Below are 123,014 nucleotides of genomic sequence, written 5' to 3'. Positions count from 1 at the left end.
TTTTTAAGTCAATATATTTAATATATTTTAAAAGTAAATTATTTCTGTAATGCAAAGCTGGGTGTAACATGATCCTTCAGAAATAATTTTAATGATTCTTTGATGTACAAAGCTCAAAAGAACAATAGGTTACTGTCGAAACCCCGGTTCTCTGAAACATAGAGCGGAGAGATCCACCTATGGGAAGGACTTCCGTACCTGACCTCTGCAGAAGCATCCAATTGCACCAAGTCTGGCTAGACAGACAAAAGTGCGCAGCCAATGCCAGGTAAGGCCCCACCCCTTACCTAAGGGCATATAATGGCTACGACGCTGCTATTCTCCAGTAAGTATATTCGCTTCTCGTGCGTACACACGATAGTAACTCTAGCAACACCAAAGTGCATATAAATACACCCAGAAAGGAATGGAAATGCGTGCTTGGTGACAGGAATGTACGTGAACTGCCGGCCCATTCCTTCCTATTCGTTACTTCCAACGTGGTTGAAGGGAAGGGCTAAGAAGACCCCACCCCTAAAACCGAATGTGCTACCGAGATGCTGGTGACATCCAGCCGGTAATATCGCACAAAAGTATGAGGAGAAGCCCAGCAGCAGAGCAGATGTCCTGCAGTGACACTCCCCTAAACAAAGCCCAAGAGGCGGCTATGCCTCTCGTGGAATGAGCCCCGATGTCCCCTGGGGGCTCCACTCCCTTGGATTCATAAGCCAAAGCTATAGCGTTCACAAGCCAATGTGAGAGGCGTTGCTTAGATATGGGATTCCCTCCATGGGGGGGTGCCCATGAAATAAAGAGCTGGTCGCTCTTCCGGAAAGCACTGGTCCTGGTCATATAAGTCTGTAAAGCACGGATGGGACACAGAGCATTTAGCCTCTCATCCTCCGGGGAGGAAGAAGGTGGAGGGTGAAAAGCGGACAGCTCCAACACCTCCGAAGTGAACGCAGGGAAGCACTTCGGCATGAAGGCAGGATTAGGCTTAAAGGAAACCTTATCTCAACTAATAGAGAATTTAGTGCATGAGGGATGAACCGAGAGTGCATGTAGCTCACTGACACGTTTAGCTGATGCCAAGGCCAAGAGCAAAGGAAATTACGAGAATCACCACCTGAATCGCTCCCTTGTTTAGGAAGGAGGATATTTCCTCTTTCAGAATGTGTGAGGCGTTCACTTCCGTGTGTGAAGAGAGAACGCCGTTGAAATGCGGGGGTTTCATTGCAAACTGCAGTCTGTACCCCTGCATTACTGTATGCATCACCCACTCGGGAGCTGAAACAGTCTGCTAAGCCCATTCGTGACTCGCGAGTGTTCCCAACCGAGCCGCAGCGGAGCTGTGTAAGCCCAGCTGATTTATTTGTGATACAATGGCGCCATCTAGTGGATGAACTAGGGGCAACATGCAGGGGTTCAGACAGACTTTCTCTCTCCGCAGAGAGATGGACCCTCTCTGCAGAGAGAGATCCTCTCTCCAAAACGAATTCATTAGATTCCTTTGTTTTAATGTGTTTTTTTGTTTTTTGTGTGTTTTGTGTTGGGGAAACACTGTGGCCGAAGCCTTTAATAATTGGGTGAGGGGAACAGAGTGTGTGCAGTGTGGTGACATTGCTTCTGCACTTTTCCTCACAACAGACCCCCTGAACATGAGGGGGGAACACATAAAGTTCATAAAACACATGGGCCGGGGAGCCTCGAGAGGAGGGGAACCGCTCCATCAGCGGGCGACCCTGCGTCTCTTGTACGAGGGTTCCGGGACAGGAAGAGAGTCCGAAGGGCTCGTGGCCCGTGAACGTGGACTCAATGCCCCCATCAGCCGGACATCAGGCAGGCCGCCTACGCTTCGAGTCGCTGGGGGCAGGATTAGATGCTCTTCCAGCCACGGCTGCGGCTCTACCGATGTGCCCACGATGCGCCGCTTCTCACTGTCAGGAAGGCCCGACAGGTTAAGCCAGAGCGCGCGCTCTCCCACCACTGAAAGCGCCATAGAGCGCCCGCAGGCTTGGACGGCCTGCCGAGCGTTACCGAGGTCGTTCACCGTAAGGATCTCCTTCCACAAGGGTAAGGAAGGAGTTCCCTTTTCCAGCTGTTGCCCTAGTTCGTCCAAAATCTCCGCCTGGTAAGCGGAGAGGAGAGGCCGAGGACTTGTATGCGGCCTGGTGAACTGAGGCAGAAAAACGGTCCATTTTGTTGGGCAAGACTGGCTTAGGGGTAGCAAGCAGCCTGCCCTGAGCGGGGTTAAGGTGCCTGGCGATGGAAGGCTCGATAGCAGGGGGCTCACCCATACCATGAGCTGCCATATCCTTCACTTCAAGGCCAGTGAGACCGTGTTTAAGTCGAGCATGTCGCTCCAATTGTGCCTCATGTGCTTAGCGCACGCTGGAAGGACAGGGAAGAGTTGTTTCCTCGGACCGGGAGGAGGTCCCAACACTTTCCCGTCATAGATATCCCTCTCCTGGTCGGTGGCGCTCTGGGGAGCTGGCCACTCAATATTGAGGCGAGCGGCCGCTCACTCACAAACCTCCAGGAGGATGGACTGAGGCAGGGCTGCATGGACGCTAGCCTGGGGAACACCAGAGGGCGGGATGGCCTCCTCGTCCTCTGAGATCCCAAGAAGGGCCGCATCATCCTCATCGCCAGAACCGGCCGGTTTGTCGACGAGCATGAGGTTGCCCGCGAAGATGTCCTCTTCGGAGAATGCGGGATTGGGCTGGTCAGCCCAAATAAGTGAGGCGGCGCCCCGGGAGTCCCCCGGTAGCGCAACATCGTCACCATGTCCCCCGTCCGAGTCAGAAAGGCCAAGCTCGGAGCACTGGGTCGCTGCAAATTTAAGACGGCGTTGTAACAGCTTCTTGGGCAGCATAAGGCAATGGCTGCAATTTTCCGGATTCTCCAGGGCTTCTTGAGCGTGTTTAAGGCCCAAACAAACCACACAGAAAGGGTGAAGATCCTTAGCGGCAATAAGCACACCACACGCGGCCGAGCAGGCCTGTGATAGGCTGTTCCCAGGAGAAGCGGAAGGTTTAGACAGTGACATACCAGCGAAGAACTCGGAAAATCCTTGGCGGGCAGCCGTGGAAGGAGAAGCAGGGGAAAAAGGCAAGAGCGCGGGAGGCTCCGAATGCAAAACACAGCGAAAAAGCTGAAAAGACGTCTGTCACGTCTGGCGGAGGCTGATCTGGCAATATATCCTCCTGAAGACATGAAAGTGAGCAGCGTATTCCAACCGAACTGTGTCAGTGCAGAGATCGCGAGAAGCGAATGTCAACTGGAGAATAGCAGCGTCATAGCCATTATATGCCCTTAGGTAAGGGGTGGGGCCTTACCTGGCATTGGCTGCGCAGAGGTCAGGTACGGAAGTCCTTCCCATAGGTGGATCTCGAACACGAGATGATGAAAGAGAACAGTATTTGTTTGATCTTACTGAGTCAAGTCAAGTCACCTTTATTTATATAGCGCTATAAACAAAATACATTGCGTCAAAGCAACTGAACAACATTCATTAGGAAAACAGTGTGTCAATAATGCAAAATGACAGTTAAATGCAGTTCATCATTGAATTCAGTGATGTCATCTCTGTTAAGTTTAAATAGTGTCTGTGCAATCATTTGCAATCAAGTCAATGATATCGCTGTAGATGAAGTGACCCCAACTAAGCAAGCCAGAGGCGACAGCGGCAAGGAACCGAAACTCCATCGGTGACAGAATGAAGAAAAAAAACCTTGGTAGAAACCAGGCTCAGTTGGGGGGGCAGTTCTCCTCTGACCAGACGAAACCAGCAGTTCAATTCCAGGTGTTATGTGAAGTTTTCCAATTAATGCAGCCTAAAAATCCTTTAACGGATTTGGATATTAAAAGCATATTAGTGTGTTATGTGTAAACCAGGTTAAAGAGCTAGGTCTTTAATCTAGATTTAAACTGCAAGAGTGTGTCTGCCTCCCGAACAATGTTAGGTAGGTTATTCCAGAGTTTAGGCGCCAAATAGGAAAAGGATCTGTCGCCCGCATTTGATTTTGATATTCTAGGTATTGTCAAATTGCCTGAGTTATGAGAATGCTGCGGACGTGGAGGATTATAATGTAAGAAGAGCTCATTCAAATACTGAGGTGCTGAACCATTCAGGGCTTTATAAGTAATAAGCAATATTTTAAAATCTATACAATGTTCAATAGGGAGCCAGTGCAGTGTTGACAGGACCGGGCTAATATGGTCATACTTCCTGGTTCTAGTAAGAACTCTTGCTGCTGCATTTTGGACTACCTGTAGTTTGTTTACTAAGCGTGCAGAACAACCACCCAATAAAGCATTACAATAATCTAACCTTGAGGTCATAAATGCATGGATTAACATTTCTGCATTTGACATTGAGAGCATAGGCCATAATTTCGATATATTTTAGAGATGGAAAAATGCAGTTTTACAAATGCTAGAAACGTGGCTTTCTAAGGAAAGGTTGCAATCAAATAGCACACCTAGGTTCCTAACTGATGACGAAGAATTGACAGAGCAACCATCAAGTCTTAGACAGTGTTCTAGGTTATTACATGCAGAGTTTTTAGGTCCTATAATTAATACCTCTGTTTTTTCAGAATTTAGCAGTAAGAAATTACTCGCCATCCAGTTTTCGAAGTAAAGTAGTTCATAAAGTCATTACTGCTGTGATGTTGGGAAATGTCAACACTAGCTGAGGCTTTATTTTTCGTTAGTTTAGCCACTGTATTAAATAAATACCTGGGGTTATGTTTGTTTTCTTCTAAAAGAGAAGAAAAGTAATCAGACTTAGCAGTTTTTAATGCTTTTCTGTACGATAGGTTACTTTCTCACCAAGCAATACGAAATACCTCTAGTTTTTTTTTCCTCCAGCTATGCTCCATTTTTCAGGCTGCTCTCTTTAGGGTGCGAGTATGCTCATTATACCATTTTGGGGTCACAAAATTACTGACCCCAAACTTTTTCTCACAAAATTACGGGTGTACTTTTCAGCAAGTAAAAATGATGTAGCACTAAAAATGTATGATCCATAAAAATTTAAACATGACTAGCACATTAAAACATTTGTGACAACTTGCCCCATTACTAATATAACAACTCAGGTCAAGCCCTGACGTGACATTTATGAAAAACACCTGAGAACACACTTCAGCCTTTTACTTTACATTTACTTTAACAGACTGTGAATATATTCCAATATATCCAATATATGTTTCGTTTCATCATACATACATATATATATATATATACACACACACACAGACACACACACACACACACACACACACACACACCGCCCACTACATACATATATATATATATATATATATACATATATATATATATATATATATATACATATATATATATATATATATATATATACATATATATATATATATATATATATATACATATATATATATATATATATATATACATATATATATATATATATATATATATATATATATATATATATATATAATGATGAAACGAAACTTGGATGAAGAAATTAAGCTAGTCGTTATAGGTTGTATGTTAAATAAATAATTTTATATTATAATTCTTCGAGTGTTTGTTCTCAATGCTGAATTTTTTTCTTTCTTACCTAGAATGGCGTCTAATATCTTTTTTCAATATAATTCTACTCATGTATATTTCTCATTGATTTTTGACGTTAAGATCAGTTCAGTTTGCATTAGTGAGAGACCTAATCCAATTATAGATTTTATGATGGAACCTAATTTCTATTGTAGATTATATTTAAATGTAAACTGACCCAACTCACAGCATATTGTAATATGAGTGTGCATTACATGAGTTTCCCAGGAGCACAGAGGGAAGAAATGTTTCTGATTCTGAGATTGTTAGAATATTTAAAATGAAAATATTCCTCTTTGCTTGGAAAGACTAAAAGGTCAAACCATGGTGCACACGATTAAGAGAGGTTTCTGTGCAAAAAGATCTGGATTTAGGCAAAACTTTGTCCTTTTTGTTGGCTGCATTCAAAGCAAGCAACGAAAACATTTGCAACTACTTTCCAAGTAAAAATGAAGGGACTCAGAATACACAGAGAAGGTCTGGGTTTTTAAATCAGCATTGTTCCCTTAAGAAAGAAAGAAAGAAAGAAAGAAAGAAAGAAAGAAAGACTTTCTTATGAAGAGAGAGAGAGTGAGAGAGAGCAATAAATAAATAATTGAATAATTTTTTTTTTATTTCTGATTGCATGATTCACTCACATTAAGAGCTAATATTGTTAGTCAAGGTTTACTGCACCACAAACATAATTCAGTCATAAAACTGTCATAATATGACATATTTGCATTCACCTTTCCACAATGATGTTAAAACCATGATGATTTCTGATTAACTAATTTTTGCATTTTGGTTTCTATAAATAGCACGTCATACTCAAAACAACACCTAAACAACATAAATTTTTTATAATGTGACACCTTTACTATGGAATGCCAGACCTGACAAAATTTGAAATAAATAAATACATTAAAAATATATCTTTTATTTATAAATAACATGAGGAGGTAATATAGAAGTAATGAGGAGGGCGTGTGTTTACCCTTTAGGTCTCTTTAGTGGCACCGTAGTACACAGTACAAAAAGTTAGGGTGATATTAAATGACATAACCGGTGATATAAGATTTTGGACGTATTGCTCATCATTCATTCCTCACTATCAAATGAATTACTCTGGGATATTGGTTTGATTTAACTCAGAGGGAGTGTCAGCCACATTAAAAAAGTTAACAGCTTAAGTCATTTGTGGATTAATGCGTATTAGAGACGCGAACCGTTTAAAACGATTCAGTTCGATTTGGTGAACTGGTTCAAGAAGATCCGGTTACATCGAATGATTTGTTCGCGAACCGGATATCCAGACTGCTTTGTTTTGAACTCTCTCACAACAGATGCGGAAGAGATGACAATGATGAATAAAGTCGTAGTTTTTGTTATATTTGTACCAAAATGTATTTTCAATGCTTCAAAATATTCTAACTGACCCTCTGATGTCACATGGACTACTTTGATGATGTTTTTCTTATCTTTCTGGACATGGACAGTAGACCGTACACACAGCTTCAATTGAGGGACTGAGAGCTCTCGGACTAAATCTAAAAGATCTTAAACTGTGTTCCCAAGATAAATGGAGGTCTTACTGGTTTGGAACGACATGAGGGTAAGTTATTAATGACATAATTTTGCTATTTGGGTGAACTAACCCTTTAATTCTAAGTCTTTTTTTCAGATGATAAAAAAATAATAATATCCCGTCAATTGATCGTGTATTTAAAGAAGTTTGTGAATCAGACATATCCTTTCAAGAGCTAGATGCAGCTATTAAACAGAGTAAATACAGTAAATCACCATGCAGGCCCTGAACATTTTTTGGGAGGATGACCTATGTGTTTTATTGGAGGCTTTACAGGATCGTACAAAAAATAACGAACTACCTATAAAAACAAGGCCTTATAATTTTGTTACCAAAACCATGTAAAGATAAGAGGTTATTATGAGATACTGTATCTTATGCCCCATAACACTTCTAAAGATTACAAATGGTCTGCTCGGCTTCTAGATTGAAAACTGGAATATCAATAATTATTTGTGTGACACAGTCAGAATTGCTCATCTAATTGAAGAAGATGGTTTCATAGTATTTTTTGGCTTCTATAAGGCCTTTGACATGGTGGAACACTTTTATTTTTCAAACTCTTAAACACTTTGGTTTTGGTCCAAAATGTGTAAATATTGTTAAAATGCTTTTAAAGACTTAAACAGCGCTGTAGCTCTTACTCAAGGTACATGTTCAAGATTCTCCATCAAAAGAGGTGTTAGCAAATTATTATTATTTTTTTCAAAAGCTTCAGGTTTATGGCTGAATATGTCAGGATGCGAGCTATTGGCCATTCACGATCACCCTAGTATATAATTGTACAATATCCCAGATAAAAAAGAAATTTAAATAGTTTGGTAACTTATCGATCTTTGACAGAATTTTATTAAAGAAACATTATGTAATTTTGGCGCTCTAGCGGTTAATAAACAGAACGGCACGCATCCCGCGGAAGAACATTCTAACCGGAGCTACGTCTCCAATGTCTATGGCGATTCACGCAGGTATGTTACTCCGCAGCGGGGACGTCCCCAACAGGCTGCAATAGTCCAAAAATAATCACTTATTATAATGTACCATAGTGGTTTGGGATAAACCACTAGATGAACTTATGATGTACACAGATGAACACAGGAAAAGTTACACAGTGTTGCTTTAACTAAAGTAGAAAATCTTTCTAGATTCATCTATCCGTGTTTTTCCTCAGCAGTGTCTGCTAAATAGATAAAGGCCTTAAAAAGGGTCTTAAAACAGTTGACTGATATTATGAATGGGGTCATAAAACTTCAATGGTTGCAAGCTTTCATTAATAATGAGTCTACAGTTTGGTTCTAGATTCCTACAGCTATATCAAATAAATAAATAAATGAATAAATAATGTGGTATTAATTTTTCATTGCAATGTGATTTTGAACTTTCTAAACTCCCTATAAAAGTTTCTGCTTTTCAGCAACAAGTACTATTATATTGTAACTTTATTTTTAAACACAATTTTAGCCCACATAGCATGTCTATCTGGAATGACAGGTGTATTTTTGGTGAATAAAACATCTGTATTTATTGATGATTGGTGGAAGAAAGGCATAATGTTGTGGGAATATATTGAGTTATGATATTTGTAGTTAACACAAGCTAAGTTGTTCCTCTACAGATTTTTGAGAAGCTGTTTATTAGAGCATTGTTTTCCAGGACCTGTAAAGAGATTTTAGATATTTTTGTAATTATGATAAGAAAATAGTGGCTGAAATTAGGTCAAATTTTCTTACGTTTCATGTCAATCCTTAATGTAAACTAGTGCACCTTAAAAATGTGAATCAGATATACCCTGCAAATTAATTTTTAAGAACAAGATTTAATATCGTGGACTCAAATACATGCCAAATATGCAAGTTAAAATTCAAGCTGAAATATATTTGGAGACATTAATAGGGATGAAATGTCCCAAAGCAAGATATATTTGGTATTCCTTATAGGAGTATTCCTTATTAAAGGATTTCGGTTTTTTATAATGTAAAAGTCTCCTAGTCTCCTACATTTTCTTTTTCTTGGTATGTTTTTTTCTCTCTTTTCCCAGCATATTATTTTATTTTACATCTTAAATGTATTATGTATATATACAATAGAGTATAATATGAAAATTGAATGTAATCTTAGTCTTGATATGTATATCTCTGTTATGAATGAACGCCTTTATGTTGTTGTTCCAAGTATTTGTAAAATAAATTACTTTAAAGCGATAGTTCACCCCAAAATGAAAATTTGTTGTTTATCTGCTCTGGGAGTAAGCAGATAAACATCACATTTTTCATTTTTCGGGTGAACTATCCCTTTATCCCGCCAGCAGGAGGCGCTGCTTGTCTTTCAAATTGCTGAAGCTCAGACAGCACCAAATTCGTGATTCTTATTACAGATGCACAGCATAACGTTAAACCTGTCATTGGCAGAGTTTTGAGGAAGATCCTGAACAAATTCAGCCTTCAGCTACCAGGATCTAAAGAGTAAGTGAGGACAGCAGAGACAGGGCTTCTGAATTAATGTTAAGTTTATCTGAGGCTTTGATATACAGTAGACTTATAACAATAAGCAGAGATTAACGTGGACGCATTCTGCACTCAGTTCATTTAATTAAATCTTAATTCTACATGATAATTGTTCACTGCGTAACGTTACCTGCAAAACAATTGTATGTTAATAATCACTTCTATGACTGGAAAAAGAAGCACAATTTAGTCTACCTTTAAAAAACCCTATCATGTATTATTATGCATTAGGCCTACATCATGCATTATTATGCATTAGCATTATAATACATGCATAATGCATTTATTATTATGCAAATAATACATACTTATGTGCAAACTAGATGCAATGTTTTTGGACACTGACACTGGACAAGTAAATGAAAATGAATTATACTTTACATTTGTATTAAATACAGTTAGGTACTTTAGAGTGCTTTTATGATCCACTTAAGTGCACCTTTACATGCAATTAAAAATACTATTGTTTTTGAAATATGGTTAAAGTGCTACTGTTGACTGTACTGACAAGCATTTATGGTAATCTAAACTACTTTAATGTCATTTCTATTGAAATTTGTATGTCATGTTTTTAAAAACATGCGTAACATTTGTAATGATGTAGCTGCCATTTATTACGATTAAATATATTAGCTTTAAATGTAATATATATATATATATAAAAAAACACACTTCAGTTTAAATGATAATCGAGCACTTTACATGTGCTTTAGTATGTTAGTCAAAACATCTACATTAGTGTTCTTCTTTAAAACATGACAAAGTAAAACTTTGCATTTGACGTTAACATGAAGTGTTAAGAAACTCAGTCATGAATATACTCTATTTATTTCATTAATATTATATTATCAGCATTTATTTTTACATATACTTTTGAGATTTGAAGTACACTACAAGTTCCCTTTTCTTTTCTTCCTGATGTCTGTGCTTGTCTCTAGCACACACTGATCATAATTCACTTTTAGATTTGACCCCAGATCTTACATTTTTCCATTATTTGTCTTGGTTTAGGTTGCATGATGCTGGAGCCTGGATGTTGAAGGTTACTATGATCACGTGTGTGTGGCTCAGGGATCAGCTCCTGTCCGTGCGGTGAAGGACAGCCGAGTCGGAGGATGTTAGAGTTTAACTTTGAATCATGAACATTTCCAGCACTTCTCATATGATTTGTGTAGGTTAAAACAATTTCATAAAGGAAGTTATGGTGGGTTAAATGACATTTGTAACATAAATGGTTAATTTACAGTTAGTGGTGTATTTAAATGCACACAATAAAATATTGAAAAACACTTTGTATAATTAGTCAAAATTAGCAGTTAATAAGATACTTCATCTAGCTCTCACTGCTGTAAACAAGTATACTAACTTAGAAAATGTTTTGGATCAAGTATTTTGTAAAATGTATAAATAATTTTCATACAATAAATATGGTAATGGCTTATTTTTATTTCCTTCTGTTTAGATTATTATAGTGAAATATGTAATAATCATGTAATAATGCTCATTTTATAACTACGTTCCATAGTTAGACTGAAAGTCTAGGACATCAGAAAAATAGCAAATATAATTTATGAATAGTATAAATTATGTCATGACAAAAAGTTAAATTTTTTGGTGATTATAACAAAAACTGCAACAACAACAAAAAAGGCCAAAGTTGAAGTACTATACATACAGCGGCACTTTGATGTTTTGTAATCTAATGTAATTAATGAGATGCAAAAAATTATTATTATTATTATTTTAATAGCGTGCCATAAATGTACAAGATGTTTAAGGTGCTGTTTGGACTCTACTAAAGCATAAAAATACCATAAAATGTTTGCAGATATGTAAGAAACATGCTAAGTTAACATGCTTGTTTACCTGAAAAACAAAGCTACAGTCAGTTATTCTCTTTTGAAAATCTGTGTTCTGGTCTGAAATGTCGATCTTTGTTTTGGTTTGTTTAACCCACCCACTGCCAGTTTATGCAATTGTATTTCAGCACTTGTTGGAAAACACAGCCTATTTAATTTCATTAATTGTCAAGTGTGCTCATTTCTGTTTGTGTCATCAATCTGGCAACCCATGCATGAGTCAAGACTAAGGAGGGGAAGGATGAAAAAAAACATCTCAAATATTTTGAATTTGGACTGCAATACCTAGTTCAACCACTCGGTCAATCCTACAAACAGCATCTTTAAATGGTTTGGTGCCACTGTGTATAAAAAGTAGAAAATGATGCAGTTGCTCCCTTCACCCTGTTATAATGCTATAATATGTTTGTTTGAAAAGTTGGAGTACTGATGTCATTCCAGGTATAATATGTGATTTATTCATGGATATTAATGCTGTTTAGATTTATAGACTATGATGTTTTAATTATAGTATGTTTGCAGTTCAGTGACACTAAGCGTATTATATAAGACTTTTAGTTTATTTTTTTTGTGTGATTGCTAAATTGATTGATATTTGTGATGAAATACAGTGAAATCAAATGTGCCATCTGTTAATTGTTGACCTGATTTTTCTATAAATAAGTTTTCATTAGAAAATAAACCAGTCTTTGGACCTGTCTAATGCTACGTGATTTCTTCAGAATGACATTAAATGTTAAATGTAGTCTTTGAATTTGCCAGTGTGCTATTTGATTAAGAAATACTATTCACACTTTATTATTATAATTTACTTTTTTTAATGGCTTTTGAAAAAATGTCATGCACATTAGAAATTACAATTAAAAGAAAATCAATACATTCCTTTGTATTGATAAAATAAAAAGTAAATGTACAATCAGTCATGAGGCAGTCATCTATTAATAAGCAGTGTTGGGGAAAGGATCTTTTAAAAGTAATGCATTACAATATTGCATTACTCCATAAAAAGTAAATAAATCTTTATGGAAAGTAATGAATTACGTTACTTTTGTGTTACGTTTTGTCACCTGAGCTGGGCTTGCTTATTCATTTTCCATTAACAAAACCCCAAAATTTATATTTTTTTGGCAGCTGTAAAGGCCATATTTTCCATCAAAAGCCTTGAGCTGTGTATCCGTCTCCTGATTTCTCTCTTCACAGGGAGAGCTTGTCATTGAATAAATGGGAAAACAAAGAATTTGCGTTACTTATTTGAAAAAAAGTAACTCAGATATTTCTTGTAAATTTAAAAGTAATTAATTACTATTTAAACTGTAATATATATATATATATATATATATAGATGAGGATATATATATATATATAGACACGTGATTGGCTGTTCGCGGCCGCGCGCGTGATCACTCGTCCAATCGGAGCGCTCGACACTGACTTCACCTCAGCGACTCTCCTCCGAGCAGAAGATCATGCTGGTAAGTAGCAGCTCTCCATCAAAACAACAAACACGCAAACACAAAACACAGCTTTGTTGCTGGACCCATGAAGAAAGTATTTCACTTTTATAAAGTATTAGGAAATTGAGTGTTGAATGGAACCGTTATATCTTTGTAAGGTCAGCTGGGCGTTTGCTGCTAGCATTGTTAGCCTGTTGTTGTTATTGAATATGGTTGATAAACATAGCGCTGTTAACAATAACCAGTCAATGTGTGCAACATCACCGTCGTTTTGATGTTTGCGAAGCATCTGATGAATTATTTTGCATGTGTTTATCAAGCTAGTAATGGAAGCTAGTAATGGAATCTGCCAATGATTCCCATCAGTGCACGGTGTGTCGTATTTGGGGGAACTGCTTCCTCAAGAACAATGCTCTTTTATTGGCCTGTTATCGAGAGTTTAGAATCTGCAACATACTGTCTGAAGTAATGGAAACAACAGGCCAATTTGATTGTTTTTGCACAGCATTGTAAATCTTTTGGGGCTTAACTACCCTGTACAAAGACATGAAGTGAATTATGACATAAAAAAAGGTTAGAATAAATTAATGCTTAATGTAAATAGTGGTGGTTGCTATTTGCTTGAAACATTCATTTCATCAAATAGCATCTTGTTTATGGTAAATGTAAAGTTTAGAGTATGTGATTTATTCTGTGCATATTCTGTCGACTGTCACATAAAGCGTTCACGTAAAAACCAGCTGGATGCAAAGATATAACCAATTCCATGTGCACTTGTTGATGCCACTATCAATTTAATGCATTTACTGAAGATCTTTCAAAATGCCCCTTTTATAAATTAGGATTATCAATAAATATGTAGAGGTGTAATGAAATATGGTATGTCAATTTCATATATCTTCATGCCCCATTGTGTTGTCAAGTCTATGTAAAAATATTATATGAGAAGAGAGATTTATAAAATATAATAAACTAGCACTGCTTTTTCAATTTACTGTCAATTTATTTAAAAAAAATTAATAGTCATGTAATAATTCAGGGTTATGATCCAGCTAGTTTTCATGTTTTATTTGTTTATTTTTTTTAAAATAAATATTTACTTTTTATTCTATTTTTTACAACAACAGATGCTGATGATCTGAATGAATGATCCTTAATAAATAAGAAACATGGTTAGTCACTTTATATGTTTTATCCTTTGTTAGATTGTCCTGAATGACCTCATACAAGCATTTGACCGGCTTCTGTCATATTGTTCATTTCTTGACTGTATTCATGTATCTTCTACACATCCCAGATCCGGATCGCTGCTCTGAATGCGGCGTCTCAGGCTGCGGATGAGCATGAAGATGCCTTCAGAAGTACTAAACCTAGTCAAACAAAGGAAGCCCAGGTGAGTCTGATGCTTTCAAACAGATTCTCGCAAGTAACTTTTTATCTTGTGTGAAATACGATACAGTAGGCTTTATATGGTTAATACAATGGTTCAATCCAATGTAACTGTTTCCTTCTCATTTGTATTTCAGGAAGCAGAAGCGTTTGCTCTGTATCATAAAGCTCTTGATCTGCAGAAACATGACAAGTTTGACGAGTCGGCCAAAGCCTACCATGAGCTCCTCAAGACCCCACTGCTCAAAGAGGTACAGCACACTCCTTCAGCTCTGATCATTATAATAAGAATATCTTTCATTTTATTTAGCTTTACTATTGCTTTCTGTTTTTCAACGATGAGTGATTTTTCTTGTCTTGCCCCAGGCAGTGGCATCTGAAGATGAGAAAGTTGGACTCAAGCATCCTGGACTGATGCTGAAGTACTCCACCTATAAAAACCTGGCCAGTCTTGCTGTGCTCAGAGATGATTTAGACACTGCCATGGACTTCTATGTGCAGGTAAATGCCTACTTTGAACAAATCACAAAACGTGAAGTTTAAGGTGCATCTTTTGTCCTGCATTTAATGTTAACATGATATGAAGCCAGTGGACAGACAGTTTGGACACAGCTGAGTCTCTGAATGTCTGTGTGTCTTGCAGGCTGTCATGCTGGACTCCACAGATGTGAATATGTGGTATAAGTTGGGAAAGTTGGCTTTGAGGAAGGCCAGCATGCCGTTGGCCCGCCATGCCTTTGAGGTGGGCTTACGCTGTAACCCGGACCACTGGCCCTGCCTGGACAGCCTCATCACGGTCCTCTACGCTCTCAGTGACTACAGCTGTGAGTCAGAAAACCTCTGTGCAACATACAAGCATAGCAATAATTATAGCGACAGTATTGTTCCTCTATAAAATGAAATGAAGAGTTCGATAAATCTTCAATATAATGTTTATTTATAATGTTTCCACCAAAAGTGGAATGAATCAGTGCTTCACATTTGAAGTGTGCCACACCGAGCAGAAGTCACAGCATTATGCTAATATTATTTTTTGCCCCGAAGGTTGTCTGTACAACATCTGTAAGGCTCTGGAGAAGGACACAGGCTACAGTAAGGGCCGAGTGCTCAAGGAGAAGATCTTTGAAGAGCAGCCCTGCCTCAGACGAGACTCTATGAAGATGTTCTCCAAACTGTATGTACCTTCTCCTACTCATTCAGATGAGCTCATATTGTGGCATCCACCGTTTATCCTGTTGAAGTAGAAACTTTGTAATGTTCATCAACCTGAGTTTGTGTCTGTGTGTGTTTTGGTTGCAGTGATGTGTCAGTGCAGTACGTGGATGTAGATGAGGAGGAAGCCCACAGCATTGTAGAAGAAGCGCTGGAACTGAGGCGACAGAGACAGGCTAAACTCACACGGCATCCTGTAGCTGACCTGCAGCTGGTTCAGCCCATCAAATACTTCACGTGAGTCCATGCCACCCTTAGTCCACAGAGAATTAGTGCTACGTTTTGTTTGAAGGAATATCATGGGTGATTTTCAGTAGCATTTATCCAAATGCTTTATAAAATGAATAATTAATCAAACATTTAATACCATTTATGTGATTTATTTATGACCATGGACTGCTTCTCTGACAAATAAAAACTTAAAAAGCAGTTGATGAATTGATGTTTCATTATATTTTTATAGATTATTCATAAAAACACATTTATACTGATTGACAGATTTTTACTGTCTGCTGTTAAGAAATGTGGGGTCAGTAATCCTTTTTTTTAAACGTTCTTTAAATAAGTCTCTGAAGCTCACTAAAGCTGCATTTATTAAATTAAAAAAACACAGTAAAAATAGTAATATTGTAAAATCTTACTGCAGTTCAAAAGATCTGTTTTGTCTTTTAATGTATTAAAAATGTAATTTATTCATGTGATGCAAAGGTAATATGCTGATTTGCTGCTCAGGAAACATTTCTTCTTTCATCACTGTTTAAATTAGTTGTGCTGCATAATACTTTTGTGGAAACCTTTTTCTTTTCAGGAATATTTAATGAATAGAAAGAATATACATTTAGTCATTTAGCAGACGCTTTTATCCAAAGCGACTTACAAATGAGGACAATGGAAGCAATCAAAAACAACAAAAGAGCAATGATATACTGTGTGTGATATAAGTGCTATAACAAGTCTCAGTTAGTTTAACCCTCTGAAGTCGATTAATGCGTATACGTGTTATGAGGCATTTTCTCCTGATAACCCCGAAAAGAACTTAAATTACACTTTCATTTTTGATCGTACAGATAAGAGAAATACATCTTTTACAAAATAGCAATCGAGAGTAAATTTTTGAGCGTTTTCCAAAAGCTACGTTTTCGTTGACTTAAAACGCCGTCTCAGTGTGGACGGAGGGCCAAAAGGGACCGAAAAATATAAGTTTTCAAACAAAAACGTTGGCCATGGCCTTAATTTAAAAGTGCTTTTTTGGGATGGCACAATCAAGCGACGTTCACTTGCAGAATATATATATATACAAAAAGGGCTGCACGATTAATTGCATGTGATTGTCATGCGTGTCTCGTCAGTAAAGCCGGTTCTGTGATTAATAGTACTGGTAAATGTCCATCACATGCTTTCAAATGGAGCCGCACTTAATATACAGAGCTGTAGTTCGCTGACAAGCTACGCAATATCGCGCTCATAACCACATGCGATTCATCTGCGATTATGAACGCGATATTGCGTAGTAGGGCTGTTACTTTTGAGAAAAATCAAATTCGAACGGATATCAAATATCATGCAATGTATTCGAATATCTACGTGCCCCCCCACCCCCACCCGCGCATTAAAAAAAAAACACCGTAGCCTAGGAGGCCATTCACATATCGCGCCTAAAAATGCGTGGAAAACGCTAGGTGCGCCGTTTTCTCCTTCTCCAAAGCGATTGGGCAGTTGCACTCCTGAGGCGTTTGCTGTTGCTAAGCAACGATGACCTGCTCTCTCCATGAAGACGCGGAAATTTCAGTAAAGGATAAATGGATTTGCAGCACTGAAAATCGCTTGCAGTAGCTCTGCTACTAAATTTATTTAAAAATGGCAATAGCTATGGTCCGCTGTTCCTTCATCTTGGCTGAGCTTTCAATGTTGTTACAGGAAAGGATGAAGCTGATTGGTTAGTTCTTGGTTAACTCAATGCGGTGCGGATGCGCCTGGAAAAAACGACCGCGTCGCTTCCATTATGAGCGCGCATACCTCGCGCCTACATTGGAAATAACGAACATGAGCGCGCCAAAGACGCGATATGTGAACGACCCCTAATGGAGATTCAATCACAAATGTTTAACAGTGAGTCATAAACAGGACTATCTGGATTATTATAATTTTTTTTACTTAATGTTTGAAACAGCAGGTTATCAACTTAGAATATCAATTTATATGAAGTGCCACTATGCATATCCCACAACATTAGGCTAAATGAAAAAAGAAAAAACAATTCAGAACAGGCACAAACAATAACGTGACAACTTAAACAGCAGCAGGAGTAAGGCATATAGCCTAGCCTAATTAATTTCTTAATATTGTTTGCAAGAAACACCAGTCTATCAACTTGATCTGGATTAAGTGCGGCTCTCTTTTTATTTACAATGTTCCCCGCGGTGAAGAACACACATTCGGATCGCACAGACGTGCCTGGCTACTAGCTCTTATTCGCTTGATTTGGTCATGGGTCTACGCTACAATACGTCTAGAGCGCCCTCTACTTGATAAGATGGCAAAGAATAAAATAAAAAAACAAACGTACAAATCATAGACTGTAAAAAATGCGCTACACATGGCATTTTAAAAACCGGATATTTATTTTATAGTTCGATTACGGATATTTCACGTCATGTTCGAATGCACATTCGAATATATAATAAAAAGTGACAGCCCTATTGCGTAGCTTGGCAGCGAACTACGACTCTGTGTATTAAGTGTAGTGCCATTTGAAAGCAGGTGATGGACATTTAGTAAAAATCACAGAACCAGCTTTACTGAAGAGACAAGCATGACAATCACATGCTATCAATCATGCAGCCCTAATATAATTTAATGTTTTCTTTTAAATTATATATTTTCCTTATTTATATGTACTGTATTGTGAAAATGTGTTTAAGTATTATTTAGCTGTATATCCGTCTGATGTATTTTATCCGTGTAGGTGGAAGAGCGTTGGGGAGAGTTTCTTGGCCATGTACAAACACCAGAACGCTTGCTTGGTCCCACGGCCTGACTTTGGCCGTCGCATCGACCTATCAATGTACCGTGACCCGGACTGCCTCGTGCAAACGCCCACCAGCACTCCAGCCCCCACCACTGCTGCTTCAGACCCCCCTCAGCCCCCCATACCCGTCAGTGTACCTCAGGCCCCCCCCGCCCCTCCTCCAGGTCCCAGTAGCCCGAGTGCCACTCAGCACCCATCCACCGAGTTCTTTGTCCAGCTGCAGGCCCCACCCAGCACTGATGCAGGAGCACTGCAGAACCAGAATGTCATTGAGATCACCACTACACCCACAGTCACCTCTACTGCTGCCAGTGGAGCTGAGGATGCTGCTGTTACCACAGTTACTTCTGCAGGTCAGTGTGAATGTAGACATGATGCATGCACGTAGTCTATATGAAGTCTCTCACCTGTAATGTTGCAGAGCTCTGGATGTGAGGATTCTGTTTATTCACTTATACATTTTTTATTTTAAGGCATTTTTAATCTTTTTGTGGTGACATTTTGATTCTTAAGAACAAAGCTGATTGTCTGTTGACATTTGAGACTGAATTAAGGATTTTAGGTTAATGTTCCTAGTATTTGTTAGTTTAAGAAACGCAGATTAACTAAAACAAAGAACAAGAAATGTTTAATATCTAGTTTATTACATATTGCTGCTGTATTTAATTTCAATTGCACTTTCATTGTGTGGGCTACCAAACACATTTTACATTGACACTGTAAAAACTGTTTGTTTTAAAATTAAAAATTGTATTTTACCACCCGAACGCTACTGTTCAGATGCAAGTCACTTCAGAATTAGTTTTCAGTAGTTTTGACACACACAAAACTGATGATGTCATTGCAATTCTCCCTACAGCTCTGGACGCTGCCTTGAATGACAAAGTGAAAAAAGGCACTAAAAGAAAACGTGTGGTAGAGGACACCGTAGAGACGGCGAAGAGGCGCTCAGCACGTGTCCGCAACACCAGATGCAAGAAAGAAGAGAAGATTGACTTCCAAGAGCTCCTGCTCAAATTCCTCCCCTCTAGGTGTTCATTTTAATATTTATTTATTCAGGGCTTTTTTTCTAACCTGCTCTGATCATATCAAGCAATGCTATAAGACATTTTGTTGGTCATGTGGGTTCTATTTTTGTTTTGTCAAGCTGAGTGAATCCTAGTGGTGAAAACACATTAGACTGAAGTCTTGCTGCACATAGTTGTATTTTAGACATCAATCATTTCCTTAGAAAGTCAATATCTTTTAAAAAAGTCTTCCTTTATGTCACATTGACTTGAGCTTTATTTCCAGACTGAAAAAGTTTGAAGATGATGAAGATGAGGAGAGTCTCAGTAACATGGACTCACAGTGTGACAGCAAACTTGAGTCCCAGTCAAACCGCGGATTCAAATCCTCCGAGTACACTGTCTCTTTGGAAACAGGTACAGAAACTGAGGTTTTCCTATTAGTCACTGTTTTATTTCTTTGTACTTCTTTTTTTAAAGTCCTCATGAAATCCAAATTGAAGTTTTTTGGTTTTTAGTATGAATATGTTAGCCTTAAGGTTACCTATTGGTTAGGGTGCTCCAAAACAAAAAGAGAAAAAATGAGCATTTGGAAGATCGAAGGGTCGAAACAAGGCTGGATTCACTGCCGCAGCGTGCACACAGTCTGCTCTGGTCCAGAGACACGATATCACGGAGCAGATCATATGCCTGAGTCGCGCATACCACAAAATTTAACGGACACCTTTGAATTCAACACAGGCTATTTAAAAAAGGGGTGGGGCTGCTCGATAATGTCCAGTCCTGTCTTCCTGTTTCAGTTGAAATTACATCACCATGTAGCATAACGTTGTGTGTTTCAAGGCACTGCAGTGGACCTTTAATGTTCTCTCTGTTCTTCATGGTTCCTCAGAGCGGAAGGAGGTTCATGCGTTCCTGTTGGCAAACATGCAGAATGGAGGCATCCTGGAGCTGATGATGCGGTATCTGAAGGTGGTGGGGCAGAAGTTTCTGGAGGAGTGGCCAGCGGGCCTCGGCACAGTGGTGCTGGATCTGTTCAACTGCTGGAGGAAACACAGCGCCGGGCTGCCCAACCCACTGCTCCGAGATTCCAGCAACCAGCACATAAAGGTGAGCCTGTTTGCGAGGTTCATGCCAGTACAACTTTGAAAGATATTCATGGTTTTGTTTGAGGCACTTAGTAGCAAGTAAAAGAAATTTCCAGGTGCACACCTGTATGTTTAGTTTTGGCAACTGTCAGATTGAGAGTGAAAAAAAAATGCATTCTAATGTATTTTCATATTTAGAAATCTTTTGGAATTATAATTCTTCTATGCACTCCAGTAATTACAATTTGAGATGCTGAAAATGTTTTGCCCAATACTAAACACATTATTCCAGTAGTCGGCATAAGTGGGACTGACTGAAAGAAAACTGTTGTAGGAACAGAAGAATCACTCTGAAGTGTGTTTATTCATCAGCACATTGAAAGAAAATAGCTACAGGTGTTCACTTAAAGAAGTTTTTTTTCCTCAGTAGAAGATCATTTGGCACATATACTGCTCGCACTTGCCTGGAAACAAAACTCTATTCATCATGCCACCTGAACTTGCTGTATTTCTCCCAGTGGGTCTACTGAAAATCAGACCGAGGCCGATAACTTAATGAGTGTTTTTAGCAAAAACTAGGTCACAGACGCTCTCTGTTATTTAAATGAACCTATGCAATTAACATACAGGACCAGAAATGAAACAAACTGAATGAAGAAAACCCTTTATCTTGAGCTAACAGGATTATTACACTTAAAAAAAAAATCTGAATTTTCAGCATCATTCCTCCAGTCTTCAGTGTCACATGATCCTTCAGAAATCATTCTAATATGTTGATTTGCTGTTCAGAACACAATTCTTCTCATTATCAATAGATTGAATGATATATCATTTTGCTGATATTATTGGCACTTTTTTATTTACTTAAATAATTTCACTTTGTCTAACTGTAAATGAATACCAGTTATTTCTTAGGTGTGACTCTAAAACAAAGTAAAATATACAGTTGTGGTTGAGGGTTTCTAGTTTAGGCCATCCTTAAAAATATTTTGGTTTGCAGTAACAGTAATTTTTTTTAAAAAAAGGGTCGGTAGGTCGGTCTATATTTTTTTTTCAAGTTTCAATGTATAAAAAAAAGTAAATTTTTGTGATGGTGATGACGTCGGTATGAATTTAAACAAATTAGCATATCGTGACGTCACTGACTGGGCCTTCAACCCGTGCCTTCGGGCGCATCATTGCAAACCTCATTTTGATGCAGGCTATATAGACCACAATCAAATTTAAATCTTTGTCAAAAAAATGTTTATTGCATTGGACGGACAACAGGCAGGAGGAATGTAAAGATTCAATACATTGGTAAAGACCAATATTTCTGATGATTTATTGGCGTGAAGTTACGTGCAAAATGACAAACAGGAGTGCAACATTTTCGAAAAACAATAAGCAGAGTGGACTGCCATAATGCAAAACATTTACTGCAGGCTTCAACATGGCTGTGTTCACGATTAAATTTCAACAACAACAAAAAAATCGCATAGGCGATTTTCTTAGGCTATCAAAAAAATATTTTTTCAAATATTCGTCGAATTTAAAATAAAAATCCACATTCGAATGCGCATATGAATATTAGGTGTGCATTAAGGAAGCTGCCTTATGAGCCCGGTACGTGTTCCATTCCATCTGGCCGCGCGCACAGCTGTGTCTACACAACTTTCTAAGGCGGACGAGCTCGACACGCAGTATCTGCTTTCTCATCTTTCAACTCGTGTACGCGCACGAGATGCGATGACAATATATGTGTCATTGCATTATAAGGTTATGTTAGCCTATCCAGTTGAAGCCACTTAAAAAAAAAAAAAATCAATGTGGAGAAGATCTTGTTTAGGCTACATCAAAACTGAAACCAAGCCGTTCACACAGAACGCATATTTCGGGCATCTCATATTTTTAAATGAAAAAATGTATCCTGTGAGTGGTTTTCCGCCCTTTTTATTTATTTAACAATGCATGCATACATGATGCTGTTTTGTTTATAGTTCTTTAAGCAACTTAATTAATAATAATTGGTTCATAAACATTATTTTAAATATTGTGTTTTTTTCACAGTCATGTATTCTAATGCTTTGAATAAACATGCAGTAATATTTTGCTCGATGCGCTATCTTGAGCCTCAGAAGAGAAGCAAAAAGCTTTTCTTCACCCTAACTGAAATTATGCATTTAAAATTCGAATACAATTCAAATTTTGATCATATTTAAGTAAAAAATTCGAATTTAGTTTTTTCAGTTATTTTGACAGCCCTAGGCGATTCAAGCCCGAGACTGTATGAGACTGAATACCGGCTGAATTCACATTTCTGTTGTAAAAAGAGAAACATTGTGCAGAAGTATTATTTGCTGTTATGTGTGTTTGTCCGAAGCTGCAGTTGCTGTGTGACACCTGTTCAAAAAAAAAAAAAAACCTTGACGCGCTCCGAGAAAAGGTCGTTAAAATCATTTTCTTATTTTCGTTTTCGAAACTTGTGTTGGTTGATTCGTGCTTGATTCGTGCAATAGATTTTCGAACATAAAGTGACAGTCGACACGGTCACGGTTTTAGACTAGAGAGGAGAAGGGATGGGAAAAGATCTGGGCACAGTTTTTCCAGAACTTTGTGCCAAGTTAAAGCGGTGTCGAGCTGTTTTAAGGATTTTTTTTTAGATGTATTATGGTGCCCGAACCCGTATGACTTTGAACAGTGACCGCGAACATTTAGTTTACTGCAGCCGCAGTCATCATTACCAAGCGCGAACCGTTGACTCTGACTGAGAGTATGAGACGAAGCGAACGCACACGCCACAGTGTGACATCCGTGTAAACACAGATGACGTCAAGGGTTTTTTTTTAATTAAAGAAGATAGCCTTCATTTGTATGTAGGCCAAGGCAATTTATATATTTACAATACTTACTTAAATATAATTATTAGTATTTTATTGCGTTTGTATTAGTTATTTGAAGAGTAAAAAAATAATTGGTCGGTCTTAACGCAAATTTACAATCGGCAAGTCGGTCGGACTAAAAGCAAAAAAAAAAAAAAAATGAGTCGGTGCTAAATTGACAGGGTCGGTCGGGTTACGGCAAACAAGAATATTTTTAAGGATGGCCTTACATGTTACTAACAGATTGAAAACAGAATATTTTTCAACAATTCGATTGCATGTACATATCAGTCACATGTTATAGCTGTTTGCAGGACTGACCACAGTGTGCTTTTATATGAAGTGCATCTAAGACATATTATACTGTCTGTTATGTAACAGGAAATGATGCTGATGTGTCTCTGCTGTCTGGAGCTGCAGTTGGAGCAGAAGTCCATGATGAAGGGCAAGAACAGTAAGAATGTCTCAAACAGTCAGACATCTGTGTTGTGTTTGACATCAGGAATTTATATGCAATAATAATTCACAAATCGTGAAAAGCAATCACACCAATGTCACGCCTGTATTTACAGTGTCTCAGAGAAAGACCATGTCTGGTTCAGGAAGGGATTGTGGAGACGCTGATGGTCTAGAGGCCCGCTTTCAGACTGATATGTTCCTTCTGACCATGGCCTCCTCTCAGAGAGATCTGTTTGAAGACGACTGGCTTTCTTTTGCTGTCAGAGTTCACTGGCTCAAAGCGCGATACCTTGCCTTTCAGGTAATTAAAACACCAATTATATCATATTAAAACAACTGATTATTTTGACTGGTGCTGACATGTTTATAGATGAGTATATTTAGAGAAATTACAGTTTACATTTAAATAATTATTATTTGTGTGAAGTTTTTGCCCAGTGTGCATGAATGTTAATGTTAATGTTGATGCTTTAGGGTGACATGGAGGAGGCACTGGAGTGTTACGACATGTGTATCGGTCTGCTGAAGGGTCAGACAAGTGAGATGGAAAAAATCACCATCCTCCTGCCCAACCTCAGTGTGGACAATGCAGTCTCTTTAGAGGAGGTACAGTACAAAAGAAACCGATCTCTCAAGACACTGTCACCTCTGTTTCATAGTAGGGATGCACCGATGTATCGGCTGCCGGTATTTATCGGCCGATTTTTCCTCAATAACAACCATCGGCATACTGACTACAAAAGGAAAATGCTGATATAACAAACCAATGGTTTATTAATTAACTGTGTAAAGGCACTGAGCTGTATAATGTCTGCAGCATAATCCTAGTGCTGCTGTCTGCACTTTAATGTTAATCAAATAACAAAAGACAACCGATCGTGCACTATTATTTCTTGACTAAATAACTTTTGTAACTTTCATAAGAGTAGCTGACCTCATCTGAATGATGACCAAAACTTTACTGATGTTTTCTTAACATATTTATTGCATAACTTTTCACTCCAAAAAAATCACCATAAGAGCTAAACAAAACACAGCACAAGAAGTGCACATTAAACTCTCTCTCAGAACTCTCTCAAAACACTTATTACAACTAACAGTAAATAAATATATACAGATCTCATTACTTTTCGGGGGCAAACTTTAAATCTGAAGAACTGTGTGCTTTTATTACCCATATATATCTTTAGACTAGAAAACCCATCAAAATAAGAGCGCTGCCTTAGTAAAGGAGATCTCTTACATATTTAAACTTTCAAAAAATATTAAAATGCAAACATAAACAAATTAGAAGATTAATCATATTAAAGTTTGTTTCAATAAAAAAGGATTAATATGTATTTAATTTATACAGTGAAGTGTTATTTTACATTTGTTCACTTTATTTCTCTGTGTAAACTGTTAAACCTACCTAAAAAGCACTGTATATTTAATATATATCTTTATTCTGTTGTATTTATGTAGGCCTGCTGAATGTTAAATGGATCCAATCCATGTTCATTCGAAATTATTTGATGATACACTAATAAAACTGCTAGTATAATTTAATGCAGTTTTTATTTTTTGCTAACTTTGCTAATTTAAAACATGGTCAAAATACTATTTATTTTGATGCCAAAATTTCAAATAAGAGAGGAAGTGGCAAATATCAGTATTGATATCGGAATCCGCCAATAAGTGTTTGTCAAAATCGTTATCTGTATCAGCCCCCAAAAATCCTATCGGTGCATCCCTATTTCATAGAATTCATACGCAAGAGAAGTCAAGAGTCTTAAGGGCTGTTCAGATATCTATTCATCAGTCAGTTGAGTAGAAACAGAGACATAGTGTTTCCACACGTTTTATCATGAAACACATACATCTTGTTAATGGTTGTGTTATTAATGGCACCTGAACGACAGTTTTAATAAAGTTATAATGTTTTAATTTAAGGAGTAGTTTGACTCTCTCTCTCTCTCTCTCTCTCTCTCTCTCTATATATATATATATATATATATATATATATATAATGTCATTTAGATTGAGAAGAAGTTGAAGTCTCTAGAGCGCTGTCAGTCTCTAGAGGAGATCCAGAGACTGTTCGACACTGAAGACTACCAGTCTGTGGTCCGTCTGCTGCAGCCCACACTGAGCTTTGGCCCCGGCTCGGCACGACTGAAACCTCTAGATTACATCAGCTCTGCTCCTGAGAGACCAGCACAGCTCTTACTGCTGCAGGTAAATCATACATCAACACTTTCTGCGAAGCCTGTATGTATAATGTGTCACAAAGTTATCATTATGCATTATAAATCATTCATGTGACCTAATATTTATTTATTTATTATGTAGCTTTGTAATAAGCAGCATAATGGACAGTCATTAATGGAAAATAAGCCCCTTCATGATGATTCAAGAGTCCTTGGCTTACGTCTGTGGTTCTGATCACTCTGTCTGGGTTTACTTTACGATAATGACCAGCTGACAGTACTTTATCCCTTGTGAACGGTATAATAAATGAAAAACATGTTTTATTTTATGTGTTATGATGTGATATGCTCTTTAAAGGAGTAGTTATTTAATGGAACATAAACAAATGAACAATTTTATTTAATAATATAACCATAAGTATGTAAAAGTATTTTTATGTTTTATAACCGTGTTTGTTTGCAATTATTATTGAAAATATGCACTAAACATTTCGGGAAATTAAATAATTTACAATTTATCAAATGTGACATTTATAAAAAAATTATAATTTTGCATATGTTTTTTCTTTTGGACTTTATTAATCAAAGAATCCAGAATGTATCTGTTAATACACTGCCAAATCAGCATATCATAATGATTTCTGAAGGATCATGTGACACTCAAGACTGGAGTAATGATGCTGAAAATTCAGCTTTGCCATTGGAGAAGTAAATTACATTTGCAAATAGAAAAGTTATTTTATATTATAACAATATTTGACAAAGTTACAGTTTTTAGTTTATTTTTGATCAAATAAATGCAGGCTTGTTAAATTTTATTGAAAGAAGTCCCTTACCTATTCCAAACTTTTGAAAGGAAGTGTATAATACTTTGCTAATTATATATAAGATTTGGCATTATGAATACTTTTGTACTGCTGCATATATGGGTTTCAAGTAAAGTATTACTGCATTGTCTCATAAACACATCATATATTCCCCACATACTCTGTGTGGATTTCAGAACTCAAAATGATAGAGAAAGCATGTTTAAAGCTAGTTATTATGGAAATAATGAGTAGCTTTGCTCAAAGTGTGCAATATCCCATTTGTCTTAAATGTGACCCTTCATTTCCTCAAACCCTCAATTCTACGAAAGTGTGATGTTTTCAGACACTTAACCTATTGACTCCACATCCGTCTTTGTTTTTCTTTCTCCCCAGAGCTCCCTGCTGCGGCTGAGAGACTACAGCTCCTGCCTCGAGACATCTGAAGTGTCTCTCAATGAGGCCATCCAGCACTTGAACTCTGGATTACCCAGCAGCCCCTCTGCCAAGGAGGAGTGGGTGTCCACCGTCACGGCCCTGCTGAAGGGCGTCGAAAGCTGCATCACTGAAAAACCTGAGCTGCTCAGTCAAACCCCACGACCTGCAAACCTACCGCGCCTCGCCAACAACCTCATACAGGTCTGTGTGGATTCATGGAAGCGGGTTTCTTGCTATACCATCATATTCATAACAAATGTTTATTGAGCAGCTAATCAGCATGATTTCTGAAGAATCGTGTGACACTAAAGACTGGAGTAATGGCTATGAAACAGTTATTTTAAATTATAATAATATTTCACAATATTATGGTTTACATGTTCATTCTTCTCATTTTTTAGCTGCTGTTTTTGTGTTCATTCTGTAGTTGATAGCCAACAGCATGGTCTTACCTGATGACCCCAAAGAGGCTCATTTCTCATCACTGCTGCCGTGGATTCTGTTGTACCGCCTCATCAAACAGGAAGAGGCCGCCTTTGACTGCATGCTGCGGCAGCACATCACAGATGAGGACGATGATGGTATGAATACAGAAAGATAACAGCATTTCAGTGTAGTGATAATCTTGCACAGTGTTGTTGACACAGCTGTGTGTGCTTGTGTTCTGTAGAGGATGATACTCCGTTGTTGCCCTCCTCCCTCATGCTTCTGAACACAGCGCATGAATACCTGGGCCGCCGCTCCTGGTGCTGCAACTCTGATGGCACTCTACTCAAATTTTTTGTGAGTCTCATGCAATATCATTCCGTTTGTCTGATTATGAATCATTTTAATCATTCCTTAATATTTTACATGAACTTTTTCAACACTGATGGTATTATCTAATTCCTCATTTATTCTGAATACAACTAATAGATCTAAAAAACGGTTATTTAAACAACCATTTAAACAAAAGTTTTGTGGGTAAGAGTTTCGATATGTTTTTAATAAAGTCTGTTATAAGCACCAACACTCCATTTATTTAATCAAAAATACAGTAAAAACTATAATATTGTGAAATGTTATTAAAATGTTTTCTGTTTGAATATATTTAAAAATGTAATTCATGAATAATTGATCAAAGTTGTATTTTCAGCATCATTACTCCAGTCTTCAGTGTCACACGATCCTTCAGAAATCATAATATGCTGATTTGCTGCTCAAGAAACATTTCTTATTATTATCAATGTTGAAAATAGTGCCGCTTAATATTTTTGTGGTTCTTTGATGAATAGCAAGTTCAAAGGAACAGAATTAATTTGAAATAGAAATATTTTAGCAGCATTATAAATGTCTTTACTGCCAATAATACAAATATTATGTGATATTTGATATATTATTAAATATTATATATATATATATATATATATATATATATATATATATATATATATATATATATATATATATATATAATTTTTTTTTTTTTTTTTACTGACCCCAAACTTTTGAACAGTAGTTGAAACAGTAATGCACAGCACCATTTAACAGTATTTTGCTTTAATGATGAAGGCTTTCTGCTGTCTAATGATCATGCATCTGTTTTCAGGTGCGTGTATTGCGGGAGAAGCTCGCAGGACCTGAGAAACTGCCATATAAAGAGGATCTGGAGACGGCACTTGAGCAGTGTTTCTTCTGCCTGTATGCTTACCCGAGCAAGAAGAGCAGAGCCCGATACCTGGAGGAGCATTCTGCCCCACAGGTAGCACACTCACTGTGGCCAATGATATAAGCATATTTTACACAAGCAACTTTCTGAATAACACTGATGTGCACAATTCATCAGGATATACAAGACAAAAAATGTTTCTTTAAAAAACTTTCATCAAAATAGCCTACTCTTCATCTGAAAACTTTTCTGTTCAAATAACCAAGGCAATGCAGACAAATTAAAATAGTATTCATCACTAATACAACCCTGTCTGGGTACAAATCTGTCACATAACAAAGTGATTCTGAATGTTGTTTTACATTTCATTTATTTAGCAGACTCTTATCCAAAGCGACTTTCAAATGAGGAACACAACAAGCGATGCATCTTAACGAGGCAATAACATGAGAAGTGCTAGCAATACAAAGCTTCACCAATGTCTAGAATAGTACAAGATGGGACAGGGAGGAATATAAGAAATAGTGACAGCATAGAGGGTTTTTTAAGATTCAGCAGGATGTCATGAAGTGCTCATGGAAGAGATTGAAGAGTCTTACGCTGTTTCTTGAATATTGTCAGGGATTTCAGCTGGATTGTGTTAGGAAGATCATTGCACCAACAAGGAACAATGAATGAGAAGGTTCTGGAAAATAATTTAGTATGACATAGTACCTCTCATTCACAGACCTTTGGCTTCTGGAGGCGATGTAGCATGTGTCCATTCTGTATGCAAGCATTAATATCTTGAGCTTAATGTTAGCAGCAACCTGTAGCTAGTGCAGTCTCTTTCAAGGAATGGTTGACACCGCAATGAAAATTATGATTTACTTGCCCAAATGCCTTTTGTTTTTTGACAGAACTTAAATGATTATATTTGTAATGTTCTCTCATATTTCTTCTCCAACCATTGAAAGTCCACGCAAACTGAAAATTTCATGCTTCATCATAAGAATAATCCATGTGAATTTACTTGAGTGATTTAATAATGTCTTCTGAAGAGACATCGTCACTTTATATAATGAACAGATAAGCTTTTTATTCACATATAAACATCGAATATGGTAAACATTAGCATAAACTAGCTTGTTTGACATTCAAGAACCAATAAGTTTGTAGAAAGCAAGTATGGTAAATTATGACATGATTTTTGGGTGAAATAACCCATTAAATGGGGGCATCATATGCAAAGTTCACTTTTACGTTGTGTTTGCATATATTGTGTCTCAGCAGTGTCTGAACACGACCATCCTACAATGATAAAAATCTACTCACTCCTTTTTCTTTTTTTTTTTTATCTCGCCCCAAAAACCTAAAAAGTCTCAATTATCGAGCCATTTTGAGTTTCTGCGCAGAATGACATCATATTGCTCAGGCCCCGCCCACGACCGCTGACGGACTGTCCTGCATTAGCATATCCTTAGCATATCGCCCTTAACCAATTGTAAACTGTCTGCCATTTTCTCCTAAACAAATGCAGGTGTTTTGTAGTTTGATGTAAGAAGCAAACATAAGATTCTTCATATTCTACCGACGTTAGAGCCACTGAGGATGCAGTGGATTAATTCTGTTTTGGATGGTTATGCTCCTAAATTAGTTTTTGTTCTACCCAAATATTTTACTCCAGACTGCTTTCTAAATGAGGGACAATTTAAGGCAGGTTTTGCTAAAACGTTAAAGATCAAGGATGGATCAGTACCCACTGTTTGTGATCCAGCTGCACCTCTAGAAGTAAGTCTCACACTTTATATTTATTATTATTATTTGGAAATCGCCTTAAGAGAGGGGCGGGGTGAGCAGAGCTCATTAGCATTTAAAGAGACATGCACTGAAATGGGTCGCTGTGAACGGAGCTGTTGACAAGGGGAAAAGGTGTTGTTTTACATGACAATAGAGGAATTTTAACTAAAGTATGTTAGACATTTCATGAAGACACTAAAGAATCACACCAGCTTGTGGAAAATGGGCATCCAATTTCACCTTTAGCTATGGTTTAAGCTGCCCATGTAATAAATTAGCTTGTATAAACTACTAACAGAAACATTTAAACAACTTAAATGGCAATACAATTTTTGCCATTATCAAACAGAAAAAACATTGAAAAAGGCTGAATTACTTTTTTTTTCTTTTTTTGGGCACAGGCAGAGTATTGACCCAGATATTATTGCAATATATTGTTAGGTCTGTGCTGATTTAGGAACAATTTAGACTCAAGCTGACTTTCACAAAATCAATCCATCTGATTTAATTTATTAAACTGAATCAGCAAGCATTTCTGCTTGATAGCGAAGACTGTGGTTGATTCACTTGCTTTTCTGTGCCTCTTCTCGTTCAATACACTTAGTGTGGTCACTCAATGTTTTCTGCCCACTGAATGATGCAAAATAATGTGTCATAAATGACTGTCACACTAACCCATTACGTGCTGAAATAAAGCTGTAATATTTTAGCTTGGCTATGTTCTGCTACCAAAAAGTGTAGTTAAGTCAGCAGTGCTAACTTTAGTTACTTCCAAACATGAATCCAAAGTCTCCTGTGTACATTCTTATTTTATGTCTCGAAGATCTAAAGCTTTAAAAAGAGAGAAGGAGAACTGTCCCTGTGCTAATGAAGGTAGGTGGATGTTGGATAGGATGAGCTGGTGGTCTGATTCCGCAATAATCCACTGATTTATTACCTTTTGGCAGCAAGAGGCATATTGATCATTTAGACACCCACACACACCCATTATGCAGCACTGCTCACACAAGAAATGCTGTACATACCACCAAAGTACAAAACCGAGGTGTTCTGCGTCTATTTCAGTGTCTCTGGAGGAAACAGACCATACGGTGTAGATTTTTGCAGACATTAAGCAAATATTGAACTGTGCTTATTCTGTGGAGCTGTGAGGAACCGCACCAATGGAGGAAAGGGAAAAAAGTCAGTGTATGTGGTGATTTTGGTTTTTAGTTTTGGTTATGAAAATTTGTATGCTTCTCAGCGGAATAATCAGTTTTTATTCTTTTTTTTTTAAATTAATTTATTTTTAAATCAGTACTTCACAATAGAGAATAAAATACAATTATAGGTTTAAAATCAACATTCCTTTGTTCTTTAATCTTGGGTAAATTTAGTGTGGAATCCACAAAGGATGCATGTGATCTTAAAAGGGAGCATAATTACAAACGCTGTCATCCTACTTTTTAGAATCAGTATCAGGACAAATTACTTGATCCTGGCTTTCTGAACAAATTAGTTAGGTTCAATCCATAACTCATCCTGAATTCCAGCCCCTTTCTCTTCACTAAATGCTTTAACCAACAGTATAATCTGGTTTTATATTCTTTGTAGGTTTCTTTCATTTATCTGATGCTGCATTGTTAGTGTTATAAATCAAAACTAATCGGCACAATTTTTCTGGCCCTGTTATAATAATTCAACTCATTTCTACCCAAACAAATTGTCATAATGCAAGTAGGGAAATTGCTTTTTGTTCCGATGGATAAGTGTCAATGTCAAGCAAAGAGTTGATTCACACCGGCAGCAGGAGCATCGCGTGTGCAGCAGTGAAGTGAGGGTTTCGGCACAGCGTCTATTTTTGCTGCGCTGCTGACGCTCAATTTAAGTGACAACACACTTTTGATGGACAAAATAAACATGATTTCACACAAAACATGCTAAAAACGCACAGAATAAGCATGTCTAGCGTGTTTTAACACGAATTGGAGTAAGGTAAGAAAAGGATTTAATTGCCATATAAGCAAATGATAATTTAAAACATTTGATCAAACTCACAACGAACAATTCATCTGGCTCAGGATCTTAAGTTACAATTGAGTACACATAAGAAATTCATTATTCATACATTGACAGCTTCTGTAAATATTGTATTCTGTAAATATTGCACATGTGTTCACTTACGATTGACGTGACAATCGTATGCCTTATATTTATTTTCAGTTCCACAGTTACAGAAACGGAGCTATAGACACAATAAATACACATATTGACATGTTCATTATTCGGCCTAATAAAAATATTATGGACGCTCAGTGTGTTCACCTCGGTTAGAACAAACCTTTAAAAAAAATTTTATGCATCTCTATGAGAAAATAATGACTTAAATATAATATTCTTACTTAACAACTAGCTAAAATAGAATAAATAATTATATTGCTCCAGGTCTTCAGTTACAAAAGCAGACAAGGCATAAGGCACAAATTACAAACAAGGACACAAGACAAACACAAAACAATTGTATAAATCATGTTGACCCCTTCAAAGAAAAATATGAATATTTAAATTACGGTTGGCTAGAAACGCATAGCCAATTATTATAATTTTTAATTTTGAGATTCTTACTTAACCTAACGAGTAGTTAAAATCTAATGAATTATTCACATTTCTCCCGATCAACCACAAAAACGGAGCTTAATCACAAGTAATTTACATAGCCAAAAGCATATTGACAGCTTATAAGAAATGGATATGAATATTGTCGACACACACCAAACTTGGTTAATACCACATATGTTTATAGCTGTCTTTGTAGAGATATATGTAGCTTTGGAGCCGTTGCGGTGACAATGTAAAAACGCTTCCAATGTGAATACTCTGGAGCAGCTGTCGCTGCAGTGACGCTGTAGTTACACTAACACACTGCTCACGCTTGCAGTGTGAAACAGGCATTACTGTTACTCCTGAGGGGAACAAAAGAGTCTGTTCTCACTAATAGCTTGACAGGAATCCCCAGTTAAAACTTTACATTCATGTGTGTTCGGCAAAATGTCCTTGACCAAAATTAGCATGGTAATATCTGATGATAAATCTTAAAAAAAAAAAGTTAAATCCCATTATAATATACAAAAAGATATAATTAAATAAAATTTAAAGTATCGATAATGTTAAATATTTGGGAGAATTATTATTTTTTATTTATAAATTATAAAAAGTACAGTTTTGTGGTTTGTAAGAAATATTTATGGCTGGTAAAATCTTGTCAATTTGCAGGCAGATTAATATGTGGCAAAAAGTTTGTTGAACCAGTGTGATCAGTGTTGACAAACTATTAAAAAGAAATGTTTACATAATTCTGAAATTAAGTAAAATTTAAATATTAGATGAAAAATCTCTACTTGAAAAAGCACAAAAATGTAACATACCTAATTATATCACATCTAAACCTAATCTAATGTATCTGGACACATTCTTAGAAATAAATCATAGTGAGGGTAGTACCATCTCCTTCCTATACAAGGCTTAAGAATAGGTGAAAAGTCTAGCTATAGAGAAAATGTAATCTGCTTACGATGGAAATTCCTATTGAAATTTGGGAACGAAGTCTTGAACTTGTTCACAAATGTTCCATTAATGCAAGACATTGTCTTATTCAGTTCAAAACACTTCACAGGCTTCAATATTCCAAGTGCAAACTGCACAGTATATTTTCCTGAAGAATCGCCAAAAATGAGATTATTAATGCCTATATATTTCTGCTTTTATTGTTGGACAGCAATTTTGGGTTGGATGTTTTTTCTGTTTTTCCTTCAAGCATATCTGTTAGAATGCAAGTTCTATTTGTTTGCATTTCTTACGGAATTCCTAGTAAAAATATTTAAACCCCAAAAAAGCAGAAATGAATTTGAATTAGAAATGTTGCATTGGCAACTAACTAAAATAAAATATGCTTGAAGTACTATAATTACCAAAACTAAAATAAAAATGTAAGTTAAATAGAAATATTAAACTAAAAACTAATAATGACAAAAGCACATAACAATATAACTAAAATTTTTATGAAAACAAAGTATTAAAATAAATGCTAACTCAAAATGTTAATCAATACTATAATAATTTATAAATAACACTCAAATAAAACTGTTTTGGAATCTGATTACATGGTATTGTTACATCTTTCTCTCTCTATCTCTGATCTAGGTGGAGCTTCATTGGGATGATGCCGTCTTTATGTTTGAATACTTTAAACCCAAGACCTTGCCAGAGTTTGACAGCTATAAGACCAGCACTGTCTCTGCTGACCTTGCCAACCTGCTTAAAAGGCTTTCTGGAATAATCCCACGTAACAATGGCCCAACGCTGTCTGTAGATGACGTGTCTGCCTATATCGAAGGAGGTGCTCTCAAGGTTTGAGCTCATTGACTTTCATCCCTTCATCTAGATCTTTTTTTATCCATTCATCTGTCAGTTAAAAGCATTTCTCCTTCTCCAAGGCGCCAGCACTTCCGGAAGGAGCTTCCCCGGCGCCCCCTGTGGTTAACGAGCTGTACTACCTGCTAGCGGACTACCACTTCAAAAACAAAGAGCCGTCCAAAGCCATCAAGTTCTACGTGCACGACATCTGCTTGTGTCCCAACAGGTCTGTGACAGTTTTACATTTGAGGTTTCTATCATCAATGCATTCAGCTGTAGTTGACTGTTGTCTCTCCAGGTTTGACTCGTGGGCAGGCATGGCATTGGCACGTGCCAGTCGCATCCAGGACAAGCTGAACTCCAATGAGCTCAGGAGTGACGGACCCATCTGGAAAAACTCTCTGGCTGTGCTGACCTGTTTCAAACGGGCTCTGGAGATAGACTGCTCCAACCTCTCCCTGTGGATTGAGTATGGTACCATGTCCTATGCCTTGCACTCCTTCGCTTCCAGACAGCTCAAACAATGGAAACACGAACTTCCTATTGACTTGATCAAACAGGTACTTCAGTTTGTAAAGATGAAGACTCATCTGAGAGTGAGAGAGACATGAGTGTGTATTAAACTAGAAATAAGTTTCAGGTGACTGTGTTTCAGGATTTGTGTCAGCTACTGTTTGTTTGTGTTTAAAGATGGAAGAGCGCAGAGACTCGATGTTGGAGATGGCGTCGCAGTGTTTTCAGAGCGCCTCTCGCTGTGACGGGGATGAGGAAGAGTGGCTCATTCACTACATGATGGGGAAGATTGCTGAGAAGCGCAAACTGCCGCCCAAAGACTACCTGCAGCTGTACAAAATGGTGATGAGCTGGGCTACAACTGGCCTGCTGGATAATCTGATTGGCTATTGAGAATGTGTGACATCCATCACTAGGGTTGTTTTCAGACCTGTAGGTTGTTTGCTTTGTTCTAAAACCAGAGCTTTATTGGTTACTAATTGCCTTTTTTTTTGGTTTGTTTAGCTTCAATTTAATTCAGGTCACCTTTATTTCTATAGTGCTTTATACAGCACAGGTTGTGTCAAAGCAGCTTCACAGAGATAAACAGGAAAGCAGCAGAATCAGTTATTGAAAAGCAACTATAGCCCCTTTCACACGGCACATCGGACCCGGCAAATTTCCGGAACATTGCCGGGTCGCCTTCTGGGTGAAAGCAAACACGTCCCGGGATTGATTCCGGCATTGAACCCGGGTAGGGGACCTAGTAACATTGCCGGGTTCAGTCCCGGGACGAGGCTGTGTGAACAAAAGCCAGATCTAATGCCGTGTCGAATGCCGTGCCTTTGGTGTGAGAGACCTGGGTTCGAATCCACTGTGAGACACCAATGTGTCCCTGAGCAAGACACTTAACTCCTAGTTGCTCCAGAGGCATGCGACCTTTGACATATATAGCATAGGGATGGGACGATAACCGGTTTTATTGATAACCGTGATAAAATGTGCTGAAGGTTAGTAATGAATTAAAAATGAATTATCATTAAAACCGTGTTTGATTATCGCGGTTTTAATAACTCACTATTAAATCATGTCCAGCCAGCAACAGTCTGACGCAAGCGCAGCGCACAATGTTTTTTTTGTTTTTTTTCGAGAAGGAATGGCGAAAGTCAGTGACTTTTCTATGCTTTTCTATGCTTCTACACTTTTCATTGTAAGGAAGGAAATGCCACAGAATTTAATCTTTCTTTAAATTAAGTGCATAGAGTTGCTTGTTTTATTAGTTGTTTGTTGATTATTAAATATAAAACTTGCTGAAATGTTTTCAGTGTGAGCATCAACTATTTTTGAACACTTTCATCTCGTTTCAACAAAACCGTGATAATATTGATAATCGTGATAATTTTAGTCACTATAATCGTGATATTAAATTTTCATACCGTCCCATCCCTAATATAGCAATTGTAAGTCGCTTTGGATAAAAGCATCAGCTAAATGAATAAATGTAAATGTAATCAACGTTCGCGACAAAAAAAATATGTGCAAACTGTAATAAAGCAGAGATCAGTTAGTTCCTCACTTTCCGCGCTGACGCCGAGATCGTTCGCCAGCTTCAGTAAAAGTATAACGTGCCTAATGTTCTCAACTCGTACATTACACGTCACGCCCTGATGTCACGTGTCATTACGAGACGTTTACGGGTTGTGTGTGAAAGCACGCACATATCCTGGGTAATCACTGGCAGTGTGAAAGTGCAAAATCTAGCAACCCGGGAACAATTTCCGGAACACTTTACCTGTGTATTTGCTGGAATGGCAGTGTGAAAGGGGCTCATGAAGATAATTCACATTCTGCTGTAAAGCATCTCTTAAAGACAATAATGCCTATTTATTTGAGTAAGTTTAATTACGTCCGTTTGGTTCAAAGCATACCATAATGTGTCACATGTGAAGGGTTTGTTTACATGACATTGCTTTCAACTTAAAACTGCCCTGTAGTGCAGACTTTCGAAAATGGTTTCAAAGTGCAAATTTTTGAAAATGATACTATCATCTCCATTTTAATACAAAAATGTCATGCACGTGTGTATTACTTGTTCAATCTATAGGCATGCGTGAGTGTCTTTACGAAGTGACATTGTCATCTAGTGGCCTGGCATACATAATACAACATTTTAGCTGTTTTCGTGGATCCGTGTGAATTAGGATCGTTTGTCGTATGTAAATGAAACATTTCAAAAATGCTAAGGAAAAGCTTTTTCGTTTTTAGTGCATTGTTATTAAGTAAATGTACCCGGAGTAAAACTGTCCTCTCATTGGTCAGAGTGCATCTCTTTATGTTCTTGCTTCAACCGAACCGCTCCAGATTTCTTTGTCAGTTAGGCTGACAGAAACTTCTGCAGGCAATGTCAGACAGAAAACTTGTGAATGGAACACACCAACAGTTCAGTGATACAGTTAGAGAATGATTAGGACACTCTGACATAAGTGTACTTTTAGTCACTTCAGGTCTGACTCTGTTCTGGTATGAAATGCCTACTTTTTTCATCGTTCAGATAGTTCCTTGTGGATAAAATTGTGTGAAATGTGTAAAGCCGTTGCTGGGGTTTTGTGTGTGAAAGTAGCTGCTGACGGCACAACAGTCAGACACGCATCTCATTACAGCCTTTGTGTCCTTCTCTCTCCAGTCTGCACACTACCTGCATGAGGAGGCAGCCAGATACCCTCGCAAAATCCACTACCACAACCCCCCTGACCTTGCCATGGAGGCCTTAGAGGTATGTAGTGGAATAGGGCTCATTTACACGGTTGTGTACGCTTCCATTCAAAAGATGGGTTTGCTGCAGTTTTGATGTTTTTAAAAGAAGAGCCTTATGCTCAGCAAGGTTGCATTTATTTGATCAAAAATGCATTAAAACAGTAATAATGTCAAATATTACTACAATTGGAAATGTTCTATTTTAATCTATTTAAAAATGTTCTTCCTGTGATAAAAGCTGAATTTTCATCATCATTACTCCAGTCTTCAGTGTCACAAGATCCTTCAGAAATCATCCTAATATGCTGAATTGCTGATTAAGAAACATTTCTTATTATTTTCAATATTGAAAAAACAGTGGCGCTTAAAATTTTTCTGGATTTTTTTTTTTACGATTCTTTGAATAGGAAGTTCAAAAGAACAGCATTTATTTGAAAAAGAAATTAATATCCATGTACAAATCTTTACATTGATCAGTTTAATGCATCCTTGCTGAATAAAAGTATGAATTTCTTAAAAAAAAAAAAAAAAAAAAAAAAAAATTCTAAAATAATTTTTTACATTTCAATCTCTTTTCTTCACTGACCTCAAACTGTTGAACAGTAGTGTATTGCAAATGTATTGCATGTACTCCTGTACTACGAATAAACAACTGAGCACAAGTTGCATTTGAATTCTTCTGGAAATATATCTCCTCTCTTACTTCCGCCTGGTCAGCTGTTTTTCCGCCTGAGCGCCACCATTCTGAAGTTGCTGGAGAATGAGGAAGATGATGGTGAACAGTCTGAGCAGCAAATGAAGCTTCTGAATTATGAGGTGTTCTTCAACATGCTCGCCGAAGCTGCTGTTGGACCCTTTGCACGCGGGGAGGAGAAGACCACGTCCAAAACCAGCAATGACAAGTATGTCCACAAACCCTTTAAGCTTTAGGCTTGGAGGGCCTAATATTGTCAAACATAGACTAAGACTCTGATTTCAAATTGATTACAGTTGTATGTCAGCAAACCTTTAAAAAGAGGAGACTGCACTGCCATTGCTGATATTACGCACTGTAGTCTTGCACAAAATAATGAAGAAATTAGTAGCAAGCTAAAAGTTAACCCAGCACTCATATTAGACAGACTTTAAGGCTGTTTCCTCACTTGATTTGATTAAGTGCAGAGTTTTGAAGAAGTTATTTGAGGTTTCTGTCCCTCCATTACATCCTACACAACTACTAGTCAATGCCCAGAAATGCAGTAAATAAATCTTTGAAGTAGTCCACGTGACTCCAGTGGTTCACCCTTTGTTTTATGAGGCGATTGCAAAGCTTTCTGTGCACAAAAATAACTACTTTATTCAACAGTTTCTTCACTTCCACGTTGATCTCAGATGCACTTTCACAAAAGCTGTGTTGACGTGAGAGCAGACGTTCTTTAACGATGTTAAAAGAAACCCTACATTCTTTTCGTGTTTTTGTTTTGTTAACATAATTCTTTCCTCCCAACAGGGAAAAGCTTCCATCCATTAACGATGAAGACTCGCGCTCCTCGGCTGGCGTGAGTACCTGTCCGGCAGCTTTGGCCAGCTCATCTGTCACATCTGTGGTGGCTCCTCCAACTTCTTTGCCTGGCGACGGTGCGGCAGGTGCGAGTTCTCCCCCGTACGCGGTCACTCCGGTCGACCACGATTACATCAAACGTAAAAGCCTGCAGCAGAGGCACAGGCAGGGGCAGGAGCTCCAGCAGCAGCAGCAGGACGGTACTGTACCAGGGCCAGAGAATAACTCACTCACTCACTCACTCACGCACGGGGAATGAGGATGATGACGCTTACAGTATTCACCACTATGAAATTGAATTATGGGCTCTGGTGTATAATAACATCTCCTCCCACCCCTCTTCTTACCATCTGCACCAGGCCTTAGAGGATCATGGGAAAATGGGCAACATTGCTTACAGTGTCTCAGCATTTTTCCCCCTGTTTCTTTATTCGCCCTGCTTTCGTTACACTTTGTCATTTCTTGCCTTCACGTAAGTAGGGGTGTCCCCGACTAAGGATTTTCATAGCCGAATCGGAATTTTCGAATCTTGCCGATATATCTTGCTGATATATCTTGAATCTTGCTGATAGTTGAATCATATGTTTGGGGGCGGGGCAAAATACATTAACAAGAGTCAAGTCAGACATTCGACAACCATAATTACCGACGCACAGGGAAAATGTGTAACTGACGCCTCGCAGATACAAAAATAATGTTTTGATTAAAATGTAGTTAACATTGTGCTTTCATTATAACATTGTCTATAATAGAAGTTATTAATGTTCTGCATTTTTGTTTTGAGCTGCACGCGCTGAAGAGGACCAGTAGAATGAACTATTTGATAGCAGGTTTTTAATCAGTGGGATTTAACTCATTTATGTCATATAGAATACACTGTTATTTATGCAACATAAAGTTAATATTACGACTTGTAGGCTATCTGCGCAAAATGCCCCAAATGCATGAACGTGACTTCGAGGCTCTAAATGAACTCCTTTTGTGCACGTGTTCTTCACGAACAACGTGCAGAAACAGCAGCTAAACTCTAAAAATTCACCGCGTTTTATTATAATGGTGTTCTCATTATAATGTTATGTATATGACAGTCCCATCATAGTTATTAATATTATGCATTGTTGTTAGTCCTGATGAGAGATTATCACCGTAGTACTGCAATGAAGCACTTTACTGCAGCGCTTAAACATGATAAATAATAGAGGCTATATAATGATATATATATATATATATATATATAATTTTTTTTTTTTTTTTTTTTTTTTTTTTTTTTTTTTTTTTTTTGAAATAACTTGAACCCTACCTGATCGAAAAAATCCAGTCTTTGTCTATGTCAGTTTGAGTCTTGGTAAAGATATAAACCCCTGCCTCCAAGATTGTTCTCTGTCTGTCACGGGTTCTGGAAAGTGAAACTTAAATCTGTAGGGGTGGTTGGATTTATTCAAGCATGTTAAAAAATAAATTTAAAGCTTCTTTTTTTTCAGATTCTTATTTTTACAGCATTATCTTATAGGCTGTATATTAACTTATTGGGAGAAAACTGGTAGTTCTATGTGAAATCAGACATTTGAGCTCCCCCATATAGCCAATATGGCATGATCATAACAGAATATTCAGCTGAGATTGGTAGTCGAATCGGGCTCCTCAAATCGAAGCATCGAATCATCTACTATTCGGGGTCACCCCTACAGGTAATGAAATCAGATTTTCAATCAGAATGGTTTACATTCATTCTTTACATTGTTTCCGCTGCTGAATTGCCTTCACATCCACCAAATTACCATCATTTTATGTGCGCTTGCCAGTCCTGCACGAATTATGAATGTGCTTTGCACTTGTTCACCCAATTCCATTCCATTTCCATTCCCGCTCCATTTAGTGCTACTTTGCGAATTGTTTCGCAATGGATTAATTAATATGCATCGGACTCAATGTGCAAGGTTTCTGTGTGTGACAAATTTTGTGCATTTCGTATGCGAAAAGACACTTTCGGATTCAAAAAAAGACCGTGCAGAGACCAGGTCTTCAGAATTATACTTGGTATTCTGTTATCAAAATAAAGAAAATGGTCTTAATATCTCATTAATTCAACTTAGTAAGACAACTTGATATTTTTGTAGACTTGGTACATTTCTGTCTCAACTTAGTGTTGTACTAGTTTTCTTAGGAAGTTGACCGTGTCTTATTTCAACACAAAATATTCATATTGATGCAAACATTTAACATTTATAAGTTAATTAAATGTCAGTAATGAACAACACTACACAAATTATAGTGATCATGAAGCAGGTCTTAATTCTGTCCCTAACCTGTACATTAAAGTGGACAGACAATATACAACACCCCATCAGTTATATTCAGTTATACTGCCACCTGTTTGCATAGTAGTGCAACCTAGAGAACAACCTTTATGTCAAGTTCACAAAATAATTAAGTGTAAAAAAATGTAAGTCATGATCACAAGATAATTTATGTCGAGATCAAGTCATGATCATGAAAAAAAAAAATCCATGGCCTCTTTGGACTTTCATAGTGTCTTTGTCAGCTTTCAGCCTTCCTATCCTGTGGTAACTTGTGGTATCGGTTTTCAGGTTTAGCCATGCTTTTGAGATTTCAAAATAATGTAAAAACAATTTCAGTGAGAAGTCATTCATTTTCAATTCACATGGGATATTTGAGTTTCAGATGTTTTTTGTAGTAGTTTGAAAGGAGGCATGGCTGTGGCCTGTTTTGATGAAATGGAGTCCGTATTTTTGAAACCGTGTCAGATGGTGCTGTTGACCTATTTGCTGGAGTCAATCTCAGCTTGGTGTGTTCATTTCATACAGTTCTTAGATTACGTCACTTCAGTCTTTAGGTGGATTGTCAGGGGCTAAACTTCTGCTCAGCTCTTATGTTGTGTTCATCAGAGTTTAGGCTAAATGTAGCATGTCTTACATGACTATCAATGGGCATTGTTTAGTTTTTTTATGTGTGTAATGTAGCTATGAAATGTATGTATTTAAAGGAGATTTCATAATGCTTTTTTTAAAGTAAAAAAATAAGCAATGGAGACTCACCAACTCACCCAACAGATTTGGCTGTAAGCAGGATTACCCAGCTTGAAGCAACAGAAATAAAAAAAGAGACTCAAATTTCGCATTACTTTAAATCACAAGACATTTTATATTTATTACACACACGTACACAAAAGAAAATCCTGTTCCATTTAAAGTTACTTTATCTTATTTGGGAGTCACCAATATTTCTGAGTCAGTAACAATAATTGTTTGTTTTGAGAGATACCAATAATTTTACTTTAGTAGTTTACCACTTTTAATTAAAGTGACGGTATAAAAAAGCTAATTTGATTAAAAACAGCCACATGAAATGAGTATTGCTTTGAAACTTTTTTCCGTATAGACAGTGTGACCAACTCTTAACTGTGAATTTTTTTATTTAATTCACAATTTATTAAATATGATCATACAATTTATTAAAAACATAAAAATCGTATAGATGTGTCGTATATAGTAGAAAAGGTCTCAGTTAGAATTTGAAAAACCTCAGACTCATAAGCGGGCTTTCAAACATGGTGCGATCTTTAATTGCTAATGAAATGGAATATGGTTTATTTTTAACCGAAACAAGAACATGCTTCATGTGTGAGCAGCTCTCTCTACGAGATCTACTGTTTTTCTTTTCTTTCTTTTTTTGTTTAATTTATTAGCTGCATTTACTTTGTGTCAATAATCAATTTTTATTTTCTCAGTTATCTGTAAAGTGCAGCATACGACTTGCTAATGGATTGAAGTGGTAATGGTCCTGGATGCTTTATTTAATATAGAGCGCTCATGGCGTAAGTGGCTGAAAAAACAATGAAACCGTGCAAGAACACACCTCATGTATGAGCGACCCTTTTTTTCAGTTTTCCAGTTATCTGTGAATAATATATCCCACTAAATAATATATAACTAATAATATACAGTGCAGCTCTGATAGTTTTCATGTTTTTTGTGGCTGGCCTCATGTCATTACCTCACTGAAACCACGACAGCTTACTGCAGATTTGAAGTGTGATTTTTAAAGGTGAACATTGTGACATGTTGCCCATGTTCCTCAGTTGCTCCCATGGCCTGCTTTGGTCTCCCTGTCTCCCTGCTGCCTCCTGCCTGCTCCCTCTCTGCCTGCCTCTGACCTGCTTCCCACCTGCTGCTTCTTAATGGATGCATGATGGGTCAGCTCCCTGATTCAACAAAGACTTCCCACAATGCACTCTGCACTGCTCTGTGTGCAAACTGACTTCTGACCAACGTGTCTGCCGTGGCTCACATGTGCAAGGGAGATTGTTCTTGTGGGTTGTTCTGAATAATGTGGTTTGGTAAAGACAGTGGGAAGCTTTAACAGCTTTTTCCGCAAATGTTGGTGAGTGGATGAGTTTAGCTTCTTAATTCACTCTCCTGTATGATTGATGATTTTTAAAGGCCCCGATATACTCACGGTGAAGTTCTTTTTGTTATTTCGATCTCAACACTGCTGAGAACGCCATATTAATGAATATGTAAATATGTGCGTTTTCCTGTCAGTTAAAAAACAGACAATTAATTGGAGATTTGCATGTCAGTGAAGGCGGAGCTTGCAAACTCCCAAAATGAACTGACCAATGAAATTGCCTTTGGCTTAATTTTGTTTAAATTGCTGTAACAACAGTCTTTGATTTCGCTTGAAGTATATCGGGGCCTTAATGTGTCAATGTCACAAACACATGCAGGTCTTTAGAAGATGATGCCTGGTTTTGCTTTGAGGCATCATTTTCCACACAATTAAGGACAATTTTCTCCCAAAATGTGGTGAAATATGACTCATAAATAACCTCTAAAAGCTGCCTATTTCTCAGCACAACAGATAATGAAAGATCTCCTCTATTCACACTACAGCGGTTCACAAAATATACAACTGTATGTCTTCTCTCCAGGTTCTGAAACATGTTCTAAACTGAATTTCCTCTACAGCTGACTTCTCACGTGACCATGACTACTGCCTGTGTTTCTCTGCTTTGCGGCCAGGATCTGTGTATGGTACAGACGCCCTTCCTCGCACAACCGATAGTACAAAACTACTGGCTCGCCTGTCATTCCTCAAAAGCAGAGCTTAAGTTCCCCAATTCATTAGATAAATAGTTAAGTTACCCAAATTACACACTTTTTTTTTTTCAGTATTTTCCTTTCATTTGTAAAGTTGAGGTCACAGTTACCATTATTCGGTGTTTATTTGCAATTTTTTTGCGAGCTAAATCCAGTAATTTCAGTAGAAATCCACGAGAATGGCAATTTAGCATGAGGGTGAAAGATTTCCCCTCGCAGATTTCACAATAGGGTTCATTTGGTTGTGCAGATTTGCCACGTTGACATGCTGTTTGGTTTGAAATTGACTTTTCTGTAAGTTGTGCTTTATTCATCGGTAGACTATAAACAACCATTTTTTCCAGTAAAATTTTACTAAAGTGAGAGCAACTTCACCCTTTAGCTTACGTTATGTAGCTAACCTGCTGAAATATGGCATGTTCGATGAATTTCACTGAGAGTGTGCAATTAAACACTTTTTACATTTTAGTTGGTCTACATTATAAAAACATTTATTGCTTAAAAGCGGTTTCATAATGAAGATTTTTGTTTCTTGTTTTTTTCTTTAATGATCTTACTGTTGAGCTCTACTATTGGTCTTCATTCTGATGATTATTTCAATTCTCAGCATTTATAACTGACACTACTTTGGAATAACAATAACTGTAATGGAATTATAGTTTGGTTGTATGCTCTGCTTTTGAGGAAAGTGACCCCAATATTCACTGTTCTAATATTTGCTGTGGGTCACATCAAAGATTATTATGCAGTAACACTTTACCTTTTCAAAACAAAAGCCATTTTCTTCTCACTCTTACTCTGTTGATGATTTCTCCCCTCAGTCGGATCAGTCTTTTCTGCACCCGGTCCCGTCTAGACCTTCTTTGTGTCTTTAAACATACTCTTGAGCTCCTGTTGAAATCTGTAGCAGACCAACTAATGGGCCTCCTAGAAGTGTTGGCCTATAGCTGCTAATGCGCTCTGCAGGAGGCTGCAATTTTGCGCTGACACCGTGCCATTTTCCCCTTCACACTGAGTGTGCGGGTGTGGTGGAGGGGAGGGGGGTGTTGCCACCGCACTCTGTTGTGTCATGGAGGTGATGGTGTGTGCTAATGAATTTCTACCCTCTGTGCCAAATGCTGACACTCCCAGCATGCTCAGGGGCCTTTTTGCTTGTTTGTGGGCAGCACAAGAAGAATTACATCAACTTTCTTTTCTGGGCTTATATTTTCAAGTGCTTTGCTCTACCTCAGGAGCAGGCTGGTTCGACACCGCATTGAAACATGTGCTCTGTTATCTCTGACCTCAGACCTGGATCAAAACCAATGCACCTGTTAAAGAAAATCTTCTTTCATTAATTACTCGCCTTAATGACCTTTCAAACCTGAATATCCATAAGTGCAAATCAGGTATGAAAATTATTGTCAAAGGAAATATCAGCAGTGAAAAACTACTTGCATTTTAGTATTTTCCTCACACAAATCAGAAGAGTTGGAATATAAGTCATAAGTCCCAATTTCAGTGTAGGTAGAAGCAAAAAATGTAAGAGTCTATGGGTTTGGATGAGCGTGAGGTTGAGTAATATTGACAGATTTTTTGTTTTGTGGATTACTAGAGTTTTTTTTTTTCCTCTGCAAACCCGAATTGGCTTTTGGATTATTGCAGAAAATTAACTCAGAGTCCAACAAAAGTTTGATTCTTACACATTTTTTTTTCATAAAAAATTTACAATTACATCAATGGCGAGGAAGCGTCATCTCATTAATAACAGAAAATTTGGTCAGAGGTGGGGAAAGTTGAAATCTACAAGTTGGAAAGTTTGAGTTGAAATAGTTTGCAAGAATGTGATTATAAACAGAACAAGGCAGTTAAAGCAGACTAATGAATAGATGTTTACCTGTTCGATTTAATGTTAAAGAAAGCATTTGTAGTCCCACTTATTTCAAGACATGTAATATCTTTAAAAATAAAATCACAAGTGGGATGTTACTGATGTATTTTATGTAATTGAAAAACATGGACATATCGTGGGTTTTGTGTTAAATACAGACCTTAACCAAAAATCCTGACTTTCTGACTGGTTTCCGTGTTTTAGGACTCTTGCAGCACTGTATTGCTGTTCCTTTAATTTGTAGAAAATGATAGCAAAAGTTCTCAGGTAAATAATTCTGATTTCTCTTTCTCCATGTTAAAATCCAAAACCTCGTTCCAAAATAAGCCTGCCTGCTCTTCAGGAATAGCTGCATTTGTAAATCTGTCAATCCAGCAGTTGTTTCCAGCCTTGTTTCCATTAGAAGTTATCACACAATTCTTCTGGGGATCTGTGTTGATTTGTGGATTGTGCAAATTGGGCTACTCTGAAACAATAAATGAATAAAAGGTCTTTTTTAATTATATGATTATTTACAAAGGACAGAGGAGGACACTCTTGTTGAATGAGTGTAATTGTGTGGTATATTTTTTTCCCTAAATCAGAGCAAAGTCAGGACAGCGTTGCTGGTATGTCAGACTCCAGCTCCTTGCAGGATGTCTTCATGGATGCCACCAGCTCACAGGACAGCAGCCACAAAGTCGATCCTGGGAAGTGTAGTATTTTTCCGGAAGAATCAAGTGCCACTGGAAAAGAGAAACCGGCCACAGCAGAGGATGCAGGTATTGATGCCAGTTCTTCTAAACGCGTACTTAAAGCAACATTTTCGCAATTTTTAAAATAATTTCTAACCCAGTTACAATAACAGTATTGACTGTATTTGCGGGAGCAAATACTTTGAATTATTGTTCTTGTGTCTGTGGAGCTCAGGAGTGACTCTCCAACTGGTTAACACATGGTTACAATCATAATAATAATAATAATGATAAAGGTGGCTGCCAACAGATTAACCAGGAAATACTTAATGGTTATTAGGCACATCTCCCATCATATTCTCATTATGGTTCAAAAATCTAATTATATTTGCTTAATTGTGGTAAAATGTATATAGCGTTTAGTATTAATATTTAACATATTTTGTAAACACTCACCAACCCCAGACTTTTGTATAGTAGCATAAAAATATTGTAATTAGTTTTTTTGTATGAAATTATTGAATAACTCTAAAAATAAATTAATGTAAAATTATCTTATTTGTCTTGCCACACCTGTGAGGTGGATGGATTATCTCAGCAAAGGAGAAGTGTTCACTAAAGCCTGGCTCACACTACAGGATTTTTTTGCCCCGATTTCACCCTCCCGAGAATCTTAGCAAACATCTTGTCAAGCACCTCGATCTGTCCCTATGTTCGGCGCAGATTATCTGGTAATGTGAGGCATACACTGGTAGAATCTTGCAACTCCAGATCTGCTCGCACACAAATCGGGGCAGCCCCGATTAATATCAAAAATGTTTGATATTTAGGATTTAAATCGGGATGATGATGGCTATAAGATCACGTCAGTATTTCACAGCCAATGCGCAAAACCACAAAACAGCTGATGTATAGCTCCGCACGCTAGCTAACATATGTAAACATAAATATCAGTGATGATCTGCTGCGTGAGATCAAGTGAGGCGCTCTCTCTGACATGATAATCTTAATGATATCTTGTAGTGTGTGATGCGCCATGATATTCAAATCTTGTAGTGTGTGCATGTTTAACATGTGAGGGAAGATAATCTGCAAAGATTCTCCTTATGTATGTGCTACAACCAGATTTCAAAATTGGTTATGATTTTAAAACTCCTTTAGTGTGATCTGGCTTTGCACAGATTTAGATACATTTGTGAACAATATTTGAGAGAAATAGGCCTTTTGTGTATGTAGAAAAGTTTTAGATCTTTGAGTTCAGCTCATGAAAAATGGGGGCAAAAACAAAAGTTTTGCGTTTATAATTTTGTTCAGTGTAATTTGAATGATAGTATGCAACTAGTTTAAAGTTAGAACTGGTCCTTAAAATAAAGTGTTACCAAAATTTCTTAGCGTTTTCTTTTGATATTGGATTGAAATATTGAAATTCAGCCAATATCTGTCTTGCCAGAATCACAAAACACAGTTGATTATCATTTACTCTGCTGCTTTTTACAATCAATATCTCTGGTGTCTTAAAATCCCACAGGCCCCTTGGAGGACAAGAACATGGATATCAGCTCTGCCACACTCTCTCAAGAATCTTCCGTCACACAAGAGTCTTCAGATACCACCTTATCCATCACCTCCCCTGAGGCCTCCGTTCCCAAAACCCCTACCACAGACACCCCGACCCAAGCTCCACCTCTGCCACTGCACACCTCCCAACCACACAGACCTCAACCCCAGACCAGCTCCTCCAGTGAGGGAAAGCGTAGGCCAGAGCCGCCGCCTCCTCTGGAAGTGATAGAGTTGCCTAAGTGTCTGCCGCCGGGATGGAGAGAGCAGAGGAAAACACTAGTGGATGTGTGTGTGAGGTCTCTCTTCCTGTGTCTGAGTCGCTACCCGCAACACTACAAGAGTCTCTATCGTCTGGCCCACCTGTACTCCTACAGCAGGACACACAAGGTGCGCATAAACTCACAGACACACACGTGCGCACACACACACCTTGTACACACACGTCACAGTGTATAATTTCTGCACCACTGAAATACAGGAATGCAAACTTGCATGTGATCTGAGACAAATGAAGTAGAGATCTTTTTTTGTTTGAACTGTTTAAAAAAAAAAAATCGTTGTTTAAGTTAATCTGGTAATGTAATTAAATTACTGATTACTAGTTATGTTTTCTGAACATCCATGAAATTTGCATGAAATAGTAAGATTTGTGTTGCCTAGCCACAACATCCCAGCATAAACATATAATTCGTTATAATAAAAACATTCAAATAAAAATATCATTAATGTTATTAAAGCATCAACATTCACAAACCACTGTTATTTTTAACCTAAAGCAAGCATAATGTAATGCAGTAATGCGTTACTGCCTAACACTGAAAATAATATTTTATAGTAATGTATTTTGGTGAAAAATATAGGAGACTCTTTAGTTTAAACACTATAGTTTATAAATTACTACATAGTTCAAACTTTTCTTCTATTTGACAGATTTTACCAAATCTGTCAACTGTCATGTAACCAAATGCATAGTCACGCATCAATAATTATTAGTATATTAATAATTTAATATTAATACGTTTTCAAGTAACATCATATTTTAAAGTGCATAAATCAAAACTATAAAATATTTTAGAGAAGTTTTTTTTTTTTTCCAGTTAATGTCATTTTTAAGTAGGTATGAGATCTTAGATGAATTTCAGTCCGGCTTTAGGGTAGGTCACAGCACTGAGTCTGCACTTTTAAGAGTTGTTAATGACCTCCGCGTAATCAGAGATGCAGGTAATGTGGCAGCTCTGATTTTATTGGACTTAAGTGCAGCTTTTGAAACAATAGATCACGTAATTCTTATAAAGTGGTTATCCCATTTAATTGGAATTAGTGGGAAAGTTTTAAAGTGGTTCAAGTCTTTTCTGTAAAATAGAAAATTTTCTGTAAAGTATGGTAACTTTGTTTCAATGGCAGTGCCTGTTACTTGTGGGGTCCCCCAGGGTTCTGTTATTGGCCCTATTTTATTTTCCTTGTATATGTTGCCCCTGGGCTCAATAAAAAAGCCTATTCTGTCAAGAAATGACTTTGAGAATGTTATTAATGCCTTTGTTTTGTCTCATCTGGACTATTCAATTTGTTGTATGTTGAGTCCTGCCAGACCACTATTTCACGCTTGCAATTAGTCCAGAATGGAGCTGCTAGTGGGTGCTAAGAACAGTCATCATATCTCTCCTATTTTATTTAACTAAATTTACTTTATTTAATTTTATTTAGTTAAAGTACTAAAATAACTAAAACTACATAAATTTAGCTAAAAGCTACAACTTAATAAAACTATACAGACTAAATAAATACATTTATAAATTTAAATTAATTTATATGACAACAAGACCGTATAAAAATAAAATCCCATTCGAAATATTAACAAAAACTATAGTTGTTTATCAATTATACTGAATAATGCTGCTTCCTAAATTTTGCTATTGGTTGAACAGGTCAGTGAATCTTATGAAAAAACTCATTCTCATTACTATAGTGTGAAAAGAATTAGCATTAATAACAAATACTAAAAACATACTAAATCATGTCATATCACTTCGCAAAATGATTTCAGTTATTTCAAAGGTCCTTTCAGCTTTCAACAGCCGTAAGAACCACAACGACACTGACCAAGCTAATAAATATAGTAAACAATAAATAAACAACATATAACCACCATGTTTTTGCCACAAAATGTTTTATTATGTATGGAAAGCAAATACTATTTCTCCCACTCTCTCTCCCTTACAAACGCACACTCGTACAGTAATGACACGCACACACACAGAAACATACATGCACACAGAAACTGGTTGTCAGTGGTGCTCTGATGATTTTATCTTAATACCAACTTAAAAGCTTCATGTAATTTTTCACTAGCGAGGTAATAAAGGCGCTGTTCTTGAAGCAGATATTTCGCTGTTAGTAGACTCGCTGCTGCCGAACACTGTTGAGAGACAAACAAAGACTCCATCGACGCATGCTTAATCTCTCGCTCTCTCTCTCTCTCTCTCTCTCTCTCTCTCTCTCATAACTGCATTACTATTAACAGCTCAAGCCTTTATTACTAGGTCTAAAATGACGTTTTGGAATTATCAAACAGAGGTGCTGGATGAGATGCGTAAGAAATTAATCCTTCTCACAAGAATCTTTTAAGGACAAAACCAGATGAATGTTTTGAAATCTATCATATGATTAATGTTTTTAGGTGTGAGAACCATAGTATAAGTGGAATAATTGACTCCGGTCCATTAAATCATTATAAAATAATGCACACCCAAGGTGTAATGCATTCTCATTGTCAATTATTCCTTACTTGATTTGCGGGTGAAGTATAACCATGACATTTCTTGACAGTGTTAATGAGATTCACCTTGTTTAGTCCCACCCCATTAATTGAGTCAGCGTTAGGCCACTCAAACAGTGTTTTGTAATCTTAACTGTGTTTTATCATTTTATAAAATCATACTGCAGCTGGCTTGTAAGTATACTTATGGGGTCACTGCACATAACGCTGGAAAATATTTTGACATAAAAAAGATACAATGACCATTTGCTGCACAAGAACACCAGAATCAGCTCTAGATTTACCGTTTGTGTATCTCTAATGCCAGCTTAGCCAAGAGGATGATATCAACCGTGTGTGTGTTTAAAGCCCATGGACGGTGGATGCCACATCCTACAGATAGTAAGACTGGGCTTTGAAAACTGTGCCCACTCACCTCATGGGTATAAAAAAAGCAGTAGTAAAGCGTATAAGTAAAGCGTAATGCCATGTTTTGTAACACCCCTGACCACTTATCAAACCACTTAAACTTGCCTGAAGTCTAATGCATCTGCTGCAGTTTGTTTTTTACTTGTGGTTGATATGCAAATTTGATAAGTGGGCACGTGGGGTCAGTGGGGATTCCCCATGCTGACTTTACATACAGTATGTGGTCAAGTCATGTAAAAACCCGTGCAAAATAAATCAACTTCCTGCTCAATTTGGCTGATGGTCTTTGTTAGTCACAGCAAGCTGGCAACCCCTTCAGATGTCACATTATTATTAGGAATGCCCTGAAATAAAAATGATCGGCTGAAGCCGAACAAAATGAAACACTGGGCTGAAGGCTCAATACCGATCAAGTTTTTTTTACCTCATGTATTTTGCCAATTTGTTTTCACCATTGCATAAATTAGCCAAAATGGGCTTTTTACCATTATGTCTTGCTTTTCAAAGAATTAAAAAATTAATAACATATCAACAGTTTAAAAATACTTATTTAACACACCAACAAAGCACAATTTAACTTAAAATGAATAACTTAGTAAAATAAGAAAAGATTGGCCATTTTTGAGACCTTCTTGAATCCAACATGTATTATTTACTGTTCAAATAAAAGCAGCCTTGCTGAGCAGAATAAACTTCTTTTAAAACTATTACACATCCCAATTTGAACACAGTTGTTGTAATTATTATTATCATTATTATTGTCTTATTTTTTGTTTTATTATACAGAACAACCATAAAATTACAATACTAACATTACTATACTTACATGTATTAAAGCATAAAGTTCTGCAGTTTATTTACTAAATGTTTAAAGGCAATTTCGCGATTTCAAACATCATAGAGTAAATAAATATATTAAAGAAATAAATATACTTAAACTATAAATAATTTGAACATTCGGTCTTATGCTCACTAAAGGAAACATCGCTGTGGCTTGTGTATCTTCAGCTTTTATTTATGGGAAATTCACCATGAAAGGGATACCTGTAATGTCTATTAGTATTTCTTTCCCCAGAGCCCCATATGGCGACATGTTTTTACATTTTTTTAATTTAACTTTTTTTGAGTCCCCCAAATGCAAAGAGAGGAACCAAATCACAATTACTATGGATGTTATAGTGACAGAGCGTTTGAGACTGATGCATTTTGTGAATGATGCTACAAATGACATGCTGACTTTCGCTTTTTGTCACTGATATACAAGAAAAATTGTCATTGTCATAATGACATTTTTTATAATAATACAACATTCAGTTTCTCAATTCATTCACTACTGGCCAGTGTTACATGGCAGTAATTTTAGGCCCTGCCTAAAAGCGTATTGCAGTATTTGTTTTTATTAGAACCAACATTTCAACTCTGTGTAAACACATTGACATTTCTGTTTTGTTCTTTCTTTCACTGGCTATGTTTACATGCACACTTTTTGGTTCAATCGGACTGAATTCATTACGATTGATGAATCTGATTGTAGTGTTTACATGAACGCTAAATAAAGTGATCAGGTTGATGTGCGGGTTTATATGTCACAAGCTACAAATCGGAATAGATTTTTTGACATGTGCACACTGCTCAAATAGCGAAAGTGAAAAGTGAAAGTCACAGATAATATAGTGTTTCTCACTGTTTGCACATTGCAAACAGGAAAAAGAAAAGAGCCGCTAGTTCCGTGTGTCATACGTCATTACGTTATTACGTTATTTCTGTGTCATTGTACGTGCAGTCCTTTCAGTTTTGTGGTTCAGTCCGATAGAGTGTTTACATGCACGCTCAATTGTATTAGAAGAGGAATAAACCACCCCCTTCAATCCGATGGAAATTTAATTCGGATCGAGCTCAATCGGAATGATTAAAGTGTTTATATGAACGTTTTTCAGTCCGATTGAGTCGTCAATCTGATTACAAACTGATTATTTGGGTGCATGTAAAGTAGCTAAACGAATGCTTCACTCCAAAATGACATCCTCATGTCATTCCAACTTCCTTTCATCCTTGAAACACAAACAGTGAAATATTTAAGAATGACAAAAAAAGCACCATATAAGTATCCTAAACATATTTCATATGACTTATGCACTATATTCTAAGATTTTCAAAGAATTTGAGAACTTCATGTGAAAAAACTGAAATATATTCACTGAAGATTGTGAGTTCATTTGAGAAAAGTAGCAATGCCTTGTTCTTTAACAAACTGTTCTTTGAGTCAGATCTTTTCAGTGATTTGGTGGATCCACCTCACAGTACCCATCCCAATAATTTATTCACAAATCGCTAAACAGCTCATTCCCATTGTATTCAATTTATCAATTTATAGATAAATTGAATACAGACCAAAGATAACCTGTTAGATTTACCCAAAACGAATTATGTGTTATGTTTAACCACTAAAGAGACATCAGAGCCAGCGGCACACATCAGAAGGTCTAGCCGAGGTGAGGCTGCTCTCGGTGGATACATGAGGATTGAGCTCTCGCTGATCGCGTGGAGCTCACCGTCTCAGAGATTGGCGAAACACATTTTTAAATAGGCACTGTCTTTATAAACAAACCGCAGATTTGAGTTTTAAACAACTACATTCTCGCCTTGAATACTTTTAAAATTACATTTCATGACACAATAACAGTAATATTTTGGAAATTATCCGAATAAATGGTGGTTGGACTCACCAATGCTGCGTGAACTCAACTAATCAGCATGTTTAGTGCCCAAGTCCCGCCCCCAAAAGTCCTTTGAAAAAGTACCACCTCGCCAGCAGGGACTTTCTGAGGGGCATTTTTTTACCCGGAACTTTATTTAGTTCCTGGTTCCTCAAAGTCCCTAGTTCCTGGGTAAAGTTGCTGCGGTGAAAACGCGGCAATTGACTTCTGGTTTAAACTTCAATCTACAGGGCTCCAGACTAACAAAAGTATTGTTAGTCTGATAATTGGCCAGTGTGGTGTAGTTTCGTTCCGCTTCTGGTCCGTTTGCTGTTGAATGTTTCTCAAACGCTATAAAAAAAGCAGTGTTTATAAGTTAATCAAATTGGTCGTGGCACCAGTGCGACCTCTAACAAAAATCAGCCACTCTGGTAAGAAACAGGGTCACAGAATGCAACCATTTAGTTGTAGGATAGAGCCCTGGCAGTGATTATTATCACTGAATAATGACTTAAAATTTCAGTCTATTATAAGAGAAGACCTGAGATAAAGCAGATGAACTACTGTTATGGTGCATGCCTTTTTATTTTAAAGCTTGGAAGTTTCAGTCCTTATTCATTATGATTTCATGCACAAGGAGCCAATACTTTATTAAAAATGTATATTACATGCAAGACTTGGAGACACTATATCATGTAATCTCTCACTTTCTCTAATTTTCTCTCTCTCTCCATTGCATGTGTGTTTGTGCTCTTTTCAGACACTTTCTTACTTAAACGGACTCATGTATGTCATCTCAATCTCTTCACACTGAGAAATCTGTCTGATCTTTGAGCAGAGATTGTTTAGCTTTGAAATTTAATCACCTCACCATCAGTTTTTTTTAACTGTCACAATATATTTAATCACACCCGACTCATTCCCAAGGCGAAATCATGGAAATTTAGCTCTCGGATTTAATAAATGGCCCCAAACAGCGTTTGAGCTCTCATTTGTACAGTGTGTGAGATGCAGTGAGAGATAAGAGTGTGTCTGTATTCTAATAAAGAAGTCAGACTGCAGCGCTCTGATTTTGTGTGTTCATTAATGGTGAATTAGCAGTGTGGAAATGGATTTGATGGGTTGATACAGTGTGATTATATTGGAGTGTCACTAGAGTTTGGATTATCTTTCAGTTTTAAACTGTAATATGTTGTACTATCACTGCAAACTTAACAGTATGAAGTATATAGCATCACTGCATGCTACACTGTGTTTAATTGAAATGTTTATCCTCAACTACTGCACACTCTTTTGCATACTGCCTAGTTAAGCAGGACTCTAGTGTTCCATCAGGTGTGTGTGCGCGAGTGACTTCACTCAGTTCAAGTCACCACACACTCTCTCGCCCAGCTGCATACAGAGCTGACTGAATATGTTTGTGTTTTCACAGAACCTGCAATGGGCACGAGACGTGTTGCTAGGGAGCAGTGTCCCATGGCAACAGCTGAAGCACATGCCGGCACAAGGACTTTTCTGCGAGAGGAATAAGACCAATCTGTTCAACGTAAGTCACACATGCGTGTAGACCGAGCGCCAACCTCCCGCTCTCTCTCGTGAGGCCAATAAGGAAGTGACTAAAACTGCAATTCATCGACTGGCCGCTTGAGGCTGGCTGCAAAAGGGAGTCAGTCCCATAGACTCCCCATGTTAAAATGCCCAACTTTACAGCAGGAAAAAACATGTTTACAGCCTGGTTCAAAAAATGATTTTGGTCTAAATAGCTAATTTTGCCCTTCATGACAACTGTGAGGAGGGTGAATTTTTTTATAACTCATCCGTTTAAATTATATTAAGACTTAAAGTTCTGCATAATTAAGGGCGTGGCCACTTGAGTGACAGGGAGATTGCCGCTGCTGACACTGCCGTCGCGCTAGGTGGGCGTGGCTACAGCAACTAGCTCCCGCCTTTTTGCCCATTTTTGATTGTCCGGGAGAGTCGCGCGGTGACGCGCTGCCAAGATGGCGACGGCCCGCTTTACACACTTTAGGCTTCAAAAACTCTCTTCAGTAGTTTACGGGTGACATCACGGACACTACGTCCATATTTTTATACAGTCTATGGTGCAGACGCACTTATATGTCAAAGTTCACCATATCACAGCAAATTTAGTTTGATCCAGTATGGAGATGTTAGCGATGTGTGTTTATCTGGGAGAGCGAATCTGCTGTTCATTCACGTGTGTGTATGAGGTATGCCATCATGAGTTCTTCCAATATAGTGCAGTAAATTCCCTCCACACACACACACACACACACACACACACACACACACACACACACACATATCCAGAGGGATTACGACTCCTCACTGAAAATGCCCTGAACTGGCTGGATTTACTGTCCTCACTACACACCACGAGGCAGACAGATGGCATCACTATGGCCTTTTGGCACATTGGTACAGTCTTCACAGAGCTGAGGCCGTAACATTAGTGTTGTGTTAGCATGTCTACCGTTGGCTCTGGGTGCGGTCGCTGTGTGGAAGCAGCCTTTGGCTTTGTCAGTTTTGGCACACGGTGGTATAAAAACACTCGGGCGTCACGTCTCGCTGGGCTTCAGAGCTCTGCCCACTAGGGTACACCAACCTCGTACCCACCTGTTCTAAGCTTATGGGAAAATCCACACATACACAAACAACATCCGGTCCAGGGCTCATTGGAGTGTATGTGCTGGTGAGAAGTGATGAACACAGAAGTGCAGAGGAAAGAGCAAAATAAAACACTGATCACGAATTAGAAGTGCAAAATGAGAATGGAGGAGGCTGGTTTTCCTTTGCTCTAAACAAAACTTGGTTCTCACAAGACTAGCATTGATCCCCCAGAGCTGTGTGGAGCACTTTTTATGGATGGACTTTTTTTTGGACTTCTTGACTATATTCATCTGAAAAAAGTAAGTCATAAAAATCTAAGATGTCTTGAGTGTGAGTAAATCATGGGATAATTTACTTTTTTTTTTTTTTTTGGGTGAACTTTCCCTTTAATCTAAAAGCAATTCCATTTTTCCCTGTGGTATCCTTCAAAGGAATTGCAGATTTAAAGAAGTAAGATTTTTTTTTTGAAGAATGCTGGTAACCAAAAAGTTAACGGTAGCCATTGACTTCCATAGTATCTTTCCAATACTATGGAATTCAGTGGCTATCATAAGCTGTTTGATTACCAACATTCTTCAAAATATCTTCAGGTTTGGAACAAATTGAGAGTGAGAGTGACAGAATTTTCATTTTTGGGTAAACTGCTCCTTTAAGTGTAGAATTAATGTTATGAAATAAAGTGCAAATTAAAATATAAATAAATAAATAAAACCCTAAGAAGTGTAAATAATATTAAAGAAAAAAGTGTTTTACAGCTAAGAGGAGATTACTCTGTTAGAACACACATGTACTTTTTTATACTCATTTTTACTGTAATATAAGATAATATTTTACAAACCCGATTCCAAAAAAGTTGGGACACTGTACAAATTGTGAATAAAAACAGTATGCAATTATGTGGAAGATTCAAATTTCAATATTTTATTCAGAATAAAACATAGATGAAATATCAAATGTTTAAACTGAGAAAATGTATCATTTAAAGGGAAAGATAAGTTGATTTTTAAATTTCATGGCATCCACACATCATAAAAAGTTGGGACAAGGCCATGTTTACCACTGTGTGGCATCCCCTCTTCTTTTTATAACAGTCTGCAAACGTCTGGCAAATGAGGAGACAAGCTGCTCAAGTTTAGGAATAGGGATGTTGTCCCATTCTTGTCTAATACAAGCCTCTAGTTGCTTAATGGTCTTAGGTCTCTTTGTCGCATCTTCCTCTTTATGATGCACCAAATGTTTTCTATGGGAGAAAGATCTGGACTGCAGGCTGGCCATTTCAGTACCCGGATCCTTCTACTACGCAGCCATGATGTTGTAATTGATGCAGTATGTGGTCTGGCATTGTCATGTTGGAAAATGCAAGGTCTTCCCTGAAAGAGACGACGTCTTGATGGGAGCATATGTTGTTCTAGAGCTTGAATATATCTTTCAGCATTGATGGTACCTTTCCAGATGTGTAAGCTGCTCATGCCACACGCACTCATGCAACCCCATACCATCAGAGATGCAGGCTTCTGAACTGAGCGCTGATAACAACTTGGGTTGTCCTTGTCCTCTTTAGTCTGGATGACATGGCGTCCCAGTTTTCCAAAAAGAACTTTGTCACAGTCCATTTTAAATGAGCCTTGTCCCAGAGAAAACGCCTGCGCTTCTGGATCATATTTAGACATGGCTTCTTTTTTGACCTATAGAGTTTAAGCCAGCAACGGTGAATGGCACGGTGGACTGTGTTCACGACAATGTTTCTGGAAGTATTCCTGAGCCCATGTTGTGATTTCCATTACAGTAGCATTCCTGTATGTGAAGCAGTGCCGTCTAAGGGCCCGAAGATCACGGGCATCCAGTATGGTTTTCCGGCCTTGACCCTTACACACAGAGATTGGTCCAGATTCTATGAATCTTTGGATGATATTCTGCACTGTAGATGATGATAACTTCAAACTCTTTGCAATTTTTCTCTGAGAAACTTCTTTCTGATATTGCTCCACTATTTTTCGCCGCAGCATTGGGGGAATTGGTGATCCTCTACCCATCTTGACTTCTGAGAGATACTGCCACTCTGAGAGGCTCTTTTTATACCCAATCATGTTGCCAATTGACCTAATAAGTTGCAGATTGGTTCTCCAGCTGTTCCTTATATGTACATTTAACTTTTCCGGCCTCTTATTGCTACCTGTCCCAACTTTTTTGGAATGTGTAGCTCTCATCAAATCCAAAATGAGCCAATATTTGGGATGACATTTCAAAATGTCTCACTTTCAACATTTGATATGTTATCTATATTCTATTGTGAATAAAATATATGTTTATGAGATTTGTAAATTATTCCATTCCTTTTTTACTCACAATTTGTACAGTGTCCCAACTTTTTTGGAATCGGGTTGTACATCAAATAATAATTAGTAAGAAATATTATTTTATTATACTACTACTACTACTACTACTACTAATAATAATAATTATAATAATAGTATTAATAATGATAATTATAATAATACCATTAAAATATATTGAAAGTAAAGCTAAATAATAATAATTCATAATAAAAATGTATAATTATAAATGTAATTGATTAAAAAAAAGTTTATGTAAAGCTACAGTTCCATGATTAAGCTATATTTAAATTAAGTATTTCTATGATTTTATGAATTGTGGTTAGGTTAAAACCTTAGACTATGTTCAAAAAATAATATTATTTAAATGAAAAATGTATTAATTAATTTTCTTGGTTGTGCTCCATTTGATTGACTTTAATGTACATGCTCTATGAAGCTATTGAGGTTTAATGACAACAGCCATATTTAATCGTTCACTGTTATGACCAGCTGCATTGGCGAATGGGAATGCTTGAATTATACGAATATAACAGTGAATTTTAAATGATGTCTTGCTGAAAAAGCTACACAGCTACACAATCACACTGTCAAAGTGCTTTTGACAGCCATATCTGGACCCATAAAAGATTTTATGAGTAAAAGATCTTTTATAAAATTGCTTATAAATTTTTTTTTTTAATGAGCATTTAATATAAAATGCTCCTGTATTTCTGATAACTAACATTGTACATTTATTTCCACTCTTCGAAAACTTTCGAATGTAATTTTTTGTTTACGTAGAAATGGTAATTAATCTATAATAAATAATATAATTTCCCCTTTATTTATATTATACTTTATACAATACAGATTGTGTCGAAGCAGTTTTACAGTCTTAAACAGGAAAATATTTCAGTAATGCAAACAACATTCAATTCTGATGTAAAGAAGCTCCAAATAGTTAACTTTTAGTAGTAGTACATTTTTAAAGTCAGTTCTTCATCGTCCAGCTCAGTTCAGTTCTCATCCAGCGTGTCTGTGCAGTCAAGTTGATATTTTTGCCAAATATTAAGGTCCCACAATTAAGCAAGACAAAAGGCTAGGTACCCAAACTCCATCGGTGACCGAAATGAAGGAAAAAAAAACCTTGGGAGAAACCAGGCTCAGTCGAAGAGGCCAGTTCTCCTCTGGCCAGACGAAACCAGCATGGTGTGCTTTAGTTCGAGGCTGCAACACAAATCAGACTGTGAACTGGCATCACTCAGAACACCCATCCAGTCAATTGACTATTTTCACTATAGATCAGTTGTTGCATGCAAGTCATTTTTATTTGCACCGTTGTAGAAGGCTTGTGAAATGGAGAGAGAACACAGGATATACTGCATATTTTGTTGTGTCATGAATCATGTTGTCATTTCCTGTTGTTCCTCTTACAGAACAGTAGAGGGGGAATCTTTGCCTTTGTTTGTGTGTGACTGAGTGATATGGGTCAGGCTGCTCTAGTTTGCTCTGGGTTCTGCCAGTATTTGTTGGCCTAAGTCTTGAACGCATCACAAAAACGCAAACACAGTTTCTCTCCCATGTCCACACACACTCAAGCATATGTGCTTGCATATGTAGACGCCCACTCTCCTGTTCTCACTGGACCACCGGCCCGAGCCACAGACTAGCTGTCTGGATCATGTTCAGTTGTCTTCAGTGCTTTCAGCATCACACTTATAACTAATAAACCTTTAACTAATTTATTTATTTTAATTTAACTTTACTTCCTTTCTAGCTTTCTTTAGATGTCTAAAATTTTTAACATTTCAGTCACAGCAAGCTCCTGTGGTTCACATGTAGAGATACGGTCAGCATGATTTGCATCTCGACTTTCCTTTTAGCAGCATGAGGTTGGAAATGCTGTGTGTGTGTGTTGTCTCAGTGGAAAAGCACAAAGGTTGACAGAGGGAAAAGGGGAAATGAGAGCTATATGAGAGAGAAACACCTCTGCACTCTCTGCGCCTCAGTGACTGCAACATAAACATTTCTCCAGCTTCTCGTGGCTCATCTTGTCTTGTTTCCTCTCTTCTTGTTTCATCTCTTTTCACGTTTTCCCGTCTCCTCTTCTCTCTTCTTGTCTCCTCTTTTCTCTAAGCTCTTCTCTTCTCACGTAGTTCTCCTCTCTTTTTATGTCTCATCTTGTCATCTTTCTTTTTCTTATTTTCTCTTCTCATGTCTCACCATGTCTTCTACTTGTCTCAGATCTTGTCTTTGCATCATCTTGTCTTTTTCATTCTCTAATCTCGCTGTCTCTTTTGTTCTCGTCTGTCTGTCTTCTCTTTCCTATTTTCCTCTCGTCCCCCTCCCTTATTCTTTTCTTGTGGCACCTTGTCTCAACTAGTTTCATCTTTTTTCTTCCCTCTTCTACTGTCTCAGTCTGTCTCACTTCTTTTCTTCTGGTCTCAGTTGTTCTCATTTTTCTTCTCTTTTCTTTGCTCAATCTTACTGTCTATTATATATAACTTCTCTTCTATTTTTTGACTCTTCTCCTTTTGTCTCTTCTTTTGTCTTCCTTTTTCTTTTACTCTCATGCTGTCTCATATCTTCTCTTTTTGTCTCATTATGTCTCATGCTTTTACTCTTGTTTCTCCTCATCTCATTTTCCCTCACCTTCTTTTCTTTTATCCAGTCTTTCCTCTTCTCGTCTCACCTCTTCTCTTTTAGTGTGCCATTGTCCCCTGTGTTGGACTCTTAATTCATCACTTATCTTTCTTGTTTCTCTGTTCTTGTCTCACTCACCTCACCTCCTCTCTTTTCTTCGTCTCTTCTTAAAACATCTACATCTTATCTCATTTCTTTTGTTCTGTTCTCTTCTCATCTTTTCATATCTCTACCGTCTTCTAATCCCTCACCTTGTCTCCTCTAATCTTTGTGTTTGTGTTCATATACACCTCATTCTCCCTCTGCCCCACAATAACATCCTGTTGCATGTTTTCTGTCTCCTGTCGTTCACCCCACTCTCTCTCTCTCTGTATGTTTGTGTGGGTGTGCACTGTTGGGCTGAGAAACAGAGTTCGTCTCTGATTGGCTGGCTGGGTTCTGAAGGGGCCGTCTCTCCGTCTGTGTACAGAGAAGGAGCAAGAGCACGGGGAGGGAGGGAGAGAGAGCACGAGTGAGCACGCTGGGGTCAGAGCAAAGAAAGAGAAGCGTGGGCGTTTTGTTTTGTGATGGCAGGGTTGGAAAGAGAGGATCGCAAGCACTCGTCTGTTTGAGGCACACTCGTTCAGCCGTCTCTCCTTTTCTCCTCCCTCCGCACACGTGCAGCCCACTCCCTCGAGCCTGGACTTCAGTTCGTCTTCTCTTGCTGGAACATTAAAGAATATCAAAACATCCCATTTACTCTCACACTTCATACAGACAGAGCGCGGAGTAGCTCTCCTCGGTGATGGTGAGTTTCTTCCTTTTGCTTTTCCTGTTTGGATTCCCTTTCCTTCTGTTTTTGCTCCTGGAATAAAAAGTGTGAAGGTAAAAGTGTCCGTTTGCTCGTATTTGAGATTAGGATTTGGTGGAAAGAGCCTGCTGCAGGTGGGAGAGCAGTGTGTGAGAGTTCAAGGAGTAGAGCAAGAGGAAGAAAGTGAGCGTTTGAGAGCATTTACTCTTGTGACGCGTGACGCAGATAATAGTTAGCTAGTGCTCTCGCCGGAGTCCTGCGTTTCGTCAGTGCTAACAGCAGTTGTGACCAGAGATGGAATGATGAAGTGCAGTGGATGTGTCAGAAAACTGTGAACCTTCTTCCTCCTTGTTCCACTTTGGCTTGCAGTTCTGGAGTACAGATGCTTCTGTAAGATGCTCTAATTCATGCTTGACACTTTTAAAGTAGGTGAAGTTGGGTGTCTAGGGGGAATCCCTGAGGTTAAGTTACACACGTATTTGATGTGTTCTTGTTTCGCTTAGTCAAACATGTTGAATCTGAACTGCGTATCAGAAACGTCTTGCAGCGTTCTTGAAATCTCCACAGTGCAGCTTCTTCTGTTGGTTTCCACTGCTCATATTGAAGGCAGCTGAGAAAGTGTGTGTGTATATTTGTATGTGTGTGTATGTATGTATGTATTTTTTTTATGTCGTTTGAAACTCTTCTTCACTAATGAAAACTTTTTTTTTATAAGCATCTGTATGTGCTCAGAGGACTGGGCTCACATGGTGAGGGAAGCCCTGAGTCTGCTGGGCTCAATTGAATGATTTTGCTGTCAGATTATATTGATCGCATTAGGAGCAGCTGTAGGCCTGAAACAGACATGACAGCTTGCTCTTCTTTCACTGGTCAGCGAGTTTAGACTGCTCAAAGTAAATTTGTATGCTTTGGGACCTCTTTTATGAGTAGTCATTTAAGTCGTTTGTGTCGTTGTACGTCATCTGAAAACTTCAGGAGCTTATTTTAGTTGAAGTCAAAAAGTAGTTTTTCTCATAATAATGGATATATGCTGATCAGAAGCAGATGATTGGCTGGATTCATTCTTGATAGTCATCAGGAAGTTTTTTTGGTTGCTGTGTAAGCATTGTTTTTATTATTTCCCTCTCTTTTTAATGGCTAAACTCATTTGATCATGGCTATTATTTATTTCTTGACATTTGGAGTAAAACGAAATGGAGAATGAACGAGGCTCTTTGTGTATCAAAATCCAGAGTACTTACCTATAATACGCAACCTTTCGAAAGGCACATACCATTCACTCCCATAATGTCTCCTCTTTTTGCAAACGGTCTTGTCAGCCTGTAGTGCAAGTTCTCACTGACACAGAAAAACAGCAAAGCCAGTTGCTGAAATAACAGAAGCAAAACCGATATAAAGCCGATATGTGTGTATATTATATGTGTGTGTGTATATATATATATATATATATATACACACACACACACACACACAAACACACACGTTTGTTTATGTGGAAAGTTTGTTCATCCCATAGGTGTAATGGTTTTTATACTGTACAAACTGTATATTCTATGGCCCTACACCTAACCTTAACCCTCACAGGAAACTTTGTGCATTTTTACTTTCTCAAAAAAAAATCTCATTCTGTATGATTTATAAGCGTTTTGATAAATGGGAACATGGGTTATGTCCTCATAAGGCACCCTCTCCTTGTAATACCTGTGTCATACCCATGTCATTATACAGAGTTGTGTCCTGATATGTCACAGAAACATGCCCACATATTTACACGCACATACATCTGGGAAGTTTGTGTGCATTGGGAATCACATTTTTTAAATAAAGCCAAGGTAACATTCATTTTACATACAGCACACGGTGAAAATGACATAAATATGACAGTGGGTAAATGCATAAAGCGCAGCATAAGTGAAATCACGTTTAAAGTTTAAAGCATTCAATTAACACGGGCCGACCGTAACACAGAGAACACGTGATCATGCTCGATACACACTTCACAAGATCTCACAGCTGGATCCGACTAAGTTTGCAAGGTTTGTGAAATTAAATATTGGTCATTCAAAGATTTGTTTAAATTAAAATAAACAAAATATTACTAATAATATAAAAGCAATCGTTATAATGCTTTTTGTATACATTAATTCCTTTAACCATGCTATTTGATTATTAGACAGACTTCTATTTGTATTAGACTGAACTGTTAACAACGACAGTAAACGAGAGAGAGTGTGAGCACTGTGTGCGCTCAGGGGCTGCATTTCTCAGCGCTGTCAAAATAAAAGTCCTCACACATCGGCCAAGCAGAAAAACTTATCGGCCGATATATCGGCCTTGGCGATATATGGGTTGACCACTATTCACGCTACGTTTATGCTTACACTGTTAATGCATGCACCTTCTAAAACACTGCTCAGAATACTATCAACTGAACAGAAGTCAGATAATTTGCTTGCTAGTGTTAGTTAGCATTGAAGCTGAACAAATAGTTCACCAGAGGACTACTTTGATGCATGTTTTCTTCTCATAAAACTAAGAACAATACATTTTTAAAGGAAGTCTAATTTGCAAATACAGGCATATTTAAATTCTGAGTTTATTTACAGAGAAATCATGATATTTGATTTGTAATCTATTTTATTTTAGTTTATAAAAAAAAGTGTATTTAGTCCATAAAACAACTATGTTATTTAAAAAAAAAAAAAGGAAAAACTATGAACATTACTTGACTGGACATTAAATAATTTAAGTTATGAGACAAACCCACATCTTGTAAAGATGCTGATGAGAAGTACAGTTGCTGGAGTGCAGGAATGACTGAGCTCATGTGTGTAATCTGGCTGTACAGCCGTGATATTTGGTCTGTAGCACAGCGGTAGGACAGAGGCCTGTATAATAGCATTCCATCCACTTATCCTTCTGGACACGCCTCCTTCCCATATCTATCCATCAGGATACACTCCCTCCTTTCTCTTTCCTGTATCCATCCGTCTACTGTGTGCTGCTGAAGGGGCTTTGGGTAATCCCTGCAGTGAAAGGGCAAAAGCTTCTCTCTCTCTCTGTCTCTCTCATACTCACACACACACACACATACAAACACAGAGAGACTCATTCTTGGCAGCTTCTCTCTATACTGCTGTTTCACATCTAAAACTTTGTGTTATGGCATTAGCCACTGATGGTGACCTGTGAGAGTCTGATGTTTATTATTCAAATGTAAATTTGGGTGATACATTTTGAATATTTTTAGTATGTTTTAAGACCCTTTTTTTATTCATGATTGTTTTGATTTTTTTGGTTTTGACTTTAATATATTACATTTCATATGTTAAAATGTTTTAGTTCAAATACATGTACACTGAAAAAAAAGTGAAAGCACATTTCACAAATAATTACAATCTGTAGAGTTAAAGTGAAAATTTGAAGTATAAAGACTAAAATAGTATTTTCTTGTAAAACATAATCAAAAACAACTTTTTTTTCCAAAAAATGAGGTTTGTTCATTTCGTTCAATCAATCCTCCAGCTATTTTTGTTCATTAGCCTATCATCATCTTCTCTTATTCCTTCTGGATTGGTTCGTTCACTCTGCTCTTAATTTGATGACTAGCAGCTGCAGATCGTTCTGCATTCAAGTAAACATCCAGGTTTCCGGAAACATCCAACATTCTGATTAGCATTTCTTTCTTTTTTACATTCTCTCTTTTCTCACTCCTGCATATTTTAGTTCTCCCTTACATCCACTTCCACAGTTTCCATATGCTTCAGTGCCATTATCTACATTTTCTGGAATGTCCGAATGTCCATACATGGGTGTCTGCCTGGCCAAACTGAAGCAGTGCCCTTTTTTAGAGCGGTTAGAAAGATTCAAAATTGAATATTTGCTACAGAAACAGGTACACAACTCACAGGTCTGCATGGTTATAGCTTTCTGTGTGAAAATTGATACCATTATTTATATATATATATATATATATATATATAATGGTATCAATGTTAAAAACATTGTAAATGTTTTTCATGATTCGTTGATGAATAGAAAGTTCAAAAGAACAGCGTTTATTTTAAATATTATTATTTTTTTTAATTATACATTTCTTTACTGTCCTTTTTAGTAATTTTTTTGTGTCAGGTATCTCTTTCTTTTTCTTTCTTTCTTTCTTTCTTTCTTTCTTTTGTACCTTCCTTCCTTACTTTCCCCAAACTTTTGAAATTTTCAATAATGATAATAATTAGAAGAACAAGAAGCAAATCAGCATATTGACATTTATTTCTGAAGGATCATGTTACAATGAAGACTGGAGTAATGATGCTGAAAATTCACCTCTGGAGAATAAATTCATTAAATAAATTATAAAAAAAAATATATTTTTAATGGTAATCGTGTTTCACAATATTACAGTTTTACTCTGGTTTTTATCAAATAGATGCAGACTTGGTGAGCATAGAAAACTTCTTTCACACATTCATTTTTTTTTATTATTCCAGACTTTTGACTGGCAGTGTATAAACAATGATTATCTTTTTGGCTGGTGTCATGAACTCTCTGACTTTATTCTGGTAATTAAACCAATTCTTAAAAATAAAATCAAGCCCTGCCTAACATTTCTTTTTAAAGATTCTGATTATAGAAGTAAAATGCGTTTCAAACATCATTTCACATTAGCTTTAACATGTACTCTTGAGTTACTGTGATATAAAGTGATATTTTCCGGTAAGATTCTCTTCAAACTGTTGCTCCGCCATGACAGTGCGGTAGTTGATCTTAAAGAGAAGACGGGAAAATGCCTGCTCTTGCATGCATGCAGTCATCCTGAGAATGCACCGTTCTGTGCTATCAATTCTTTCACAATGCTATGCCACGTGAAATCAAGCTTGCATAACTAGAACTGTCTGCATAGAGTATGTTGTCTTGTCATCTTCATTAGTTTGCCATCTCTATTGACTGTCAATAGCTCCGTTTAGTCTGCTGTTTTCCAGCCAGATGCACTTCACACTAAACCAGCACGACTGGAGGGTAAGACGAACAGCTCGAGATGAAGCATCGAATCGAGAGAGAGAGAGAAAGAGAGAGAGAGAGAGAAAGAGAGAGTGGGTTAAGGCAGATTTCTCATCAGTGGGCAGATTTTCTTCATGGCCGGAGACCAACACATCAAGAGCCAAGAGCAGATGGCCTTACAACAATAACATTTCTCCACCATTTTCTCCTCGTCTCTACCACCTCTCTCATTTTAACCTTCTCCTATGAGCTCTACACTGTCCGAAGTCATCCACTCATTATTTTCTGCATGTTTACCTTTGTGAATGTTAATAGACTTGCCTGGAGGTTTGTTTTGCTCAATCAGAGTTGTTCAAGAAGCACTGAATTGTGTGCAATTGGCCCTTATGTATTTTTTTGACTGTGCTGTAAAGTGAAGCTCAGCAGTGGCCTTGGTAACATCAGTTTTTCTGTGGAGATGCTGGCTTGTTTGGCAAAAGGAGCCAGATCTGACTGCTTAAAGCTGTCCTGATGCCGTTTATGCAGACGAACTCCTCTTTTCTCTGCTAATGGCTCTCTCCTTCTCTTCCTCAGGGCATCTGGCGTATTCCAGTAGATGAGATCGATCGTCCTGGCAGTTTTGCATCTCATATGAACAGATCCATCGTGTTGTTGCTGGATGTTCTGTCTCAACTGAAAGATCACCACACTTTACTTAAAATCTCCCTCATGCTTCAGAGAACCCCTGATCAGGGAAAGTAAGAGATTGCAAATATTTCATCGGTTTATTTTGTTTGCTCCATTTGATTGAATGTGCATTGAAATTTAGTGATGCTACATGCTTGTGAACTATTCGGTTACGCTTGTCTTGCATGTTTCTTGTGAATGTTGTCTTTTCTTTGAAAAGGTGCTGTATAGCACCTCATACAGTTATTGTCCAAGTTTGTTTTCCTTTTTTGTAAATATGAAACATATAGCATGAAGCATTTAAATGCAAGGACATGTATCTTTTTATGTTGTATTATAGGAAGTACTTGCGAGATGTGGACCGACAAATTTTGGCCAAGCAAGCATTTTTCTTCACTGTAAAAGTGCTGGAAGACAATCTGGATAAACTCACTGGGGTATGAAAACTACATTTTCTTTTTTTTTTGTTTTGTATGATTTTTTTAACGAAGGGAACATGCGATTGTCACTTCACGGATGTGATTTCTGTTATGATCATGTGATCTTCAGTTAGTAGATATTGCGATGCTTTTTAAAGCAAAGTTGGGGTTGATTTACACTTCACATACAAATATACTGTAATTAGAATAGGCTAATTGTGTTTTAAAATATTTTTCATCAGTTTTAAGACGGTAGTGTAAGCTAAGTTTAGTTTGAAAAAGTTTAATAGTAAACAAAACACAGTTAGACAATATTTGAATGTAATGATAATAAAAATAAATAAGTATTTGCAACAACTGGTGGAGTGCTGAATGCTGCAGGCACACACATCGTTGTCAAGGTAACTTTTGATCAGTCATTCCCTTCGTAAAGGGACTTCCAGAAGCTTTTACAAGACTGTAATTTCCTGCACCCTTCAAAGAACACACTTCAAGGGAGAATGCTCACTTCCATTTTCCTTTTTGTTGTGTGTGTGTTTTTATAAGGATGTGTTTTTGTGGGGGGAGGGGGGGTTGTTTTTATTTAAAGAAATAAAGATTTTATTTTTGCTTATTTAGTTTTTCTTTTTCTTTTTGTTTATTTGTTTTTTGTTTTTATTGGATTATACTTTTGTGTGTGTTTACAAATTTTCAATGTAACTTGTTTTGCCTTGTTTTTGTTTTAGAAGTATTTTTTATTATTTTCATTTGTTTCTTTTTTTCTTTTTTTATTTCATTGTTGTTGTTGTATTTTTTAGAAATAGAAACTGATCAGTGGCCTTGGTAGCATGTCTTTTTCTATGGAGACACTGCCATGTTTGGGAACTAAGAGTCAAGCCAGATCTGACAGCCAAGGATACGCTTATGTTTGTGCTAACACATTAGTTAATGCCATCCCAACTGCTCGAAGTACAGAGTGCCAGTGCTTCTTTCTGTAGACATTTTACATTGGGAATTAAACCCGATCCAGTAGTAGTTTGCACTAATCACAGTATATTAGCATACGTCTTGTTTTATGTCAGCAGAATCAAGATGAGCCATTTTTATATATGTGCCATTCTCTTTCTCAGGTAAGTGATCCCCGTAAACTGTCTACCACCTCTATGGGTGAAATGACAAGTGCGGATGTGTCCAACCGGCCCCCTGCTGTGGAGGACCCCAAATGCTCCCACACCACCCAGCCTAAAGCAGGACTCCCCGACACCCATGAGGCTTCAGGAAATGAGACCGGACCTCCTTGTATGCCTCAGCAATGTTCAGCCACTCTTCAGCAATCCCTGGAGCCTTTAAATCAGGCGACAGGGTCCACAGTTCACCTCAGAGAAGGTACTTCAGGACTTGTAGAGCCTATGGAGCTTGGCCCGGGATCATGGCCAGGTGCCTCAAAATTCAGAGACCCTCAAACACCTCTTGAAACTGGACCACAGGAGCAGGGGGTGGTTAAATCGGCAGCAGAGGAGGCCGATAAGGTCCCAGAGAGCAGTCGGGCGTCTGAGCTATCGCTGGAGGAGTTGAGCATTAGCTCAAAACAGCAGCAGCTACAGAATCAGATGAACGCAGCTAAAGGAGCACTTAGTATAGTCACAACACCAACAGCCAGCATCCCCACACCTCTCGCCAGCACTCCTGAGGTGGGACTACAGCAGAGGCCCAGCAGGAAGAGGAAGCTGCTGGATGACGTGGAGTCGTGCAAGACACTGCTTTTTGATGCGTACAGGGTGTGGCAGCAAGGTCAGAAGGGCATGACCTATGACCTGCAGCGCATCGAGAAGATCATGTCCGAGACCTACATGCTGATTAAACAGGTGAGAAAAGCTGCAAGAGGAACTTTGGGCTGTGTGATATTGACAAAAAATGAAATACAATTTTTTTGTTCTGGAATTTTGTTGATAATTTGACAAAATTATTTGACATTTGCCACCTCTCGGGGGCTTTTTTACTTTGATTATGACAGTTTTTCTAGCCTAGATTTATGCATTTCTAGCCTAGCCTAGATGTGTATCATCTTTTGTCAAATTCTTACATTTAGTCAATAAATTAAGTTTGAATCATAAGACACTATAGGCTAGTACTAATAAAATAAAATTATCAACAAAACAAATTTTTGCAGTGTTGAAGTGGTGCAAAAGCTGCATCTAATGTGGCATTTAGAGGTATTTACACTTCAATTACAATTGCATAAATAATGCTTTGGGATTCATTTTTTAAAATATATGGAAAAAAATTATATACATTTTAAATGAATCTAAAACCGCCAGTAGGTGGCTGCAAGTCATTGTCTTAAGCCACTTTCACACTGCCATTCCGGAAAATACACGGGTAGATTTTGCCCCTTCAACACTGCCAGTAATTTCCCGGAATATGTGCGTGCGTTCACACACAACCCGTAAAGGTCCCGTAATGAAGCCTAACATCAGGGTGTGACGTGTAATGTACGAGTCGAAAACGCTGGACACGTTAACTTTCACTGAAGCAAGCGAACGATCTCAGCTTCAGCGCAGATAGTGATGACCTAACTGATCTCTGCTTCGTTATAGTTTGCATGTATTATTTTCCTTGCAAATGTTGATCTGCCTTCAAAACACCTGGTAAAAGAGTCGCGCGATAACGTGCGTCATCACTACGACACAGCCTTTACGACATTAGATCTGTCTTTTGTTCACACATCGCTCGTTCCGGGACTGAACCTGCCAATGTTACTAGGTCCCCAAGATGCAAATACTACTGTGTTTGCATTCACACAGAAGGCGACCCGGCAATGTTCCGGCAATTTTCCGGGTCCAACATACAGTGTGAAAGGGGCTATAGTGAGTGAGTCATTGAATCATTCATTCACTGGCTTCATTTGAACAGCTGATTCATTCAGGAACAAATCAGGTGACTATCTTTATGAATAGATCACTGAAACATCGATTCTTTAAAAAATATATTATTCAGGAAAGAAACACTTCTGTTTGTCGCTTGTCTTTGTTTGAAACTATTTTTGTTGACGAAAAATGCAAAATAACTTACATGCAACATTGTTAAAACAACAATTATATTATTATCGTAGACTATGCATATCACACATCTCTATTAGGACTGGTTGTTACTTTGGCAGTTCTCATTTGAACATAACATGCTTAGCATGACAGAAGGTTAATATACAATCCCAGTGACAGGGAAACCCCACAACTTTTGTTGAACAAAACAGAGATAAAAGCACGGAGAGGATTTATGAGGGGAAGTCCGAAAAAGCTGATACACCTTATGAAGAATCATGTCATCTGTCTTGTTGTCAGTGAAACATCTCAGGCAATATTTACTTGGTGTCAGACTCGAGCAAGATAACTTAGAAAATAAAACGTAAGTGTTGTTTTTACATATTAAATGTGCCACCAAAGTGCTGGTGCTTTTCCAATCTGCGGTTACTAAGGTGTTCTGGGTAATTTTTTTTTTGTGTGTCTGTGTGTGTGGCCCACGCTCAAGTCTGTGATATTCTAATCTCTACATATGACTCAGGTCCTCCTTCGGATGTAAATCTATTCGTTTTTTTTTTTTACAAGTAGCATAAATGGTGCAGGCTGAATTACCTGCCATTTAGTACTTAAGGATTTGACCAAAACTCCCTAACCCTCAATATGATCAATAGTAATACTAATGCTTGCCTTAGCAAAAACAAGTAGTAAGTAATTGTTTTAGACAAATTGCAGCCTGTAAAGAGAGATGCCTATTGCGAGTGAGATAGAGCTATACTATGTTATTATACAGACATTAAGGCATCCCTGGGGAGAGCGAGCAGGAGCCAATTGAATACAAATGGAACTGTGGAAAATTACTGGTGTAGCTAATGATAGTGTAGCACACGAGCTCCATAACATTTGTCATCATAGTCCTGCTGAGTCAAGTGTGCTATTGTAAAAGAATTCACCAAGAGCCAGTGAGGCCTTAAAGGACCAGCTTTTGGCTTTTTATTTCACACTGAACCTCAAATGACTTTGAATACATGAATATATTAGTATATTGGACACAGTGCTGCGTAGTAACTGATTACATGTAATCTGGATTCCATACTTGTAATTGGATTATATTACGTTTCAAAATACTCGTAATCAGGCTACAGTTACTTTTTTATAATTCATTGATTCTCCCTCATTCTTATTCTTCATCTTTTAAAGTTTCCTTTCTAAAATAGAGTACCACATTTGAAACATTGTAAAAGTTTTTGTCACGTGAAAGCAGCTAACTATTTATTAAATTCAACCTTTAATAGAAATCTTATATGTAAATAATATTTTTAATGCAAAAATGTTAATTACATATATTTAATAAATTATATTATATAGCAATGTTTTAAATAAATAATACAACAGTTTTACATTGGTGCAGTTTTTACTGTTTAAAAAGTAAAAAATTATATATTAATTAAATTAACATGGATTCTTTGGACTTGGGCCAGGAAGTAGTCATCTAGTACTCATCAAGACCCTGTCAACCACATACCAGTGTGCTGAAAAACCTTCTGTGCCACCTAGTTAACGTCATAGTATTTTTAAGCAGAGGAAGCCTGACAATTCACACTAGAAATGTGTCTTTAATAACAATAATAATAAAAAATAATGTTATGCCTCATTATGCCTTTTCCCCCATCATCAAGTGTTGGGCTCTGTATTTAATTATGTCAAGGTAAAAAACAAACTAGCAAAGTTGCCATTAAAGTGTGTTATTAGTATGAAAGGTTAATGGCTCTAGCTGGGAGTACACACACACACACACACACACACACACACACACACACACACACACACAAACACAAACACTGCACTCATCCAGTCCATTATCAGCCTCTACCTCTCTAACAGTGTATCACCTCTCATTTCCCCTGCCTGTGTAATTGCATCTGCTCTCTGTGAGTGTGTGTGTGTGTGTGTGTTTGTCTCAGTACCTGAGTCTAATTGAAGTGCTTGTCTCTGCATGTGTGTTTATGAATATTTTTATATGTGTGTAACCATCTAGTTCTCCCAGTGAAGAACACATCTCTGATTGAGATGACAGTGGAAAGGAGAGAGATTTTAATGTGGCCCCTGGACCATGGGCGAGGCTAGCCCCTTTTTAGGGGTGCTGAAGCACCCCAAAAAAGGAGCTCAGCACCCCTAAAACTTGGAGTAAGAAATTTTGTTATTCTAAAAAAAAATTTCGTCTTTTACACGGTTAAATATTGTCCAAAACATACTCCGTAGTTTGTGGTTTAAAATGTATGTGTTAAGGAGGAAAATGAAAACATTCCCGCATAGCAAATTGTGTCATCTTCTTCTCTTCTTCTACTTCTGCACCGCTCAGCACGACCGTCATCCAGCGCGAAACACACGCAGAGTGAGAACCCGTGATGTAGTGTTGTGATCGGTTGTGGTGCAACTAAGTTCCGAAACCATATCGGTGAATACTGGAGTCAGTATCCTGAATCACCATGGTGGTACATCTATAATAAGTGTTTATTTTCAGACTATTTTAGTCCGGCGGGTCGCCGCCGCTGTGGAGTAGCACAGGACCTGGGTGACTCGTCCATAGTCATAAACGGAGAGAAGTAACGCCGGTTACAATGTTCTTCCGCAAGACGCATGCAGTTCTGTTTATTAACTGCTAGAGCGTGAAACAAAAACAGAAGCGCGACAAATAAACTGCGTACCTGTGTACTGCGTACGTGTGTCTCTGTTGTTAAAGTTTATCGTTAATTTAATACTCGGGAGTCATGTAAACATAAAGTCACATGCTCTTTTCTCGTCAGTCGTCATGGAAACATGAAGCGCTGGCGTTTTGAGTGAAAACAAACGACGTATCACTGAAAACACTTACTGTGGCTTTTTAAAAGAATTGTTATTAATTCCTAGATTTATATCTGTTATTTTTCAGTTGTGGCTGACAATCAAACTAGACAATAAAAGAAAGTTTCATGTTTTTCTTTTGCTGTATTTATTCATTCATCACACACAGGATTTAACCTGAACCAGGCTTAACTCCTGAACTCCTAGCATTACTCTCTCTCTCTGTGTGTGTGTGTGTGTGTGTGTGTGTATGTGGCCTGGCAGTGAGCAATGGACATACGACAATTCTTTAAAAGAAAAAAGACAGATTCAGGTGAGAGAGTAGGGACAGTCCATAATGACCTCTGTCTTGTTTTTTTTTTCTTCTGCTGAAAAGAGTTCAGTTAAAGTAACAGATAATGCAAACCCGCTGCTTTTGTATCAAATTACTTATCTAGGCAATGGTCCCCTGCTTTTATTTTTTATTTTTTTATTTCAAACTCACAAGTTTCTCTTGTGAAAGGAATTTGTCATTTAAAAAAAGTTTCTAAGCCCAATAATAATAATAATAAAGACATTTAAAATGACTCTTGATATGAAGCTTGTTTTATTATTATTTATTGATGACATATTGGTTTATGAAAGTTCAGACAGGCGTGCATCCAGATATGTTAGAGATGGCCATTTGTAAATAATTTACAGAAGATGAATTACATTTTATGTCCAAGTACCTGTTACTTTGTTCAATGACAATAAAGTTGAATCTAATGTAACCAATCTGATGACTGTTGATACAAAAGGAGGCACATGGAGTTAACGGTCAGGAAAACCAGCTGAGTGAAGAAGGTTTTGTGTTTGTTACAGGGGGCTGTCTGTGTGAACTCTCACAATTAAGCTGTTGTTTTGAAAAGGTCTCAAAAAAAATAAAAATAAAACTGGATTTTGGAGTTAGTTGAATCAATGTTAAAATTATAGTTATTTTTCAATAGACATTTTTTGTTTTCGTGTGAAAAGAGGGTGGGTGGAGGCATTGGGGCTCATTGGGTGCTCAGCACCCCTAAAGCTCTGACCCTAGAATCGCCCCTGCCCTGGACACTGACTCACTGGTCAAATTGGCCCATCTTTACCTCGCTGATAGAGGAAAGGTTGTACAAGAATTTGGCTAAAATGTGGTATCTTGGTAGGCAGCATAATTAAGTTGCCTACATTTTGAACAGGTTTCACACTGGGAGTGTTTGGAGGGGCTATGATAAAGTGCTCCATAGACCACACTCTAGATTTTGTAATAAAGCAGTTATATTCAGTCTTGTAAATTAGGGTTACCACAGTTATAAATGCACAGGAAATGTGAACAGTGAACTCAGTCCAAATTGGCAGTGATTGAAATAGAAATAGCATTCTCACGCTTTATTCACGTAATTATGTAGGCAGATGTTTTTATCACTGGCCTGCAACAGTCATTAGCATTTATGAATGGTGTTGCGCTCATTGGTGCTATTTCACTTATTGAGCTTCAGTGATGAATGATTCAGTCCTACCACACACACACACACACACACACACACACAAAGACTTATAGTAAATATTCCATATTAATTAAATGTATATGTAAAAATTGTGAATTTAAATAGAACATACTACTTTTACCTTTTCCCCCGATCTGTTAATTTAATAGATCTGGAATACATGTGTATGCATCTCCTCTGTGGTGAACATGTTTTGATTTAATGAATATGATGAAAGTGTAACTAAAAAGTATAACTGATGAAAGTGTAACTGCTCTCTATGCATGTGTGTGTTTGTATATATATATATATATATATATATATATATATATATGTATGTATATATATATATATATATATATATATATATATATATATATATATATATGTATACCTGAAAAATATTCTAGTTTATTTTTAATTTTTTTATATAGCAGTGAATAAGTTTTGTTCAAAAAAAGTTATAAATACTTAAATATATCAATATTTTAAAAACTTGCGCAAAAAATAAAAAAATAAAACCGGAACCATTAATGGTATACTAGACAGCACCCCTGAAGTCCCTCATGAGTTGACAGGATTTACTGGATAATGCAGTTGAGTAGGAACGCCTAATATCAACCAACAGTACAGTAACCAACCAATGTCTGCTGGTTAAACAAATGTTGAGTCTTAATAACATGTATTACAATCAGTGTTGGGGAAAGTTACTTTTAAAAGTAATGCCTTATAATATTGGGTTACTCCCTAAAAAAGTAACTAAATATGTTACTTAGTTACTTTTTATGGAAAGTAATGTGTTACATTACTTTTGCGTTACTTTCACGTTACTTTTTAAATATGAGCAGGGCTTGATTGTTTTTAATATAAGAAGTTCTATTTATAGCAAATGTAAAAGCCCTTTCACACCAAAAAGTGTAATGAATAAACCTCAGGCTGAAGGAAAAGTAAATTCACGTCTGTACAGTAGAACACAGGAGAAGAAGGTTCAACACTCTTCAGCAATAAAAAAAAAAAACAATGAAGCACAATTGTTAGTTTATCTAAAGTCATTTTTTAATTATTAGTATGGCTGAACTAGATCATTAAAGGTCAGCAGCAAAGACACTGTTAATAAAATGTGAATAGATACATTTGTGTTATTTAATATATTTAGTTATTGCAGGTTTGTGTCATATTCTGAGTTTGCATTTCACTGTTTTGATTAATTTTGAGGAATACTAAATCTGTTCTTAGTCTAGAACTACAGTAACATCATGTTCACACAGCGCACACAACGCCTCCATACTTCCGATTTCTCGCAATATGGGAACAGGAGGCTTGTCAGTCAAAAAATGTGAATACAAAGTAACTGGCGTTACTTTTTTGAAAATAACTCAGATATTTTCTTGTAAATTAAAAAGTAATCCGTTACTTTATTAGTTACTTGAAAAAAGTAATCGGATTACGTAACTCGCGTTACTTGTAATGCATTACCCCCAACACTGATTACAATGTATTAAAGCGCATTTCCTCAAACAAGTTTTTGATGCAGTGGGTCCCTATCTTGTGACCATGATAAATCGATGTTTGGATACTAGTATTGTACCTGATGTGTTGAAACATGCCACAGTTTATCCATTACTTAAGAGGCCGAATCTAGATTCTTCTGTTTTAGCCAACTATAGACCCATTTTCAAATCTGTCTTTTATTTCAAAGATCTTAGAAAAAGTAGTTCTACAACATGAATGAAATGAAAATAAGACCTATGAGGTCTTTCAATCAGGTTTTAGAAAACACCACGTGACTGAGACTGCACTTCTGAAAGCTTTAAATGATATTCTATTAACTGGTAACGCTGGGGATCATGCTGTGCTAGTGCTTCTAGACTTAAGTGCTGTTTTTGACACTGTGGACCAAGCTGTGTAGTCATAAAAGGAAATGCTCTTGAATGGTTTAAGTCATATTTCTTCAATCAAGGTTTCAGAGTTAACATTGGTGAACACTCATCTGAGGTAGCTTCTTTGTCGCGTGGTGTTCCCCAGGGTTCCATTCTAGCTACTATTCTGTTTTCATTGTATATGCTCCCATTGGGTTTTATTTTTAGGAAGCATGGTCTGTCATTCCATTATTTTATCTGTCATTGTGTTATTTTTGAAGATGGTTTAGAATTTGACAAACAGATAAATGTAGTGGTTAAAGGGTTAGTTCAGCCGAGAATGAAAATTCGTCCATCTTCTACTCACACTCGAAGCATTGTGTATGTGACTTTCCTCTTTCAGAATAATCCAATTGAAATTATATAAAAAAATTGTCCTTGCTCTTCCAAGCCTTTCAATTGGGGTAAGTGGGTGTTTGTAGTCAACTGTTCAGAAGATGTGAAATAAAGTATAATAATAATGTAATAAAACGACCCTGTAGTTTTTCAGCGCTGCATGGTTACTTTGTTTCCTGCATTTCTCCTACATTTCCCAGAGGCGCACACGACTCATACTGTACGTCTTCCATCTTCCAATTCCCAACAGTCAGCAGAAGTGAGAAAACATTTTTTGAATGTGTTTAAAATCTGGATATTTATCTTACAAAAATGCATGGATTCGCTACAGGGGGCCCTCATTCACCCCCCGGAGCAGTTTGAGGGACATTTTATTTAAAGATGTGCACACTTTATTTCATGTCTTCTGAACAGTTGACAACAAACACCCACTTACCCCCACTGAAAAGCTTTGAAGAGCAAGGAAAGTTTTTTTTAATACAACTTCGATTGGATTATTCTGAAAGAGGAAAGTCACATACACCTAGGATGCTTCGAGGGTGAGTAGAAGATGGACAAATTTTAATTCTTGGGTGAACTAACCCTTTAAATCCTTTTTTTCCAGTATCGTCTTCTAGGAAAATGAAACGCATTCTGTCTAGTAAAAATGTTAAAGTAATTCATGCTTTTATTAAATCTATGTTGGACTACTGCAACTCGTATGTTGGGATAAGTCAGTACACCCTATTCTGCTTGCAGATAGTTATTATATATGTCTTATTGAAATGTTTTTATTGTGCTGCACGTTGGTCACCCCATGGTTGTGTTTAATAGTGCTATACATTGACACATACTTTTTAAGTCTAAAGGCCCGTTCACACCAAGCATGATAACTATAAAGATAACAATAAAGATACAGTTCTAAAAATCGTTCTCAATATTAAAGAATAGCGGAGTCCACACCACAACTATAATGATAAAGGCACAGAGAAACGATATCGTTGGAATCACTTTCAGAACGATTTTTTTTTTCTGATGAACGATAAAAACATTGCCAACCAATCAGAATCAATCCTGCTGTAATGAGCTCGAGAATTTAAAGCAGCAGACGTGCGTCCACTTAGAATACACAGACAATATCATTCGCTGGTGTGGACGCTAATATCATTATCTTTATAGATATCGTTCTTGGTGTGAACGGGCCTTAAGTTTGTAGAAAATGGATGTAAACAGTACCAAATTACGTCATTGGACATCAAAGCCACCAGAAACACTGCATGAGCTTGTGTGTTGTAAACCTACAGCAGCAGTAACTTATAACAGAAAATCTTCTAGCTCATTTGTCTCATCAACATATCCGAACTTGGTTAATTCATGTGATGTGATCGTGTGCCATAAAGGTTTTTCCATACTAAATCCACATCACAAACATCCATTTAAGCTCCAGGATGTCCTGGATTAAGGCTTTTGCAGTAGCTACAGACCCTGAGATTAAACCCCATAAAACATCACTCCAGCTCTGCCACTGATTTCTCTAGCAGTGTGTGCTGCTGAGATGCAGTCATCATAAAGCTGTTGCATGCGCTTATTCTATGCTGATTGTATAGAAGGAATGAGGCTGCATCCTGATTTGCATGCTCTGTATTGTGTAGTATGCTATCATTGTGCATTCAAAGTATTATTCCAAGCAGCGTTTCCAACAGAATCTACAGAAATGTGCATCTGTTCATGCTTTAGGACTGGTACTAACCACAACCCCTTATGTTAAAGAAAAGGACGGATTTGTGATTGTTCTCCTCTGACCTTTTCAGTTGTAGAAATAATTTAATATAGCTGAATATAGCTAAATGCCAATGCCTGTAAGCAAACAGACAGAAAGTCTAAAGGTACAGTCACATCAGCAAAATTTTGGCGGCTGAAAGGTCTATTGTGTGCTGTCGGTAGTGTAGTGATGTATGAAGCACAGCTCAGACAGAAGTCACTCTCAAACGAAGCAGCTGTCTGTCGGTCACAGTGGAGAATTAGCATTAACAACTTGAACTTGTTGCAAATTCATCACCCTCAAAAAATAAAATAATAAATGAAAAGTAAAAAAAAATTCACAGACTATATGATGACACATTTCCGCAGTTATTAACATCATATATATATATATATATATATATATATATATATATATATATATATATATATATATATATATATATATATAAACATTAAGCAGTAGCAAAGCATTATCATCTCTCTCACTTTTTTCTTCTCTCTCCCACACACTATTAAAAAAGAGAGCACCATGCTCTAACTATCTGACATAAAACAGACACCAGGGATGCCCAATCTCAGCCGGCTCCTCCGGTTGCCATGACCACAAGCACTCCAGTAGAGGTCTATTTAGGTCATTTTGTTCTGTTACCCGTCATCCTCCGTGTGTCAAAATTGAGAGGATCTAAAAAAATCAATAAGAGCTTCAGAACTAATCAGCCATATTTTAAAGGGCTAGTTCACCAGAAAAGGAAACACTTGACATAATTTACTGCGTTTCTGAAGCAAAATTATGGTTGGTTTTGTTTATACTTCTTTAAGCTAGCATATTTTATTTATTTGTGTAAGTTATTGGTGTTTTGTACGGCCAGAACTTTGTTTTGGCTTGTTCATTTTCAGGACTTCATAACACCATCTGCACATTTTGGCTTATCATAGCGCCGGTAGCGATTCTTTGTACCTTCTGCATCCTCTCGGGACCTCTGCCTGTCTTTGTGTATTATGTGTTTACTGCTTTTTATGCCATATTTGTAGATGATCGGATTAAGGTCCTTCATTAGTGTGGGTCTCTTCTTCCAGAAATCATCATCAAATGATTTCTGAGAGCTTTTCTGGCAGGTTACTTGGCTTTCGCACGCACACTGGCTAATGAGTGATAGGACTGTTTCTGGGGTTCATTTTTTGGAGTAGACTTCATGTTCATGAAGTGGAGTGGCCGTTAAACATCTGGTGTGCATTTTTTCTAATAATGCAATGGCCAAAGTTCATTATTCTACTTATACTACAGTTTCCACACCTCAAGACATCGATCACATGATATATTTAAAGGGATTCGTCCGGTTTGTATACTTAAATTGCTATTGTGAGTAGGATTATTTCTTCCGCATCTCATCCAACGCCTCTTTTGCTAGTCCCAAAACATCATTTTAAAGCTGGTAACAGAGGCTTGAGCCGTTGATAGCATTCTAATGCAGTTATTAATGAAGTTATTAGAAAGAGAGTGAGAGAGACAGAGAGACACATAGAAAGAAAGAGAGAGAGAGATAGCTTGTGTGAATTAGGCTACCTCTGTGTGTCTCTAAACAGCGATGTTATTACCTCGCTAGTGAGAAATGTCATGTGTAGCCTTTAAGTTTCTACACTATATAGTCTAACTGATAAAATCGTGCTGACAACACCTTCTTGTGCAAACTGCATGACCATTAAGTGATATGTTCTAAACCCATCAGACTTCAGTTGGTCTTCAAAGCACATCCAGTTTGGTAAAAGGAAGTTCAAAGATGCTTGCTCTACATTTGATAACAAATGAAGTCAGTTCTCATCTCTGAGTTCTGTTGACCATTTTTGATGTGCTCTATGTATGTGCATTGATCAATGTTTAGATGCAAGACAGAATGATGGCAGCATTTTCATACATAAACACTGTTCTTTTACACGTCAAAGGATCATGAAGAAAAATGTTGAATGTTGCTTGCACTAAAATAGTCATAATTTAGTTGTACGTGAACTGTACCTTTTATATGTCAGTGACCTCACTGAATGAATCACTGACCTCTTTGCACATGAAATGAGTAACAACGCCTCTGTCATGTTACTGAATGGACAGTTATATGTAAACGTGGGCAGAGACATTAAAGTGCTCATGGGTCTGGGTGGGCTGGAGTTGAGAGATTTGTGTTGTGAATGAGTATGTCTATATCAAGCTCTTTTTTTATTGAATTTTCGCTTTCAATTTCTGGATTTTCTTATATTGTTTTACTTAATTACTATAATTACGAGATGACAAGGTGATTCTGCTCTGACCATCACACTACATTCTAACATTGTAACATTATAATCTAAAAACCAAAACAATGCTATTTAAACCAGAAGTTAAGTTCACTAAACTAAAAATGAATAGAAATAAAAAACAAAAGCACAGATTAATTGCATTATATTTTGATTACCCCATTAAAATAGTCACTTGACAGTTACTGCCATCATAAAACACACTTCGCCTACTTTTGGGTTTAAAATTCTACACATGGCACATTTATTGTCCAACTAAAAATATTTTAGTAAAATGTATATATAAATTATAGTGTGAGTGGTTGTTCTGGTTGTAAACCCTAAGTTATTGTAAACATGACAAGAAACCGCATTAAAACACCTAATATGTGATACAGCTCAAGAGGCTGTTTTTGTGTAGTTGTCTCTGATTATGATATCTGACTCTTAATGTTATTTCTCATACTTTCTGTCTCTGTAGGTGGATGAGGATGTAGCATTGGATCAAGCTGTTAAGTTCTGCCAGATTCAGATGGCGACGTCGGCACAAAGACAGGTAGGACACCGACTCTCTCTGTCTCACACCAGGAAATAACACGGGCTGCTTTTCCCTCTGGAATGCAAATCCAATATTCTCTCCTCTGCTAACTCTGTTGGAAACACAGCAGACGCTCTGGATGTTTTCACATTTGGCTGTGGCGCTGCCCCCTTTCTCTCTCATTTTAGGTTTCTCTCTCCCCTCCCACACGCACACACTTGTCTCAGCTGTACCGTTTATGAGAAGCATTAATTATGCACCTTTTGATAGTATCCTTCCATCTCTCTCACTGTTCAAAAAAGGAAAACTTCTGTTGAGCAGCACAAAGAGAGAAACAGAGGCTGTCTTTGGTAAAGAATACTAACTACTATTAAAAAAATGGCTTGAACAACTGTATGTACTATTCAAATTAAATAGTCAAATATTAAAACACATATGGTGTGTGAAATGGAAATTCTTGGCACGTGACAAAAATTATATTAGCCTTTGTTTTTATATAATGCTAATAAGTTAATATGATATGATATATCTATGTTTATTAATATATATTAAAATGTTCTTTTATTAATATATAGTTTCTGGTCATATTAAATATCATTCTTTTAAAATATTAATCTGTTTGTGTATTTAAATACTTTACGTGGACATATGGCACTCCAAACATCCCCAGAGCGTGCTGACTGGGTTTTCTTCAGAGAGACACTCATACAGGTGTGCCTGATGTTCAGCTCTCATTCACTCCTGTATGAGTGCGCTCTCTCTTTTCATTTGTCATTCATTAGTGTGCTGAAACTAGTCTGGGCAAAACATGTGAGAGCCCCTGCTGTGCGTCTCATCTCTCTCTCTCTCTCTATGTCTCACCCACTCAACCAGCCCCCACCTCTTCCCCCGATTCAATCGCTTTCATTTCCCATCACTGTCACTCATTCTATCTGTTCATCTCCTCTGCTGCGTGCTTTGCTCTAATGCGCCATTACTACAATGTTTTCAATCTGATAACTGACAGGTCGACCATGTTGGTCCACCATTAGTGCGTAAAACACCACTGCAACTATGGATGCACTGTAGAATGCTGCTATTTTTCATCTGCGTCTATATGATTCGGCCGGTGTTATAAGATAATATCAGAGCTATTTAACCCATTTTGAATAACTGGTACAAAACAGTTTTACGGTCTTTCCTGTATATTTTGCTGTGTTTTGAGATTAGGGATTGTATATGAAACCGAAGAACTAAATATCACCACAACAGCAAAATTACTATTGTACCAATATAATACTAATAATGTACTAATTAAATGTGTTACTTATTTTAGTTAACAAATTACAAAAAACTACTTTTTACTTCTGATTTTTTTTTAATGATGTTTCACATATTCCATAAAAAGAAAAAATGTTTTCTCAGTTAAAAAACAAAGTTTCATTCAGTATTAGAACATGCATACAGAACATTACTCTCTGCTGCTTTTTCCATTGTGACCTGCTCACAGCATTAGTAAAGAGTCCCTTAAATTGAACTGTCCTCAGACTGTTTGAGGCGGTTTGTTTATTCATCAGGTCTCCCTTCTTTGTTGTCTCACTCTGAAGCAAGCAGTCAAACAGGAAATGCGCATGTTGGTGGGAAGCGTGGGTTCATGCATTGGTTTGAGAGAGAGCGAGTGGGCGGTGGGTGCTCATCTCAAATGCTTCAGTGTATGTGATATACTACAGAGCGCTAACAAACCTGCTCAAACACCCCAGTCACTGTCAGACAAACAGTAATTGCACAATCATAGCACGCTTGTGTATTTTCAGAGGTTTTCCCTGAGATATCCGAATTGAGGCTGTTTGAGCTCTTTTTCTTTTTTTTCTTTATTAATTACTCATTAGGCATCTGACTGGCATTTTTATCCTAAGTGACTTGCAGTATGTTTATTACAGGCATATTCCCCTGGAGCGCAAGATTTAATTATTTACTCAACCTTGTGTTGATCTAAACACGTATCTTTTTCTGGAAAACAAAACACATATCTATGCAATTAAAGCTAATTGAGCTCCAGAAAAGACAAAAATCATTGTCATCTGTTATTTTTCATAGTTCTGTTTCATAACTTTATATATTTATTTATATAAATTGCTTAAAAAGCAATAAGAATTGCTTGCTTTTGTCTATATTTCCTATTATATAAGCCTTTTATACTTATAATTTTATAATGGCTGTTATTGTTCATTAAAGCTAACATTTAACAAAAAGAGGAAGAGTTGTGCTTTGTCGTATTTCATTTTATTATACATAAACAGTCATGCCCAAAAATATGGACACCCTAAATATGATCAAAGAAGGCTGTGAAAATTAATCTGCATTGTTTTGATCTTTTATTTAAAAAATTCACAAAAATGTAAACTTTCAATGTATAATAAGAATTTAAAATGGGAATATCATTATGAAATAATGTTTTTCTCTAATACACTCAAGAATTTTCACGGCCTTCTTTGATCATATTTACCAAGGGTGTCCATATTTTTGGGCATGACAATTCAAAAAGTGAAGCTTGTACATTATATTAATTCATTACACACAGACTGATATATTTCAAATGTTTATTTCTTTTAATTTTGATGTTTATAACTGACAACTATGGAAAATCCCAAATTCAATATCTCAGAAAATTACAATATTGTGAAAAGATTCAATATTGAAGACACCTGGTGCCACACTCTAATCAGCTAATTAAATCAAAACACCTGCAAAGGCCTTTAAATGGTCTCTCAGTCTAGTTGTGTAGGCTACACAATCATGAGGAAGACTGCTTACTTGACAGTTGTCCAAAAGACGACCAATGACACCTTGCACAAGGAGGACAAGACACAAAAGGTCATTGTAAAAGAGGTTGGCTGTAACGAGCTCTGTGTCGAAGCACATTAATAGAGAGGCGAAGGGAAGGAAAAGATGTGGTAGAAAAAAGTGTTCAAGCAATAGGGATAACCTCACCCTGGAGAGGACTGTGAAACAAAACCATTTAAAAATGTGGGGGAGAGTCACAAAGAGTGGACTGCAGCTGGAGCCAGTGCTTCAAGAACCACTACACACAGACGTATGCAAGACATGTGTTTCAGCTGTCGCATTCCTTGTGTCAAGCCACTCTTGAACAACAGACAGAGTCAGAAGCGTCTCGCTTCAAAAAGGACTGGACTACTGCTGAGTGGTCCAAAGTTATGTTTTCTGATGAAAGTGAATTCTGCATTCCCTTTGGAAATCAGGGTCCCAGAGTCTGGAGGAAGAGAGGAGAGGCACACAATCCACGTTGCTTGAGGTCCAGTGTAAAGTTTCCACATTCAGTGATGGTTTGCGGTGACATGCCATCTGCTGGTGTTGGTCCACTGTGTTTTCTGAGGTCAAAGGTCAACGCAGCCGTATACCAGGAAGTTTTAGAGCACTTCATGCTTCCTGCTGCTGACCAACTTTATGGAGATGCAGATTTCATTTTCCAACAGGACTAGGCACCTGCACACAGTGCCAAAGCTACATGTACCTGGTTTAAGGACCATGGTATCCCTGTTCTTAATTGGCCATCAAACTCACCTGACCTTAACCCCATAGAAAATCTGTGGGGTATTGTGAAGAGGGAAGATGCGATATGCCAGACCCAACAATGCAGAAGAGCTGAATGCCACTATCAGAGCAACCTGGGCTCTCATAACACCTGAGCAATGCCACAGACTGATCGACTCCATGCCACGCCGCATTGCTGCAGTAATTCAGGCAAAAGGAGCCACAACTAAGTATTGAGTGCTGAACATGCTCGTACTTTTCATGTTCATACTTTTCAGTTGGCCAAGATTTCTAAAAATCCTTTCTTTGTATTGGTCTTAAGTAATATTGTAATTTTCTGAGATACTGAATTTGAGATTTTCCTTAGTTGTCAATTATAATCATCAAAATTAAAAGAAATAAACATTTGAAATATATAAATCTGTGTGTAATGAATGAATATAATATACAAGTTTCACTTTTTTAATGGAATTAGTGAAATAATTCAACTTTTTGATGAAATTCTAATTATATGACCAGCACCTGTATATATAGTGAAGATAATCAGAGGGGGGCGTGGCAGTCTTAACTTTGATAAAGAATATCTCTTTGGATTTGAAACTTTAGTCTTTGCAACTGTACAGATCTTCTTCATGCACCAAGAGCTTGTAACACTCCAAAGAGAAAGGAAAAATTAAAATCACATCATATGACCCCTTTAAATATTCTTACACTTTTTAATGGGGAGTCTCATACAGGTTTAAAATGATATGAGGGTGAGTAAAAGTCAATGTTTAAACCTATGGTTAGCCACAGTGTTAACTGCTAGGCTCCAACACCCCCTCATCATAAAGCCACTTGCTCCTGAAGCACTTGTGCAGCATTCAGCCGCTTTTAGATCTCTGTAATTCCTCAATTGCTGTAATTGCTGAAGGTCCATTAACATGTTTGGAGTTCATTAACTTGCTGTCAGTGGGTTGCTGTCTCTTTGTGCTGTCTGTTGCTCACTGACTATATAAAGAGTCACTCACTCGCTTGCTCTCTCCATCTGCAGGTGCTTTGAAATTAGAGTTGTGATTTCAGGCTACAGGAAGAGCAGTTGTTTTTAGAGGTTATGAATCGTGAATATGATAAAGCCGTATGTGTGTAGAGGGAGAAATAATGGCGAGGCCATGCCTGTCTCTATATCATCATGGCACTTGCTCCAGTTGTTCATGAGGAAGATGATTTGAAGTTGAAATGAGGCTGTGTGCTAGACCTCCGAATTCTGAAATTCTTAAGAACATCGACACACAGTTAAACTATTTGTCTGTAGATCTTCGTGATGACATGAAGTTAAGTGACTTCCCTTCAGTATTTTCAGATGATTTGTGGTTAATTAATAATTTAAGCGCAGTTAATTTTATATTTGGCTGTGTTTTCACAAGATTACACAATTACTGTATCAGATGATCAGCCATTTGCTTGTTTGGATCCCCAATAGTCTGTTTACTTGCAATTACAAAATTCCACCTCTTATGCAAATTGCAGGTCACAGTCACATTTCTGTGTACTGAAATAAAAACTGAAACAAAGCCTCATTGCTATATCATTTATGGTGTTTAATACACATTTGTGTTCTGTATGTTAAGCGGCTGATCCATATTTAAGCGCACACACACTCATGTGCATAAATGCACATGACCGAACACATGGTTGTACTGCTTGTATGTTAAAACATGCTGTACCTAGCACGAGTGTTTCCATAGTAACAGCGCACCTCCTGTGCTCCATAGAGCATAACTCTACACGTGTAACTGTAGCCTGCCATTAAATGAAAATTAATTCCTTCATTTCTATGCCTTCTCCATTAACACTGTTTGAAGACTAGCTTCTGCTTCAGTTCGACCATTTGTCCCCCTTGTGGTCAAAATGTGCCGGTTGAGAACAGATTCTTGTTGCCATGTTGACAAAGGACCAGATATTGTGGCTCTGAGATGAATTTAAGTCATGTCAGAGTTGTGGGCTAGACCAGACACCTCATTTGGGAAATGATTTTCCCTCATATAATCTCTGTCAAGCCTCAAAAACAAAGTCAGCTTATGGCTGCTTATTTTCTGGCATATCACTATGCATCTAGATAACTAATAATGGAATAAACCACTTTTTGAGTGTTGTTATACCGTAGAGTAAACGCTCATTCACACCAAGGACAACTTTAACTATAAAGTTTTAATTATCATTCTAATTCATTGAAAATGTATTCATTGATGGTTATAACAATAACAACTCAGAGGGACAATATCATTGAAATCGCTTACAGGATGTTTTATTCCAGCTGATGAACAATAGAGGCCAATCAGAATCCAGCTGGCTTTCAAGAGCTCAGCATTTAAGGCAGTAGAAGATGAAATTACAGCTTAGATGTATAATAAACAGAACATTATTGTGCATTATTGTGATGCTAATATGGTTATTATTAAAGTTATTGTTCTTGGTGTGTATAGGATTTACTGGTGAACTGGTATGGTAAATTGAACTTCAGAATGTAACTTCCACACTGTTTGTATTGCAGACATTAATGATACCTCAAAACATGTGACTGTAATGATCTTTCAGAGTTATGTCCTCTGATATGTTTATATGGAGCCAAATGTGCTTCATGCAAGCCCTTCCCATGTGGTGTGTGTTGATTCTCTCTAAAGACACTTAAGTGCCATTTTGAGCTGCAGATAATGCAGATATTTTTTCCAACAGAAGCGAGCTAGGGGTGGGGCGATATCTCGATATTTAAAATATATTGAGATTTTTTAAACACGATATGGATTTTGACATATCATATATATCGATATATTGTTTATATTTAATTCTGATTCCGCCACTTTGCTTGTTTGTCTCTGAGCTGTGCTCGCCCCCGCCTCCTTGATTTTGTTCCCCCTCCCCTCGCGTGTTGTCTCATAAACATGGCGGCGTCCGCAACCAGCCCGGAGGCTATGAACTAGTCAAAAAAAAATAGTCCATTATATGGAGATACTTCGGTTTTAAGGCGTCGGGTTTAACAGCAGGCAGATGTCTACTGTAGGGCCCTATGATTTCCACGATGCAGAAAAAACACGGACTCTTAAACTACTCTTAAAATGAAACGAACACAATTTAAGGAATAATCACACAACATTTCTTACATGTTTTATTTTAAAAGAGTAAATCCCCTTTGTTTACCAAAAAAATAAAGTTTGCTTAATATTCAATAATTAAAATATAAATTAAATGAATGTTTTATGCCTTCATTTGATAACCAGAAAAATTTAAATGCACAGAATTTCAGAGGGGAAAAACATTTCACATAAGGCTATTTTAAGAAAAAAATTTTACAAATTAAGTTGTTTTATGCATTTAAATAATTACACATGCTAAAACACAGAATTAGGAAACAATAAAAAATATGGTGAAGAAAAAAAATAAACATTTCATAGAGCCCTAAATATGTAATATTTGGCATATTTGTTTTTGCAGTAGTTTTGGGGGGTTATTTTTCCTGTAAAGATATCAAGATATATATCGTATATTGAGATATAGCAAAATATATCGAGATATATTTTTTGCTCCATATCGCCCAGCCCTACGGCGAGCAGCAAAATACATTGATACTTTCACAGAAAACAACGATTCAAATAGTTATTTTTACCTATCATATATGACTCTGTCCAGTGGCGGACTGGGACAGTAAGTCACCTCCGCCCAATTCATGTGTCCACCAGACTGCTAAACTCTTTGGCTCTTTCAGTTTTTTGAATTGGGTTATACTAAAAATAAATCAAAGTATCAAGACATTCACTGTCTCTATCATCTTCCCTTAATCCCCCTCTCTCTCACTTTGCACATTGAGTTTCTATGCAAATAAGCACTTTGAATAATCTATATTAATTATGCAGCCATCAATTGTATGTTCCAATGATCACAGTCCTACTACTGATGACCTTATAAATCATAAAAGCACATATTGTTCTAAGAGTATAGCCAGCATGTTAAGTTTTGCTTAAACTTTACCTGAAGGTTCCTGCTCTGACTCAAAAACTGAACTGTCTTGTTCAAAGCATGAGTACTAGCAGCACTTGTGCTACTGTTGCTTCCTTCATCACCTTCAAAATAAATAAGCATTGTACACTCATTTCTGGTCAATTTTGGCACTAAAAAAATACTGTATCCCCATATGTAAAACAGGTTGCTAGTTTGTCATTAAGGTTCTCTTTTAAAACATCTATCATTATATACATCTGTAAAATATATATATATATATATATATATATATATATATATATGTATGTATATATATATATATATATATATGTATGTATATATTTGTATTTTTATTTTTATAGATTTTATCTATTGTAAGTTGCTTTGAATGAAAGCGTCCGTCTGCCAAATGATTATGTAAATATTAGGGTGGAACAGTTAAGCTTTTTCAAAATTCAGTTTGTTACACGGTTTTAGAGTCACGGTTTCGGTACCATTGTATGTGCTATGTTTATGGAAAAACTATACTTTAAAAAAAAAAAAATATATATATATATATATATATATATATATTCTTTATATTCTTAATATATATATTAAGAATATTCTAACTACAAGCAACAGCACAAATAAATACAATAGAGTAATGATACAAATTAAAATAAACTGACTTTCAGGGTTTTTTTAGGTAGGTCTTGCATTAGTTTTTAGGTACAGAAATTAAAGTAATCAAATATAAAACAGCATTGCATTTTGGACTATAAATTAAAGATTATTCTTTATTAAAGTAAAAAAAAAAAGCTTTTTAATCAAGAGCAGTGAGTGATTTCTTTGCTGTTGCTGTTCGATTAATATAAAGACTGTCACTTTAAGAGAATGCACGGATACAGTGTTCGTATTAGTATTGAACACGAGTCAGTGATTTGTAGAGGTTTTTTTGTTGTTGTAATGTCTGTGAATCCAGAATGCGCTTCCATCAACAGAAACATATATTAACTGAACCCTGTTTGTTTTACGTGTTATTTATAGTAAACCATATTACAGATGCTTTGTCAGATTTAAGTTGAACAGCGGTCCCAGCGCGTGCCGAACCGTGTGTGGAACTGAACTGAACGTTTCGTTTTTTTCAGTGAACCGTCCCATCCCTAGTAAATATAAATGTAATTCTGACCGACCTGCTCCCTTACTGGCGAACATGGCTGGGATTTTGCAGCAACTTGCTGCATCTGTGTCCAGGGCTTTTCTCATTTTTATATGTTTCCTCTCTGCTCCTCTTTTGCGTTTACGCTCCATTTTTTGCGCGATTTTCTAAGATAAAACCTGCCTCTGGATATAGCCAATTAGGCAGTGCTTCGCTGATGTTTGGTCATGTGGTGGTGTCATTTTCACTACGCGATCGCCTGATTAGTGAATTCATAAGTCTCAATTAATTCGCAGTTGCATACCAGTCTATTGCACGTCAGCCTGATCGACTGCACAGCGGCAGCCGTAGGCCAGAATGACCGTCAGGCCACCGGGAAATGTCCCGGTGCTCCCTATGCCCAGTCCGCCCCTGACTCTGTCCATGCAAACCAGGTTTGTGACATTACATTTGTTTCATCTGCGATTTAAATCAACATGTTAAGAGCATTTTAAAATAAACATAATTGTTATAATTGAAAATTATTTATAAATGGAATAGACAACATATATATATATATATATATATTAGTGGTGGGCATAGATTAATTTTTTTTTATCTAGATTAATCTCACTCTGATCTTGAAATTAATCTATATTAATCTAGATTAAAATGGCTCATTCGAATTCTTCCGAAGGCATTCAGAATATGTGTGTTACCCAAATAAAATTGACAAAGTCTTTGAGAAGGGGTTTATCAAGCTAGGTGGTGCATTAGAAAAATGGCTCATCTCCTGTTTCCAAAATGCATCACAAAGTGCTTGAAAAAGCTGTAAACTAATTCCACATTGCACAAGGTGCAAACAACCTTACGCCTGTTTCACACATACTCCGTCTGCAGTGCGTATGCATTGCGTATTTTTTTATGCACCCATGTTAACGGATTCCAGCGTTCACGTGGTTGCGGTCCGTCAGTGCGTTCCAGGAGCGTTGCGTCTGCAGCAGTGCAGCGATCGTTTACGTACCGAATAGCGGACTGTAAACGTGTCCTGTGTGAAAGCACATCGAGTCCGTGATGCACCACATACGTAATGCACACGGACTGCATACGCACTGCAGACGGAGTATGTGTGAAACAGACATGAGCAGGCCATAGCTGGGGTCAGCGGGACGCGGTGAAGGTTGTACCAGTGGGCCCTGTTTGAAATTGTTTAATTTGTATGTTCGTTTATTTTTATTTATTTGTGCTATTTACACAATGTTTAAGTTTTTTTTTCAGGTTTGTAGGTGTCAAGGTACAGAAACCAAATAATTAAATGTAAAATAGCACTGGATAGTCTTCAATGTAAACATTAAATATACAATCAAACCTACATTTATTCAGACACCTTCAACATGTCTCAAATTATTACAGCTTTGCTATATATATCAAAAATTATATCTGGTGTCTGAATAATTTTTGGTTTGACTGTTAAAACTACAAAGTAATTCAGTCAAGAGCAGTGAGTGATTTTCATTTTCTTGGATTAACATTACAGAAGCCAGTAGCTAAATTAGGCGCGGTCACTTTAAGAGACAATGAACGTGTCCAATATAATACACATCCCATTTTTTTCAACTGTTTATTTTCACTTAAGAAATAACTGACAGTTTTTTCGAGCATAATTTCCAAGGTGGATATTTTGTATGTATTTGTCGGCACAAGAGCAAAAATAAGCAAATTCGATGTTCAAGTGTTTTGAGACGCCTCTCTCTGCGTGAGCCCTGAACACCAGAACACCGCGAGTACTGAATTGGGCTCTTTCACTTCTTTTTGTTTGTTCAAACTGCGATTTGTATTTGTTTGTTCAGGTGCAGGAGGGACTTCGAGGAGAACTTCGCAGAAGAGAGCTGGGTTCAGTGTCGCTGTCCGTGATACGCGGCTCTCTCTCCGCGTGTGCACCGAACACAGCGCGCGAGTAACCAGCTACTCTGTTCAGCTTTTCCGCGTCTTTTGTTTGGATAAGCTTTCGTGACGATGCACAGCAGTGGCCCCTCAACTGTCCTGAGCATCTTTTTAGGCTGGTCTCAGCCAGTAGGTTACATAAAATATCAAGGTGAAAGTCATCATAGCTTGCTTAGTATAGACCCAGCTCCCAACCCAAGTTTGAGAATAGATTAACAGCGATATTTTTCTTATTGCCCGATAAGAGTCTAACGTTAACGCAGCACGTTAACGATGATAACGGCCCACCACTAATATATATATTAGTAAATATATATAATAAATATATATATATATATATATATGTATATATGTATATGTATATGTATATGTATATATATTGTTCGGACATCTGAAATGTAGAGACCGGACCTATTGAAACTGTAATTGAATAGGTCTGGTTTATAGTAATGTTTTTTCTTTTTCTTGTTTTTGCAGTGATGTCATAGAAGAACCATAGTTGGTTCCTCAAAGAACCCTTCAGTGAACAGTTCTTAAAATAACCTTTTATTTTCTTTATTGTAAAAAAAAAAAAAAAAAACTTTCTCCACTACAAAGAGCCTTTAGTGGAGTGGAAAGACTCCATAATTGTTAAAGGTTCTTCATGGAACAATCAATGATAAATAAATAACCTTTATTTTTAAATGTGTAGAAACCTCATAGTAACCACCTGTATTGCTACAGATTTCTGGGTGGAGAAACTTACTCACACTTATTTTTACAGAATATGTTAAAAAATATATATTTGCTATATTGCGAATCATTATTTGACCTGTCGCATGATAAATTGTGCAAAACAAATCTCAGATACATTAAAGGAGAGACCTTCAGGATTTCATAGAAACACCTGGGGTGATGACTTTTGACCTGGGCTGGTCAGCAGACATCTAACAGCACCCTATCAACCACCCAGATCATCTTAGCAACCTTATTTTGTACTAGTTTCACACATACAAGCTCCACTCAAATTTTTCTTCAGAAAAAAACTTTAGTTCTTTGCTCCAGCTTCATGAAAGTTTCCATCCTTCCTACTGGCAGCTTTTGAACATTAGTGCACCAAACCAAGATGTGATCCAGTCCAACACCTCTGAGAGAGAGACGAAGAGCGTGGAGCTCTGCAGAAAGAGACAGTGCGTGGTCGTTTGATCAGCGATTGGCTGCGGTTTGGTTTTGTTGCTATGGCAGCTGGTTCTGTTGTGGTGTAGTTTGTTTGTGTGTGTGTCCCTGAGTGCTTCTCTCAAGACACATACACACACAGAGCCATTTAGTTTTGTTCGCCTGCACACTTGCTTTTCTGCTGAGCGTCTTCTGAATCGTCCATCTTGATGGAGGGCACTGGGCAGGGCAAAACCAAACGCTAGTTCACAGGTAGGCCTCAAGGAAGCAGCTGATTGGATGTTCAGATCTGTAGCATGAGCTTTTGATTGGATATTTGCTCAACAAGTGTGTTTCCTGCTTGTTGATTGGGTGTTTTAGTGTATTTGCTGCTAAACCAGTTCTATGAGTTCAAATGCTGGATTGGTTTATAATGTTTTTTTTTAAACTGTAGTATGCAAAAGCATGACCTCATTACATATATGCTTATAATTGATTCTATGATATCCAGCTATCATCTCAGAAGTACAGTACCATTTAAAAGGTTTTTTTTTTTTGCAGGGAAAAATAAAACTAGTTGAAGGAAATGTGTTAATTCAACAAGGATGCATTCATTTGTGACAATATATGCAATCAAGTTCACAGTAAAAAAAAAAAAATAAAAAACTTTATTTCAAATAAATGCTGTTTTATGGAGCTTTGAACAAAGAATCTTGAAAACAAATAATGTATCATGGTTTCCACAAATATATTAAGCAGCAAAAACTGTTGTCAGCATTGATCATTATAAAAAAAACTGTTTCTTGAGCAGCAAATCAACACATTATACTGATTTCTGAAGGTAATGACATTTATCACAGGAATAAATGACACTTTATTCAAACAGAAAACAGTTATATTTATTTGATTTTTAATGGTTATTTATAATGAGTTGTGTCTTATTGACCGTAATAGAAGTAAAGAGCAGAAGGCCATCATCAACTTATTTCAATCGTTGTTTCTGTCAATTTAAAGTATTGAAAGAGATGACGTCAACTCATGGCTCAGTTTTCTGTCCCATCTGTCTCTCAGAGCTCCAGTGATGCACCCAGCACTCCCAAGTTTAGTAAAGACCAGCGAGACTTCTTCTTCCCCGCATCTTTCTCCACGCCGTGCCTCCACACGCACACGTACCCAGCACCAACGCAGGACGGGGAGGCCAAGCTGAGCAAGAGCCCTCGAGCGCTTCTCATACAGACACAGACACACAGCACTCCAACACAGATCTACTGCCCGCCCTCCAGCCAACCCGACCAATCACAACAGCAGAAAACACCGAGCCAGCCAATAGCAAGCATGGCCTTTGTGCCTCACACAGGTACAGCATCTATAGGCTTTATTTTTGCCTTTAAATTATTGAAATTATTTTTACACATGAATATACTGTGCATAACACTTGTCATACTACATGGTGTACTATACACTGCATACTGTGCAATATATAATTTGTATACTTTCTAGTACACCATGATTTAGTCCGCTTTAAATTAGTGCACATATCAGCTCTCCAATTATGATTTCAGAAATACACTACCATTCAAAAGTTTGGAAAGAATTTATTTCTTTTATTCAGCAAGGATGCATTAAATTGATCAACAGTGACAATCAAACACATTTTAAATGTTACGAGATTTTTATGATGTTCTTTTAAACTTTCTGTTCATCAAAGAATCCTGAAAAGAAAATCAGAGTTTCCACAAAAAAAAAAGTGTTTGCAGCATTGATGATGATAATAAGAAATGTTTCTTGAGCAGTGAATCATCATATTAGATTGATCATGTGACACTGAAGACTGGAGTAATGATGCTGGAAATTCAGCTGCGCATCACAAGAAAGATTACATTTTAAAATATGTTCAACTAGAAAACAGTTATCTTAAATTGTAATAATATTATTGTCTTTACTGTATTTCTGATCAAAAATATATGAGAGCATTGCATTGTGCTATACATTAATCCATGAAGTTTGCTCCGTATGCTACACATTTTGGCAAAGCTAGTAGGTCATGTGGGTGTTGTATGCATACTGAATAATTTCGGGCTATGCACAGTACACTGCATACTAAATGAAAGTAGTTTGGTAGTACCTGTTTATTATTTTAGACACACACTTTTTAGTAGATGTTGCTTTAGTGGACACTCCGCATGTGTCCAGCAGAGGGCGTGTTTGTTCATGAAATTGTACATTCTGTTTATAATTTAAACTTTATGTAACCACTACATTCTGGGAATCAACATGCAGCTTATAACTTCAACAAACACATTTTCCTTACTAATAGAGCAAGTTGTGTCTGTCTGACTTCCTCTAAGATACACAATCAGACGGGCTGGTGTTAAACAGGTGTGTTCGCTGTGTCTAGTTTAAGCTGATGTGTTCATGCTCATGCTTCATGCTCAGTTGCTAAGGAAACAAGGATGAAGTGCCCAAGTACATGATTGTGTTAAGTGTGCATGTATACGGCTGAAAGGCCCTGTGTGTGTGTCCTTGAGGCCAAGTGAAAGTGCATGCACTACTACTACATAATCACATTTGTGTGACATGCAGTCACAGTTTATACCATATAAACCTCTATCTCAGACACTTTTTATTCTGACACTTGAGTGAAAACTGAAAAATAGATGCAGATATTATAAATGTCCTTCATTATGTGTATTAGTGTTGATATGCATCAATGTTGGTATTTTGTAGTTAGTTAGCTTAAAATATTAATCTATGCTATTATAGTATGTACTGTAAATAATTCTAAAATAACACTGATATGCATAATATAATTGATGCATTAAACCTGGTTTGAATGTGGCCTTGCATTCAGATTTGACGGCCTAAACTCTGTGTGTGTGTGTGTGTAGAGGACCGAGAGGAGCCGGTTACTGAGGGTCTGCTGCACCGTCAGCAGGAGTCCCATCTGTGCCAGCAGATGAAGATGACCACCGTCTCTCAGATTCACAGCACACAGGAGTGGGCCGCTCACGAGCCCCCGTCCTGCTCAACAGGTAATATCTGCTCACGTTTGAGACGTTCTTTGAGATTATTTTTCTTTCTTTTTAATGCAATGAGCACTTTTATTCAGCAAGGATGCCTTAACTTGGATGCAAAGGTTGCAGAAAAGACATTCATAGTGTTACAAAATGCTGCACTGAATAAGCTTTCCATTGATGTATGGTTTGTTAGGATCATACAATATTTGCCAGAGATACAACTATTTGAAAATATGGAAACTGAGGGTGCAAAAAATCTAAATACTGAGAAAATCGCCTTTAAAGTTGACCGAATGAATTATTAGCAATGCATATTTCTAACCAAAAAATGTTTTTATACATTTACAGCAGACAATGTACAAAATATCTTCATGAAACATGATCTTTACTTAATATCCTAATGGTTTTTGGCATAAAAGAAAAATCTATAATTTTGACCCATACAGTGTATTTTTGGCTATTGCTACAAATATACCCCAGCGACTTAAGACTGGTTTTGTGCTCCAGGGACATAAATATATTATTGTAAATATACATATTTGATATTTAAATATAAATAGTGCAATAATTTAAATAATTATATAACACCTACTTATTTTCTATTTACATTTTTCACATTTTTATAATAATAATAAAACCATCTAAACTAAGAAATTATTTTGTGTGTGTGTCTGTGTGTGTCGATGATTGTTTACAGAAAGTGACCAGTCCAAGCAGGGAGATGCGAGTCGCATCCGGTCCAGAATTCCTCCCAACATGCCCAAACTGGTGATCCCCTCCACAGTCACTAAATTCCCGCCAGAGATAACGGTCACGCCCCCCACGCCCACCCTGCTCTCCCCGAAAGGTAGCATCTCTGAGGAAACCAAACAAAAACTCAAGGTTGGTATTTTTGCGTCACTGATATTCATTCCTATTTCAAAGTAAAGCAGATAAGCTCTTTGCAATCTTGACACATCAACAGATAAAGCAACTCAAAACATATTTGAACACTTTTGAAATGTGAGATTTTTAATATTTTTTGGGGGCCACTGTGGATCCATCAGATGCTCTTTTAAAATGTTCTCTTTGTCTGTTTTTCCCATCAGAATGTGATCCTGTCCTCTCAGTCAGCAGCTAATGTGAAGAAAGACACTCTCGCTCAGCCCGCTTTAGAGGTGCAAGAGACATCGAGTCAGGAATCCTCTTTTGAAAGCGAGTCGGATGAAGAAGATGACTACATGGACATGTGAACTGTCAAGCTTTGAGCCGCACTGCTGCAGAACTCTCAAGCTGAGCTCTGGAGCTAAATCTTCTTTTGTAATCTTGTAGCTGCAGCTAACTGTTGACGTTTTTTTGTCTTCGTCCAGTTTTTTTGAATAGTGCGATTTATCTGCTGTATGCACGATTTTCAGCGAAAGGGCTTGTTCCTACCCTGGCACTTGTGTCCTGTTGGTTATGCTCCTCTGCTACAAGCATGGACTGGGTTATGATGTCGTTCTGCTGTTTTTTTGTTGTTGTGTGCAATCCTGCAAAGTGCCATTTTTACTCCAGCAGTTACGAAAATGATGCTCACAGCTAAACCACAGTGGGGTCATGCAAAGTCGGTACAAAATCATTTCCTTAAGGATGGCTTATGTAATATTGACAGTTTGTGTAATGCAATTTACTCACTCAAGAGTTTCCTGGGCATTAAATCCATGACGACTTTGTTTACAGATTTACGAGGAAATTAATTGTGCTTGACGTTTGGTCAGTTCAGCAGTGTAAAATAAACTTGAGTCATATCACTACCCAGTTTCAGTGGCATTGCAACCAAACGTGGAATATCACCTCGAGACGTCTGCATGCAAACATGCCCGTTTTTTAACAGCCGTGTGGACCTGTATCTCTGTTTTCCTGCGTATGCTTTGAGCTCTGCTGCTTAAACGAACAGTGCACATGGAGCATCATGCTTGATCAGTTGTCCATGCTTTAACTAATGGCGTTTTAAAGGGAAGTTCTACAAATTTATGATTCTTCACAGCCCCACACAATTTCTATTTAAATATTTACTTTATCGGTAATCTGTTGGTTGTGAAAATAGCAAACTTTGGAGTATTTAAGCCGCGAAGTTCCATTTCAGTTCAGTTCATTTCTGACCTGATTTCATGTTTTCATTTGTAGCTTTATTACATTTCCAAACAGCAGCAGCTGAAAGGGTGAAGCATGTCAGCCTCGTCACCAGCACTGAGAAGATGTGATAATTATTCATATCACAGTTGAAATGTGAATGTGATCTATCTAGCTACAGAAGAATTGACCCGATGTTTTTTTTTTTTTTTTTTTTTTTCAAGGATTACGCCAATATGAAAAAATGTGAAAAGGCTTAAAAATGGTGCTGGTCCCTTATTTTTGGGAATGAAGTTCAGCCCAAATTTGGCTGTTCTTTTCAAACCTGTCCAAACCTTTATTACTTCCATTTTATTGTAACACAAAAGGAGAAATTTCGCAGAACTTTCATGCTGCTCTTTTCCTTACAATGAAAGTGGATGGAGACCAGAGGCGGTCAGGATCCAAAAATGAAAAAAGCACCAAAATAAGACTGCGTATGACTTTGTATGCTGTATTCCAAGTCATTAGATACTTTTGCGAGAGGAACAGTCTGAAATGTACGTAGTTCTTTTCTCTCATTGACATTTGTAATAATATTGCATTTTGGTATGTTCTTTACTCTTGCCTTTGGTCACTTCACATTCAGTGTATGGGAAATAGAAGCATGAACATCCTGCAAAACATCTCTTTTTGGAGTTTATAATGATAAGATTGTAAGAAAATGAAGACAGAAACTTAGTTTATGGCTAAACTGTCCCTTTAACCAAAGTAAAGTGCCCAGACATTAGTTATACTGAGGTTATGTTCCTGACATGTGGGATTGTGTTTCATATATTTTCAGTTTGTAGTAGCACTGCTTTATCTTGGAGCATTAAGAGCATGTCTGACCGGACATTGGTGATTTTTTTTCTTTTCAAGTGAATGACTTTCTGGTCATTGTGCTGGTCATGTTTCCCCACCAGATCATTTCCAGTTCTGTTATTAAAAAAATTTAGACGGAGGAATGTTTTTTACTGAACGTTTTCTATTTGTAGATGGATAAATAGTTACCAGTACTTTTTGGAGTGGAGAATTTTTCAATATAAGAAGAAAAGCCTTTAAAGGGATGAAATGAATCGATGCAATGAGCATGTGTGACCAAACTACCTGTAAACTGATAAAGAGATGTTTCTATTTTTTGCTCTTTGTAAAATTATATTTTGTTTGTTGTTGTCTTTTGTATGCTGTCTCCTATGCTTGTTAAGAATGTAAGACGGCGGCAGAGATGGATATATCCTCTTGTCTCTACAGATGTGAGGATTTTTGTGCTATTTGGAAATTTATGAGGTATTACTGTCCTCAGGCTATTTTTGTTTTTCTGAGAAGGTTGATATTTTTTACTTGCTGCATTGATATCACAAAACCAAAAATACACTTACACATTTTTACCTGATCTTTGTTGTTTGTTTTGTGAGATTACAAAGACCCTATGAAATCACAATTAGAGTTTTAACTAAACATGAACATGAAATGCCAGTTCACTCTATTTCATGAATTCTTGTTATAGATATTCTGAACTATTCAAGTATACATTTATAAAATCAGTTACATTTTTACATTTTTAATCAAAGTGTAATAAGGGAATCTTCTGGTGAAATGACAGACCTCTCTGGTGATGAATGCAGGATTTTTCCAGTCATTAAATCAGTTGAAACCCCATCCTTTTCGACTGCAAGCTCATATTCAGATCTGCTTCCTTTCCAAACAACAACCAGTGGACTGAACCAAGTCCTGCTCTTCGTTTCTTTATTTTTCCATGATCTCTTTTGGAAGTACCTCACAATGTGTAGAAAATAATTTTTCAACACTTGCGTTTCTTCTATTACAGTGACTTTAAACATAGTCAAAATTGACTTTAATGTAAAAAAAGAGCATTGATGATTCATCCTGCACTACACAGATTTGTGTCCAACCAGTGGCTGGTTACATAAACCACTTAGACTAGACTAGACTTAGTCTAGAGTTGGTCGTAACTTTTTAAAGACTATATTGGCCTAATTTGAATCCAGAAAATGAGACTGTACCCTTTAGTCAGAATAGTTCAGTCTAATGTGTTTGCAACTGGCCCCAGATGCTCTCTAGAAGGAGAATGGGTCTCATTTATTAAGCATGTGAATTTCAACAATTTGTGCGTAACAGAGTTTTTTTTTTACAAACTAATCTTGCTTCATCAGTAACTTTCATACAAACACCTATAATAAATTTTGTTAAAAAAAAATGTAGGAACAACTGAAAGCACACATGCCATGCAATATATAAATACATATTCTGCATAAATATAACAAGAACCATCAGAAGGCAATTCTACACACCACAAACTGACAAACACATCATAAGAAGTACACACACTGTCTCCTCCTCCTCTCCACTCTTGGAGGCAAACGTCTCCAAACGTATCTTTTCCAATCAACCTACTACCGGTCCGCTTGATCCTATTGGGATCCCCTAGCAGGGCTTACCTCCTACAGGCCTTCATATCTGCACTCATTCACATTATCAACGCATCTCTTCACTCTGGTACATTTCCCAAAGCATTTAAGCAGGCTTGGGTATCCCAACTGATTAAGAAACCCTCTCTAAATCCAACACTTTTAGAAAACTACAGACAAGTGTCCTTTCTTCCATTCATTGCAAAGACATTTGCAGTCAATTGTGTTCAACTAACTCTATGTTACTTGCACAGAACAACCTCCTTACGTCAGACAATATGGCTTCAAAAGCAACCACTCAACTGAGACTGCCCTGCTCTTGGTTGCTGAAGCCCTGCAACTGGCAAGAGCCACTTCCAAATCCTCAGTACTCATCTTGCTGGATCTGTCTGCTGCTTTTGACACCACCAGATCGACCTGTCCACCCTCATGAAGATGGGCATCTCAGGAACAGCACTATAGCGGTTCAAGTCTTTCTCCTCAGGTAGGTCCTTCAGGTTGTCTTGGAGGTGTGAGGTTTCTAAGTAACAACTTCTTGCTGCTGGGGTTCCTCAGGGCTCAGTCCTTGGACCACTTCTCCATCTACATGTCCTCATTAGGATCTGTCATTCAGAAACATGGCTTTTCGTATCACTGCTATGCTGATGACACTCCACTCTACTTCTCATTCCAACTAGATGATCTGACGGTAGCTGCTCACATTGCAGCCTGTCTAACAGACATTTTGGATTGGATGAAGGACCATTGCCTTGCTAAGACAGAACTGCTCATTGTCTCAGCCAACCCAGCACTTCATCACAACTTCTCTATACAGCTAAGCTCATCAACCACAACTCTTTACAAGACAGCCAGGAACCCTGGAGTTGTGATTAATGATCAGTTAAGCTTCACAGGCCATATATACAACATTAGGAAGATTAGATCCTTCTTTTCAGAGCAGGCCACACAGCTTGTCTAAGCTCTTATTCTGTCCAGACTGGACTATTGTAACGCTCTTTTGTCCACGTCACACCTCTCTCCATCAGTTTGCACTGGCTGCCAATAGCCGTTAACATCAGATTCAAGATAGTGATGTTTGCCTACCATACAGCCACTAGATCTTCACCAATATACCCAAACCCACTAGTTCAGACTTATGCAGCCTCCAGAAGCTTGTGTTCTGCACGTGAGTGGCGCCTTGTGGTGCCATCCCATAAAGGCACAAATCACTCTTACAGACCTTTTCCTGGAATGTTTCCAGCTGGTGGAATGACTTGCCTGTCTCAATTCGAGCCATTTTCAAAAAACGTTGAAAGAAATATTTTTCGTCAGTACCTGACCAAGTAATACTAGCCTACCTATTTTATTCTTTACTTTTTTTGTCTAATAAAAAAAAAGAAAATAAAAACTTGCTATGTGTACAGTACTGTGCTAGACTAACTGAGACTTGTCACATCACTTGTTTTCGAATGCTTCTATTGTTCTCCTCATTTGTAAGTCACTTTGGATAAAAGCATCTGCAAACTGATTAAATGTAAATGTAATGCAAATATATTTATATGCAGTTTGGTATACATACATACCTATATATATATATATATATATATATATATATATATATAACAAACTGCATATTTTGCTCAGCTTACTTCTGAATAAAATTCTCATTCAAGTAAAAAAAAGTCTTCCATTTTATATGCATACACACATTATGTGTGTGTGTTTTTCTAACTATTTGTCATGTCATCATTTGTCATATCAGGCTTTTCAGTGTTAATATATTTATATTTATAGCTAGTTAGTCAGTGCTTGATCCAGACCCATTCGGATATCCCAGACGCTGTTTGCTGGGTTCCCATTTGTAGTTCTTCATACGCATGCATGCTCTTTCTATAAAATCTCTCCACTTTTTGACATTAGCTTCCATGACGGGTGTTATGGGAAATGATGACATCATGTCCTCAAAGTCTTCCTGTAATCCTCTTGGGCTAAAGACCACCCCGTCTCTTTTAGCCAGGCCTTGTCAAAGACAGAGTCCAGGCTGGTGTGAAGCTCTCAGACTTGAGGAAGGCCATTAAGACCCATTAGCAGCTCCCAGAGGTTTCTTATGAAGTGCTGCCAATGTGTCATATAGTCCCTTTGTCAGGCACACTACACAGAGTTTGTTTTCTTACATACGGGACCAAATGTGTGTCGGATCTTTATTTTAGGGGATATGGGGGCAGGTGGTGATTGTTTGTCTCCTGTGTGCATCGGCTGGCCTCCATCAGTCTGAATACTCATGAGCCATAATGTATATTTGGATTTGATCTATATTAAAGCCGACATGTAGTTATGTTGGGTCATTGTTAGAGGCAGTGTGGGCAAGTACTGCAAGAAAACTGACCTTTAGTTCAGGTGAATGAGCCAATCATAAGCAGCCTCGGGCTATTTCTTGTAGTAAACGCTCAAATGTAATGGATGACAACTGACCTGTTGATGGCATTTTTAATCATATGCTAAATATATTGGAAACGTATATATAAAACTTTACACTTTAAACTTATATATTAAGATTAGAAACTATCTAATCTATCTAATTAAAACTTGAACTAAGTACTACAATAATAAAACTGGAATTAAAAATAAACTACTATAACTAAACTACTACTATTTTGCTTTACTACTATTGATAAAAATAGTACTAAAAATTGCTAAAACTGAAAATGTAAAAAATTCAAAATATTACAATACATACTATAAGAAAGGTATTAAAATAATACTAAAATAACATTACAGTATTGAATTTGGTCAGACATATAGGCCTTTGAAACTATTGATAAAACAATTTTCCTCATGGAAATTAAAAACCTTAAACATTTAAAGAATTTTAAAAATTATTAAAAAAAAATATATATATATTTTATCCAAAGCTACTTACATTGCATTTCAGGCATAAATTGTATCATGATTTTCCTTTGGAATCGATATGACCTTTGTTGTTGCTAGCGTTATGCTCTACTGTTTTAGCTACAAATTATAAGAAAATAAATAATTTCTTTAATGTATATATTGTGTTCACACTATCATGGAAACATCTAGAAATATGAAGGAATTTTAAAATGATTATTTTAAAAATTAAAAAAGTATGATAACATGAGTAAAAATGGGAAGTTTTTAAATTAAAATCCTTACAAGCTCTGAATATACCTTTTCCTAATTGTTTAAATGTGTAAAAAAAAAAAAAAAGCAAATGGATTGGCTAGTATAAAAAATTCATGAAAAAAAAAAAAAAAAAACGGTGGAGGAATCCTGTTAAATGCATGCAGTGTATCCAATGCCAGCTTAGTATGATTGTGGCATTCATTTACTCCAGCTTTACTGCATTGCATTTCTGCACTTTTTTTTTAACTCTTGGTACAGTTTTTCACCATTTCAGCATGCATGCAGACACATATCATGGTCCCCCCGACGGCCGTGCCTGAGCACTTAAAGTGGCCCGTTAGAGCATCAAAAGGGAAGATTGCATGGTTAATGCAGGAAAAGGTGTGAGATTTCTCGTCGGCCCATAGCGGGGGGGATCTTTATAGACCTCACAGCCGTCTGATCCCAGTCCAGAGCGCCTGTGTATTGGCAGCTGTTAAGCTATTGAGTGATGATACATCCACACAAGGCGCACCAAATGGCAGAGGTGCCTAACACCTCCTTACTTTAGCGTCTGCGATACGGGATGGATGCAGAGATGAGCTGGAGGAAGAAGAGATTTTAAGACATGCTAAATATCTGACCGAGTGACAATGTTTGATTCATACCAGCATTTCCTGTATTTTAATGTCCTGCAAATTTAAACATGTTGACTCTCACATAAAGAAACAGCCCAGGGATTAAATTGGATTAACTTTGCATAATAAGAAAACAGTTGTTTTATTTATTTATTGTGAGCCAAAATCCACCAAAAAGTGGAAAGAGAGCATGTGAGGTGGTCTTGGCCATGACATTGCCACTTCCTCCAGTTCGTCCTTTCTAACCTTTCCATCATTTTCTCTCTCTCTCTCTCGCCCAAACTGTCACCCTGTACTAAAAACCAGCAGCCAAACTGCTTTGAGATGAGCTGCTGGAGTCCCAGAGCAAACACATGAAGCCCAGCGTGAGTGTGGGGCGTCCCAGCGGGACTCTCTTGATCCCTGTGGGATCTACAGAAGGAAACCTCCTGTAACGTTTAGATACGACACTTCACATAACCATACATTTCCTCTAAAGAGCAGCCACCTGTTTTCAGTTACACATTAATGATGTTCTAACCTGATCAAAGCGGATATGTATCATTTTATGATGCACTTCACAGATTCAGAAGGTTAAGGAAAAGTCAGTGAGGTAAAGTTTGACCTTTTGCAACTCAAGTTTGCCATGGCGCTATACCATGGCATTGGTTTCTTGAAACTAAAGAATATTTAGTCTCACAGGGCTGTTTTTTATTGTCATAAGAAAAAATTCAACTGATATGGCTCCTAGCGTAACCTTTGAGTAATATCTTTAGGGAATGAACCAAACAGTCAGCAGTTCTCACCTTAATTAAACCCATCTAATGTGTCTGATTTTCAAGCGTATAAGCACCTCGCAGGTGTTAATAAGCCAGCGAGTCCACGGCTCACATGTCTGGCTTTAAAATGTAGGCTGGTGTCCGTTTCAACAACTGACTTGTTTCAAATGACAGCATAACAGATCTTACGTTAAGCTCATTTCTTCCAACATTATCACATGAGAAAACATAACTATTTAAGGTGGCGTTTTTGTATGATCTTGTATAATTTGCACAAAAACGACTGATTTTTAGGAAAAAAGGCAGGAAGCTCTGATCCTAAACCTAACCATCAGTGGGCCGCAGGCATATCCTACAAAAGTGTACAGATGTAATTGTACAGTATTCAAATAAGCTACATTTCAGCAAAATGTAAAATTGCTGTGGGATTGTTTTTTCTTCCTTATATATCTTTTTTTCTCTCTACCATATTTCTCTTACTTTTAGACTTCAGTGGATAGTTTTTGTGTTTTTTGTTTAATGTTCATCTTGTATAATGCCTGATGTAAATGCATTAATTTCCCATATAGAAAATATGTACACACCTTCCTCCACTTCAGAATGCTGCACTTTGTTAGCGTGAGGTGTTTCTCTCATGTCATCCGCAGTCATTGCTTATTTGACTAAGAGGTTAAACAGACAGAAACAATTGTGCTGAAGTCATTTTATATTTATGCACTGTTGGCAAACAATTTTATCCAAAGTGCTGTATTCAAGCTGTACATTTCATTAATGTGTGTTCTCTGCAAATCAAACTTATGAGCTTGGCTTTCCTGAGCTAAACTTTTGCACAGTTTCAAATAAAACTCAAAACGTTTATTGCATTTAAAAGTAATAGAAATACATTGGGTAATAAAATGAACTACTTAAGCACAATTTTCTCAATGTCAAACGCTAGATGTTCAACAGGAACTGCATCAAACTGGGTACCTGCAATCAAAAATCTAATCCAGGAAAATAATATGTAATTGAATGTTATTACTGAATACTATAATAAGTACTGAAGTTACTCATGTAATTTTCTCCAACTACCAACCATCTAATCTAGCGTGAAATCTCAGAAATGTTCTGAAACTCGCTCTGAAAATATATGATAGTCCTCAGCACTGGGGCTATTATAAGTGTGTTACTGCTGGGTTAGGTTTAGGAAACCTATATGCTAGTCCTGCAGCAATGTGTGTGTAATCTCAGAGGAGTGAGGAGAGCCACGCGCCATGTGTGAATCATACTGACCAGTTTCAGGTGAAGGAAATGAAACCTGGCCATCACACCTTCATGATGGAAAGATAGCTAAACGTGTGTTTGGCTAATGTCTTTTGCCGTTTTCTCCAGGTTTAGGCCTCTCTGTTAACCTCCAGAGTGACTGTGAGGTGTGGGGGATTTTGTTAATGTTCTTCTTTCCATTGTATAGATGAATTTAAGTATAAGACTAACACGGATCCTCCCAGACTGCTGTATGCTCTCAATCAATACAATCACAGCTTTTGAGGGCTTTTAGCTCATAAAAAAGACAACTGAGTTAACTGCTGCTTCAGGAACTAGTGTTTTAATCTTCTTTATTGCATCCACTTAAAGTAACAGTCAAAACAAGCTTTAGGTTAATTTGCCATAGGTCAATATATAAGGAGAAATGCACTCAAGACTGCATTTGTGTTAAGAGTGCTGCTAAAATGTGTTATAACACGTTTATTATACATTAATAGGTCATTTATAAATGTTTCCATGAACGGGAAGAAATGTAATTATCATGCGTTTTGCTTTAAATTCCATATAATGTAAAATAACTTAGCCCTCATAATAAATTACTGTGGTGGTACCGTGGTACCAAATTCACATAGCATGAAATTTTCACGCTACTCCAAGATATTGCAAAGAATTTCATGGTACTGTGGGGTATTGTAAGTCATCATTGCTTATACATATTGCAATACATATCCATTGACATCTATCTCATCAAGTGCCTACATATTCACAGTATGTATCCACAATTCAACATTATGTCATCAAGCGAATGGTTGTAGCAATCATTTTTGGGGTCTTTGTATGTATGGCAGTATTTGTTCTCAAATACATCAGTCCCTTCAGTTCTTGCAAATGTAGGAAATGGTGGTGATTAAGAGTCTGTTTCGGTGTAGTTAGCATTTAGCATAAGAAAGAGTTGTGCTAACAGTGCTCTATGCCAGGGTGGAGAAACAGAACAAACTGTGGATTGTGTTTTCTGATGACTAAAACAGCAGAACCAGTCAATAGTCACCGGTTCTGCTTCTGTCTCATTCAATTCCAGTTTTAAAAACACCCTGAAGCAAGCCCAGTTTGTTTTGAAATCCACTAAGATTTGTACAAGATCCTACTTGGAAATAGTTTTCATTAATTTCCAAACATTCATATTCCAAACATATTTAAGCATTTGGTTTGTCCCCCTTTCACTGTAAAGGCAGTAGCACTTGAAATACTTCACATGATCAATGTCACGTATTTACCTAGAAATATTGCAGTATCTTTAATATTTTTTTTTTTATGTAATAAAAAATCTTATTTGTCATTTAATTTAATTTTTTTTTTACAACTTTCTTATAATTTTTAAATGCACTCTTTAAAATGCTAGGTTGTTTCAACCCTAACTTTGGGTCAAATATGGACTAACCCAACCATTGGGTTAAAGTTTTACATTAAATTTTTAACCCAAAAATTGGGATAGTCCATTTTTGACCCAAATATGGTTTGAAACAGCCCAGCATTTTTTAGAGTGTGGGAAAGAATTCCAGATTAAGTTTTTATTAAGTTAACAAGTACAGTCAAAATGTATGTTTAAGTCACAAGTTTTATTATTTGTTATAACTTTACTTTATACTTTTACTAATACTTTGTTTCTTCAACTTTACCAAAGAGAAACACATAATTAAATCAGATCAGATCTGCTTCATATTCCTCATCTGTAAACGGTCAGTCAAGCACTCATTTCAGCTTATAGTCACAGATACGTAACAATGACTGACATTCACACAAGTAAACTCCCCCTATTCATGTGTACTCTTAAAAAAACTGCAGTGAGTGGTGCTAACAGGCTGTGAACCACTAAATCATTCCCATTTCTTTAGGATCCATCTCTTTGTTTTCTGTTCCCTATCTATCTGTCCCTCTTTATGTATCTCTGCCTGTATCTCTCTGCATGAATAGAAAGCCTGCTGCCTTCTGAGAGCATTTCTTACTAATGAGATTAACCATCAAGGAGCGATCAGTCTAGACACCCTGAATACACAACCCTCCCTCCTCTTCTCAGGTAAACCTCACCTGTAGAGTTGCCCCAGGGTTTGCTTTCTGCTACAACTCTATAATGACTTTATGTGATGCACTTTCATTGAGATAATCCGTGAGATCATTCAGTCAAAATCATGTATTTAATATTCCATCATTTATTTTGGACATCGGTTCACTCAAATCAGTTTGTTTTTGAAACATTAAAATGTCTTCAGACATTCTCTATAAAGATTCCATCTGTGGTTCCAAAAATAACCTTTAAAATCCATGGAATCCATGGAAGTAGGAAAATGTTTTTCCTACTACGAAAAAATAATAATCTTTTAAGAACTGTTCACTAAAAGCTTCTTTGGGGAACCAAAAAACTGCTCCTGCAAAAACGTTTTGTAAAGTTCAGTTTTAATAGTGTAAAATCAATCCCCTGAAAACAAACGTTCAAATCAGTACCAAAAAGGATTTTAAAGCATGATGTTTAAATATAGAAGAATGTTTAAAGATTCATAATTTTCCAAAAACATCTATACTTGAGACCCTTTTATATTTTCTGTCTTCTGATAGATGATTTCTAGGACCAAAAGCCTGATCTGGTCTTTTCCATACAATACCAAGAAAGTTTTTATCTCCAAAGAACCATATAGCCACTTTGAACCGCAAATACTAATTCTTGATAAGAAGAGTGTTCCTTAAGGCTTCAAAGGACCATTAATAAGCTTTAGTTTTTAAGACTGTATGTCAATATTTTTCTCAAAACATCTGTTAAACAACTGTTGACTAAAGACCACCATAACCAAACCTAAAGGCAATGAAGGATAATACGGATCTGTGTGGATTTATATTTACACTGCAGATGCGTTCAACCCACGGTCTAAAGTTGTGAAAGCATATCCACTGAAATTCAATGAGAAGACCATGATTAGAACATATGAAAAGAAAAGAAAAAGTTCAGAAGAAACTCATACTCTAGTGACAAAGCCAGTTGCATTTCAAATTATTTGCTATGGTCTGACCTGGTTGTAAAAATCAGGACCTGGTGTCTGTAGCATCAGTGGGAATTAGTGGATATGTGTGTGTGAATTATCAAACATGAGCACTCAGTGTGTCAGATTATGTTTGTGGGAAGGGGTCAAGGCTGTCAATTAGGTGAAGTCTTTGCTCTCCCTCACATTAACTGGATTAATGAATGGAATCTTTGCTTGATTTGCCATCCTGTATTCTCTGGGTCTGTACGTATTTGTTTAAAAGTCCTTTAGCAGTTCATAAAGACATGTTTCCTCTGCTTGTCCCCTTCCTGTTGGGACTCTATCAAGGCTCTGCTAACTCTCTTTGATTCTGCCCATCAACCAATGAGATCATGACATTGACTCATCACTGTGTCTCTTCAAAGGCTGGGAATGGGGGTCCAAGCCCCGCCCCACATCCAGAGCCCACTTAAAGGTGTGGGACACCCCCTCTGTATCTGTGGCAGAAGCAACACACAGACACAACACACTGAACGTCTTCATCCTTGGACTTAACATTGGAATTAACTCAAGCCCTTTGAGTTCTTATGGAGAACTTGTGTTTTTAACTGAAACATCTAGATATTACTCGTTCTGATCTTTTCTTTTTGTAAATCTAATTTTCTTTTGGAGGGCATCTTATGAGAAGCCTAAATAATGCAGGCTATCAGAGGTGAGTACTTGATTTGACCCTAATGCACCTGAAGAGCTCTTACTCTTCGTGTGCACCAATTACAGACAGGCTTAACTCTTTTTGCACATGTGAATGAAATTCCAAGAGTCTCCCATTGGACGCCATTGACAGGAAATCTGAAATATTCCATCTTTCCTCAGACCTCAAGCACAATTTCAGTCTCCCTCCTCCACCTTCCATGGCTGGAGCCGGGGATTCCTATCACCACGGAAACATTCGAATGACTCTGGAGGATCCCGAGCTGTGGAGATCCTTCCATGAGATTGGCACTGAGATGATCATAACCAAACCTGGCAGGTCTGTCTCAGGAGCTCTTTGACTAAAACTTTAACCTAAACTGTTGACTCAAGTTTTGGATCAACTAAACTCCTAGAACTGACCTTAATGTATGTCCAAATACCTCAATTCTTAGAAAAAAGACATTGAGCTAAACTTGACTTTTGTATGCTTATATTACAGGAGGATGTTTCCACACTGCAAAATCAGCTTGTCTGGATTGGTGCCATATGCAAAGTACATCTTACTGGTGGACATGGTGCCAGAAGATGGTCTCCGATATAAGGTTAGAACCTAAACCTCATTTGGTATTTAATGCAGTTAATAACTAGAATGTTCATAGATCACAAACTGACTCTCAGTGCAGTGATTGCAAACATTAAAGTCTTATCCATTTGAATGCTCTGGTCGCAGGATTAGACCAGTCTGGTCGAGACCGTTAGTGTCCTATTGAAATGAAGAGCTGTTGAATTGGGAATCAGTCATGAACGGCTGGAGCGTTGGGGGGACGTTGTCACATGTCTCTCCCCAGAACGTTCTCAACACTGATGTGCTCCTCAACTTCAAAGAGCCCCAACTCTTCCTGTTTTTACAGATCCCAATGGGGGGTTTTACCCCAACACACTCATTCACACATACTCTCACACCCCAGCACCTTATGTCATGGCCACTCTAGAAGCTCCAGTTCACTATTTTGTCTTCAGGTATTTAATGAAATGCTTCTTTTTCTGTAGTGGAACAAGGACAAGTGGGAGGTTGCTGGTAAGGCTGAGCCTCAGTTGCCGTACAGGACATACCTACACCCTGATTCTCCAGCGCCCGGCAGCCACTGGATGAAACAGTCTGTGTCTTTCCTCAAACTCAAGCTTACAAACAATGCCCTGGACCAGCATGGACATGTAAGCACCCCATTCTGATTCTTACATTTGTTTAACAGTAATTTGACTGTGATTTTAATGTATGTGTCTCCTTTTGATTCAGATAATCCTTCACTCCATGCACCGCTACCATCCGCGTTTCCATATCGTTCAGGCTGATGATCTGTACAGTGTGCGCTGGAGCGTCTTCCAAACCTTTACCTTCCCCGAGACCTCATTCACTGCTGTCACTGCATACCAGAACACAAAGGTTAGAGATTAATACATCGGTTACATTTTCTTGATTTCAGGGCTGAATATAAAAATGTAACAATCAGCGGAAGGAAAAAAAAAAGAACATAGATTGGCCACTGTTCTGAAAATCCCTTGTTCTATATGGTTGTTTGTTCTTATAATGTGTTCTTATGCACATATTTTAAGGTTAATCAGATGGTGGGATGTTTTTATGAGCAACAATTAGAACTGAGACTGGTTACATTATTTCACACAGATCACAAAGCTGAAAATCGACCACAACCCCTTTGCCAAGGGATTCAGAGATGAGTGCACAAACTCTAAAAGGTAAGATTTTCTTGCCTTTTTTTTTAATTATTATTATTTTCATTACCAGTTGCTCTCAAAATAGGTTTTTCATAAATAAAATCCTACACACACACACAAGAAAATACACAAAAATAATTTTTATAAATATTACAAACTTTATCATTTTATTCTATTTAAAATCTCCAATAAGTTTAATAAATTTGTGTACATTTGTTAATCGACTTAACAGGTTTTTTTTTTTTTTTTTTTTTTTTTTTTTTTTTTTTTTTACAGACGAGCAAACAGAAGTCTTGATCCTGAGAGAGTTGTAAAGAAGATCAACTTGTCCAAAGACTCAGATCATGAAAGCCCACAAGGTAATGGTCTTTAATTTTATGCATTTCTGTATGTTTAGGTTTTGTTGGCTTTTGAGCCATTAACTAGCAGCTTGTATTAGCGGCGAGTACTGATGGTTTTATAAAAACTAATCTCAAAAAGTTGTTGTATTTGTAATTGATCTCCTCAGATATCCAGCGGTCCTCATGCGAGGGTCTGGACAATGAACATATGGGCCGTAAGGATCCTGAGATGAAGGCCGAGCGCTACTCACCATGGGAAGGTGCAGGCGACCGGGACAATGGCCATGCTGTCCGTGCCGAGTCCCCTCTAAGCTCGGACCCTCGAGACATGTACAGCTCCGAACAGCTCGTGCCGGGACAGAACACATACCAGCCTTACAGGTACATGCTACTGACCTCAAACACGACTTATTAAGCCATTTTTCTCCCTTGTCAATGTCCCAGAGTTAAATTCTGAATCTTTTAGCAGATTTCATGAATACGGTAAGTCCCCCTCGCCGGCCTCGTCCAGTGTTGGCAGCAGAAGTGGATGTGGGAGCCGCTCCAGCTTTGAGTCCCGTGTGCCGGATGTTGCCACCGTGCCTGATCAAGACGCCTCCAGCAAGACCTCCGCCCCTGAGTTCACTCTGCCTTCCTGCCCACCACATGCCTCAGCGGGGCACCAGGACTATGCAGGGGTGCTGAACATGGCTATAACCCAGGCCAAGCCAGGTGTGCTGGGCCACCATCCTCTCTACACGCCCTACAGCACAGAACAGTCTCTGGGACAGTGGAGCGGGGCAGCGTCCACACAATACCCCCCTCCTCCACCTCCCCATCACCACCTACCCACCGAATACAGCGCCCAGGCCGTCCATCATGGCTATCACCACGGAAATGTAGGGGACTGGAGCCAATACCCACTGTTCTCTTACTCGTGCTGGTGAGTGCGAGACGGGGCGCTTTCTAAAGTCTTGCACGATGAGATCTGGATCTTCACGCCCGGACCCAGATGATTGCACACGCCGCCCTGTACCTGCGAGCACCAGAAAACACTAGAACACTGAGCCAATGTAATGATCAAGTGGCACTAACTAGAATGTTGTTTGTGAGTCAACTTGGATGCAAATATAAAATAAAAAAAACCTGCTTCAGTTTAAGTGAAGAAAAGTCTGTCTGCTGATCTGAGGGTTTTTGTTTTCTTTCCGTTGTGAGAAAAGACAACGTGCTTGTCAATTGTGCCACATTAAACGCATCTGGAAATGATGTTCTTTAGACTTATGATATATTTTGACTTGAAAACTCATGTCTGCGTATGGGGACCAAGAATGAACTGGTTTTCTCGGCTTTGTTGTTAAAATGGCTATTTATTCTGCGTTTGCTTTTGCTGCTACTTAATATTATTTTTTGTTAAAAAAAGGAGAAAGAAATAATTGTGTAGTGTAAAATGCTCTTTGGAAATTGCAATGTTGTATGTCTGAAATTCAGAATGGTCAGTAAATATCATGAAAAAGATGTGGTCATGGTTTTTTTTTTTCAAAGAAGGAAAAAATAGCTAATAAGCTTATATGTATGTATGTATGTATGTATGGGTAAGATAGATAGATAAAAAATAGTGCTATAAATATTAAAGATATATTGATGTATATAAACAATATAAATATAAGCATCACCAAACCAAATATCTTTCATCATTAAAATAAGGAGTGCATGTTTATATATATATATATATATATATATATATATATATATATATATATATATATATGTGTGTGTGTGTGTGTAAATCAGTTCAACCAATATCAAGCAGTTATTTGACGTTTAATATTTTCTCTTACAAATAATTCACAAATTAGTGTATTTTCTCATGTAGAATTATGACTACATTTGCTTTTTGTTTGTTCATTTCTGTCAACTATCACTTAAATGATTTTAAAATAATAATAATAATAAAGATCTATGGCTGCCTTTTTTGTTTTTCTTTCACTTTTCCCCCTTTTTGTTGGCTCTAATTAGAACCCCACCCATCTCTGTCTGTCTACACACACATTACTTGATTTTGCATCCTCGGGACACTTAAAGTAATATCTTACATAACAAAGCATGTCATAGCCCCTCTGTGCCCATGAAAGAGTCTTAAGAGGCGTGAAAACTGGGGGATGTCAGAGCACTTTTCACCACTCAGATGCAGACGGACGCTGATTGCTGCCGTCACGGATGTCAGGGGCTAATGACTGCCGTAAAGGGGGGAGGGAGGTGTATTTGTGTGTTTGTATGTCCTGAGTGGGAGAATTAGCCAAGCTCAATTCATTACAGAGCTCTTTAGCATCATTTAGGCAAGCTTAGCAGCTGTTTGGTACTCACACACACACACACACTACAGATAAGAATTACAATGTTTGAATTTACTAAGCTATTTCTAGGCACAAACAAGAGCATAATGATGGCTGATTTACCTCAAATTACTTCAAATACCGGTGACAACACGGTTTAGAATAAGTTTTAATCTATATTCTATTTCATACTTATTCAAGTGGCCATTTTCAAGCTTTGAACGTTATGAAAAGAAAAATATAGGTGTGTAAGTTCCAATTTTATTGCATTTTGTGGCAGAAAAAGGGTAAATAAACACTGATTAATTTTTCTTGTATATTAAATATGTGCTTTTAAGTATGAAAATTTGTCTTAGGCCTCAAAAGGGCCCAAATCGAATCATAAATTCCCTGCGCTTGATAGTAAAGTTATGTTTTCGCTGTTTGTTTCTAAGAAAATATTCACATTCATACATGATTTCTGTTAGATAGTGGTTATCCAAAGACTTAAATCTAAGATGTCAACAAATGTAGGATTATTTATGTTTATTTATTAGTTCACATATTTTGCATTTATTTCTTGTTGAATATACAAAAATTCTAATTTGATTAATTTTATTGAACTTTTGAAGATAATTAAAAATATATATATACAGTGTATTTCTGTATGTACATGTATATACATATATATTTAAATTTAAATTATAATACATTTTAATTTAATTGCAAATATCATGCAATTAAGTTTGCACTAAAATATATTCTGTTAGAGAAAAGCTACTATTTCTATAATAAATGCTCTTTTTAAAAGAGTTTGCTTCTTATTATAGCTTCTTGTTTAGGCCATCTTGTATAGATCTACCCAGAATCATTTTGTCATAATAGAATCAAATGTCATATGTTGAATAATGTTCAAACATGGATGAGGTCTAGATTATTATTATATATATATATTTTTTTTTTGCATTTGCTTTATGATATAATTTCACAATTTTTCACTTGCAATTTTACAATAATGTTGCATAATTGACATCATACAAACCTGACTTTTATGTGCTGGAAATGCATGATTACAATCAGAGAGGGGAAATGAAACAAACAACATGCTGAAAGGGTTTTTATGACTGAGTGTGAATGCATGAGTGAGAGAGAGAGAGAGAGAGAGAGAGAGAGAACATAAATGTTCACGTTGTAAAAACCCTTTAAACACCATTTTAACTCTGCAGTGAGGCTCTAAGAGCTCCTCTGGGTGACTTTAAAAGACAAGCACGTGTTACTGCTGTAGAGGCAGTTAAAACCGCTTCTATACTGTCACTAAATCAGTCGTCACTTTTTCCAAATACCAAATATAAAACACATTCTCCTGCATCTTTTAAAATATTTCCCTCTCCTCATCAGACTCATTGTATTGATTGTTGTTAATGTTCAAAATCTTTAAAGTCACCCTAACAACTGTAGTGTAATCCGTTGATCTTTATTGTCAATGTGATTATTCATGAACATGACATTGCAAACTGGTAACAATTCAGTTAAAATTATGTAATGCATTTATAAAATGTTAGAAGAAATAGAATTAGTCTTAGCAATTTTTATAAAAAATATGAAAATCAGTGATTTTCAGATTTCATGTAATCCTTGTTATGAAATTCAAAAGGGTCAAACACATCAGAAATGTATAGCTGACAGTTTAAAGAGGCGAGACGTCTGATATATCAAAGACAGAAAATAAATAAAGCTAAAAGAAAACAGTAAAAAGGAGTACATAAAGGAATTCTGAACAGAATAACTTCTCCATTGCAAAAGATACCAGAGGAACTCTTGAATAACAGTTTTTTTTTGTGTTTTTTTTTTTGAAGATTTCTCTTGACAGCCGACTTGCCTAACATAGTCTTCAAAAGATGAGATGTTGGTAAGATTTATAAAATGTTTTTTAAAGAAGCCTATTTTGCTCACCAAAGCTGCCTTTATTTGATCAGAAATACAGTAAAATAATAATAATAATAATAATAATAATAATAATAATAATGATAATAAACAAAAAATCATCACAACAAATGTTTTCATATCAGTCGATATCGATAATTGTCACGATAAATTTCAAATCTTTAAGTTTAAAGGCAGATTTTTTATCCTAAGTGAAAGTTGTAGAAGCCATACTGTTAACTGTGGGTTTAAATGTCTCTTTATGGTCAGAACATGACAAACACTTATACAAATAAATTAATATCTTAATTTTTTAGTTCCTGCTTGTTGTAATGAGTGATATTGTTTCAAATCATGAATTAGGTTTGTGCCACCTGACTAAGTCACAATTCCCTCACGTTGCAATTTTACGCCCCACCTGAGCAGCGCTAACACTTTCAGTCCTTGCTTGAGTTGTCCGAGTCATCCCAGTCCACCTCTTCCCATGATGCTTTAGCCCTTTGCTCCCAGCTGCGCGCCTGAGCCATGGCTGCTCGTGGCAAAAGCAGGACACATGCTGAAAGCCCAGATACACTCCCAGCGGTCCTCCTCCGTGTTATAAATGTGAACATACTTCATTCGACTGCCCTTATCATGTGATCTTTCACCCAGGATGTAGATGCATCCATCCAGGATGGCCACACCTGGCTCTCCATGTCCAGCAGGCAGAGGACTCACCACAGACCACACATCTGATATTGGGTTATAGCACGCCACCTACACGGACACTCAGACCTTTAGTTCAGTCACTGGATCTGGGTCAAAACACAGTGAGCTGCTTGTTGTCTACTCTCTACGTAGACCTCTGACTTTAAAGGCAGCATGCTAACGACAATGAAACACTTTAACAGGCAGGCTAGCCACATGAAGAAAGATCCAAATGAAGCATATGGGAGATATTACAATATATTTCAAAGCCCTAATAATTGTCTTAAATTTAATTAAGATTGGCCCGTTTCCTTGTCAGTACTTTTTAAGTGTTGAATCACGTGGGTCAATGACAGAAGAAAAAAGGGAAAATATTTTTGAATTCAGAAATGATCTCATAATTCCTAGAAATGTGTTGTATATTTTTAAGAAAATGTTAAATATAATGATTTTTTTTCCATGTATTGCACTACTGTTTTAAAATTTGGGCTTAGCAAGATTTTTTATAAACTATATCAATACTCTTATTCAGCAATGACATTTAATTTGGTCCAATGTGACAGTTAAGATATTTACAAAATGTTACAAATATTTATATTTCAATTAAATTTTAAAATATATTAAAATAGAAAACAGTTATTTTTTTAATTGTAATAATATTTCACTGTTTTATTTTAAATATATATATTTTTTTATATATATAAAACAAATGCAGCCTTGGTCAGCATCAGAGATTTCTTTCAAACACACACACACACACACACACACACACACACACACACACACACACACACACACACACACACACACACACACACACACACATACATATTATACAGCAGCTGGTCATATAATTAGAATATCATCAAAAAGTTGAATTATTTCACTAATTCCATTCAAAAAGTGAAACTTGTATATTATATTCATTCATTACACACAGATTGATATATTTCAAATGTTTATTTCCTTTAATTTTGATGATTATAATTGACAACTAAGGAAAATCCCAAATTCAGTATCTCAGAAAATTACAATATTACTTAAGACCAATACAAAGAAAGAATTTTTAGAAATCTTGGCCAACTGAAAAGTATGAACATGAAAAGTACGAGCATGTTCAGCACTCAATACTTAGTTGTGGCTCCTTTTGCCTGAATTACTGCAGCAATGCGGCGTGGCATGGAGTCGATCAGTCTGTGGCATTGCTCAGGTGTTATGAGAGCCCAGGTTGCTCTGATAGTGGCATTCAGCTCTTCTGCATTGTTGGGTCTGGCATATCGCATCTTCCCTCTTCACAATACCCCACAGATTTTCTATGGGATTAAGGTCAGTCGAGTTTGCTGGCCAATTAAGAACAGGGATACCATGGTCCTTAAACCAGGTACATGTAGCTTTGGCACTGTGTGCAGGTGCCTAGTCCTGTTGGAAAATGAAATCTGCATCTCCATAAAGTTGGTCAGCAGCAGGAAGCATGAAGTGCTCTAAAACTTCCTGGTATACGGCTGCGTTGACCTTTGACCTCAGAAAACACAGTGGACGAACACCAGCAGATGACATGTCACCGCAAACCATCACTGAATGTGGAAACATAACTTTGGACCACTCAGCAGCAGTTGAGTCCTTTTTGAAGCGAGACGCTTCTGACTCTGTCTGTTGTTCAAGAGTGGCTTGACACAAGGAATGCGACAGCTGAAACACATGTCTTGCATACGTCTGTGTGTAGTGGTTCCTGAAGCACTGACTCCAGCTGCAGTCCACTCTTTGTGAATCTCCCCCACATTTTTTAATGGGTTTTGTTTCACAATCCTCTCCAGGGTGCGGTTATCCCTATTGCTTGTACACTTTTTTTCTACCACATCTTTTCCTTCCCTTCTCCTCTCTATTAATGTGCTTGGACACAGAGCTCTGTGAACAGCCAGCCTCTTTTGCAATGACCTTTTGTGTCTTGTCCTCCTTGTGCAAGGTGTCATTGGTCGTCTTTTGGACAACTGTCAAGTCAGCAGTCTTCCCCATGATTGTGTAGCCTACACAACTAGACTGAGAGACCATTTAAAGGCCTTTGCAGGTGTTTTGAGTTAATTAGCTGATTAGAGTGTGGCACCAGGTGTCTTCAATATTAAATCAATATTAAATATTATATTCAATATTAAATCAAATAAACATTTGAAATATACCAGTCTGTGTGTAATGAATAAACATAACATAGTAGTGTTCCTGTAGCTCAATTGGTAGAGCACTGCGCTATCAAGCGCAAGGTTGGGGGTTTGATTCCCCAGGAACACATCATAGATAAAAATTGATAGCCTGAATACACTGTAAGTTGCTTTTGTCTGCTAAATATATAACATACCAGTTTCACTTTTTGAATGGAATTAGTGAAATAAATCATATTTTTGATGATATTCTAATTATATGACCAGCACCTGTATGGATGTAGGATTTATTGACTTTTATTGGACCAAAAAATAAAAATAAAAAAGAATTATAGTCTCACCTATTCATTTAATATAACTGCACAACCTTTATCCAAGGAGGACCAATTCAGGATTTTTTTTTCAAGCAACATTTTTATTGAATCAATGTGTGTGTTCAGGTGGCAAATTTAGGAAAAGTAAACAAGTCTTGTATCGCTCAGATTAAGGAAACCATAAAAATGGGGTTTCAACTGAGGGAGCTTTTCACTGCGTGAGAAAATGAATGTGTGCGTGAGAGCGTGAGAACAGTGTAGTGTACGGGTCACCAAACACCAACGTGCCTCAACACACCAGCCTGGAAGTTTCTAGTATGCCTAGTAAGAGCTTGATTAGCTGGATCAGGTTTGTTAAATTAGGGTTGCAGCTAAACTGCAGGACACCATCACCGGGCCGAGTCTGGAGACCCCCGGTGTAGTAGTCTCAGCCGTTACGCTGGAAGGGTTAGTATGCTATCATTACTTTGTACACACGTGAGCACTTTCGTCATATCTGAATAGCTTTGCAATGCAAATAAAAAGCATTTTTTTTTAAATATATATTTTCTATGATTTCATTACAGAGATCTCAGAAAGGTCCGCATATCATAAAGGGTGCTTTCATCTCTCATGACCAGCAGAGGATGCTAGTGCTCTTTTTCTTTCTGCATCTCAGTACGAGTAAGATGTTTTTCAACCTGATGATTTTTCAGCACCATCATGAAGTCTGCTAAAGTAAACCAAACCTGACATACTATGGATATTACTTCTCAATAATATTAAACAAACACACGTACAACAGGCATGCTGATAATTGTTTTCGTAAAGGTTTTATTATAAGTAAACAAACTAATATCTAAAGCTACCCTCCATGCTTTTAAAAATTATAGTCCAACATAATATTAATTTAAGTGAAATAATTAATACATTATACACAAAATGCACATAATACATAAAAAAGTTAACTGGGGCAGAACTCTTTCAAAAGGTTCACATTTGTAACTTGTTTACCCTCAAATGGTGCATATTAGTACCTTAAAGGTACAAATTAATATTTAAAATTTAAGTGTCAGTACTTTTCAAAAAGGTACCACCCCAGTGACATGTATATACATGTATGAATCAATAAATATAAAC

General features: G+C 37.2%; 2 protein-coding genes across 12 annotated transcripts; both read left to right on the top strand.

The window, feature by feature from the left end:
* Window positions 1-12,914: 12,914 nt before the first annotated feature.
* LOC132115400 (calcineurin-binding protein cabin-1-like) lies at window positions 12,915-104,680 on the top strand. Of its 10 annotated transcripts, XR_009425483.1 has the most exons (40): window positions 13,016-13,064; window positions 14,098-14,142; window positions 14,268-14,363; window positions 14,497-14,610; window positions 14,726-14,860; window positions 15,003-15,183; window positions 15,404-15,533; window positions 15,659-15,808; window positions 18,537-18,952; window positions 19,459-19,630; window positions 19,893-20,023; window positions 20,499-20,716; window positions 23,937-24,009; window positions 24,128-24,315; window positions 24,489-24,620; window positions 26,034-26,231; window positions 27,406-27,648; window positions 27,875-28,028; window positions 28,118-28,230; window positions 29,036-29,188; window positions 35,054-35,260; window positions 35,347-35,492; window positions 35,565-35,826; window positions 35,957-36,121; window positions 38,442-38,531; window positions 39,230-39,414; window positions 40,002-40,252; window positions 45,041-45,136; window positions 47,627-47,803; window positions 49,245-49,663; window positions 56,589-56,702; window positions 69,107-69,270; window positions 69,540-69,636; window positions 70,728-71,462; window positions 83,687-83,761; window positions 96,519-96,804; window positions 98,336-98,479; window positions 99,162-99,346; window positions 99,553-100,882; window positions 104,668-104,680. XR_009425483.1 is itself a non-coding variant. In XM_059523850.1 (39 exons), the coding sequence occupies exons 2-39, from the start codon at window positions 14,140-14,142 to the stop codon at window positions 99,694-99,696; spliced, it is 6,942 nt and encodes a 2,313-aa protein (XP_059379833.1). In that variant the 5' UTR covers window positions 12,915-12,988; window positions 14,098-14,139; the 3' UTR covers window positions 99,697-101,434. The 10 variants fall into 10 exon arrangements, 9 of the variants coding, with proteins under 9 accessions (XP_059379833.1, XP_059379835.1, XP_059379839.1 ...); XM_059523850.1 differs by lacking the exons at window positions 13,016-13,064; window positions 104,668-104,680 and adding an exon at window positions 12,915-12,988 and having other exon boundaries at window positions 99,553-101,434; XM_059523852.1 differs by lacking the exon at window positions 104,668-104,680 and having other exon boundaries at window positions 13,015-13,064; window positions 98,345-98,479; window positions 99,553-101,434.
* Window positions 104,681-112,241: 7,561 nt separating this feature from the next.
* On the top strand, window positions 112,242-116,021 carry LOC132115091 (T-box-containing protein TBX6L-like). 2 transcript variants are annotated; one of them, XM_059523490.1, is made up of 9 exons: window positions 112,242-112,471; window positions 112,633-112,789; window positions 112,952-113,054; window positions 113,503-113,667; window positions 113,750-113,896; window positions 114,137-114,207; window positions 114,463-114,545; window positions 114,695-114,908; window positions 114,994-116,021. In XM_059523490.1, exons 1-9 carry the CDS (start codon window positions 112,456-112,458, stop codon window positions 115,451-115,453), a joined length of 1,416 nt encoding a protein of 471 aa, XP_059379473.1. In that variant the 5' UTR covers window positions 112,242-112,455; the 3' UTR covers window positions 115,454-116,021. The 2 variants fall into 2 exon arrangements, with proteins under 2 accessions (XP_059379473.1, XP_059379474.1); XM_059523491.1 differs by having other exon boundaries at window positions 112,243-112,471; window positions 114,997-116,021.
* The last annotated feature ends 6,993 nt before the right edge of the window (window positions 116,022-123,014 follow it).

Source organism: Carassius carassius, chromosome 34, assembly GCF_963082965.1.
Source record: "Carassius carassius chromosome 34, fCarCar2.1, whole genome shotgun sequence".
In the NCBI taxonomy this organism is placed as follows: Eukaryota; Metazoa; Chordata; class Actinopteri; order Cypriniformes; family Cyprinidae; genus Carassius; species Carassius carassius.
Note: the sequence above shows the minus strand (reverse complement) of the source record. Positions and strands in the feature narration are given on the sequence as shown.

What these genes read in the sequence shown, in the direction of transcription:
- LOC132115091 (XM_059523490.1), top strand. An exon ending in ATCATAACCAAACCTGGCAG is followed by an intron (nt 112,790 to 112,951) that starts GTCTGTCTCAGG and finishes CTTATATTACAG; the next exon opens with GAGGATGTTTCCACACTGCA. An exon ending in AGATCATGAAAGCCCACAAG is followed by an intron (nt 114,546 to 114,694) that starts GTAATGGTCTTT and finishes TGATCTCCTCAG; the next exon opens with ATATCCAGCGGTCCTCATGC.
- LOC132115400 (XM_059523850.1), top strand. An exon ending in TCGAAGGAGGTGCTCTCAAG is followed by an intron (nt 35,261 to 35,346) that starts GTTTGAGCTCAT and finishes TCCTTCTCCAAG; the next exon opens with GCGCCAGCACTTCCGGAAGG. An exon ending in AGAACCCCTGATCAGGGAAA is followed by an intron (nt 69,271 to 69,539) that starts GTAAGAGATTGC and finishes GTTGTATTATAG; the next exon opens with GAAGTACTTGCGAGATGTGG.